The sequence below is a fragment of the Chamaea fasciata genome, unplaced genomic scaffold, assembly GCF_029207755.1.
Source record: "Chamaea fasciata isolate MVZ Bird 193981 ecotype frontalis unplaced genomic scaffold, bChaFas1.0.hap1 SCAF_7, whole genome shotgun sequence".
Classification (NCBI taxonomy): domain Eukaryota; kingdom Metazoa; phylum Chordata; class Aves; order Passeriformes; family Sylviidae; genus Chamaea; species Chamaea fasciata.
In genome coordinates this window covers 5,725,759-5,869,937 of record NW_027094092.1, presented here as the reverse complement: position 1 = coordinate 5,869,937, position 144,179 = coordinate 5,725,759, and the positions used below count along the sequence as shown (strand labels likewise).

Sequence of the window (144,179 nt, the reverse complement as noted above, 5' to 3'; positions counted from 1 at the left end):
TCAGGGAGAGAATTTGTTCCCCTGTGAGACCATGGTGTCTCTCCCAGGAGAGACAGTTCTCCACAAACCTCACCAACGTGGTTCCAATCTTACAAGCAGCAGTCCTCCCAAAACTGCTGCAAGGTGAGTCCTTCCCACAGGCACACAGTCCTCCCAAAACTGCTGCAATGTGGGTCACTCTTCCACGGGGTGCAGCCCTCCAAGGACAGGCTGCTCCAGCCTGGAAGCAGGGCCCTCTCTCCACCCGGTCTCCCACCGGATCACAGCCTCCTCTAGGTCTCCATGTGCTCTGCCATGGGCACCTTCCCCACGGGCTGCAGGCGGATCTCTGCATTCCCCATGGATCCCCATGGGCTGCAGGTGGTTCTCTGCATCCCCCGTGGATCCCCATGGGCTGTGGGTAGATCTCTGCATCCCCCGTGGATCCCCACGGGCACAGAGGGACACCCTGCTCCACCATGGTCTCACCATGGCCTGCAGAGGATTCTTGGCTCCAGGGCCTGGAGCATCTCCTCCCCCTCCTTCTCCACTGACTCTGGTGTTTCCATGTTTTCCCCTCACGTGTTCTCACCTCCTCCTCCTCTCTGGCTGGAATTCAAATTGGCCCCCACTTTTGTTTTGATTTTCTTCTTAAATATGTTATTACAGAAGTGTTACCATCATCCCTACTTGACCCAGCCTTGGCCAGCAGCATGTCCATCTTCTGATCCATCAGGGATTGGCTCTGCTGGACATGGTGGAAGCTTCCAGCAGCTTCTCACAGAAGCCACATCCGTGGCGGCCCTGCAATCAAAAAACGAGGCCAAGCAAAATGAATACAAATGCTGCCCTGGCTTAAAAGCAATACAGCATTTAGAAAAAAGGTTCCAAACATATTTATAAAACTGGAGCTGTCTAAACAGATCAGTCAGGAGATAATTTTTTCCAGTATATTTTACAGTCCCATCACTCATTCACCTTTCTGGTCCAAATTTTACTAAAGTTGAAACAAGAACTGAAATCCTCTTTTTGCCCTCCTCAACAGTAATAGCAACTGAGCCTATGAGACACAATAGAAGTTTGTACTATTAATTGCCTCCAAGCCCCTGAGCTCATTTCAGACGTGGTTTTGCTGGCTTTTCCCTGGAAAACACTAGGGTGTCCAAAGCCACATGGATCTTGGAAACCTGAAGCACTGCCCCAGCTCACTGGGGACAGCAGCATCTCAAATTGAACAATATTCACTTCTTAAGCTGGCTTGAAGTGTCCTAAAGAGCAATGTGTTAAATTCACAGGATTTAAATAAATATAATTGAACAGTGGTGGTTTAATTAAAAGTTGAGACATCTTGTTCACTGAAAAAAAAAAAAAAAGTACACCACTGTAGAAATGCTGTTAGCAGCATCTCCTGCATTTTTCTGAAGAAAAACACAGGAGAGAAACTCAAAAACAAATTGCGTGAGGGATGAATCTAGGACAAACAGCAAGTTTACAAAGCATGTTCATCATGAGTTTTGAAAGGAGGTAGAGAAGGAAAAAATTAGAGGTAATAAAAGCCAACAAACTTTCCTAACCTCATATGAGGTTTCAGAACATTTAAATGTGGTATCAAATGGCGTTCAAATATTTGAATAATTGCTGGGGAATGGAGAGACAGTTTGAAACACTCTGAAACATTAATTTAACATCTGTATCTTATAAAAAGCATGGAAATAATGTTTAGAGCAAACCGAAAGAGTACATAGGTTGTAGTAATATTGTAGTAGATGACAAACATTTCTTAGAAAAGTTCAGTGTTGTTTTCTTTGAATTGATAGACTCATCATGATATAAAAGTATAGTAATTAATGTAGTATTTCAAAACAAATCCGATAAGATTTCAGTATGAGAGACTTTCTGTAGGGTAAACAGCAGATTAGCAACAGAGGGACACAGAACAAAATTACAGCTGTCTCTTGTTCTAGTCCAGGTGGTGACATCCCCTTTCTTTTGGAAATTCACCCTCTAGTCATGAATGACAAAATTGCCATTAATATTAGTTCAGATTAGAAAGCATTTTGTAATGAGAATATGTTGTGATCTTTCTTTATTTACAAATTTTAAAATTAACATGTTCTGCACATATATTCCACTAGCTGGTTTTTAAATAAAAGGATAACTCTTGTCACAAACATCTGCTTGTAGCTATTTTAGCACTGTGGTTTGTGCTATCATAACTAACTATATGAACTGAATGGGAACACCTGCTTCACCGTCCTCTCCATAAACCAAGAAAATGTGAGTTACTATGAACACTCTCCTACCACCAGTTTTATCCAAATCTTTTTCAAAACCACCTCAGAGGAATTACAAATACTGTATGGCTTAGAAAAATAATGAAAGCTTAAAGGTTCCTAAACAGCCTCTGGACTTCTCTGAGTCTGACTGTGAAGTGTAGTATTCCTCTAACTCCTGTGAGGGTTGTAATGTATTGCAGGGAGAGCTGGGCCAGCAATGTTGTTGCTCTGACAGGAGAGAGGGTTGGCTGAAGGACTGTACTATCTGTCATCTTTTCTCTCTCATATCAATTTCAACAATCTGCAGACATCTGGTTTTTACCATACTTCCATGGCGCCTCAGCTAAAGAGGACATCTATATCCTGCAAGGTCTTTCAGTATGATGACCAAACACAACTTTAGTAAATCACTTTTGTTCCTTTAGCAGATTTGGATGACAGAGCCTCTGTGGCACAATACTCTAAACGTGTGTATAGCAGTCCTACAACCTTGTTTGCAGCTGGCCTGCATTTTGATTCTGTGGATAGTGGTGTAGATCTCAAGCATGGGAATACTGTCAGGGCTTGGGCAACATTTGGTCATAATTGGAAACTAATTCAAATAGTTTTTAAATGCTTACTTGAAATATCTTTCCGTTTGGAGATTTTATGCTGGCAGTTGCAAGAATTATTTAAATTGTAGAATCATGGAAAAAGTGTATTCTTATTGAAAACTGGCTCATTTTATTGTAATCTGTCAAAAACTCTCTAAGAAAATACTGGCTATGAGATAAAAGATATTTCCATTTGACTTTTTATGGGGATTCATTTTTAATTTCCAAAATTGCTTCTCTCCTTTGGCTGTTTTTCACCACTTGATTCTTTCTGACCAGAGTTGTTCACAAATTTGACTTCAGCTAGTGTTCCTCTATTGATCATTACCTGACTACCACTCTGATTTGGAGCTTACTTTTGTTCAGGCTGAAATCTCAGTTCGTCTCAGACAAACTCCATGGGCCTAGCAGTTGTTCTAAATTGTGTATGACAAAACAGAAGCTCTAAAATCGTCCACTTCAAAGCAGTCTGTGCTCCTGTATGCTTGTCTCCTTTGTGAACTCCAAGGAGTTCAGAAATGCAGTCCACTCCTCTTTGACATGCTAACAAAACATAACTGGAAGGACTGTTTTCCTGACTCATGCTATACATTTTAGGTAAGACTAAGACAATGCCAGCAGGTATTTTATAGCAAGTACCTGATGCTACTGTTTCAGACCCACCCTGCCTCTCTGTTGTTGACTCCTGCTGTTTTGCCCAAGGGATGGAAAGAAGCTATTTCCTGCACAGGGCTGAAATGTCTCATAGGATATAACAAGGCCATTAGATTCCATGGTCAGTAACCATTGCTGTTTTAAGAGTTAAAAACAGGAAAAAGCATTCAGCCAGGGACAAGCAGATGTTGTGCTGTGATCACCTTTGAATTTTCAGGCTATTGCTTTGTGTTTTCCCACATATTCATTGCCTTGTTGCCTTGTTCCTAGACATTAGGAGAAGGGAGATGGCACACACTGTTGAGTATTTCTAATCAACCATGTGTGGCATTATGAGGCTAGAGCTAGCAGGACTTAAGATATAAAAATAGCTATCTGTTTCAGCTGAACTGATGGTAAGAGAATACAACTTCTCTAAAGACACATAATGAAGATGGAGGAGCTGAGTTCTCCGTTTAGTGGGAAGAATAACAGAAAAAAATGTATCGTAGAAACATGGGATGGTTTTGGGTTTATAGGGACCTTAAAGACCATCTAGTTCCAACCTCCCTGCCATGGGCAGGGACAGCTCCCACTAGGCTAAGTTACTCAGAACTCAAACTTATATGTTTATAAATGTTAAGGAACAGTAAGCTCTATGTCAGAAAAAAAACACAAAAACAACCCCAAAAACCAAAAAAACCCACAAAAAAAACACACAAAAAAAAAACAACAGAAAGAGATCCAAAGTTACCTTATTTTTTTAAAGAAAGAATTTGATACAAATGTTTCATTTTGATACTACAAATATTTTCATATTGAAGTGAAACACTTTTAAATAAAAAATCAACATGGGTGTTTTAACAGTAAAGCAGGCGATCCTGGTTTGCAATTCTGTAGAGTAAACAAAGTTTAATACCAAACTTGCATCTATATATCTATCTACAGACATACATAGCTATACATACATGTAATATTATGCCTTACATGTTGATTTTTAGCCAGTTCCCAGATAATACTACAAGAATTAAATTTCAGTGACTAACTAAAATTGACACACTTGGCAAAACAGCAAGCATTACCCAGTAGTGAGGAGGCATCTTGTGCCCCAACTACGTTTTTATTGCAGAAATTATAGTTCTTCCCTTCCCTTCCCTTCCCTTCCCTTCCCTTCCCTTCCCTTCCCTTCCCTTCCCTTCCCTTCCCTTCCCTTCCCTTCCCTTCCCTTCCCTTCCCTTCCCTTCCCTTCCCTTCCCTTCCCTTCCCTTCCCTTCCCTTCCCTTCCCTTCCCTTCCCTTCCCTTCCCTTCCCTTCCCTTCCCTTCCCTTCCCTTCCCTTCCCTTCCCTTCCCCAAAGCAAACTCCTGGAGCCTTTGCCAGAACTAAAATATGAAAATATTCCTCCTGAATTTCATCAGATGGAGTTCTTTTTGGCTGGGGTCGTTTGAGCTGCATGTCAGTTGGGGAGATGTCCATCTATAAACGGGACAAGCTGTGGCTACTGCCACAGCATGAAACCTGGACCCTTCCTACTCCCCTGGGAATAGAAAGGGCACATGTGCATGACAGGAGGAGGTAGAAGAGGGAGAGGGTTGGTGGCATGAAGGAGAAAGCTGCAGCATTGTCCCCAGGCCACAGGATCTTGCTTCAGAAGCTGTCTTCATGTCCTCCTATCCAGAGATCTCTGTGGCTTTCCCATCCCTGGAAATTTTTTCGTTTAAGTCAGGATTCAGGCCTGCTCATAAGAAAATCACAGAATATTCTGAGTTGGAGGACACCCACAAGGATCATCAAATCCATCTCTTAAGTGAATGGACCATAGAGGGATTAAACTCACGATCCTAGCATTATTAGTACCATGCTCTAACCAGCTGAGCTAATGTCAGTGGCATTAGGGAACATTTCTTGTCTATTACTCTATTTTCCCTACTGATAATTCAGCTTCAAACTTCTGTAATTAAACACTATGTGCTTAATCTCTAAAATATATTGTACGTAAGCATACATGCTCACATACACTTTGCATATTTCTGGCAAAATTAGAAATGCTTTGATCCATATAATCAGTTTATTTTCTAATTTCTTGAATAATCTTATTTTCTACTATCAAAGAGGTTCTATTTCCTCAGCTCTTACAATGCAACATACATATCCTGTCACCAGCAGGGCTGCTGGGACTACAGTTCAAAGCAGCCAAGAAACAGCTGGAGAGGGTAAATGGAACCATGTGATTTTTCTTATGTTTACCTTGGCATTTTAGGTGAGCTTTTCCAGACTTGAGTATTTATTTATACCAAAGAGAGGAAATAAGTAATTTATGTTAAAATAAAATGGAGAATGAATGCAGAACAATTTACTATCATTTAAAAGCAGCCCCAGCTTACTAATAACTAAATCCATATGTTTTTGCATGCTAGGATGTGATTATACAGCCGAGAAATAACATTTCACATCCTGAATATATCAATCCCAAAAAAGTTAATCTGGAGATTATTTTTTTAATGAACAAGTATTTCTACTGTGTCTTATTTTAGAATTTTAAAGAGGTGAGTTGAAGCTTCAAAATACTAAGATTTTATTTAAAAAAATAAATACTTCTAATTTTTTTTTAAAAAATTAAATGTTTAAAAAATATTCTTTGAATTGCCATCTCTACAGCCTAGATGATTGTGAAATATAGATATCTCCAGTTTCCATGGCTTCAGCATACAACCTGAGTATCACAGTGCTTTCAGTGAAAATGTATTGGTGACTACACCGGTTTGTTTCTAAGTTTAGACAGCCTAATGTAATTGGTTACTAAATGTCTGTGAGGAATGGAGGAGGGGAGATAGGTATTTCCTCTTACCTATTTCAGCGATACCTCAAAGAAGTTGCATTATAAGTCTACAGAACTGTGTTCTCACCTGGAAGCACGCTCCAGCCTGATGGAAGGGCCTGGAATTATGGCAGGGCTTGTGGATCACTGGTACCTGCACATGGTCTTTTGCTTGTTTGGGAGCCCTGGGACCAGTATTACAAGAAGGAATGAGATGTGTACTTCTACATATAGAATTAATTATATTTCAAGCGCATAATATTATTTTCTTCATGGCTTCTCTTTAATATAAACATGTCTTCTGTTTTAAACATAGATATAATACTAGGGTGCTACCATGAAACCTCCTCCTGAGAAGATCAATTATAGTGTGGAATACTATTAATCTCAAAGAATAAAAACAGAGCACAATAAGCTTGATAAAAATCAAAGCTTTCCTTTATGTCCCAAGTCATCCTCATTAGGTTGTGGTTTTATTGCAGTAGAGGTCTGTTTATTTCTCTTCACTTTCAAGAAATGCCAATTCACTACTTGCTCAGCCTAAATAGCCCTAAATATTATAATGCATGAAACAAAATTTCCTTAAAGACAATCCAAATTCAACAAAATACTGGGTTGTTCCTCTACTAACTGTGGGAGATAACAAAATGAAACTTCATATAATTTTCATATTCAGATGAAGATTTCTGTTAGGCTGATTAATTTAAAATGGACAGAAAAACATGATCTTGCATTTAGCATCCCTGGAGGCATTTGAAAGTTGTTTAAATATGGCTCTTATGGACATGGTTTAGTGGTCGACTTGACAAAGCTGAGTTAAAGACTAGATTTGATGATGCTGAAGGTCTTTTTCAACTTGAACAGTTCTGTGATTCTATGATCTTGAGTTATTTTCTTCTTGGCTTGTGCAAAGTTCCCAGGCCCTCCCAGGAACTGCAGGATCTCTATTGGCCTTTCCAAAAAGCATCTGTTGAGTTTTTGATACCCAAACCATTGAGATTACAACTTTTGAACTGTTCTATAGGGATAACCTAGCCCAGACACTGTGCTATTTCTGATATTCAAGCCCATACCACCACAAGACACTGTGGTCATAGGCTGTAAAACTAGTTTGAGTTTGTCCCTGTGCTAGTAATTTGTCCTGCTGACTTTTCTATTTCTTCTCAAAAAAGAATATGCTTTCTATAGAAGAAACTCAAAATTAGTAATTGATGTTTACTTCCCTGACACTTTTCCAGTAATTGCTCATATCCCAAATGATTGTCTGCTTGCTGTTTAATGCCAAGTCCCATTGAGTACTTCTTGGCATTTCTATAAACTCTGAATACCTTTAAAATACATTATAAATCTATATGGAATCATCAATCTTTTTTCCTTCAGAGGGAGATAATAGCCCCTGAAAATGGAAATATACATTTGCCAGAGTTTCCAATCTTGAAAAAAAATTACAGGTTCCTATTAAAAAAACCTTTCTACTTATGCATAAATGCCTAATTTTTCTGCATATTTAGCTTCAGATAAACTGCAAATTACTGAGTCTTGAAAGGGTGTCCCCTGGAACAAGTGATTCCAACCACACTATTACTTGACAAAGCAAGTGATGCTTAGCATGGCCAACAACAGTTTTTGTAACTCTGGGTAGGGTGCATGGGAGAAATACCAACCAGATATTCTCAAGAGGTGAAAATAACTTTACTGGCAAACTTTAGAAAGTCAGGAAGCTTTGGTAAAAGATTTAGTACAACATCCAGTCAACATAAAACCCTTCTCAGAGCATTACCTTGGCCCATTTGACTTAGCAAATATTAAACTCATTCTATGTTATATTACTCAGTGTTCCAAGAAGAGGGAATTAGAAGGAAAGCAAAGAACGAAGGACAGAAAAACCCTCATATAGTGGTATTCATATAGAAAGTCCAAGATAAAAGGTCCAGACAAATGCTTTGCCTTAAATACCCCTTGGCCTTCCTAGGCCTTTACCCCAGGTGGGGCTTCTGGTCATTTGGCCACTGTCCTGGGATGACAGTGCTGAACGATGCTGAATTGTATTTATGATTATAGCACCAGAGGGACTGATAAGAGTCTGAGTGAGCCGAGCTACACCCCACAAAAAGGACTTCCTGAATTTGCCATCTCTTCATTCAGAACAGCAAGAGGTTTTATTGTTTAATATTTTTTTTTTTTTTTTTTTTTTTTTGTGCTTGTGAATACTTTGCTTGTTAAATAAACAGGGTTTTTTCCACTTTTCTCCAAGGGAATCTTTTCCTGAGCCATTTGGGGGAGGGGCCACTTGGATCTGCTTTCCAGAGGAACTCCTTTGGAGGTTTCCTCTCAAATTTGCCCTAAGCCAGGACAGCCAGTCAGGAGCTGGGTTAGGGCAGAGTGGAGCACTGCCTCCAGTGTGCCTATGGCTGGCACCACTGCCAGGCTGGGATAGAGGCTGCAGGGCTGGGGGCTGTGCAGCAGTTCACTGCCTCACCATGTCTGGGCCTGGTCTGCCCCCTACCCATCCAGATGCATCCCAAAATGTCTTTCCAGTCAGCCTTTCCAGTCTCTGTCAATCTATATCAGCATCATTATTTTTCTCTTATACAGTTTCTTCTCACTAAGGAACCATAACTTGTGAGGCAAACCGAACATAACTGTACTGGTTATTGGGAGACTCCCAGTAGAAGCAAAGAGCTTTGTTTCTTAATCTTGTGCCATGGGCATGCATTGTGAGCAAAGTGAAGCATCTTCCAACTCCAGGAATCTTAAATGGTTGTGAGGCAGTATGAATGCTGTCTCAGAGTTGGAGAAAGGTTTGTTTTGTTTTGATTTTTTTTCATGTAGAAATATAGTGATTTCTGAAGCACACTGGGCATGAGAACCTCTCACCTTTGCTGTGTAGGAGTGTGTATGGCATTGCTGTTGCCTTCTTTTCTGTAACAGCCCTGCATCCTGCTCTACAAATGTGAATGAACTAGATTAGAATATTTCATTTGGGTTCATAAAGATAATCCCATATAAATGTGGTATAAAACAAAATCTACAAGAATATCTCTGCTTTAGATCTAGCAAGGGGAGAAAAAAAAGGCATTTCTTATGGAGTGAATCATCTCAATGCAGTATGTAAAGGACAACAGAAGCAGAAGATACAGGAGTATCCAAACACAAAATATTATACTATTCAAAACTTATTACCAATAACCAGGTTAAATAGGCTTAACTCACATGTCTTAGTAAACCTACTTTAATAAAAATTTTTGATCAGCTGAGGTTGACTGCATAACAACTGTCTTATTTTTCTCCTTTTATGCTTCTATTTCTCTCATTGTTGCACCTTATTTTTGTATACTATAGGCTTCTGAAAGAACTTTTATTAGGATCTAATAAAACCTTAAAATTTGCCCTCATATTCATTAAGGACATATTCTGCTAAGGCTATTTGAATGGAGGAAAAGACACACTCAGTGGAAGGGTTGCCTGAAGAGGAACCTGCGGCGAATATCCACAGAGTACTTTATTATATTTTGTTTATGATTAGGAGTTATGATGTGGGATTTAGAGCACTTGAGTACCTTCTCAAGTTACACCACACCTCCTTGATATCTTGAATTTGCATAGCATTCACCTCAGTGTGAAGGTTTAATCATTGGCCCCAGAGGGATGCTGCCATATGCCTATGTCTCATTAGTGGTTCACAAAGAGTTTTGTGAAATCTGGAAAAGTCATCTTTTATTTAAATGTAAGCTTTGGAAGTCTGTTGTGACAATGAAAATAATATATTGTGTGTGTGTACAGGGAATGTGGAATAAGGTTTCAAATCACGGTTCAGTCTTAGGGATTTGTCTGCCTGAGTACTGTCTGAGCTTATTTTATTTTTCTATTAAAAATTTGATAGTGTTTTCTTTCAAACAACTTAGCATGTCAAAGCAGTTTACTCATTTTTTAAAGAGATAAGTTAATATATTTACACAGGGGGGCTTGGGGGATCATTCCAATGGGAACATGTGTGAAATGCAATCCTGTGCATCTGGACATTTTTTTCAATATAACTGGTCTAACTGTTGCTACTAAGTACCATGTAAGAAAAGCCTGAAGGGATTGTCCTAAATATTCTGGCACATCATTTCTTGCAAAGATATTTTCTTGCTAATGCTTTGGTAGACATTTTAGCTCACACCAAAGGATACTTGAGAGGTTTCCTGAGGGAGTGAAATAACATGGAAGAAAAGCAAATGCCAGGAAAAATGAACACTTCTTGAAATCCTATACCTTAGAGCGCTGTATTCCGGTATTGAAACCTGAATTTTCACAGTCCACTGGAGCTAAGTAACCAGGCAGCTGAATAGATGGTTTGTCTTAGGCTTGTGTGCTGCTCAAGCATCCAGCCTGCACTGCTGGTTAATGCCAAGTGAAACAGGTTTTGCCTTTGCTATACTCGCACTCACCAGCATGCTGGGATGTTGGGGTGCAGTTTGCCACTGTAGCAATTACCCTGACCAGCATGGATTACCTCATATTCTGATGGCAGTAAACAACCATGAGGTATCATTTTATTGAAGTGTTAGTTGTTTCCTGACTTGTACAAAAAAATGCTCATAAAGTCACTATAGAGAATGTTTGCCCTACGGGTTACTCTCACAAACATTTTCAGGATTTAAGCAACGCATAAAGAATGTAAAACATTATATATAAACTCTACACATTACTCTCATTCTGAATAATCCAGGGAGGGAAATGCAGAAAGTGTCCTTTGTGGCTGCTGGTGAGGATACTGTATCCAGAGATCAGCGGTAAGCGGGCTGACATGGCAAGGGTTGCCTCCTGTCATAAAGTGCAAGTGTGCACGTTAAGCACTTTTCCACATTTTTCCACACCTGTATTGGAATATCTTCACCTAAGGCAAATTGTTTCCACATACATCTACGTCAGTTTTATGCTGATTCAGCCAGAGAAGTTTAGTTAATAAATTTTACAATATGTAGGGGAAAGGTGATACCTATCACATCTGGAGCAAGTTAATTTTTTAAGACACATGGGTGAGTCTGGAGTTACCTTAGTCTTTTCTTATTAAAAATGACCTAGCTGTTATGTTAAAAACATCCACTTTGTTGTAAATATTTTAATTAATTGTATTTATTAGGAGCTGAAATTTACTTCAACCTTTCTCATTCCTTTACTTCTAACAGCACTGTTGATAAATATGATGAAGATTCCACAGATTGGATTTTTATTCCCCCCTCCCTGCTCCCACAAGGGTGGATTTCCCTTCTTCCCTTTAAGAGGAGTTAGAACCATATTTTTTTCCTTTCTGCTTACCAAGGGATTAATAATATAAAACTTGGCAGGGAAATTGCTGTCTGTGAACCAGAGTGAACATTACTTGATGCAACCCAGATATAATAGTTCCTTCTGCAAGCTGAACTTCTTGAACCATAAGGAATGTAGGAATGGTTTAGCGGCCTGTGCAAATAAAGAGAAAGCAACTTTAACTTGTAGGTATAAAGGAGAGATTTTCCTCTGCTTTGGAAAGAACGCTAAGGAAATTGGATTTAAAAATAGCTCCAGTCTGGTGGAAAGAAAAATTCACTTGAAAGAATATGATATTACAGGGTGGAGTTTTTTTGGTTGGGTTTGTTTTGTTATTTTTTTTGTTGGTTTTGTTTTCTGGGTCTTTTTGTATGTTTGTTTGTTTGTTTGTTTGTTTGTTGGTTTTTGGTTTTTTTTTCTGAAACCTTCCAAATTTTCACTGGACTGGTATGATGGCAAATCTTGATGACTTCCAGGTCTTTTTAAATGAATGTGAAGTTGGCAGATTGGACCTGTGCTGGCACTAAAAGCACAGCAATACCAGCCATGACCTAGAAGGAGCTGCTGTGTCCCTTGTTTTTAAATACTTTTGAGAGAGGGGCAGAGGGGGAAGATCTCCCCATGCTTTATATCAAAAAGCTCTCAGTGTTTTCCCAGCTCTCAGAGCATGAGTCTAAGCTTTGTTACCTTGTGTTTCTCTGACAATACAGTCCTAAAGTGGAGCCATCACCTCTTTCCATACATATGTTGCCAAAAAGAAACATGGTTTTGTAGCCACAAATGCTTCCTCTAGTGGGGTATTAGAGGGCAAGAGGATTGCCTACTATAATACTGTTAATCTGAACTTTGGCATTTTTTTCCCTTTATACACCACATCTTCTTTCTGAGGCTTGTTTTTAATATACAGCAATGAAGAACATGATCATTTAAATATGATACAAGCAGCTCAATCTTTATTTTAGACATCACTCATTTGTACAAAGTCAATATCTGGAAAATATCTCTATCTGTCCTCATAGTAGGCTGAAAATGGCTCAGATACTCAGCTTTGGATTTGTACTGGGTTGGTGTTTTTTGGTTTGTTTGGGGTTTTTTTGGGGGGTTTTTTTGGGTTTTTTTTGTGAATTTGTGAATACAAGCATGTAAATCCATCTCTTTGCAGAAAAATACTTGTCACAAAATAATGGAATCATAGAATGGCTTGGGTTGGAAGGGACAATAAAGATCATATAGTTTCAACCCACCTCAAATAGGCAGGGACATTTTTCATCAGAACAAGTTTGTTCAAAGCCCCATCCAATCTGGCCTTCAACACTTGCTGGTATCCACAACATCTCTGGGCAATCTGTTCCAGTGCCTCATTACTCTCACATTAAAGAATATCCAATCTAAACCCACTCTCTTTCAGTTTGAAGCCATCTCCATCTTTCTTGAAGGCTTCCTCCTGCAAGAGGCAGTCACAAGTAGGTCACCCCAAAGCTTTTTCTTCTCCAGGCTGAACAATCCCACTTGCCTCAGCCTTTTCTCACAAGAAAGGTTCATCCATCCACCACCTTGATGGCCTCCTCTGAACTCATTCCAACAGGTCCATGTTCTTGTGTTGGGGACCCCAGAGCTGGATGCAGGTGGTGTGTCACCAGAGCAGAGGGGTAGAATGCTGTCCCTCAACCAGCTGCCTGTGCTGATTTGGATGCAGCCCAGGATGGGATTGGCTTTCTGGGCTCCAAGTGCACATTGCTGGTTCATGTCCAGCCTCTCACACACCAGCTCCCCAAGTCTATCTCTGCAGGGCTGCTCTCAATCAGTTCATCCCCCAGCTTAGACTGATGCCCAGGGCTGCTGTGACCTAGGTGCAGTGCCTGGAATTTGGCCTTGTCAAACTTACCAAGATTCTCATGGGACCACTTCTCAAGCTTGTCCAGGTCCTGCTGGATGGCTTTCTGTCCTTCAGATGTGTCAACCATACAGTGCTTGAGTGGTGGATATAAACCACTGTACCATGAACTTGTGATCTCACCTCCAAAGTTTGATGTTAAATGACTACCTACAAATCAAAAATATGACTCTGAGTAAAAACAGTATGCTGCCTTTGATAGATCTAAGGCCTTTGAGTAAAAGCTGCTGTGTTTTACCAGTGGAAACCAACTCGCTGAAATGCATTAACTTGCCCAGCTAAGGACAATCTCCTTCACTCGTGTGCACAATACAATTTTTTTTTTTTTAAAAAAAAAGAAGCAACCTAAGGTAGTAAACTAAGACAGAAAAAAAAAATTGGCATGTTCCAGTTCTATCACTTAATAAAACACAGATTTCCAAAGATGAAGATAATGGATGAACAAGCTTTGGCTTTGGAGAACTTTGCTGTAATTTGGCAACAGATTTTGTACGTGTCTCGCTCACAAACACTCACCTAATCACAGAAACATGTATGCACTTTGGCAGTGAGTATATAATGCTGTACATGTTGTCTTTAACAAACATTTGTAGCAGCTGCATCCAATGCTAACTGGTGCACCACCTAAAAATTATAGATGTTGTTGTAGTTACATACACTTTTTTCATTTTACAAATAAATGAAATATATGTCTAATGTTGTAAAAAACAGTCCTTTATTAGAGAAAAATAAATGGCAGTATATTATTTAAGATAATGCCCATAGATAATATAATTTTATAGGGATGTCATTTGTTGCTGAATGCTAGAAATTATTTTGACATTTTTAATTCGCATTCATTATAATATGCTATACATTACTGTAAACCACAATACATAATTTTTTGATATCTCTTCTATTAATTGCTACTATAAAGCATAGTACTTGAATTATACTTCCTCTCCTTTCACTGATATGGTAAAATGTTAGGTGACTTCAACAGCAGAAAACATTTTTCTTATATATGTTTATATAAAATGGTAAATCTAGAATGTGCACTGGTACAGTATACATACTGTTATATGCATTGTGTGTGTATAGGGGTGTGTCTATAGGAGGTGTATGTATAGGAGTGTGGGTGTGTATATATGTGTACAATTACTAAAAAATGTGAGTTTTGGTAGACAGTGGTATACTGCGCTAGGTAAATTTTTATTTTTATAAATTCTTAACCATTTATAAGAAAAATTCTATAATCTGGAAATGTCTTGAAGAGCACATCAAGAGGAGGTATTTTTTATTAACCTCTCCAGGCTATTTCTAGAACTTATTTGAGCTATTTTCCTCTGGTGGGGTTTTTTTTTTGGGGTTTTTTTTTTGTTTTGTTTTGTTTTGTTTTGTTTTTTTTAATTAAAGACATCAGTGTTGCTTTTCGAACTTTGCTAAACTTCCTCCAAATGCTATGTATAATTGCAAATTCAGCTACGTGTTTTAGCACATGCCCATGTCTATTTTTAATACCATTTTAACCAGTGTTTCACTTGGACTCCATATATTCTTCATACAATTACTGTACTTAAGCACCATGGAGTCATACATATTCTTGCACCCATTTTCACCTAAACCTCCACCACCAAAATGGAGTGCTCAACACTTAGGGCAACAGTGAACTGAATACTAATTTTTACATCCACAGCATGAAGAAGGGGCAAAGAAAGCATTTCTAGCAGCATGGGGGCCATCTCAGTCTCAGAGGGAGTGCTCTCCTATGTGAAACTAAGCCTGCATCTGTCTTTGTGATGTGTTTAAAATCGTCCCAGAAGGGTATACCTGAAAAGTTAGGCAGAAAGATTTTGTTTACTGATATGCATTTTGAAGCCATTGCATCTCTTCCTCTTTCGAGCAGATTTCTTTCCTCCTGAACCATTCACCCCTGTTGAATATCATTATTTTGTTTCTTTGGCACTTATGCTTGGTGCTTCATTCGTTCATTGTCATTATTATTTGCAAGCGTAGTCTCTTAAACACACATTTTATCATCACCAAAATCAAAACAAAGTATACACATTTCCATAACTTAAACCTGTTGCCTTTAACGCTAATTTTTCATCTTCCTTTGTTTAGGTTTTTGTTGGCATTTTGCATGCTCAGGCTTTTTTTGCAAGGGTAATGATAAATGTCCTGCGCCCCCAGGGGAGGGGCTGCCTGAAAGTTATTTGGCAATAACTGCCGATGTGTAGCTGCAATTTAAAATCCCTCCAAGAAGAATCGCTCTTTTTCACCATTCAGTTACATTTCTTTAAACAATGCAGCAGAAATACAAGAATTTGTAGCCAGCTTTGGCACGATGGTTGGCTGTTGCTGCCAAATTAATGCTGGTAGCCTTTGAAGCATGTCAGCGACTGTGGCTATAACACGACCCTGCAAGATCTTCCGTGGCAGAAAGAAAGGTATGCAGACTAAAAGTCTTGTGTTATTTTCAAATGGTATTTTCACTTAGTTGTTTTTAATGTAATAAATAAAGACATTTTTCAGTGGTGATGAAATTTTCAGCACCAACTATACTGAAATCAAAGGTAATGTCTTAGAATATTCCTGCAAAGATCCGGGATCATGTTTTGCCGAGACTGAGTCTGTTTGTGTCATTAGAAAAAATACAATTGCATAATAGAAGGAGTATGATTGCACATATAAATTTGCTTATAAATGTGAAAATTCATCTTTGGTCATAATTATAACCATTCCTCAGGCACAAAACTCCACTTGCTCCTTCATACTGAACTGGCTTTACCGGCTGAGGTTTTTGATATAGTGATGCAAGGTTTGTAAAGAATAACCAAAATAAATTTTTAAAAATCCATTTAATTTTCCTTTGGTAAACTATCTTCTATTACTTTTTCATGAGGTCATGCACATGCACAAGGTATTATTAATGGAATGACAAATGTAGGACTTCATCACATGTACCATGATAACTGTTTTCCAACTTGTATCAGGCATTGAGGGTGATCCGAGCTTTACAGCTTTGAGTGTATGGGGAACAAAAACTTGCTTTTTTTGTGAATTCTTGTACCATTTGAAAGATACCTTACTGGTATCAGAGGGGGGGGGGGGGGGCAGACATTAATTTGTTCACAAATGGAAAAGACTTGATTATTTTCTCCTGAAACATAATGCGTTGGTTAGGTCATTCCTACCCAAGTATACAAATAATTACGACCTGAAAGGAAGGACACTGCAGACCAGAGAATGAATTCCTTTAGTGAGTTTATTGAGCTTTGAATTAGATCCTGTGGTAATGAAAATGCAAATAGCAGCACATCTTTTGAGACACTCACTGTTTGATAAAAAAGTAGCACTTCACTTTGTATACAGTATACAAAACTCCAGACTCAAATTTAGTCTGAAGCTTGATTGGGATAATTTGATCATTTTCCAGACCTGTATGTTGTTTGTTCCGAAAGTCTGGGGTTTATATAAAATTTGCTTTAGCAAGTAATACGGTGCAATAGATGAGCAGACTGACGTGGTCAGAGCAAAAGCCTCTAGACCTATGTCATCACTAAAATGCAACCTAAAATGCACTAAAATGCGAGGGCTACAGCCATGAGAGAATCCTAACTGGATCCCCTTTACAAAAAAATGAAAAAGGGTTTATTTATTTCAGACGCCTTCACATCTTCCTATTTTTTTATTTGGTAGAGCACTTATCACAAATAAAAGGAGCCAATTAAATTTATATTTATTTTAATTTTATCTTATTTACAAAGAAACTGAGAATCTTGAAGCTGGAACCAAATTTCTTTTAGAATGAAAATTTTCAGTCTTGAGCCTTACATGAAACTTATAACAAAAAATACTGGTAATGAGAGAGGAAATGTCCTCAGAACATACGTGTATCAATTTGCTTCCAGCCACTATTTACTTGGAAGAGAGGTAACAGAAAAAGCAAACCGGGATTTTTTCAATACTGACTGAAAACCTGTATTACTCTCCACTTCTTCATACTTACTCTCACATTCACATTTCTTCTTAAAATCTCTGATACTGACACTTTTATGTAGATAGTATTTGCTTCCCCACTTATAATTTTTTTCCTTCTTTTCTTCAATCAGTTAAAAATTACCACCAATTACATCTCCCTTCCTGCTACACACACTAGGCTCCCTCATGCGCAAACTTCTCCTTTATTAATATGTAAATTTAAGCCTCTTATTTTCCTGCCAGCTTAGTATGACTGGAATCTGTCCTCAAGACCTTTGGTACATCTCTTGGTTTTGTCATTACCTTAAATGTAATATAAATGCCCTAAGCCAACTCATGACTTCCATTTTTTGGGGACCATAGCTGTTAGCTTTGGATGTAGGTGCTTGTTTGGCATGCAGAAGAGTTTAAGATACTGTTTTATGGCAGATTATTTCCAAAGGAATGGCAAAATTGGACATCATCATCTCCTCATGTCAGTGTTGTACAGAGTGGTACTGTAGTGTCTGGAAACAGAGCATGCTCTATTTTTATTATTTTTAATTTACCATCCTTAGAGTCTTTCATGGTAGGGAAAGGACAGTTCTTTGTCTTCTTTTGAAGCCTTCACTTAAAAGCACTTTTTTCCCATGACAGCCCCAGACAAGAAGAATGTGCTCTGTAAAGCTCAGCAGTTGCCCAAGGAGCTGCCACCACACAGCAATAATGAGAGTTATTAAAGTTCAGAACATCAGAAGTGAGTATTTCCAGTTGCAGAATATCACAGTCCTGGCTCATTGCCACCAGCCTGTGCTCAAGCTGTTTCCATTTTTGCTAACCAGCAAAAGAATAACAGGATGTTTATTCTATTTTTTTTTTTTTTTGGTGAGTGAGCAAGTCCTGCCTACAGGCTGCATTGAGGTTAAGTGCATCTTTACTTTTTATTCCATAATTTGCAGAAAAGTGATCTGGTAGATGGGAAAGAAGGGAAAGAAGGAAAGACTGAGCAGTGCAGTGTTCACATGGATTTAAGGTTTACTTTGGCAAAGCTCATAAGCACAACATGTACTTCCATCACAGGTGTTTTCCCAAAGCATCTCAGCTGGCTAGACAAGATGTCATGGCAGAAACTCATGTGTGCTCTTTACTGCTGGAGCAGGGCAAACATTTTGTTTAACCGCAGAACAACTCAAGAAAAAAAAAAAAAAAAGAGAGAGAGAGAGAGAGAGATAAAAAACCATGATGCTGTACTCTCAATTGTTTTCAATCACATAAGTGACTCCTGGGGCCAGGATTATTCAGGTTTAGGCTGTCAGAGCTCATTCTCTCACCACAGAAAACGTAATCCTACAGCTCAAGTCCAAGGCAGAGGAAGAAGATCCCCAGTGTGCTCTGAGCTTTGAGCAAATTGCTTTTACTGTTGGTTTTTCTGTTGCAGGATGATGGCTGAGCTCCTGCCTCTCTTGTCTTTTTTAGATCAGATCTGCTGGTAGCATGACCTTCTGGGCAGGGGACTTCTTTTGCCCTGCTCTTGGACAGCACTCCTATTGTTTGGGTTTGACTGATCACTTCAACAGCAATCACAAATAGAAATATTAGCAAACAGTGTGTAAAACTGAGTACAGTACGGTAACTGTTATTGAGGTCTGTCATGCTCAAAACCCTTGAATGCAAATTTTTATGTAAATTTGCATTATTCTTGGAACACTGTTGATTTTCCCCAAAATAATTACAAATGTACTGAGGTAGTGGAATGTAATAAAGTTGCTATATTTTAACTGAAATCAGCACTTTCTTATTTGTTTCTTGCTCAGGAACCTGGAATTAGAATCAAACACTCTTCTCTGCTATTTCTAAATACCTGACACATTAATGATTTTTTTCTGAATCTATTCCAGGAATTACACCTATCAACAGTACATGCTTATATATGAGAGTTTTGTTTGATTAGTGTTGGTGAACTGGTTTAGTGATGCTGGCACAGTTTATCAACTATTTGCAACTTGTAATCTAATGTAATCTAAAGCAGTCCTGCATAAGTAGTGAGATAGCTATTTTCTGAGAAATTTTCACTCTTTAATATTTTAATTAATAAGAGTTTCCTGACAAGTGAGAGATCGTTTGGGGCATAACCTTTTATAAAACAATGCAGAAAGTAACAAAAATGGTTAATAACCAATACTGAGAGACAGAATGCATTTGTAGAAAGTCAATATTAGTATTTTAAAGAGTTTGGAATACTTTTATGTATTTTTATCACGTTGTGATCTGCAAAGAGTATATTAGCCAATGGGAAATTAATTACTATCACCATCTTTACTCTTTAGGATGTGTTTGTGTATAACAAACTTATCCAAACCCTATAGAGAGCAATTTTAACACACAGAGTCATAGTAATTTATACAGGAGGTGGTGAGAAGTTGCTGATATTTGACGAGAGGTTTGATTTGCCCCACAGAGTTCTATTCTTGTAGAATATAAACTCTGCCAGCAGCTGTGTATCTCATCCTGCAAAAGGTCAGGAGACCTTCATCAGAGATGTACTCAGGGGTCTCTCAACACAGGGGAGCTGGGATGAATCTAGTCAAGTGACACAAGCAGATCTTGATGATGCTCTATGGTTGCTGTAAGAAGTCATCAGAAGATCCTGTCCTTTGTATTTATGGACTTAGAAATTTGTACAATTAATTAGGCCCTTAAACTGCAAAGATATATGAAAATTTGCCCCATGAAGATGCCGTACTGCCCTCAGACAGTTAGTGTCATTAGAAAAGATGAGAACAGTGCACATACTCCTGCTATTAGAAACTTCAGCCTTTAATGAATAATGTGTGGCAGCCCTGTAAGTGGTGTAAAATTTCATGTCATGACACCTTCAATGCATTACAGATCACACATAATTTCAGAGTCAAAGGAAAATAGTGTTTGGATATTAGTTTCAGCCCTTTAAATTCTGACTTGCAACCTTAAAGAAGTGACATTTTTTATGTAAGAATAAATGAGAGACTGGAAATTCCTCCACTTATATATTGCAGTAATGTTTCGTATGTTTGTGGGTAACTAGAACTCCAGTCCATAACTCCTTTATTTAAGCAACAATTCAACAATACTGTTCAAAGTGCTTCTTGTGCAAGATGAGCATGAAGAATGGTAGATCCCAAAGAAAGAGATTTGTAGGGCTGACCAGGCAGTACAACTTTGTCTTAAAATTTGAAGATAAAAAGAGAGGACAACACATAAGCACATTTCACTTTTCAGCAACAAAAACCTCTATGCCAGGAAACTGTAATTAATTCTCCTGCAACATAATGGAGTGTCAGTCAACCATCTAGCTTCTAGGAGGACAAGGCAGCTGTGGGAGCTCTTCTCATAAGACATGAAACAACTGAAGAGCTGACTATGAACAGTCATCAGCTTATCTGCTGCTGGGGAAATATCCTCTGTGCTTTGGCATCTTGCCCCCGAGGTTGCTGGCCAAATGTGAGATGATTTACCATTAGAGTGAGGCTGCCTGCCAGATGGATAAGCCCCTACAAACTCAGCTCAGACTTTCTGACGTCTCCCACTTCTGCTTTCGCGTATCTAAGAGCTGTGGCTGGGACCTTGTCAAGGGATCTATTAATGGGAAGTTGAGCATAGAGAGTGTAACTGGTTTTAGGGCAAAGCATGCAATGTTTGAATGTCCACTTTGACTCCTGCACAGGATTGCAACTCGGTAAGTGGAGTATCTGCAAGGCCTTCTGCACTCTTGTGGACTTGATCCCAAATGAATTGCGCTCTGCAAGAGTGTTGAAGCCTTGAAGAATTGTTTTGAAGCCTGGAAGTATTTTATTGAAGTCTTGTATATTCTACTCAATATAAGGAACAATAATTTATTCTTATGGAGTGTTAATACAATATCATGCAGGCACATATCTGTGTATAAACATGTATATACATAGGGAATTTGGGGGATTGATTTAGGGTTGCTTTAGGTTTCCCAATTATTTGTTCAGCTCAGCTTTCAAAGCAAGTAGGAGGTGAAAACAAAACCAATCTCCTTCCCTTTTAAAGAAAGTACTTTGGAATAACACACATAAAAACACCCTTTATTTTTAAAGCTACATCCTGTTGAAATGAGCATGAAAACCGCCTGCATAATACTAATTTTCTCTTTCCAGAAGGAAGAGTTGACACTCCTGTGATTTCAGCCTGTGATAAGGCTATTATAAGCCTGGGGCCTAAATTGCAAAGCCACTAGTATGCTTTAATCTGCTGTGAAGCTGTACCATCCTGATGGATGCCTAGTAGCTTGCAAGGAGACATAATACAATACAACTTTTTCTGACATCAAGTGGTTCCTACATTATTGTATGGAATGCAACAGAAGTACACCAGTGGTTCTTGCTTCTGGTATCCTTCTATCTTGAGAGAAAGGAGGGACAGATTTGAGGAGGTGGGCTGTTGAGGAGGAGTGGTTCTCTCCTCCCCTGGAAAGAGCTAGAGAGGGGACAGTCTTGTCCCCGAGGCCAGGGCTGACATCACTGCTGTGACAGCTCTGAGGCACTGTTTTCTCACAGATGCTCCTGCCTGTTCTGGCACTGGTCTGTCTACTGAAAGGTAACAGGTTGAGACCAGGATTAAAGCCTCATTTCCTTGCTTCTGACTGATTGCTAAACTGGATCATTGGCACTCAGTGCAATTTAATCAGTTTGGTATTTGACACTCAGTTTTATCTTGAGCTGCAAGTTTCCACAGTTTTTGCGCTATTAACTTGCTTGTGAACAAGAATTCACAAGTGAACTAGTTTTAATAGGAGGTACATTTGCAGTGGGCATTGAGATTTCTGTTCATCCAGGCTCTGAGATTGTTCCATTGGCATGAGTGATAAATCCTTTCTAAAGGCTAACACAAATTCAAGAGTCTGTGGGCATATTTCTTCTGGTATTCAAAATGAGACAAGTGTCCTTTTCTGTAATGGAAAGCAAATAATGAGTGTCAACTGAATAGTGAAAGCCATACAATCAAGGGAGATTGTCAGGCTTTTATACACACAGCACTCAATCTGTAATTGCATGAGAAAACAAGGCATGTAAAACAAGGCATGTATCTGCACTCGTGTTTTTAGGGAAAAAAACCCTCATGTTTTGGAACCTTATCTTGGCACACCCAGATGCTATTATTTTGATTATTTTATAAAGAATTTAGGACCAAGATGGAAGTAAAATTTGAGCAATGTATTAAATTGTAAAGTATTAAACTGTATCCTTATTCAGTTAGATGTATAAAGAAGTCAACAAATTTCCCGCCAGGCATACAATCTTGTCCAAATGCTGCAGCATTGTGCAACAGAAGGAAAAAATCTTTAAAGACTGAAGCCTGAAGAAGACCAAAAAAAAAAAAAAATTTAAAGATTTCCACCTGATTCCTCTATGAAAAAAAAAGTAAAATTTCATTGTTTTCACTACTAGTCATGGTCTTTTCCTAAGGCCTTTAAAGCTTGAGATAAGTTATTTTAGATTTAGATCACAAAATTCATATTTGACCACTAATATTAAACTACAGTTGCAGAAAGCAGGCCTTCAAGCATTTCACATCTACTTCTGCACCAGACCACCACAACTGGCATTGCTTAAAATTGTCAATATAGAGAAGTTTCTCTTCATACCCTGTTTATTTAAAATATAAACAGAGATGTTTGTTAGATTTTGGATTCTTTTTACATTAGCATTAAACCAAAGACTATCCAGCATATTACCAATACAAAAGGGGAAAAGCAGAAAGGATATATTGCACCAAATTCTGTCTTCAAATATCACTAAGAACTAAGTATAGCAAAGTGTACAGGATCTGTGACAAAAAGTTCAATTTTACTTGCAGTTATCATAAAAAGCTTTTAGAGGATGATGAAATCATGAAGAATAAAGAATATCCCAGGAAACTTGGAAACTGTAGACCTGGAAGTTGTAGCTTGTTACTGTTACTGTAAAGTTTTTACCCTTACAGCAACCACAGTATGGATATTATCCAATACCCATCTGGTTTAACATAACTAAAGTGCCTATTACCTAATTTAACCCAAGATATTTGACCACAAGTAAAGCCATCCACAGGTCAGACAATGGTGGGACTCTATGGGGTGTTAGAACTGCTGCAGGTCTCACTGCAAGACTAGACTTTTTGTGAACAGTCTTTTCCTTGGAGCCTTTGAAGCAAATGCAGCTGCTGCTACAAAGGAGTGGAGAGAAAATAAAAACTGGGAAATCAGAGAAATTTAGGCACTGGTGAGTATGTATTATTTGGAGCTTTGTATCACAACCACTCAAGGAAAGTACGAGCTGTATTTCAGTATTGACCACGCTGAATTGATCAGAAGGGTCAATATACTGCGAGTGTAGCACAGCCCAAGGGGACCAAATGGCTCCTTGCAATCCCCTCTGCCTTGTCTAGAAACTTGGGCTACTTCTTGGCACATCATTTCCAAGGGCATACTTTGGCATCCTAATGTAGGTGAGCCTTACTGCTCAGTATATGAAGACAATTCTGTATAGATGACCAATTCTAAAATTCTCATCAATGACTATTACAGTAAAATTTTAAAAATATGATCTCGTACTTTCTGAAGTAGAGTTTTTGTCCATTTTACTTGGTAGTAGGATCTTACAAGTTTGTAGAATAACCAAAAACTTCCTTTTTCTGGAAACTATTTTCAAGCTTGGAGGCAGGCCAAGAAAGGAAGGAATTCCATTTTCTGTGACATCCAAAGATATCTGGAAGTCTGTGTTTATATGAATATCTGTTATCTCTGTGAATGCAATTTTTTTTTTTTTGTCAAAAAAACGGTAACTCCAGAATGCTCCTTGGTAAGACCCCAGGGAAGACTTAACAGTAAAAGAGGATCTGTGGAAAAGAGAAATCAGCTAATAGCACGGCCCTTGTGTTCAGCTGGTGCTGCATCAAGAGGGAAGAAATCCCCTTCTGTCTCTGTGTGCAGCCGATGGGACAAGATGTGTGCTAGTGGGGCCACAGGGAAACTGCCTTCCTCTTGTCCTGAAGGAATATATTATCATTGAAACAAAGGAAAAGAAAGGATTCTCTTGTTTCAAACTGCCTTCAATGTCCCAGAGGAGGAAGGTTTTCTGGCTTGCCAAGAGGGATAAACTTGCACCTGAATGGGGAAATTGCATGGATCTCTCCAGCAAGGGAAAAGTTTCTGGAGGGTGAGTGGCTGCAGCAGAGATAGAGCTGTTTCTGCATGCCACACAGCAGTACTGTGGGGTTTATCACTTGAAATAATCTGTACTACAAGCTTTTGTCTTGAGATGTCAAAAAGTGTTCACACTAATGTAACCACAGTGAACTAATCTGAGTAATATTATCTTGAGCTGTGACTGAATCTGACCCCTGTGTGTTTTGCTTCCAAGTAGGAAAGGCATAAGAATGACTAAGCACACAAGAGTTCTTGTGAATTATATTTGAAATCAAAGATTCTGCTTCTACATAGGAACTTACATGCCTTCTTTTGCAGACATGTGGATCATTCTTCATGTGTCATATCATGAAAAATGTGGCTTGTAATTCTGCTGTGAATTCGTAAGGCTGGAAAACTGCACCAGCAGTACAATAGGTTGGAAAAGAAATACCCATAAAGAACAAGTTCTATAAACCACTGCAGCAGTTCTGTAGCCTTCTTAGTGACAGGTAGGATATCATGGATTTTCCAAATGCCACCCTGAAGCTCAGATGAGGATGGCTAATGAAAGTAATCCTGTTTTCCTGGAAAAGCCTGTTCCAGGGCCACTCAATGCTGCTGATACTGGTGTTCAGGAGGATCATGAAATAGGAAATAGCTATTTGAGAACTCAATAAAGTCTCACATGCTGCAGAAGGACTGCTTTGGAGGCTGTCACGACCCACTGGTATGGGTCATGATGTTCTAAATCCTCCTCAGGCTGCACAAAGATTATGTGTCAAAGAACTCTTATGCTTTTATTATATCATTGCCTTAGATTCAGCAACCAGCCCACTATTTAAACACATAAGGTATTGGTTAACAAGCCCTTAAATTTTAACACTTCTCAAAAGCAGTGGCTAATATGCCCTTAATTTCTACTGTACACTTTAATAAGCTCTCAACTCCCACAACACAGTATTTGGAGCTGCTGGATAAGAAGCCACAGTACACCACTTCTCAAAGGTGCTGGCATAAGCCACAACACCACTTTTCAAAGGTATTGGAATAAACCACAACACACTTCCACAAGCTCCCCACTCTAGCAATGAACTTCAGTATGGAGTCTGGGATAGAATATGATGGTTTTTCTTTCCACAGGCAAAGCAAGGAAGGACAGAAATAAAGGCAGAAGAGAGAGAAAGAGAACAAAGGATATCACCAGTTCTTAGATGCTGCATTGGTCCTGTCACATGGATGGTCCAGAGCTGGGGAAAACAATAAGAGTGAAAGAAAAAGGTAAGAAAAAGAGCACAAGGGGGCCTGATCCACTTCCATTTACAGATGACTTCCTGTATATCTCTTGTGCAAACTAGATTCTTCTTGCTGGGTTTTTTTTGCACGTGCTCAGACGTGCCCCTTTGAGCCTTTCTCCAGGAAGCGAGTAGAGAAGCAGGTGGACTGAGCATGAGTCCCAGGGTGGAGCAGGATGTTGATTCAGAACAGGTCTGCCCCACCTCCCAGGGATCCTCTCTTCCAATCACCTTTCCTGTTGTAACAGTGAGAATGTTTGAGACAAAACATGCTTGTGTCTGGTCCTTCACAGAGGCCGAAAGGATGGTAGGACATGGTGACCAAAACAGGCTTATCTGGGCTCAGAACTCCTGGGCCAGTCGAAAGACACCAGAAATCTCACAGGAAAGACATCTGCTGTATCTCATCATCTTGAGCCACACAAAAAACCCCAGAGGAGCTTCAGAGATTTGGCAAAAGGGGTTGATAAAACACAGCAAGGCAATTAGGATTGGAATGCAGTGCTTGGCTCTGGAGATGGGGAAAGGAGTCACATAGTAAATATATATCTTCAGATACAAATCGCCTCTCTCTCTTCATCTAATGATTCATGTAGTGACTACCCTGGAACATGATGTCAGCATCATGTTAGTTGCCTTTCTCCTTCCTTGTGGGTGACACATGAAATTGTAAGTGGTTTGATTACTCTCATAACAAGTGTTACAACCTACAAAAATGAGCTTCAGTGTGAGCTACTGATTCCAGTACTATGGGAGTTACAGCAGAATCCTAAAAAGGTAGGCACCAACAGCACTTAAATCTTGTTTCAAATCAGCCAATTAAATGCAATATGTCCCTCTGAATAAACTACTGAAAAACACATTATGACCAAGCCCTAAGGCTGAAGTAATTTGATGTCCTTTTCAACCATATTTTTGATTAAATTCTTTGTGCATTTTGGTCATTAAACATTGTCTCCACACTATTTAAGTGGGCCCAAGGTGAAATCAAAGCACACAAAATCTCAGGCTAAAGCAAATCCAAGGTAGTAGTTCTGTTGCTTTTCAAAAAGTCAATCAGTTTAATACTTTTTCTCCCAAATGGACAAAATCTAAAGGTGAGATGACTTTAGAGTCTAGACTTGCATTATCATTCATATTTCATTTTAAAAGCAATTTTTAAAGAATCTTTTAACTGATTATTTTGGGCAGTACATTTAAAACTGTCTGTGCAGAATTGCCTGAAACAAATTACCATTTTACATTCCATATATTCAGGTTTAATTAAAATATTTCAAAAGCCATTAATCCCTTTGCAAGAAATCAAAAGGAAGCAAAGAAATGGATAAGATTTCTTCCTCTAGCACCAAGAAATAGCTTGACAAATTACATTTAATTGCAAATTTATAATACTAACAAAGGCATAAAACCAAAACAATAAATAGAAGGATGATTTTGTTATACTTTCAGAGGATAGTTTTTAACAAATTTGTGTTTGGTTCCTCTCAGTAGTTGTAATAAGAAGTGAATTGATACTAGAATTATGTCTTGAGTGATCAAACAAGAAGGACTGGAAAAGTTCTTTGGCAGAGATCCATCTACACAGGAACTTGGCCTGCATACAGAGAAAATATACTACAGATGTATAAATTACACAGGTTGGGACAGTGCTGGTCAAAACCATCCATACTGGAGTCATGTGGGAAAGAAAGTCGAGACAGCATAGATTTACTTCAACTAAAATCATGCAAACTAGAAATTAGCTAAAACCACATTTGCACAAGTACGCATGGAGAAGTTTCTAACCAGTTATATTAACTAGATGTTCAAATGGAACAACCAAAGAAATTTAGCCAGTTTGATTTATTGGTACAGGTAACATACAATTTTAATTATAATTAAGTGTTTTTTTTAAACAACGAATTAATTAGGCCAACCAGAGAGGCAAAATAAGTCCACGTTTTATTACAGAAAGTGACTTGCAGCCAAGAGTTAATTGTTGCAGTCCTACATTTTCATTGCTGCAAAGAAACTTTATCAAAAGAGAATCCAAATTCTTAATTATTAGCACACAAGGTCAAATCCAACCAATGTAATTTATTTGATAATTTTGACCAAGGACAGGCTTTTTTCCTGAGGAGAAAAAGTCAGTGTAGAAAAGGAGCAATGTAGGATTGTTCTACATTATCATTCTTGAGAAGGCTAAGGAACTCTGTCTAGAGATATTATCATTTGTGGAAGGCAGGAGAAATTGGGGAACTGATATTGAGATGGGTTTCATGTAATATGTACCAACATATAATGATATATTACATATAAATTCATAATATATTTTTGCTATGTTTCTGAGATTTGGATTTAACTTCTTTAGTTGTATCCCTTTTGGTGATTGTGGTAATTGTGGGTAGTCTGGCCACTGCAGATAGTCAGGTCATGAGTGCTTTTTGGACCTACATGCTCAGTCCCAAGCAGAGTGCAGATTTCAAGAGGTCTAAAGATATTGCCAAGGGAAAAAAAAAAAAAAAAAACCACAGAACAAAAAACTGCTCAGGTGATGACATGGACAAGAGAGTGAGTACTACTAAATCCTCTCAAAACTCCTGCAAAGTCCTTCTGTGGTCTCTGTTTGCCCAGAAAAACACTTTACCTGAACAGTCAGAAGTTGGCTTGGGTTTGAATATTGTCAGAGAATTTTTTTTATGGACAGTAAGGCTGAAACAACTTGGTTAGCTTGGTCAGTGTGCAACTACTGTAGATGGGAGGCGTGCGAACTTTAGCTGCATTACAGGAAAGCTATTTAGGAAGATTACAGCTTTTCCAGGTCCTATCTGTTAGCTTCCTTCTAGGTCAAGCCATGTCCCCCTGCCCTCAGCATTCAGGCACAATGAAGAATATATGCGTGACAGTCAGATGTTCCTTCATGGTCTCACCTCTTGCCATCAGTGGTGATGCTACTCACTGCTGCATCTCCTCTTCTCGAAGCCTCCCTCATCACTTCCTTCTTCCCCAGGCAGCATTTTTTTGTGTGTGTGTGTGCCTTATGTGCTCTCTGCAGCTGAGCCCTGCAAGCTAACCCTGCAAGCCCTTTCTGCTCTGGGACCTGGCATCTAGCAAGGGATGCACAGCCAACTGTTCAGCTGCAACGTCTTCTAAATAGATAAAACATCTTCTGTGATATCTTTGTAATCACATCCCTTATGCCTTTCAGAAGCATTCCCCCAGTGCTGGCAGATGTCACTGCGCACACCGAATCTGTGGCTCTGGATGTGGCTTGGATTAGATGGATGCAGACTATGACCAGCCCTGGACTCCACTCCAACTGCACCACAAACACAAAATTTCTCACAGACATGCATCCACCTTTCAAAAAACAACACACTTTCTGAAAAATTACTTCTTTTACTGTAAAATACAGTGGAGCAGGTATTTTTTTTTGACCATTTTCCATCTAAACTGCCCTCCACAAATAGAAATATAACTGTTTACTTTTCTATATCACATTTTAACTGAGAGGTTTCACTAACCACCATAATGGATGCAACAAATTCTGACCTAAAATTTGGAAAGAACTACAGAAATGCCTGTTTTGAATGGACAATGAATATATGAGGGGGGAAAAAAGAGGGAGGTAGGTATATGTATATAAGGCATGGCATGGTCTTTCTGAAGGCAGCAGAGAAACAGTTTCCTCCAGTATTTCTCTATATTTAAAAACCAAAGACCAAAAAACCTCACCTACAACAGGATTTTTCTGAAAAGACTTATCTCCCTATACTGACATTGAAAATAAGAACTGGCATCAGTTAAATTAGGCATTGCCTATATGTGGTACAGATACTTCAGTTGTGATAATATATGCTGAGGTTGAGAAGATTTTCCTGAAAAGTCAGCCAAGAAACAAAGTACACTTAAGGAATACAGATAGTGTTTTACAAGATAAATACCTAAAATAGTGTGAATCTTTAGTCTTTAGTGTAGCATCCTTAAATGAAATGTTTGTTCAGCTGGAAATGAAACATTTGTTTGAAGGTTTTTCACAGAAGGTGCTGAGTGTTATTAGTTGAAGACTGAAGCCAGTTGAGGTCTGAGAACCTAATTTACACAGTATTTTGAAGTGTTCAGTGCAAGAAATTTTAGACTTGTATTCAAATTTTAGACAGTATTCAGCAATTTTAACCACTGCCATTCATCCCCTGTTCAGCACTGGTTTTTCCATGTCCCTGGTAGCAACTGCTCCACTGATGAGCACCCACCAGACTTGTTGAATTGTGGGTTATCCAGACTTGTTGAATTGTGCTGGTTAGTTCCTGGGCTTTTCTCTACTCATCAAATTGAGCTCAGCAAGAATTGGACCTCGGTATCCATCAGCGCTTTTGCTCACAGAAAACAGCACCATGTTATGAGGGTCAACCACAGAACATAATTACTTTCACGATTTGCTCAAACCTAATTTCTGAGCTGTATCAGTCCTTGGCCTGCGGTGATTTACTGGGAGGATATTCAAGAACTCTTTTTCTTTGATGGCTCATTTCCCTCCAGTTTATGTCTATTTGCTGTATGTATGTGCACATATATAGTCATTTAGCTTAAATCATTCTCATATGTTCCTATGAGCTCATAGTGTATTTATAGAAAGTAACTATATTGCTTCTCAGGCTTTATTTTAGTAGCCTTAATGCAGCGTCTTCCAGTCTGAGTCATAAGATAGATATTTCTGGTTTTACGTTATTGGGGTTTTTTTAATTTGAAATGATCTTGCTCTAACAGGAATTTTCTGCTAACACACTGCATAGTCCAATTAATACAATCACACTAATACTTATTTATTTCTGTCCAAAATATCTTGGTTGAAATAGAATGGGCTCCACTCAGATTCTTCCACAGCTGTAATAGAGTGTGATCAATTATTATCCAAAGATTTTTCTTCTCTTCTGGATTTAGTTTGCTGAGTTCCAAGCCCAAGACAAAAATTCCTGCTCTCAGTTCCAGGGCACATGTTTTTTGCCAAATTTTATCCTGATTCCATTTGCAAGTTATAAACTCTTCTTTATCCTCCTTATATTAATTATGTCTTCTTGATTTAGGGCACCATCATATTTAGTTAAAGTTATTTTTTGTGGCAAAATCACTAACGAAAATGTTAAATTGTGTTAGTTCCAAGAACAGCTCTGTACAAACTCAATAAGTTATCTTGCTGAAGATGGATGTTTGTATATTGTGGACCTGATGTTGCATCTTATCAACACTTAAGCATTTCTGGAAGGAGAGACTTATCTTGGATTATATAATGCTTGCTGATTACTTTAGCAATAAGATTTTCCCTTAAAATCATTAATAAATATTTTCTTATAGTAGCAAATGATAAAATCACGGGGGGGGGGGGAGTTGAGCAATTTGGGGCAGCATGACTATGTTGGAGTCATAAAGCAAGATTGACATCAGCCATTAACAAAAACATTATTTTTAGTGGAAATCTGCCATCCTTGTAAGTTAGTTTAGATCCTGCATTTTTCCAGCTCTGTATAGTAATGCAAGGAGTTTGTCATGATCATTAAAAATTCACTCTTTTGATAATTTCATTTGGTTTGAATTTCAGGATTTAGGTCAGTAGAAATTTCTAACTTACCTTAAAATATAAGGAGGAGGAATTAATGAGAATTTCATCTGCTTTCTGGACAATGAAAGTGTGTTCTTTTTCCCCTTTTCATACTGAACAAAAATGCACAGTAAAAGCAAAGAGTTTTAACATGTCTTTCTTCACATAGTTTTAAGTTAGTAGCCACTTAACTTACTAGGTGTCAGAGAAATAGATTTTGCAAAAACTGAACTGCATCATCTTACAAGAGAGGAGTGATATATATCAGTGATGTATGTTTTGTCTTTGTAGAAAATTAATAAATCACAAGAAAATAAGGGGTCCTTTAGTTTATATCAGAAAATCTTGATGTACTTGAAAGTATTAAAGACATATGTTAGTCTAGCTAACTGAGTCAATAAAGACTTAGCTCAAAATTGAATTATTATGTCTACCAATGAAGAAAACAGTAATATATGAGCTCCATATTTGGCTATTTATAAAGGATGAGCCCTTCTTAGCAATCTTTTTTGTTCCAATTCACTCTTTAAATCTTGGCTATTATTTTGTTTTCTGGGAAGTGACTGCAACATTTGCATGAACTGTGTCATGTAAACTCAAAGACCTTGTCATGTGAGAGAGGTGATTTTCTCAAACCCTTTGTGTTTGATTAGTCTGTCGACGACTTGAGTCAGCTGAGACACTTGTGCACAACCAAGTCTGCTAAAGTCCAGTTATGGGAACTCTTCACTAAAAAGTCAGGTGGATTGGAGGGCAGTTCAGGGTCACATGGAAACAGAGAGACCTCCTCCCAAGTCTCCTCACCTTTAATTGCCTTTAATTGTCAGTGCCTCAGGGAAGATTCAGGGACACAGCCAACAGCATAAGGGACATCACCTTCCAGGTCTCCACAGTCAAGGATGTTATCTACTACTGGCAACTTGAAGGACTTGAAGTCCTTGAAGTCCTTGAAGGACTCACACATAATTTATGGAGCACTTTTTATTAATATAATAGAAAATTGTTCAGGTTAAGGTTTGAAGATTGAAGATGATAGCATCTGAAGGAGATAGAAAAAACCCATTCAAAGCAATATATTAACAAGCTCTAATCATGAAAAAATCCTAGCTTGAGCTAAGGGATCTGAACACAGACTACAGTTCTTACCCCACAGACGTCCCTATGGTGGAGAAGATATGTTGAGCCCGTCGACTGATGCCAGAAGCATCAATGGAGTCTTCCCTATTTTCTCCCCATTTTTCTTACTTTTATACTAGTTTTTATGTTTAGGTGGAACTTGAGAGACCAGTCATATATCATGTTCAGTGGCAGGTGGTCGTACTTTGGAGGTAGGTAACATCTGTATTGCATCCGAGGTAACCTTTGGGAATGGGGATGGGTGTCTGTGATCTCACCATGGTTGCTGGTTCAACAGCAAAAAATCTTTTTCCTCCCTTATTTGACAGGTGCTATGTGGCTTATCAGGCACAAGATATCACTAGCATCCTCTTTTGCAAGAATTTCAACAGAGCCTGACCTTGGTGTTTCCACTTCATCCTCCATTTAGGCCCCTCAGCATGTATTGTGTGTGGGAAGTCGGGCATTGTGACCTGACCACATTCCATCCTGGGAGTAACAACAGCAATTTCTCCTAGAATTTTAAATATTGTTATAACAATGCCTGTAACTTTCCACCTTGCTCCATTCTCTATTTTCATCCCCCCTTAGCAGGCATGTTGACTGCATTTTTGTAACTTTTTTTTTCTTTAATTTTATCCCAGGTCTGTACATTGCTTTGATGACAACTAACAACCACTACTGTAACATATTTGGGATTGTCAAATAGTCATCACTGGCACAAAAAGACATATTTGTAAACCACAACAACTTTGCATTACATTTTCTCTAACTTGTTAGATATTAGGAGGAAATCTTTTACTGTAAGGATGGTGACCACTGGAACAAGTTGCCCAGAGAAGTTGTGGCTGTCATATCCCTGAAGTGCTCAAGGCCAGGTTGGACAGGGCTCTGGTCTAGTGGAAGGTGTCTGTGCTCATGGCAGGGCAGTTGGAACTAGATGATCTTTATGGTTCCTTCCAAACCAAATCATCCTGTGATTCTAAGATTTGTAGTGTTCCAAAATGTTATTAGAACAGCATTAATCAAAGAATGAAATACAGTGTAGCAGTCTTACTGTAGAGATGCAAAAATACTTGATAAATGAGTGAATTGATCTGGCTGCTGTACTCATTAGTTTATTGTGACACTTTAATTTTTACATGTTTTAGGATAACAGACTGATTTTTTCTTTCAGCCTCCACTTGTTGCATGGAGAAAATTAACAAAGGAAAAATTGCCCAATCAGAAATATCAGAAATTCATAAGCAGAATTTTCCAAGTATTCTATGGAATATCACAGTAGACCTAAACAAGAGATAAGAATGTTCCATTAATTCTGGGAACTGACTATAAACCAGTTTACCTTTGAAGGGTGATCTATTAGTAAAATTAGACAGTTTCTTACTATGATTGAGGATTTAATAAAATCTTATTTCCTGTGAAAATCTTCATAAGACATTTTAAGGTGTCATTCTCTGTCAGCTGTATCCTTCAAAAGCAGGCATGCAGTCAGGTAATGGAAAGGATTATACACATCATCCACCACAGCAGCCAAGGATCATCCTCAGGGATCCAAAATTCCTTTCTGAAGGTCCCTGAGAAGCCAGGTTTCAAGCCTCCAGGAAATTATATTTTCCTCAAAGTCTAGCTTGAGTTAAATCACACTAAATTCAACTCTTTATTAGCAAAGTGGCTTTTTCAGATGCTCAGTGGAGTAGTCATGCTTAAACCTGTTGCTAACAAGTAATGTTTGCTTGTAGTGTTGGGACCTCACCTGGCAATAACTGCCATAGCATTGGGAAACTGCCCTTCAGGGGAACCACAAATCCCTGTCTTGGGTTCAGTGAAAACATGATGAAGCTGAGGCTCTCTGATGAAGCACTTCAGGTCCATTTTTTTAGATACTTTTGTCTGATTCTGTTCCTGTGTTCACATTCGTGTTTGAATTCTGAATCTAGTATAGCCCAATGTTATTCTTTATTTGAATTCCAGTTACATTATAGAATGGCTTGGGTTGGAAAGAACTTTTATAGGTTGTAGCTGAGAGAAAAATTAACCTGTTTATTGCAGACTTAAGACAGTACTTACACACTTAGTGTAAGAATCTTTGTTCAGTCCTTTGTACACATCCTGGTTGCAGGCCTGTAATAAATCCATCGGCCTGACTGTTAGTCTCCTCAAGGTTTGCAGGCTTTGAAGAAACAGGATGCCTTTCCTGTTCTCAGAAAGTGTGTAATCTACTTGATGCCATGCTTCCCAGGAATTTTCTGCAGTGCCAGGCTTTGCTGTTTCCTTTTATCTCCCCCTTTTCTTTTTAAAGGAGTGTTAGTTAAGGCTAAGGTAACCATGACTTGTTTTTGCATGCTTTTAACAGCTCTGATTATGTTAAAAAGAACAAGGCAGCAGATTAAAAGGATATCATTGCCAGACAACTCAGTCCAATGAAAACCCAAACTCTTAAATTTATCCCAGAAAACCAATTTCTCGGATTCAGCCAAGAAAGATAGTTTTTCACATCTGTCAACACCTTTTGTTCCTGCAGAGTTTGTAAAGTTCTGAGTTGATCTTTTTATTAAGTGTGAAGGGACTGTATATTCTGTTGTAAGGATTTATCAAAGGCCCCTTGGAGGTGGTTTTTGAACTGTCTCCCAATTCTGTTCTGTGTCATTCCGTGAAAGGGGAGTGACACATAAGGAATTATGGACGTTTTCCCAATTGCAGTGCAAGGATAGATGAGTTTTTTGGGCCTCAACTCTCTTGTCTACTCATATAAGAGCGCTTTCCAAGGCATCTAATCTGGCCATTATTTCTTTATCAATGTTTTCTTGTGTTTGTAATTCTTTTGTGATATTAGTTAAAGCTTTTCCCATGGTATGGGCAATTTGAATGGAATTAGTTAAGGCAGCAACAGCCACAGAGACTGTGGTTAATATTATTATGGCAGAAACAATAGCAAAGATTAACCAACCCAGAAATTTGCAAACTTGTTTGGATTTCCTCTTGGACTATTCAAGCCAATTGTGAGAGACCATCCTGTCCTTCCCACACTTGAGTAAGGCACCCAAATTTCAGATCATATTTTAAATGGAAGGACAGAATAGTTAAGCATATCTCCATAGGTTATACATGATTTGAAAACAAAAGAATCAGTGGATAAAAAATACAAACCATTTCTATATTCTATCAAGAAATCATTAGCTAAAGCAAAAACATACAGATGTGAACTGCAAGTCACTAGTAATTGTTCCTCTTGCAGTGTTAAAGTAGAAATTGTAGCATTCTTATCTACTTTTACTTAGTATATCCTATTGCCAATGAGGTGACAACATTTTCCACAACTGTTTGTGCACATGGGACTGATTATTGCCTAAATAATATTGAATTAATGATCCAGCCACTCCACCATCATGCCAAACAACACCGCGGTTTGCCTTTTGGGATAAGAGAGTGGTTGCATTGGTCCTACTTTTTTTAAAGATACCATATGGTCCCCAATCAATTACCCCCCCAAACTGTAAAAATTGTTATTGTGGCTGCTGACCTATACATGATGTCCATTCCAAACACCGTATATTGGAGATGGGTGTAAAACGACAATTCGGGCAATGAGGTGGAGTGGCATCCACAGATTTGCTGGAGGTAGACAGAATGGTTGTCAATGTACTAGCAGTCAATTTTCTTGCATTGTCAGAGTGTGCACACATTAAATGCAATTGCATAAAAAAGTTAGCACAAGGTAAAGGTAAAGAGGTACTTGTTTGATTCAATGTGTCCTGGTTTGGAAAGACAAGTGTCTGCTAGGGAAGGCAGGAGCCTCGCTTCAAATGGAGAATGTAAACCTCCTCCCTGTGAATTACTATAATTTTTAGATTGAGGGGCTCTCAGGCAAAGAAATGGGAATAGGAATAACAGTTCTTTACTAGGAAAATTAAAATAAAAATGCAGTAGTACAAAAAAAACCCCACTGACAGAGTCAGAATGCAACCTGACACCTTGTTGGTCAGAGTGTTGGTAGCAGTCCAATTAAAGTCCTGGCTGCAGTCCTCCTGGAGTGATGAATGTAGTTCTGTTGAAGCAACGATCCTGTAGAAAGGGTGCAGTTTTCCTCAGAAGATCCAGTGGTGGTGTAGATGGATCCTGTCTTCCCCTGGGAATCCAGTGGGAAACAGGCTGCCCTGGTGTTTTGACTCAGATTTTTATCCAGGTAGGAATGTGGGGCTCTTCCCTCTGGGTGGAGCACCTCACAATGGGATGATGTAATTTTATCAGTCATGCAGTGAGACACAGTGGCCCATTAATAGGAGATATCCCCCAGAGGGAGGATGTGGAAGAGATAAAGAACACTGCCCCACCTGGTTTTAACAGCTGGCCCATTAACAGAAGATCCCCACTGGAGTTATGAGGGATGGGTCTTGGAAGAGTGCACGGGAAAATGGGCAACTGAATAATGGAATCAATATGATTTCAGCAGAAGCCGTTTTTTGTTTACATTTAAGTCCAGTTATCGATTCTACATACTGTCCATGTGTACACTTATCTCTTGATTTGCTAAGCCACTTGTGCACAAGGCAGGCACACATCCTTCAGGACGCCTAATTGGTCAAGCATCCATCATCATGTTGTGTGTCCTCTGTCTAGGTTTTGCATTCTTTGTAGACAGTTTCTCAGGCTCTTTGTTCTTATTCTTAGTCCTGTCGTTGTCTCAGTAGCCTTGATGAATTCCTGAGAGCTCTGAAAACAAGAGTGTAGGTGGCTTGTTATCTACAAACATTTTGGCTGGTACACAGAATGGCCTAAGTTATTCATCACTATAGAAGGGAGAAAGAACACTGCCCCACCTGGTTTCAACAGACGGTAATAGAATGCATACCCCCAGTTACATTTTGCATTGCAACCCAAGGCACCATGTTCAGCATATTGGTGGTAAATCAGTAACAAAAGTAGTGTTAAGACTATACGTATCTACAATATCCTGATTCAGGGGAGGAGGCCAAGTTCCCCATTCTGTTCCATTGTTGCTGAGGGGAGGCTCTGGATCCTACAAGGTCAGAGGCCAAAACAGCAGAGGTTGAGCAATGTGGGTCCAGTAGATTCTCCCTTCTGCCATTTGATGGCAGTACAGCAGAAGAAAGACGAGAAGGTTCATTGTCGTCCTTGGTTGGGTTTGATGTATCTTGACAGGAGTCAATATGGTCCCGTAGGTAAAGAAACACATCCGTAACCTCCTCCTCAAGCTAACAGTAGAACTGGACCTTTCCACCAACCACTATGTACATCCTCGTATGTAACTTCTGGGTGAACTCCATCTCCATCAGCAGTCTGAACCAGATGACTTTTATGTGCAGTGAAGTCATCTCTCCTGGAGAGATTCAAAAAATTTAAAACATAAATTGCTTTGTCAAGCTCCTCTTGAGGAGCTATGCCTATTGGATTCCCCCTCTTTTGTTTTTGTAGCATGTTTTTCAATGTGAAATATGCCCTTTTGACTACAGCTTGTCCTGTTGGGGAATGGGCAATACCTATGATATGTTTGATACTCCAAGTGTGGAAGAATTCTTGTGTTTTATGAGATGTATATGTGGGTCCATTATCTGTTTTTATCTGTTGAGGGTCACCCATCATGCTGAAGGCACGGAGCCAATGTCAGATGGCATCTCTTGATTTCTCAGCCTTGTGTGCTGTTGCTACTATGAATCTTGAAAGGTATCAATAAAAATATGGACATATTTAAAAGTCCCAAAGCTTGATATGTGTGTTACATCTGTTTGCCAAATGTCATTAGGTTTCAACTCTCATGGGTTTGTACCTAATGTTTCTGGCAAAGAAAGAGTCTGCTGACATTCTGAGCAAGTATTCCCTACATGCTGTATTTGTGGCAAAGTTGAATTGAATTATTTTGCCAGTGCTCAGGCATTTTGATGGTAAAAATAATGAGAAAGCTTTGCCTGCCCTAACTTTTGTGATATAGTGACTTTCATGGTCAGGGCATCTGCCCTTGCATGACCTTCCATTATAGGTCCAGGCAGAGTGGTGTATGACCTACGGTGCAGAATGTAATATTCATGAGACCTGTGAAGTAAAAAGTTGTACAGAGTGGTTAATAACACAAAAAGCTCTTTGTTAGAGACTTCCTTCAGGAATGAATGCTCAACTCTCTTGACAATTCCTGTAACATAAAGAGAATCACAAACACTGTTAATAAGTTCCTGTGAAAAAAGGAGAAAGGCTTCTACCACAACTGCCAGTTTGACTAGCTGGGAAGATCCAGGTTGAAAGGTTATCGAATGTTCCGGCTGTCCCTTATCATTTCTTCAGAAGGTGACAGCTTTATGTGTCTTTCCTGATCTGTCAGTGAAAACAATCCTTGCATTAGGTATAGGAGTTTTCATTTGCAGTCGCTGCTGTTGAAAGGGGAGTTCTTTGAAGGATTGTAGCAGGGCATGTTAAGGAATCATATGAAAAAATTGACCATTAAAGTCTGCAAGAGCAATTTGAAATGAGAGTTAATCCCTGAACAGATTCGCTAATTCTGCTGCAGCGATAGGGAGATGTGTGGCTGCCAGATCATATCCTGTCATGCTCTGGCCATTTCCAGCTGCTGGGCTATCACAGCAGCAATTAGCTCTGCTTTGAATTGTTCCAAGCCGATATCAGTGCACGTCTTGATATAATCATAAAGTTCAACATCAGCGCTATTATGAATCAGGTCCACAGCCTTTTTATAGTCATTGTTAACATTTTCATAAGCAAAAGATTTTGGGACAGCATCAGCTGCTTCCTGCATATCAATTTGCCATCAAACAGCAGATGATAATTTATCAGTAAAGGTAAAATAAGGTTCCTGGGGCCCCTGCCTCACAAAACCAGACTCCAACATTTTTGTATCGGGTACCTTTTGTAGTGCATGGCAATAACAATAGACTGATCCCAGGCTTGTGGGGGGAGTCTTAACTGAGCCCAAGCAATAGCATGTGTGTCTGTGCCAGAAAGCTGTGATGCAGTGATATTAATTGGTAGTTGCTGATTACCATTGTTCAATGCCTGAGTTTGAGCCAAATCTACAAATGCCATCCACCAGACAGAGTATTGTCCTCTGTCCTCCTGTCAAAACTGTCTTAAAAAGAGATTTCCAGTCCACTGGTAACATAGTATGTTCTTCTGCAATTGCATCCAACAAATTCATAGCGAAGGAGGAATGTAAACCATTTTCTTTCACTGATCTCCTCAGTTCCTTTACCATCTCATACAACAATAGTTCGTGATGTAGGTTTTGATTACAATATACAACAGACATTGCTTCAAAAAATTCAACATAACCCCCCTCCAGTGCTCGCCTCTAGCATCTTTGTATAAACCTTTCTGGCTCAGGTCCTATAGGTGGTATTCTTTCCTCATCATGGCTGCTGGAGAAATGGCATGAGGTATAAGACAGTGGTTGAATTTGTGAAATATTTACTGCAGCCTTTTTGTGTGCTGTTTGTAGTGTTTCTTCCATGGTAGGAGCACCTGCTGCCATAGCATGCACCAGGGCTAAAGAAAGATGTAGGTCTGGTTCTTGTTCAGAATCAATAGGACCAGGATCAAATGGATCCTTCTTCTCTGGATCACTATCCTCAGATGATGTTTCAACAACAAAAATAAAAGAACCTGATAGTGATGCTGGCAGAGCATCCACAGGGATGCAATCTGCTTCTTCAAATTGTTGCAAAGTCAAGTACACCACATTCCAAGTAATAATATCATCAGGGTGGACATTGTGATGAGAAACTTGGAGGGTGTGTAAACTTTCACTGACCTTTTGCCAGTGAGTAAGATCACAGGAACCATCTGATGGACCCTGGGGACAAAACAGTTCAACCCATACAAGTAACAGGATGAGGCTTTGCAGTTGGAGTTTATAACTCTGTTCCCCGGTGATGCGCAACAGACAGTCTCTATGCAGTTTTTGAAATTTCATTGTGCCTTGCCCCATTATAAGAAATGCTGCCCAGTCATTCACAAAAGGCTAATCTGTTCTATAGCCAGCAATGAAAGGAGCTGCTTCGTGATCAGCTGAACACACACATGCTTGATTCAGTCGGGGTGCCCACAGGACTGCATCATGTCAGTAGTAACAAAGTCCCTGTAGAATTGGGAGCCATTTGTAGTGTATAAAAATGAGACTCACAAGCTAAGAGCAAAATTAACCTGCTTATTGCAGAGTTAAGACAGTACTTACACACTTAATGTAAGAATCTTTGTTCAGTCCTTGCAATCCGGTTGCAGGCCTGTAATAAATCCATCGGCCTGACAGTTTGTTAGTTTCCTCAAGGTTTGCAGGCTTTGAAGAAACAGGATGCCTTTCCTGTTCTCAAAAAGTGTGTAATCTCCTTTCTCTTGTGTTTCCCAGGAATTTCCTGCAGTGTCAGGCTTTGCTGTTTCCTTTCAATAGGTCATCTGGCCATGAGCAAGGACATCTTCAACTAGACCAGAGCCTCATCCAACCTGGCCTTGACATCCAGAAGAATCAACTATGTCCATAAGCTAAGACAGCACTAAGGACAGTGTCTGTCCCAGAAATTAAACTCCATAAGGTGAGACTCTTGTAATATCTGAAAAAAATATATTTCATCCCATTTGGTCCTCTTATAACTTGATACTTACAACTTAAATGTTTACATGAAGATGCAAGTTCCAAGAACATAACACAAGCTATGTTCCTACAAAGACTTGTTCTATACCGTGTTAAGAAGCACCCATCAGCTCTCAAAATAGCACAAAAATTTACGTCACACAAAATAAAGTGACTTATGCACAGCTACAGAGAAAATCAAGGGTAGAGCCAGAAAAATGTCAGGTTAGGAAAAAGAGAGAGATGCTTAACTTGTGCTGTGTACACTCCTTGCCCTGAGCAGACAGAATAGACTTTCAAATTTTTCTATCCACAAACCTCTGTAAGGCTGAGTGAGGGAGATAATCCTCACTCAGTAAATTAGGAGTTTGTATCAATATCAAAGGAGATAAAAACAATAGTTTGTCCTATTTTGGTAGTCTGGGAAAAGGAATAGTCTTTCAGCACCAAAACCAGGAAGTATTGGTGGCAGTGTGCAAGCATGCAGAGCTATGGGAATGCAAGTTTTTTATTCCTGTAATAGAAAAGACAACTGTCTGTTTAAAAACGGGGGAGGGGGGGAATCATGCACATGGATGAACTCTGGGGAAATGCTACATAGTAATCTAATCTAGAACTTATTTAAAAACAACACCAACAAAAAACTCCTCACCACCAAGATAAAAGGTTGTTGTTGGGTCATCACAGGAGTGCAGCAGCAGCAGACATGCCCCTTCCTGTAAGTTCTCTGCTAAAGCACTCAAAGACACTGTCGGTGATAAATCATGGTCTTATTTCAAAGAAGAATGAGGCTTAGCAGAACAGTCTTTGTGCATGTGGTGCTCAGTGAACCCAGCAGCAAAGGTGATATGGGTAGGAGAGATAATACCATAATTTTCCAAATCTTTTTCACTTGCAGGATCCCAAGTGTCTCCCTGAGCAATAGGTATTTGGGCAGACCTACACTCTAAGCTAAGCGCGCACATAAAAGTCAGTGTGATACATGAAGAAACAAGACCCACCAACAGAGAGTGGTTCTGGGTGCATATGGGTGAATCTAAGGTTTATTCAGAAGCACCAGTAAATATACCTTTACTCCTAAAAGCCTTTTTGGTTACCATTTACAGACATGACCACAGTCCTACAATAAATCTGTCTTCTAGACATTTTCCACTGTTCTTTCCAAGGCTATGGTAAAGGAGCGTGCGGCGTGTGCATGAGGAGTGTGAGTTTGTGTTGATGTTGAAGTAGGAACTCTTTCATTCAGTTCTGTCTCAGGTACATGCTGTGTCAGAGAGACCTGCTGCTGGTGCTGCTGCCGTCGTTCTCTGTTTAACTCTTTTCTTACACCAACACCTGTTAGCCCCACAGGCTGGGAATTAGGCTGCATATTTTTTTCAGCATTGAGTTCTTGATTTCATTTCACCATATTTGCTTTATTTCGTCTCACCACATCTGCTTTTATCTTCTTCGCTATCGGTTCACTGCAGCAGTGAATGCAAAGATGAAAATGTCACTGCAACGTCAGTCATTAATTGTATATAGTGGTAAGTATAAAAAATAGATAAAATTCTGTTGGTTGCTGGTGGGTCTTGTGATGTGAAAACTGCTCTGTACCAGATCCAAGTCTTGTGTGACACTGGCAGTGCTTTCAAAGCCTGAAGGGCTGCCACAAAATCATTCATCTACATTGAAAGCCATACCCATCTAATAGCCATTTCCATCTAAAATCCATTCCCATCTTTGACATAATTTTTTCTTCTTGTCTGATTTTTCATCAAGCAAAAAGCTTAACCATGGCATGTTAGAAATACAGAATTCAGTTTAGTTCAGACCTTGTGCTTAAACTCACTTCAGAAGTACCTGCTTATTCTGTTTAAGTGCTCCAATTTGAAAATTGAATCAATTCCTTCTGTCTGAGGCAAATGAGAAAATCTCAACCTCTGTCTGAGAAAAAAAGGTTGTGTGACCTTTCTCACATCTCAGATGAGTTTGCACAAACATGTATTACACACTAACTTTGTAATATACTTCGGTGGAAAATTCAGAAATTAAAAAGGATTTTCTTATTTTGCAAAAGAAATCGGTATGTCTGTGCAGTGAATGAAACAAAATAGAGAAACACTGTTGCTCTTTATTTCATAATATGAAGAAGTTTGTGCTTAATTTAAAGCACTTGCTTGGAGTTAAACCCTCAGATAACTGACTTTCTGAAGGGCGGGCCAGATTCATAGAGAAAAAGATAATTTACAGGCTGAAATTCTATTCCATTACTGTTGGTAAACACAAATATAAAATAAAATAATTTTCCAGGTCCATTCAATACTGCCTCTTTAAATTTTAAAGAGCTGCTTCTCATATCATACTTTCAAAAGGAAGGAGCTGGGCTGGATCAGCAAGTTTGCTATACAGGCATTCCATAACTATATATGGATTTAGAAATAAACTTAAGCCATATGAAGCTTGAATAGTAATATTTCATTGCTAGGAATTAGCAAGAACTAATTGAGCTGCTTTCTGTGAAATGATACAACCAGAATTTCAAGAACTGATTTATTCGAGAGGAGACTGAATGTGAGCCAGATGCCTCAGTTGCCCCTTGTCCAGGTACATGGGACTTGTCCTGCTCCCAAAATTTCAGCATTCCTAGCTCTATCAGAAGAGCCCTGCTTGGGAATGGTGTTTATTTTGCTGATTAGCTCTGTCCAGCACTAAAAATACATTTTAAAAGTAACACTCTGAAAAAGATCTATTGCTTCTGCAAGTGCTGAGGACTGTTTAGACATATAATTAATGTGGTCTTGCACTTACAGAAATTTGGCCTTTCTGCCTGGGATGGTTTTGGCTAGGAGTGTGTTCTTGCTGCCTTTTGTTTTTAAAAAAACAAATGGGTTGTCATTCATTGCTGAGTGAAATGGCAAGTGCTATTAATATCGTGGTGCTGACAAAGAAAGCCTTTTCCCAGTTTGCTGTTCCTTTTTTCTCTTTCTGGGGAAATTCACGTTATTTTTCCATAAACAGATACAAACAGACTAAGCATTTCCTGCAAAATATGGCAGCAAACACAAAGTAGCACTAGCAGGGTTATCTTGCTGATCAAAAAACATATTTTGTTGTATGTCTGCTCTGTCAAAGCACAAAATTTCACTGAGATGAGAAGTTTTGTGCCAGAGTGTTTATATGAAGCCAATTTTAAGGTGTGCTGCATAGAGACGAAACGTATTCAGGTGCAAACCGAACTAGAAGGTATTTTTGACTCCCATCTTCCCAGCTACACCCCATAATGTCTTTTTTTTTTTTCCTGAGACTCATAACTACAAACCTCTTCTGTGAATATGAGTTGCTGTGATGCTGACCTGCCTTGCCCCGCCCAGAGTGCCAAAGCCCTGTAGGAGGTGGGGATGCTCTTTGGTGGCCAGAACAAGATCAAGGAACCTGAACACACCAAAATTGCTAGAATTTGTTAAGCCTAAGAAAAAATAAGAGTTTGGGGATTTATATATTTGAAGGCTCCCTGAGCCTTCTGATATTTGGCAGACTCACACTATCCTTAGCATTCCAAACACTGCATACCAAATCTTGGGGCAAAACCTAGTTTATGTCCCTGAAACAGCTGACCTCTGAAGCAAAAATGCTTTGCAATCCCTGACTAGTGGAAGCTGCCACCACCAAGTCAGAGACTGGCTGGGAAAACTGAACATAAGCATTCCTCAGTGCTATGAGAATAATGATATGACCTCAACCTGATACTTATTGTTCGCTTGGTTTGTGCTGAATGTTTACTGAAGCTCTCTGTCTTTTGTAGTTGATGATTTAAACACAGGATTATGTTGCCTAGAGGTCTTTTTTTCCCTGATACGAAAAGTATGGCAAATAGTCTGGTCTTAACTCCTTCAGTTTATCCCTGCTTCCTATCCCCACAGCACTGGAACTTGTGAAACTGCCAGCATCTACTAGATTGGTCAAATTTAAGTATGACAATAACTGCAAGAAAAGAAGGAAAGGAAATACTGATGTTACCATAACCTTGTATGTCTATAGGGAATTTTATTATGCAGCTAGAGATCTACAGCTTTATTTCCTGGTGTCATGACCCACTTGATAGGGGGCATGGTGTTCATTATAAATTCTTGTCAGGTTGAACAAAGACACCAGTCCATGTGTCAGGGAATCTTCTGCTTTATTGTAGAATTGTTTTAATTCTGGCAACTAGCCCATTGCTTAGTCTCAAAAGCCTTGGCTCACAAGCCCTATATTTTTACAACACACTTCAACAAGATCCCAACTCCTGCAAACAAACTTCTGTATAGAATAATCGGTCTAATATGATAACCATACTTTTCCACGACAAAGCAAGACAGGAGAGAAATACATGCAGAAGAGAGAGAAAGAGAAGAAAGAAGATCACCAGGTCCTGGATCCTGTGTTCGTCCTGCTGCATGGGTGGTCCAGATTTCGGGTAGTGAGACAAAGAGAAAGGGAGGAAAAAGAGAGGGGGACATATCTACTTCCTTTTATAGTTAACCTGGTGCATGCTTCTTATGCAAACTAGATTTTTCATGTCATTTGGTCCACACCAGCCATTTCAAGCCCTCCCAGAACTGAGTTGTGGTCGGGGAAGCTGATGCAGGTGCAATGAGCATAAGTCTTAAGGCAGAAAAAAACTGGGATCAGCACAGTGCGGCCCTTCCTCTGGGGGACCTCTTGTCCAATCACAACTTCCTAGTCACAACTGTCAGTCAGAATGTTTGAGAAAGAGTTTTTACATACTTATGCCTGATCCTCCACATCTGGTCACATGAGCCTGAACCTGTGGTACAGTAATTCAAAACATTGATTGGATGTAAGAAATGTAAGAAAGAATAATTTGAGGAAATATAATAGTTTAAACTAAAGTTTAAACAAGATAAAGTAAGTGTAGTTTCCTGAAAAAAAATGTCAAAGCAAGCAAAAAAACCCAAATAATCAAACCCAAATGAACTGGAAAAATCCAAGAAAGTCCCTTTCACACATCATGCCACTGATGCTACATGGAGTAAGTGAGTCATGCTGATCACAGAGCAAGCTTGAATTGGAAATCCCAATTGCCCAGGGGTCTTGGAATTCATCACAAACTAGCCTGAAGGTGAAAATTTCAGACTGTTGTCATCAGAAGAAGAAGAAAAGGTGACATGCTGGGAAGGCCCCACCATGTAATCAGCTACCAGAAAATGAATAGTGATGCACTCTCTCCACTGTGATTCCTGACATGTTGTAGGAATATACAGAAAATAGAAAACTCCTGTGGAAGGGGCTCCAACTGGTCTGTAAGCCCAAAGAGTAAGTTAGCTGAAGAAGAAACTGATAAGAGCCGTGTTTACCCCTGAAAGGAATTTCACCAAGCTCGTTGGCCTGGAAACTGAGGAAAGAAGGAGAGGAAGATAAAACAACCTGCAGCTGGAAGAAGGGTTCTTGAAAAACTTTTGTGAATGTTGGTTGAAAACAGTGGTGGAGACTTTTTGTGCCAATAAACATTGTGTTGATTTGTTGTGACAATGAGCGGAGTGTAAACTTTGTTGAGTGTATAAAAGACAGCATGCTGTTATAATAAACAGAAGCTTTCTGAAGATTTTACTTTGTCACTTTGTGTGTTGCGACCATCCCAATAAACTACATCTGGTGACTCCGACGTGATATGCATGGGCTGTAGGAGCTAGGACAGCTAGGGAACCCAGCAAAGCAGAGAGCAGTGGGGTGAAGCTGCAAATGGTCTGGACCTGATTGATTTTGACACCTGGGGTACAGGTGAGCCTCTGGGGACATAATGGGAAATAATTTATCAAGTGAAGAAGAGATTGTTTTATTTACATGGAAAGCTTTGTTGGAAAGAAAAGGTATTAAAACTTCTGACTATGCCCTTCATAGTGTGTTATTGTGAGCAAAGTCACAAGATTTTGAAACCGATGCAAGTACTGCCTTTAGTGTTAGAACATGGAAAAAAGTTGGGGAGACACTATGGGACCTGGTATCTAAAAGGGACAAGGCAGCTGCAGATTTGGCTACCACTTGGAGATTGCTTTATGAGACTCTGAAAGAATGGAAAACAGAGCAGGATAAGAGGGAGCATGAGGTGGAAGAAGAATCAGAGCAAGAAACTGAAGTTAATGGGGAACAACAGAAAAATGAGGCTCAGCCTGAGAATGTGTTTTTCCGTGAAGTAGAGCCTGTTGGAGCTGTTCCTGCAGAGGTTTCTCCAGGGTCTACTGTTGCGGGAAACAAATGACAAACTGGTAATGCCTCTTGGTATCTGTCCCTGAAAGACTGTGCTAAGCCTGTGTACCTCTCCCCTGTGCAGCAGTTAGCTAAATTAAGTGCCAACTCTGGGGAGATCCTGGACGACTCCTGGCACTGATGATTGAAGTGTACTGGACATGTACACAAGCACTACCTTGACAGCCAGCTACATCGTGGTTGTAGCTATGGGAGAAACCTGAATTTCATCCTTATAGTTGTGCTGGTTTGCTCTAGGGTAGAGTTAGTTCTCCCTGTAGTAGCTGACATGGGTTATGTTTTGGATTTGTGCTGAGAACACCGTCAATAGTACTGGGATGTTTTTGTTATTGCTGAGCAGTGCTTATACAGTCAAGTCTTTTTCTACCTCCCACCTTACCAGCAAGAAGGCTGGGGGATACAAAAAGTTGGGAGGGGACACAGCTGGGATAGCTGGCCCCAGCTGACCCGACGGATATTCCATACCACTTGGAGTTTTCTTATTTGGCCTATAACTTATAATTTATAACTTATAACTTAATTTACTTATAACATTAAAGCTTATAACTGCTTTTCATGCTCAGCATATAAAGCTGGAGGAAAAAGAAGAAAGGGAGTCAGAGAGATGATATATTTGGAGTGATAATATTTGTCTTCCCAAGACACTGTTACAGGAGATAAAACCTTGCATGCCTGGAGAAGGTTGAACACCTGCTTCCCCATGGGAAGTGGGAGTTGAATTCCTTATTTTGCCTTGATTGTGTACATGCCTTTTGCTTTACCTATTAAACTGTCTTTATCTCAACCCAATAGTTTTCTCACTTATACTTTTCTGATTCTCACTCCCATCTCACTGGAGGGAAGAGCGTGAAAAACGGTTGTGTAGGGCTTAGCTACTGACTGGGGTTAAGCTACGTCAATAGTATAAGAATTAATATTATAATACTGATTTAAATTTCACAGACCACGCCACAGGCCTTTCATGGAGTGCTGAGTAGTTATACTAGCACTGAGGTTTAGTTTTGTTCATATTTTTTAAAAATGGATTTTTACCTCAGTACTTCCGGAAAGGACTAGCAAAGATTACTCATATTGAATGAAAAAAGTGCTAAAATTTTCATCACCAGGAACAAAATTTCTCCTTTCTGTGCTATGTACCCTTACAGGCTCTCTAGCTCCCACTCTGCTGAAATACATCTCCTGCAGAGTAACTCAAAATAGTTTGCAACCATCTCCATGTTCCTTGTCCTGTTTAAGAGCAGGACATGGCTGTGAAGGGTTTTGCTGACCTGTGAAAAAATGTGAGGACGCAGTGAACATGGTCCAGCCCGTTGCCTTGACCACAGACAAATCTGACCCACTGCTCTTCTCCCAGAGGAGACAAAGAACAGCTGCCTAAGCTGCAAATGCCAACAGGGCTGCTGAAGGCCTCCTCCTGTTTCACTTCAGCCATTGCACCATGAAAGCAATGGCTTCAGACTGTCATGGGAGCACCTGGGCATTACTGCCAGCCCCAAGTGGCAAGTAGCTGGGCTTCCAGGTTGGCACAAAGGCATGAGAGTCAGTGGGTGGGAAAAAAGGTTGTGGTTAGAACATGAAACTCTAGGGAAATACAGGCTGGGGTCAGCTACCAGCTGAGCTACAAGGCACTCAAGTTGTTGGCCTTCTAACTGGCACTGTAAACCTGGAACTATATACATATACATACATACACACACATGCACATACAAAAATATATCCATATATATGCTCATACAAATATATATATATGGAGGTGTATACATACAGATGTAGATATATATGTAATGGAGATGGTGAAACATCGGCACAGGTTGCCCAGAGAGGTGGTAGATGCTCTGTAAACATTCAAAGTCAGGTTGGACAGGGCTCTAGGCAACCTGCTCTAGTTGAAGATGTCCCTGCTTATTGCATGGGGCTTGGACAAGATGACCTTTGAAGGTCAACCCAAATTATTCTATGGTTCTGTGATATATATATGTATATATGCAGAAGAGATTCTGCTAAAGAGTGTTTCTAGCTGTGCGCGTGCCTAAGAATTAGTGCAAGGAATGGATCAGCAGCTATCACTGTCTAAACATTTGCATGTTCTCTGACATTTTAGCATTCAAACATCAGGGGAATGTTGCCTTTAAAATGAGCATAAGTAAATGGTTTAAATATTTCATAGTGGTGTCATAGTAGGAAGTTAAGCCCTGTTTTTCTTCAGGTTTAAAATTAATGGAAAAAGTAAAAAATATTTCATCTGTATAGCTACTACTATGCCTCTAAGTGATGTGCTGTACAGAGCAGTTGTGTCCCTGGATGTGCTGTACACGCAGTGTAAATCCTCATTTAGCTGTGGTGCAGAAGTCACAGTTCCCCTGTGGTTATGAGAAATTATGTTGCCATGATCCCATTCCTAAATATGACCCACGAAAGTCAAAGTGTAACCTCCTAAAAAAAGTTTGCAAAATCCAGTAAGGTAAAACATATCTTGCTGATCTATGCAGGCATGGGAGTCTGAACTTACATCCAAGTATGCCTTGGGATCCAGCAAAGCTTTCAGGAAAGATTTGATACTTTATTTTTCATGTTTCAGTGCTGCAAGTAGCAGCAACAGTAGATACTGGGTTTTCAGTAGATGAGGTTGCTCAAAGGCAATATTTTGATTATGTTAAATAGCTGCCAGCCTCAGATGTCCAAAAATTTGAACTGTTGATCTTTTACATGGATTTTTTTTCCCGATGAAAAATATTTAGTTAACACTCTCCATTACATACATTTAAAAAATACACTTTCCTGACACTTTCTCATTGATCTTTACTAATTTGCAAGCATATCTGTCCATACTTGTCTTTCTCACCTTCACAGTCATTGTGAGAAACGCTTTTTTCACTTCTTTCTGGCTTGTTCTTGTTTCTATTTTGCTCTGATATGGTCAGCTTCTAGTAATACATGTGTTTTAAATAGGTAAGACAGAAATTCTATAATTATTTTGTTGGTTACCCTTAAAATGACTGGTATAGTTTCAGAAGTATACAACAATTAGTGGGAAAGGGAGAAAGGGCTGAGATGCCTCAAAGGGACATGTGGTCAACCCATTTTCCCAACTTCCCCTTAGGAGATCATCCATGATGTACATGTAACATCATGTACAGAAAACATCCACTTCCTGCCTTGTCTTGTGAGGACAGCATGTGCTTTGCCTTGTGAATGCAACTAGGCCTGCTGAGCTTGGTAGGACACAAACACAGTTAAATATAGACAGGAATGTTTCCTTCAGCCTTAATTTCCTAAAAGCACAGATGGAAATGGACTCAAGTTGCACTAGGGCGGGGTTAGATTGGAGATAGAAAAAAAAATTTCACCAAAACGTTTGTCAAGCACTGGAACAGGCTGCCCAGGGAAATGGTGGAGTCACTCACCATCCCAGGGGCTATTGAAAAGCCATGTCAATGGCACTGTGTTGCCTGGTGAGACTTTCTCTGCCACTCATTTCTTTTAAGATGCAGATGTCTTGATGGCTTTCATTGCCTTGGCTGACATACAGGTGATGAGTGCTGAAGAACTCCTGTTTTGGGTTTGTTACAGTGTCACAGAAACATATGCTGGTTGCTCTCAAAAGTTCTGGTGGTTAAAGCTGCCTGCTTTCAAATCCCCCACTAGCTCTGACATGTACCAACTTCCCCTAAAGAGTGATCTTCAAGATCCTGAGTTGCTCCTAATCAAATCATACTGCCAATTCTTTGAGAATATTTGATAACCACCACGATTATTAAATGCCAACACTTTTGCACATCTCATCAGAAACAAACCTCTGCTGAAAATTTCTATCAGAAGGATTCTTTGCCATGATGATTTTTCTCATGCAACAACTTTTTCCCAAGGCTAACCACTAAATACCTGTAATTAGCTGGTAGTCAGAGAGAACTGTCAAAAACACTACACTGGCTACAATTTGATTAACATCTTCATTTTCTAAATAATCTGGAATCACCAAAATGAACAATCTAGAAATTACAACTCATATCTGGAAATGCTTAACATTTTTAGAAAATTATGTTAACAGAAAATAAAAGAATGTTTCTTGTATTATCATTGTGCTAATTCACAGATTACTCACAGGGCCCCCACCAAAAAGAAAAGATAAAAGGCTACTGTTTGCAAGTAATCTACAAGGAAGACAAGTGCAAGCAAGCCAGTTACAATACAGAGCAAAATATTTCCAAGATCCAGGTTTGACAGTGCCCCCTCAAAAGCATGAGCAATGTACCCATCACTTTCAACAAGAGCTAGAGAGTGGTAGTTTAGAAAATGCAGTCCTTGGTATCTCTTTCTGAGAGTCTTAGTTAATGAAGTAGTTTCTCCATTAATGCTGAAGCAACATCAGACTTCTAATTCCTTTCTCTGTCACTGTAGCAGAACCAATGGCAGAAAATGTCTAGATGCCATTCTCAGAGCCATGCTCACATTCTTGTCAGTGAATTAAGTGTAAAAAAGGATCAGCTCCCACTATTCCCTGTGTTTGGCCGCTACTGATGCCACTTGTAGATTTAATATTGGAAATTTAGTTACACAGGGTGTTCCTTAGGAGAAGAGCAGGAGGGGAAGGTGAGGAAACCCTGTATGTCTAGACAGGCTCTCAAGGGGGCTGGAAGTTTTTCATCCTGGAAAAGAGAAGGCTCTGGGACCTTAGAGCCCCTTCCACTGCCTAAAGGGGGCTACAAGAAAGATGAGGCCCTACTTTTTAGTAAGGTCTGTTGTAATAGGACAAGAGATAATTGTTTTTAAACTAAAAGAGGGTATGTTTAAAACAGATATAAGGAAGATATTTTTTTGCAATGAGAGTGGTGAAAGACTGGTACAAGTTGCCCAGAGAGGTGGTGGATGCCCCATCCCTGAAAATATTCAAACCCAGGTTGGATGAAGTTCTATATAGTTGAAGATGTCCCTGCTCTTAAGAGCAGAGAGGTCAGACTAAATGACCTTTAAAGATCCCCTCCAACCCAAACTACCCTGTGACAGCACATGTTGGAGCCATTTAACCCACAGAGATATACTCCAGGCTACTCTTGTGGAGAGAATGGACTGTCCTGTCCTGCCTTCCAGATAATTTTTCTTTTTGAATATACCCTCTTAATTTTAATTTCAAACACTCATCACAGCATTGCTTTATTTTGCTGAACCTTCTTAGGACTCTGAATAGGGAATTGTCTAAACACCTCCAAAGCTGTTTACTGTGAAACAGGAGCATTTATTCTGTTACTAGAGGAAAACTGCTTTTCTGTGTGCTTCCATGGGTTTGGGCACTGAGGTCCTTTTGCATATTGACACTCAGGCATCACCGATCTAATCTTGTGGGGAAGCCTCCCAAATTTGCCAAGGTACTACAGCACTGCTGCCTCAGACTTTCCAGCACCCAGAAAAGACACTGCCTAGGGAAAGTTTGCACAGGTTCTCCAGCTGGCACAGTCTCTGTAAGTATAAACCACAGTGAGATTAAAGAACCTGAAAAAACTGATACGTGAGACCGAACATGATGTTCAGAGGCTGCGTGACACTAAATGGGGCTTTCTCACCCCAAGACAACCAAGCTGAAAGAGGCGTATTATCTCCTAAGCCTAAAGTAGCCCCCAAACTTTAAAGCAAATAATTATAGGTCTGTGATTCTTGACCATAAATGTGGAAGCAGGAAGGTCGTGTTACTGCAGCTTTGAGAAGCACTCCATACACTGTGGTTCAGTGAGGGCAAACAACCATGCTGGGGCTCCAGGACAAGCTGCAGAGGCAAACTTCACCAGCATCCATTGCATCCTCTGCAGATGGATCTGCAGAGCCACAAGGAAATAACCTTGAATGCCAGTTCCTAAGCCATGCCATTCCAAATAAAAGTCATAAATTATAGTAGGAGGTATAAATTCCATATTGACATTCTGCACCAGCCTCAAGCATGGGAGAATAACGCACTGTTCAGGCTGCTGAATGAGTTCTCTGTGTGCACTGAGTCATTAAAAACCTGTGGAATAGTCAATCATGGCTGCACATAAATAAATATACAGCTGACTGTAAGTAATTCCTTCACCTGCTTTTTCAAGTAGAATTTTATAAAACATGTTTGTTAAAGGGAATGTCGGGTTTTTTAGTTTGTTTTTGGGGTATTTTTTTTAACACAGAGATTTTGGTATATTTGAATTGAGACCATATGTCTGGGTTTATGCTGCTCACATACAACATCTGACTGGTTTTAAGTTTAATACACCATTAAAAACAACAAAATAAAAATCTGAATGAATGTGTTAGGACACAAAAAGGACATTTTTCAACTTCTTATAAACAGATCTGTGACTACAAGGGAATTTTACTATAGAAGCATGGTGGGGGGGTGGGGGGTTATTCTTTTTACACTACAGTTGGAAAGGTATGGCTGAGAGGAGATTAAACTAGTAAAATCCTATGATTTCTTTTACATTTTCCATCTCATCTTACTTTTATCTGCACAGAGAATACTATTACATATATTTCAGTTTTACTTCAGGCAGGAAGGCTAATCCTCTGTGGAGACATGATTAATAAAACTACATGCAGTTGGTTAGCCTAAACAGGTAATCTCCTCCTTTAAATTCATGAGCAGAGACTTTAAAACATTAGTGAGAAGAGGAAATTTGATGACTAGTCAGTATAAACATGTAAGGATCTAGCTTTTATTCAGGAATTCATGCCTGATCTTAATATATAAAATTACATGTGTATATCAGAAAATGCCATCCTTATAAAGGTGATAAAACTGGAAATTCTTTAGTGTGTTTAAATTGTTGGGGAACTGACCTAAAGAACAGACCTGGTGAAATCCAGCTTTCAGAAAATTTATGTTCTCAAGACCATGCCTCAAATGAATACATTAGATCACAGGTCTATAAATCCTGAGAAACTGTATAAATGGATTAATCCTGTTGGACGTGACATCAACATCTCATCACCAGACTCTTCTAGATTTCTTCCAAGGCTTTTATTTAAAATCTTTGCTACCCCTGCCTAAGAAGGACTTGTCAGATTGTAAGCTTTCTCTGTTTTGTGAGACAGGGAGAGGAGGAAAAGGAAACTTTGGGGGGTTCAAAATCTTATTTTACTCCTAACAGGTTAGAGGTAAGGAGAAAACATTTTTTATGAATAATTAGTGAACTGTGTTTCTGTTACAACTGCAAAGTATGTGTTTCCACATGCAGGCTTTTCATGCTTACAGAGAACATTAAAAATAACACAGAAAGGATTGAAAATCAAGTCAACATGTTAAAAGCATGATATGCTGTCTCTGTAACAAACCACATTTACAGTAATTGGAAAACTTCTCCATGTGCTGGCCAGCAATGATGTTTTTTAAGTGTTTTCATTTCCACTGAGGAAGTGTCATTATTTCCACTTCAGGAACCTTGCTGAAGAGATGCTAGCAATATCCCTTTTGGGGTTCAAGGTTTTTTATTAACAGGCAGAAACTGCACTACTAAAGTACTATTACATATTTATCCTGCTTCAACTCTCTTTTAACCTTTTCCCGTCTTAGGAAGCATCCAGATGCATCACTTCACTTTATAAAAGTAAACTGAACATAGCCTCAGTTTTCTGCTTTAAGGAAATTACATTTCCATAAAGTAAACCAGCACCTACTACAGAGATGGGCTGTGGTAAGATCTTTTCCATATTTTTTTGCCAAGGCCAAGGTCATTTTGGTGTTGGCTAGAGCTGAAGTAGGTTCAATATTAATCGCAAACTCTTCTAAGACAAACAGCCTGACAGACCTTTTCCATTAGTTGTATTCACATTCAGCCTCATACCCAATCTTTCTATAGCTACTTGTGTTTTTGAATTTGGTTTTCTATACTGCTTATCCAAGACAGGTCAATGTTAATGGACTCAGAGGATTCTGTGCCCAGACACAGATGTGGTTTCAGCCTGAAGTTTGTGAAGGAGAAAAGGGTTATCAGAATCAGTTACGTTAAAGAAGCTAACAATAAAGTTGTTTTCTCTACAAATTTGTTTTTGAAATATCTGTTAGTCAACTGTTCCAATTCTGAATTAAATATGCCTTTCTGAGAAATTCAAAATTTCAGTGAAATCCCAGACATGCTTCTGGTCCTGGAATACTCAGGATGGTTTGTGCTTCAGCATACTGATTCTGAATTTCTGCTGTATTGAAAAGTTATACTTACTTATTATGAATCCTAAATGTGTTATAAAAGCTTCATTTAGCAAACTTTTGTGGTTTTTTTCACTTTACAAAATTTCTGGTATGTTCTTATGGAAATTTTCCTACAAAAACACCTGGCATTACTCTTTCATGGACTATTTCACGTCCCCCCTCACTTGATGCCATTTGAGCATTTAGCAGTGCACCCTACAATTAGAAATTACATACACATACTTTTAGTCTCATTTTTAAACAAGGTGTCTTTATGTAAAACCATAGTACAGTTCATAGCAGGAAAACAGAAGCGAGTAGTCAGAAAACATTTATACTCTAAAGCCTGTGGGGCCTTTAGGACCGTATAACATATTTCTGTTCTCCAAATAAATGGCCATTTACATCTGAAATTTTCTGATGTTGCAAAGTTTACCATGATCTACAACAGAAATAGCAACTACATGTGAGCCAAAAACCAAAGATGAGACATCATTTGCAGAAGAAGATGTATACAACTGTCACCTGAAATCAACTGCTGAGCTGTGCACTTGCCATCAGTTTATAGGCAATTTCTGGGCTGGAGGCTGATTTTGGTGCTGCATAAGCAGGTTATGCAGAATAAATTCTACAGTCCCGTATCTTACTTTAAACTAATGTTGTTCAGTGGAAAAACAGTGGCTTTACCACAGCAGAGTATACCATGCCAAGTATTTGTAAGACAGCAGTACCAGGATGCTGCTTTATTTTTGCTTTCTGTACTTTTTCCCTCATTTATACAGAAGGAACTTTTAAATGCTTAAGCAGGCATGGAGAATAAAATACTGGTATCAACCAGTCTTTTGACAATGCCAGATTTTAAATGAGGACCTTCATGGGAGCATGCCACAAGGAAGATCTATTCCTTCGATGTATCCCAAAAGCTCCCCAGATATCTGATGTCATGCAACTATCCCTATGGACTCCCAGCAGAAAATGCAATATTCAGCATAAAAATGGCTTGCTCTCTTCCCTGGTTCTCTGCACTCCAGGTTTCCGGTATTCCTGAGAAATTCCCTTCTGTCTTCCTTCAGTTTTATTACCCTCTGAACTTTTAGCTATTACCAGAAATTAGTTTAACAAGTTCTACGCTGACTGATTTTTATTTGGTTACTTCAGCCTTTGCTGTGGTGTTCCTGCTGCTAATTGTGGTGAAAATTTCAGACCCTTCAACTCAAGTCTTGATAGATAAAGGTAATTGTTACTGTCAGTGCATGTCTTTCAGAAAAAAATAATCTAATTTTCATTTGTACACACTTGGTTTCATGGACAGTTTAAGGGTATTCATTAGATTATCTCATTGCAGTCTTAAGACTTTTGTCTTTTAGGTGTGATTTTGGAATGAATAATGGCTACTCATTCACAGTCCTGTTCTGTCAGCGTGAGCCTTCATTTTTTCCACCATTTGATGCTTTTCAGTTAAAACTTAGAATTCTGTTGCTCTGTAATCCTGACCCACAATAGCTACTGCCTTGTATCAGGCTGTCGTGTGTCTTTCATCAAGTTCCAGTTTTTACCAAACCTCTGCCCACTGAGTCACTAGGACTGCAGATCCCAAATCGCAGACTTCCTTTGAAAGTAGACATTTCAAGTCTGCTTTCCATTGGGGTGAAACTATTTGGATATAAAATTTAAATTAAACCTGGATAATGCATCCCCGATTGAAAATGGCAGACAGTCAGCAGCTGCAGCAGGGAACAGCACATACACCTCTTAGTCTCTAAATGTGCAAAGAGACAAAAAATTTACTAAGGCTAGGGGTTTTTTTTACCCTCTGTGGCACTGGTGAAAGCATAACCATGCTGACAAAGCTAGAGTTGGGTGATTTACAGTGAAGTACTTCCATGAGGAGACATCAAAAGTGGAGTCCACTACAACCCAAGTACCAGCCAAATCAGCTGTCAGTAATACCAGCCTGGCTGGAAATGGATGGAGACAATATACTGTGATGGGCAAAGAACAGGAATCCAAACCAAACGTGAGGTGAAACGAGCACCCTGGGAATAGAATTGTTTCAAGGAGCCCGTGTTGGCTAACATAAATACCAAATAGTCTCAGTTGAATAAGGTTTAAACATTTTATAGAAAGCTGAAGCACAGTACCTTAGCCTAATCCAACCAATTTATGTGAGTGTTTTGTGAACTTAATTACAAATTTAAAATATTTCTAAATTAGTGGAGTGTTTCTGTTACAATAGCTTGTCTAGCCTGGTTTCTCAACAGAAAGTTGCCTGGAAGGAGAAGCTGCCTAGACACTGCAAATATTTCTCATCTTGAGGTGTCTGTGTTTGTGATCTCAAATGACCACACAACTTGCAGAGACTACTTTAAATCAATCAAGTAGGTGAAGACTTCAGTTATTACTCCTGCTGCCTCTGGTTAGTTTTCTGTTGATTGCCTGACTGGTTGGTTGATTTTTTTGCTTTTGTCTCTTGGTGTTAGTCTTATGACCATCTGCGCTTATGTAAAGAGCTTCAGCAGGCTCTGAAGTCAATACCCAGGCACACTGGTAACACACGTTATCATGAAGTATTAAAGGCCACACAGAAGTGACAGCTTGCACCCAGCAGCTATGTGTCTCACATTAAAGGGCCTGACTATGTAGTTAAGTCCATCATTGAGCTCCCAGGAACCTACCAGACGCATGGGAATAGGTGCCTCCCTGAATCCTCTCAAGAAACAGCCAGCAAAGAAGGGAGCAGCTTGTGGAGCTCAGTACACTCGAAACTGAGCTGAGCAGCTGGTCTCTACAGCAGCTACAGCTTCACATGTGCCCAGAGGCAGGATAGCTTATGATTACAGAATGAAGCTGATGTGAGGGAAGGGGCTTGAGACTGCATTTGAGTTATGGGTGTCTAAAAGGATGGCAGCATAAGAAATGGTTGACCCAAAGGCCCCTGAGCCCTATAAGCTTTTAATCTACAATGCCCAGAATAATAGCGGAAAAAGCAGAGGTACATCATAAGTGTCTGGCTTATTTTCCCAACTAAATTAACTGTAAGCACCGTAGTTATTTACAACATGCAGAAAGTGTCAAGATGATAGTTAAAGTACTTACTTACTTTATGGAGGCAATACAAATATTGTTGTATGCAAATCTCTCACAAACAGCAGCAGGAGTTTCAACCCTGGATGATGGCAGGATTTGGTATAATCTTTGCTAAGTGGTGATTTTTTTCCATAAAAGAGGAAAAATTATGTGAAAGGAGTTGTTAACTTTGCAGACCCTTTCTTTTTGTGATCTCACCTTGATTTAACAACTCAAAAATGGTAAAGACAGATTTCTAAAAGTTACATGCACGGTTCAACTGTGCCACAATTCTGCTACTAGATTCACCAAAAAACCTAATATATTATGAAAAGGAAACACTTCTTACAAAGTCAGCCCCATAGGATGCACTGTAATGGGATTTACCTTGAACACATCAGGTATTTTGTTTAAAAACAAATTTTGTGTTTCATTTTCCCATCACACCCTATCAAGGTTTATTGTTTTACACTTTATACTCGATCCTGCATCTTTTCCCCATCCGAGTTTTATACCAATGACAAACTACGTGGCCTGAGCGACTGTGAGAAGTCCCTCTGTCTGTCCCAAGCCCTGCGTTTGAGCTGCTGTACAGAGCAGGCTGTTAGCAAAGCAGTCATTTCCAAGGGGAAGAAGAGCAGAGCTGACCACCGTCAGGTTTAGACTCTTTTCTTTACCAAGAGGGGAAAGGTGTCCGCGTATCGCCCCCCGCCCGGCCTGGCAGCACGGCGGGGGCGATGCGGGGGGCGGTGCTGGCGGGGGCCGTGGGGCCGGTGCCTGGGGCGGGGGGCGGCCCGGCCCTGCCCTGCCTGGCGCGGCCCGGGGGCCGCTTCCCCCTCAGCGAGCCTGCCGGCTTTAAGAGCGGCGCGGCACAGCCGGCCCCAGAGCGCCGCCAGCTCTCCGGCCGTGCTGCGCTACTCGGCCCGGGCGGCCCGCAGCGGCGGCACCGGGGAGACCCATGCGGCACGGGCGGCCCTAGGCTGCCCGCCGGCCGCAGCATGCCGGTCCCTCTGCGCCTGGTGTGGCTGTGCTGGCTCTGCAGCCTCTGCCGCGGGTACTTCGAGGGGCCGCTGTACCCCGAGATGTCCAACGGGAGCCTGCACCACTACTTCGTCCCTGACGGGGACTACGAGGAGAACGACGACCCCGAGCGGTGCCAGCTGCTGTTCCGGGTGAGCGAGCAGCGGCGGTGCGGCGCGGCGGCGGGCGGCGGGCTGAGCCTGCGAGAGGAGCTGACGGTTCTGGGGCGGCAGGTGGAGGACGCGGGCCGGGTGCTGGAAGGCATCGGCAGGAGCATCTCCTACGACCTGGACGGCGAGGAGAGCTACGGTGCCTACCTGCGCCGCGAGTCCGCCCAGATCAGCGACGCCTACTCCAGCTCGGACCGCTCGCTGAGCGAGCTGGAGGGCAAATTCCGGCAGGGGCAGGAGCAGGGCGGCCGGGAGGAGTTCCGTCTGGGCGACAGCTTCCTGGGGCTGCTGCTGCACGCCCGCGCCCTGCTCCGCGAGACGCGCCACGTCTCCAGCGGGCTGCGCGACAAGTACGACCTGCTGGCCCTCACCGTCCGCAGCCACGGCGCCCGCCTCAGCCGCCTCAAGAATGATTATCTCCGCGCCTGAGATGGCAGCCCCAGCCGAACCCGGAGCCCCCACCAGTGTCAAGAGAGACCCCCCAGCCCTACCGCCCGCCCCCCGGAAGACACAGCCATAGCGTCTGCCAGGAAAGAGCACCTCCTTGGATAAACCCTAGAAGTATTAAGGTCGGAAAAGGCCTCCGAGATCATCGAGTCCAACCTTTGATTGAAAACCACCGCGCCCACTAAACCGTATTGAGAAGTGCCACATTTACTCGTTTTTGAACATTTCCAGGGATAGTAACTCAAGCAAAATACGTTCTTCTTCATGGAAAACCTTATTTATTTTACCTTCTAAACAAATAGCACAATTCTATAAATCAGGAGGTTCGAGGTATGTTTAAGTTAATATCCCGTATTCAAAAATCTACCCCCTGTTATATCATTCATCTTGGTTGCAAAGTGAAGTAAGCCTTTCTCATCTCTGATTCCCTGTTGTTTGTTTTTGTATCACCTGTTCTGCTGTGGCTCACCTACCGTAAGTGTAGTTGAAGTGAGGTGCTGGCCAGCTCCTTCCAGACTCCTGTGTAGCAAATACTTAAATTGCTTTTGTTGTTAGTCTTTCAGGGTAAAACCTCTGGCCCTCTATTAACTTCCTTTCTAATGATATGTATTTATATGCTTGTTAAACGTTGTTCCACTACATGAAGCTGTGATTTTCATTTGTGTTTGGAAAGATGGGAACTGTTCTGGCAGGATTTGTAGTTGCAGGCTTGCTTATCTGTGACTCTAAGCTATCATAACCCTAAGAAACAGTGGAAAGGGCTTATGTCAGATCCTGAGAATGCTGGTGGAGATTTTTCTAGCAAAAAGAATGAGCCCTAGTGGTGATTAGAGTTTTTGGATTCCAGATTTGAGAGCCAGGAACATGTTTCTAAAGCAGACAAAAAGGTTTTGTCTGTGCAAGCACATTGACTTTTCTTGTTGGTGACTTTGTACTTTTGCTAGCTAAGTTATTATTTTGCTAGCTAAGTTATTAATAAAACTTTGTGGTCCTGGACAATAGCAAAAGTGCCTGGTGGGAAGGAGGGTGGGGATTATTTGGGTTTTTAGACTCATTGCTATTTAACTGACAATTTGGGGTAATGTGGCTATTAGATTACAGATACTGCAGGCAGAATACCTTTTAGATGAAAAGAGTTTATAGGTTGTTGTAATAAATATTTGAAAACAATGTTAAAGTACATTTTTGTTATTTGTTTCCAAGATGCTCTCGATTTTAAAATGTTCTGTTGAAATGTGTCTTTTCAGCAAAAAATTGAAATTTTTTAGCCCCTGCCAAGTGAAATAACTTGCTTTTTAGTAAAAACAAATAAAAGTTTACAGACTCTTGAGGTAAGCAAATTTCATTAAAAGCAACAATACAAAACGGCTTGTGCGGCAGAGTTTTTTTTATTTTTTAAGCCTTTTCAAACACTCATGGCACTGGAAGAGAAACTGATGTACTTTTGAGGTGTGTTCTTGTTAACCCTGTTCCCATTTAGTTATACTTCAGTCTGCAAACGATTCAGTGCGCAGGTTACTCAGCAGTGGGTCAACATAAGTCAGCTTGGACTAGAGTGCTGAAGGCACCAGGAAAGTCTCATGAAGGTAGGTGCTTACAGAACCAGATAGCTCATGTTGCTGAAGGCAGTGAAATGTAGCCTACTAGAAACATACTTTAAATGTCACTTTGCATTTTTAAGTCCTCAGTATCTTTAAAGACTTGCTTGAAAAAAATGACCAAACAACATTTTATTGGTTGTCTCTCATGGAACCACTCAGTGTTATTTTTCTGTTCTCAAGTTAGAAAGTATATTACAAGTTCTAGCTCTTAAAAATTAATTTATTTGTGATACTTTCCCTGCCACTGGGGATGGATGGCACAACACAAAAATGAGCTGAGTCACTGAGTCTTGTGTGCTCACTATCTTAGCAAAACATAATAGCATTTCTGGGCTGGACCACGCTCCAGAAGTGCCTGAGACCAGTCCCCCCCCCCCCCCCCCCCCCCCAAGATGTCATGCAGTTCCATTTGTGCCCAGAGGCTTCTTAAAGAAAGTTTTAGTCTCTGTTTACCCACTTTGAGTCATTTGCTATAACATGAATTGTAAACATCAGCAAATAAACAAAAACGGCATGACTGTGCTATTGTTTTCGGTATATGAGAGCTGTATGCAAATCCTAATAGAAAAATAGTAGTAATAGTAGTAGTGTAAAACACAGCTTCTTGAATATGCTTTAAGCATCTTGGCTGTTCTATTTGCAGTAGCAAATGTTTGATCAAGCTGAAATTATTCCAGTGTATGCAGCATACCAAAAGAGTAAATGTTTGCAGAATGCTTACTTTTCAAAGCAGGAGATGTGTGAGTGTTTACAGTGTAACTCATTCCACTCAATGCCCTGTAAGTTGTCATCTAATGAAACAAGACTGTGTTACTTTACAATCCACACTAATGCTTCATATGATTAATACGAATTCTTGACACTTTTTTTTATGCTTCATAAAATACAAACATTTTTATATTTGAAATATGGCAGAATTCTGATTTTGTTTTAGTAGCATTGATTTTGGAAGGCTTTAAGTGGTCCTTTCAAGGAGAAAATGAAGATATCTGAGTCTGGTCTATGTATAAGTTCACACATTTCATAAAAATGGTCGTTCTTAGGTGGATTTGATGAAGACAATACAAAAACCTTTTAGGACATTTAAATCTACTAGAGTTTGATTTACATAATTTTGGCTGACATAAGCAAATATATATATTAAATATATAATTTTTGAGTCAGAGCTGATACATTAAATGGTTTTTATAGAGCTGCATTCAAGAACTGAGTGTATAGTGATATTCAGCAGTTTCAAGTTTTAAATTCAATTTTTTCTCTTTAAAAGCTATGAGAACTATATTGCAATACTCTGCAATCTTACGAAAACCGCTTTTGCTTTTATCTGATAAAACTTATTTGTTTGGAAGGTATGAAGATCCCCTGGATCTGGATATTCATACAGCCTATTTTAAATAGTAAAGACCCTTTTATCATTGAAAAATTGGTAATTATTTCTAAGCAGAGAGCTTTAAAGGGATGATTGTAGCAGCAGTCATCCCCATTATGTCCTTCTGTTTTGTAAAAATATTTCATGGGTACTCGATTCTTTTTTAGAATGCAGAAGTTCGAGCTAAAATTGAGGGAACAGTGGGGATTTTTTTAGTTTTCTGATGATTTTCAAAACGTGTATTATTCCTGAATTTATTAAAGAGTTGATGGTAGTGAAGAGCAAAAGACTATTGTCTGGGGAAAAAAAATGGTGCAGCTGGAACAGTCATAGGGAGGTTACTTAAGTATTAAGTTTTTCATCGAGAGGAGCAGGTTGCCCAGAGAAGGTGTGGATGCTCCATCCTTGAAAGTTTTCAAGGCCAGGCTGGATGGAGCTCTGAGCAACCTGGTCTAGTGAAGGGTGTCTCTACCCATGACAGGTGGGTTGGAATGAGATGATCTTTAAGGTCTCTTCCAACTCAAAGCATTCTACGATTAGAGTCAAAGCAAGGCACTAAGGGGCTCACCTCCACTTCTCTCCAGGTAGCTCACTTTTGAAGGCAGTGCTCTGATGTGGTCATTTTCACGTCCACTGATGGACACAGAGCAGAAGCAGCTCAGAGCATGCACAAAACCATTAACAGAAGCTTGAGAAAGAAAAGTGTACTTGCCTTGTGCCAAGTTAATGGCTAGGAATTCAGCGGGGAGCATGCAAACTGGATTTCAGAACTGCAATTTTCAGTTTCACAGGTTGACTTACCCAGAACCATCCTCACGCAGAGTAGTCAAGGGAAGCTTTCAAAAACTTGGTGAGCCTTTTAAAAAACCCTGTGTGTACCAAGCTGGGGTATATGAATTGTCTGAAGCTAAATTGTTGCTCCTGTCATGATTCAGATGAGTTTGGCAAGATGTAAACCTCATAAGCAAAAAAATACACCTGGCTTAGTTACTAGAAGCAATTTTGTGAGGTACAGAGCTCTGGTTATAATCTTGTCTAGGAAATGTGTATTTTGTGGATAAATTCTATTGGATGTGTCTATTACTGTTGGTGTGGCTGTTTATTTAGATGGTCTTCACATTGCTTTACCAGTTTCTTGCTAATTCTTCTTGAATATCAATTTTATGATTATTAAAGGAGTTTTCAGCTAACATTAAAATGTTGTGAGTGAAGTGCATTTCACAGCCACTATTCCTGAAGTAAGCCTGTGGATTCAAAGTCTGTAATTTTTCTGTCTTTTAAAATGTATTTTTACTTGCAGTTCATTGGGGAATTTGCTTTTTTATTACCTAGATTTTTTTTTTTTGTTAGCCATTAGCAAAAATTGTTCAGTTTGTGGGTCCATATTTCATTCCTATACTATGTGAAACTGGAAAAGAAACCCTGACTGTGCTACATGCTTCTTTCTAAAGCTGTTATCAGAACATATGTATATAAAAAAAAAAGACTAAAACTGCCTATTTTATTTTTTTTTCATTGAGTTATCCTGCCTACAAGATCAGTTTATAACTGGAAAAGGCAGAATGTAATGACTACTTCTGTAACAAGGAAAACATATGGTCTCCATAACCATTACAATTTTTAATGATGTGACTTGGACAGAGTCATTCATGTCTGTGTAGAGTCATTCCTCCTTGAAAACTACCTTGGGGAGGTACTGCTGGCAGTCTCCAACATGCCATTAACATTCTTTCATGTGAAAAGACAATGCCAAGAATATCGTATTTTCTCAGATGACAACCTTCCTTAGACTGTGTACACCCCTTGTAGGTGCTTAGAAAGTGTCTGTATAATAGTCATTGTTCATGTCTAAACTTTTTTGGGAGGGGGGAGGTCATTAGAGAAGGTTGGTTTAGGGAAAAGATTCATTATCCAATGAAGTGGATATTGTGAAGAGCACGATGGCCAAAAAAGCTATGTACTTGCATCATATTTTCCATGCATTTTCTAATAGTTCGGTATTATATATCTGGTATATAGTGTAAATGCTATTATTTACACTAAAAATTTGGACACACTCCAAACTGCAAGATGGTTTTTTTCTGTCTACTTGTTATCTCTTCTCAAAAATAATATGAGTATGATTTTCAGTTTAGTGTTAGGTTTAGTCCACAAAAATTAATTCAGTGGTGTTTTAGTTTCTCAGCTGAATTTATCTAAGACTTTGTTATGCCTTTTTTGGGGTAATGATAAAGAATTCTTTCCTTTGCACTTTCTTTGTGGACAGATTCTTGGTTAATGAAGAGCAGTCAATTTTTCTTAGAAGTAGGCTTTGTCCTGTTTAAATTGATATTATTTTGTTTCTAGTTTAATGTAATTCATCTGAGATTTGTATTAAAGTAATGCACTATTTACTCAGGAGTCAAACAGAGGTACAAGAAGTTAATTTATAACTGGATCTGCATATAAATTAGGATGTCACTAGATTTGTGACTTTAAATAATATCTCACATACTCTCTAATTTCAGAAGAGTAACCCTAGGAAAAAAGTGTGAATGAACAAGAGGTAAACCTCACTCAGATATTTTTTTTCCTTATATGAGTGCAGAGGACTTAATCTGACCATGGACATCAGGAATGAACTGAAGTTCACCGTGTGCTCATTTACCCTAGAAGCTAATTTGCAGCCACGTCCAGTTTTCATTTCTAACGCTCATATTTCTTTGTCAGTTAGGTTTTTCAAAAAGTCAGGCTTCCCCTCGTACTACTTATATATTGATTTATAGCTCCTAGCCAAATCACTTTTCCACTGTATCTAATTCCACTACCATATGCAGGCTGTATGGTATATATTTACTTGCACATCTCACTGACTTTAACAGTAATTCCTCTACATTTCTAAGCTACATTTCAGTCTGCCCCACTGTAACTACATCTTTGGCCTGCTCTAAGTTGCTGCTTTTATCTCCCTTTGCATGTGTGCAGGGCTCCAGCTCACCGAACACGGAAAACATTGTTACTGTTGGTTATGTCTGAGTCCAATGGGAATACTGGTCTAGGTTGTAGTCCTTTACTGTAATGTCAGGGAAGCAAGCAGCGTTTTCTTCCTAAGATGTTTGCTCTTTGTATGTTACCCTGTGACTTTAAATTTTGCAGTGCCCTTTACCTACTTATTGCTGCCAAACTGATTTATGTGGCAGTAACCTTCTGCAAAGTCTAGTAGTCATATGGAAACCTGTGGCGTAACCCCCAAGGTACATCTCCGTATGAATGATAGTGGCAGAGTAAAGCCCAAAGAGAATCAGTGAACTGATCTTGCACTACAGGATTAAGCAAAATGATGTTGTGACAGTAAAAAGGCACATAAATATACTGCAGGTCGAGATTTTCATTGTTTATTCTGATATGCCTCCTTTAAAATTCTTTCTTTTACAGAAACACAACAAATACAAGCACAGCATTAATGATTTAGATTTTGCTGTTATGTCATCTTAAAGGCAGTTTGGTTTAACTTCCACTTGTATAGGATCCTTTTCTACTTGTATATTGTATAGCACTCTTTATAAAAACAGAGACCCAGCCTTGCAAATACTTTGGAGTGCTCCTTTTACCGAATAAGACTTCTTACATCCTTGACTGGGGAAAAAGAAATCTCTATTCTTTGTATATGGACACCTTTTCTTCCTAAGGTACAAACTAAATTACTTTTGGTTCTTTTTTTCCAGCCTGACTGGGATTTTTATGTAGCCTACGTTAATATGTAGGCAGCTTATGTTAATAACAGGTTTCACTCATTAAAAGCCTATAATTGTATTATTTAGGCACTTGAAACAAATTGATTCATTGTTTCTCCATTTATTATAATCATAACAAATTATAAATGCATACAATATAAAATATTTTATTTCACCCAGTATGTACTTAATGTGTATTTTTTCTAAAAGAAAAAAAAAGCAAAAATAAGTGAGAAAGCTAGTGTTAAGGTACCATGTTGCAAAATCAACAGCATAAGAGTCAGGAGGGTGAAATGTGGATTCTCAAGCAATAATCTACATTCAGCACAGGCAAAATGTTCATCCTGCTGTTTTCTAGGAGTTACTACTTGCGGACTAATGACTGAGACAAGGAATAAGGTAAGTACTTTGTATAAAATACTTGCACGTAAATAACAATCTTTATTATCTTTAGATAAAACAATAAAGAGTTACAAAACCTCTGGAATAAATAAATAAAGCCGTTTGTAAACAGTTTTTATGAAAGGGACCTGATTATCTGCCAGAGATCCAGTCTATTAAACCTTGAAAATAATTTAAAATTTTCAAGTTCCTGGTTTCAAATAATGTATTTAAATGAGGAGGCAGGAGGTATATTAGGTCTTACAAAAATAATGAAAAAACCAGAAGATGGCCATGACAACCAAAAATGTATGTATTCCACAGAGAAAACAGAAAACGAAACAAGGCAAGAATGTGAAAGCAAGCTGAAAAAATGGATTTGAGGCCTAATTTGGAAGCAATTAATTCCTAGCACTCTTTCCTTTAAAAGAAAGTAATCCAACTCCATACATTACTAACACTGCCTTGGCATGTGAGGGTTGTTTTTTCTTGAAGATGTTAAATTATAATTACCAACATAAATACTTCATATCCTATTAGTTGCAGACTCAGTCTTTTTAACTGCCAAAATATTTCTAAAGAGTCATTTAATATTTTCACTTTTACATGTATTTGTTCCTATCCAGCTAGCCAATTTTCCATCTTTGTGAATGCTTTACTGTCTTTGAAAAATGCTGATTAGGCAAAATTTATGTTAAGGTTTTCCCTTTATTGGTTACATGAAGCAATCTGCTTTGCAGATCACACTATGGCCACTGAGCGTCTCATGGAGCGGGTGCCTCTTGCACACCTGGGTAAAACCTTCCATGTGGAGACAAAGGAAGGTTTTCCTTTCCTGTTTTCCTCTTCTTTCATGGCAGAAGAAGGTGGGGACTGTAGTGCAATAAAAGCTAAAACCTTGAGGACCAACATGGGCCATTCCAGCTGAAAACTGGTAGGTGCAGTGTTCTGCCATTGCCCTCAACTACACAAATCATATTTATCTCTGTTAGAAGCTCCCTCCCTTCAACCACAAGAAATACACTGATCAAATAAATGTCATCAATGTATTTGCCAGTCAGAAGATATCAGGAACAAAACAATGAGGGTAGATTGATGTTGTTATAAAATTTGTTCCCAAGATGCTCACTTGCCTGAAGCTTACTGCCAGAAGGCTTGTCTGGCAGTAAAATAATCTCATAGAGTCATAGAATCATTTAGATTGGAAAAGACCTCTACCATCATTGAGTCAGCTGTTAACCCAGCACTGCCCAGCCCACCCTTAAGCTGTGTCCCTAAGCCAGATCTATAAATGAGTTTTAAATACCTCCAGGGCTGGTGATTCCTCCACTTCTCTGAGCAGCCTGTTCCAATGCTTGACTACACTTCTGGTGGAAAAAAAAAAATCATAATATCCAATCTAAACCTCCCCTAGCAGAATCTGAGGCCATTTTCTCTTGTCCTATTGCTTATTACATGGGAGATGAGACTGACCTCCAGCTGCCTGCAATCTCTTTCAGGTTCTTGTGGAGAGTGACACTGTCCCTCCCAAGTCTCCTTTTCTCCAGATTGAGCCCTCCCAGCTCCCTCCCTGGTGTCCATCAGACTTGTGCTCCAGACCCTTCACTAGCTCTATTCCCTTCTCTGGACATGCTTGAGGACCTCAATGTCTTTCTTACTGTGAGGGAACCCCAAACTAAACACAGGATTTGAGGTGTGGCCTCACCAGTGCAAAGTTTAGGGGGATGATTACTGCCCCGATCCTGTTGGTCTAATACAAAATCTGCCCCATTGATTTGGAGGGTGCAGGAAAAAGCGGCTCTCTCTGAAGAAGCGGGGATTTTTTTGTGCCACAGCACAGGCTCTCTTTGATCATAGTCCTATTCAATCTTGTTCATAAAAGGCCATCTCTCTTTGGTGATGTTTATTGTAGATTATATCTGGTATTTAAAACCCCACGTTCTTTTTCCTTCCCATACACCACCACCACCAGTCCCTCTCTGTCCGGGGAGCCTGAAGTGGTTGGGGAAGGTTTGTTACACACAGGGGAGAAGCAGCCACGGGAAACGAGCAGTTTTCCACCCTTCATGCCCAAATCCACGCCTAACGCCTTCTAAAATCCATCTGTAACTGCAAAGTCAGTGCGGTGATAATAAGGAGGATAACAAAGCCCTGCTCTCCGGCGTGTTCCTCGGGTGATAAACAATGCATAAAAGATTCCCCTCAAGCCAAAAGGGGGACAAATTCCCAGAGGAGAAGATCCACGCCCGTGCCCCCGGCAGCCCTGCCCGGGCCCTGGCGTGGGCGGGCCCGGCCCGGCCGCCACGGGCCCCGCCCGGCCGCGGGGGCAGGCCGGGAGCGCGGCGCCGCGGGCAGGGCCGGCATTCGGCCGGGGCTCCTCGCCCGGTCCCGCCCTGGAGGGAGGGGGGTCGGGCGTGCTCCTCTGGAAGGGTGTCTGTCTGCTGCAGGTAACTGTGCAAGTGATTTCCCTCGCCGTCTGCTCCCGTTAATGCTCAGCAAGGAAATGGAGGGCTGGAGCGGGACCGCTGCGGCCTGGCTCCTGGGTGTGCAGCCATGAGGGAGTGTGGGTGCGCAGGGCTTTCTGCCTTTACGGTGCAAATTTGCCGCTTTGCTTGTGAGGTAAGGGCATCAGACAAGTGTTTTCCTGCAGTAGACACTGGCACGCTGGAATACAAGATGATGTAATCTGGCCTTGCAACCAAAGGCACTAGGTGTGCTGTATTTAGGCAAGGGTCATAGCAGGGGTGATTTCAGCTAGAAAGCAAACTTTCTAACCCAATTTGAGGCATTAGAAAGCAGGCGTTCTTTATTCTCAGTGTGCTGAACACACTCAGAGGATATCTCCCTAATCACGTATGTTATGAAACTTTACGGCAAGTTATTTATTCCATCACGATCATGCATATTCATTACAATGTACTTCCTAGCTAATACACCAACACCAATTTTCCCAGAACTAATTTGCATGCATCCACCTCTTCCTGGGAGTCCTTTTGTGGTCCTACCGGGTCGTCTAAGGGCTCTCTGGTGGTCATACTCACCCCAGTGTTGCAGATGACCTCCCCTTGAACTTCTTGTAGGGTATGCGCTGTTGCTTCTTTGCTACAAAAGCCACTATGTTTCTCATTATCTGCGTCTCTACTGGTTCCAGCTACCTTTAACATCCTTTGTTGTCTACTTTTACATTCTTGTGTCTATTTTACTAGTTAGTCTTTAAGCTCTATTTAGCAACTTCAGGGATAACTGGAAATGTCTATTGTCTGTCCAGCTGTCAAGTCCCCCATTTTCTTGAGACTGTGTCTCTTTTAGGCAAGTCTCAATGCTTCATTTTCCAGCACAAAGTGTTACAACAACTATAACATTGAATCATAATACAAGCTGGTACACACACTATAATGATTACAATGACTGCCATAAATACATTTTGTAGCAGTCTCCAATTTGGTAGCCATGAAGTCAGTCATCCCCACCAAAAAGAATTTTCCTCTTTGTGCCACTCTTCTGCTCTTTCTATTCCTGACTCTTGGACTTCAAACCCATCATTGATGTAAGTGCAACACTCCTGTCCTGTAATAGCACATGTTGCTCCTTGGTTAGGAAGCAAATAATGTAACCATGCAGTTCTGTAGAGCCACCGTTTGTGTTGGAGCTCACAGAACATGCTATTTGATACTTGAATAGTATCATTTCCCCCTTCTAATAATCTATTTAACTTGTTTATATAAACTCACAGGACAAGGTAGTGCACATGGGGCATACTGTGAACCATAATCTTTTGCTTTCTTTGAAGTCAAAAGTATTGCAGATCATCCTGCATTCCCTGGGTGGAAAATATTCTCTTGGCCCTAACTCTTACTGCAGATTTTGCCAAAGTACCCTAAAACTTACTTGAAAACAGGAACCAAACCATCCTTTAAGAAGCCGTTTACAGACACTGTTTCTGCATACCCAATAGGTCTCGCTCCCAGTACCAAACATGTGATTTCCCATTTTCCACTGTTGTGCTGCTGATGGAGTTAGGGCTTCTGTATCTGATGCTTTTGTGTCCTCACTGCCATCAGGGATAGTCAGAGAAACTAGATGTTGTGTCTTGCATGGTGCAGCTGAGAAAGAGAGGACTGTGTGCCTGACAATCACCTGGCACACAGGTCCCACCTAGGAAGTTTGAGCACAGTAGTACAAGTAGTGACAGATGTAGTTGTTGTAAAATGCTTTATTGAAGTAGACTGGTAAAGACGTGCTGGGTGGCCTCTGTGCAGAACTTAACCCAGAGTGCTCTTACCACTCCACAGAAAAAATCCTCTTTTGAATGGAGAAGCTTCTGGTCTGGTGCTGTGTGTATGGGACGAAAACTGTGCTTGCAGATCTACTCAATTTGTGTGTCTAAGTAGAAAAACATCTAGAAGGCATTTTGTAGCAAATCTTTTTAGTCACTCTGAACTGAGTTTTCATTTTAACAGTGACACTATATGAATAACTCAAGCAAAATAACAAACAGCCTTTTTATGATGGAATTTCTCCTGGCAGGTGGGTAAACCAAAGAATTGCTTTACAGTGAAGACAGAAACAGAAGTATAATGCAAACACTACAGTGTATTTAAATAGTAAACTCTTAACTTTTCCACAAGGGAAATCTTTTTGCTATAATAATTCTCAAGCTTCCTCTTGCATAACCAGAAAACTGAATAATACCTGAATATCTGAATAAGCTTGAGTGCCCAATTCTCTCCTAATTAACAGTGGTGGTAGGCAGTTACAAGTTCATTGAATTCAGTAAGTAAACACAAATGAAAGAACTGAATATGTTTGGGGTGGTGAACCAAGTAGATTCACATATTTTAAAAGCCACATGTAATGATTTTTATTAATATTGCAAAGCACCCAGTGGAATCATTTCTTTTCCTGAAGATATTGAATGCTCCTGTTGCAGCCTGTGAAGGAGATCGTCCTCTCTCTGTACGATGCAATGGCTCTTTCAGATTCTGGGTCTTAGGACTGAAAATATTTCAAGAAAGTATTCTATGACTAACAACAGGTTTGTCTGATGACACCTAAAACTACAGCCTTGTGGAACAGGGGCATCACTGACAGCAGTCCAGGCTTTTTCCGTCTCGCAGTAAAGTCTGGGGCTGGCACCGTTTGTGATTTTCCCAGCAGCTTAGTGTTCAGTGAATTGTACATAGCAAAGGGTGTCAGTAAATAAAAGCATCAGTGAATCATAAAATTAATGCCATGAAAAGTAGTCTTGCTGAAGTGTAACATGGTGTAACATCCATGTTGGAGTAAGTCACTGAGGCTTTTCTGTACTTAGTGGAGAGGAAAAATACGTTGGTTTGTCTCCTGTTTAAGTAGATTTCTGAAAAGGTTGGCTGAACTGTGATCCAAATATGACTGTTATTTAGGAGTGTTGGGGCTGGTCTGTCTGATGTTTGGGTGTAAGTCATGATGGTATGTTTGAATTTAGGTGAGTTGAACTCATCTGTAAAAGCCTCTCACATCCAAGCAAAGGGGAAAATTTCCTTTGGCTTACAGCCTTTGCCATGGTAACTTAAGTTACGTGTATCTCACCTCAGTAGCTCCCAGAAGTTTTATTATACTTTTAAAAAAAAAAAAAAAAAAAAAGGAAAATTTTCTGGAAACTGTACCTGTGAGGGTTGGTCTTGTCTGTTTCTTTTAGGTTAACCTTTTGTTACAAAGCATTTACAAAACCTGCTGTCACGGATTTAGAACAGATTCTACTTGTGTTGCGTTTCATTCTGGGAAAGCGCGAGGAGTTCTTTTAAAACAGATGGTCTAGGATGAAATTATTTCAAATGAGACGGCATTATATCTGAGAACCGTTTATTGGTAGTGAAAAAAAAGGTTTCCCTACTAAAGAGGACTAGAAAAGACAGAAAATGAGGAAGGAAAATGGAAAAGGATGGGTAGGGAGAGAGAGAGGACGCACACAGAGGAGAAGAGGGTGTTACCAGCAGAGGGTCAGGGCGTGCAGTCGGCGGCCAGGCGGCAGAGGGTGTATGCGCACGACCTGTCCGGGAGCCGGCACGGCCCCACAGGCACAGCTCCCGCGGCCACAGGCGGCCGGACATGAGCTGGGTGAGTGGGGACTGGGCAGGAGGTGCGGGACCCCAGACAGGATGGCAGCGGGCTGAATCGGAATGCTTTCTGAAAGACAGGCCTGAAATAAATCCCCATAGACCGATGTCTGTAGAGCAGGTATTTGTTTTTTTACAGCACTGGTAGCGAGGGGGATATCTCCACCTAACTCACTTTGTCAAGTGCTGTGGTATATTTATACTTGTAAGTATTGCTGAGTGTTACTGTGTCACTATAATAACATCATCATATACATGCCAGAAGGAATTTACCTTGTATGATCTCATGGTTATTAGATACTTCTTTTGCACTGTGCTTGTGCCTGCCCAGTTCAGGGGTCGTTGGGGGTCTTTGGTGAAGGCTTCCAAGGCCTTATTCACGTCTGAACTTTTCAACTTGCTCTTCGGAGCATGTGCAGTTACAGTGTTTCTTGGTCTGTCTGGTCCTAACTGGTCTAAATTCTTTGTTTTTTGGCTAATTGGCTTTACATTTGCCAATTTCTCATTAGTACTATACTTATCTATCTCTAAAGCTATCCACCTGGTGAGGTTTTTTTCCTTTTTTTTTCTACTCAGCATTAAGCAACCAGTTAACCATATACTAGCCATTACATTGTATAAAAAGTTATTTATATCAGGTTATGTAGGAATAAAAGTTATGATTCAGGTTATATAGGTATAAAAAGCTATGATTCAGGTTATATTGATATCAAGTTATATAGATATATCAGGTTATATTGATATCTTATAACTCAAGCTATATAAGCACCTTTTAAATTTGACCTAAGTTATGTAGGCATCAGGAGGCAGGCAGGGTTGGACGCAAGTGGCTCAGGCAGGAACGCAGGGACGAAGTGGGCATGGCATCTGTCAGGGACACAGGGAGGCAGGACGGGTGGTTGCTGGGACAGGCAAAGAGGTAGGGCAGGACACAGGCTACACACGAGGCTACACACGAGGCTCACAGGTCAGCCAGTGTCCTGCCAAGCGCCCAGCGAGAGGAAAGGCACATATGTGAGGATAAGCAAGGGCCAGCAAGGACAGAAGAGCCAAAGGGCAGGCTGGGGCCAGGGCAAAAGGGACAAAAAACAGGTTTGGGCTAGGGCCAGGGCAAGAAGCAGACATCAGCGGGCTGGAGCCAAAGCAAAAAAAACAAGACTCAAAAAGCCCAGCTCAAAAAAGGCTCCGAGACTCAAAAAGCACCACAGCTTCTGATGCAGTTACTTTTATGCCTCCTGGCTCCTTCCAAAGTCTGCCTGCTGACAGGAGACCATTGACCAAGTGCAACATTCCACTGCAGTCCAGTGGAGACTGGAGGAGGTGGCCTTTTGCCACCTGATTGGAGAACCTCTCTGGAGGGTACAGTGCCCTTGGTGTTCCCCTGCTGACTGCCTGTCCCGTGTTAGACGTGAAAGGGTTGCCAGGTGAAGTCTCCCCTAAGATGAGGCTTTCTCCCATCTTCTCTTAGTTGCCTTCTGCAAGTGGCACATGTGCAACCCCTCGTCCACATGCCTCTGACAATCAGTGTTGAGACAAATCAAAATGAAATTAGTTTTTCCCAGCTTGACATGCATTTTCTGTAACCAAGTTACCTATTACCAGATGAACAAATACCAGTGAAGTGACATTTGTGATAGAAAGACAGTAAACTCACCTCAGTTTCTGGCCATAAAAAAAGTGATTTTCTATTACCTCGAGTGTATTTGGAGCCTCTCTAGAAGCATATTTAGATTTCTTAATTGAATGGTAAAATAGGAGATGTCTAGAAGCCCTTTAAATCTGGCAAGCTTCACATAGGGCTTCAGTTTTAGTGATGAATCTTCCCTTTGAGACATTCAGAAATTAAAGGCTTTATATATTTTCTAGTCCCTTGTTTTGACATTTTGAAGAAAAATACTTATAGAATATCCATATGCAAAATCCAGCTAGTTATAACTGCCATGCTAAAGTTAAAGAAGAACTTTTGCTTAAGTTAAACACTAAGCATGTGGATAATACTAAAATTATTTGGCAATCCACTTACATAAAATGAGAAATTTGTGTACAAAACCAGTGTGTGGTCTACTGGATAGATGAATGTAATGGATGTATGAAATACAATATGGAGAAACTTTGAAAAAATACTTAGGCATTTAATATGTATATCCAGACCTTTGGATTTCTCCTGCTTCGCCCATTTAGTAAGCTGGAGGAGCTTCCTGGTGGCCTTAAATTTCTAAAGCAAATTCTGGTTCTCATGGTCTTGTCTCAAGCAGATACCTGCAGGAGTACCTACTGTATTCAGTAAACAGGGAAAAACATCCCTATCCCCAAAGGAACTGGATGGTTGGTTCTGGGAAGAGTGCTTTGTTCTAGAATTCCTTATACATTGAAAGGTAAGTGGAATAATTTGATCTGGCCATTTCTCTTGCTCAGGTGCTTAAAATTATGTGGATGTGAGTACCATGCTTTCTTTGTGCTGGACAATTCAGCGTTGTCCAGGTGTCAAGCAATGCAACTCATTGCCATTAGGTAAACTGCTAACCTTGAACAGAGAGCTATCCGGAAATGAGTACAGAAGTAGCAGAAGTTTATGGCATGTTGAAGTGTTTTTTTCTTTTTTAGACCCTAAAGCATAACACAACTTTTTAGCCATACATAATAAAACTTTGTCCAAGAAATCTAAGAAGGACACTGCAGCCAGCACTGCAAATATAAATATTTTTACAGTTCAAAGGAAAATTGCAGTATGGTAGAAGTACACACACACATATATCTATATAGACATATGTATATTTATGTACACATTTGTATAAAAGCAAATATATTCAATCTGGATATAAACACAGTGTTGGATAAAAGATGTTTAAGTCTATGTGCACAAAACTAGCTGTACTGCATTGCAGGTGAGGTTTAGTAATTACTGGGTTCCCATTGGACTCCTATTCATAAATGTAAGAGAGAAAAAAACCCCAATATTCTGCTTTGCTATACTCAATTAAATGAAATTAAAAAAAAAAAAATCGAGACCCAAGAGTCCTGTGTAGTGTAGTTCTAAACTGCAGCAAAGGAAAAATGTTGAAAAACCATCTGATAACTCCAGTAGGCCTTAGTGAGTTAAAATACTGAAGCCCAGGACATTTTTTTGTGCATAGAGACAGCTGGCAAGACTTTGGTCCTGGTAGCATCAATGTTTTGCCCTGTGAGCTCAAGAACAAAAAGAAAAGATACTTGATATATATGCAATATTTGACATTGATAAAGTCTATTAAAATACATAAGTAATGACTTACTGATTCAGGGTGCCCCCCTTATTCAGAATTTTTCTGAATAAGAAAAACATTAGACCAGAACTTTTATAATTCTAGGATCTGGATGCACCATCTTTCTGCAGTACAGTATGCAGCTGGCTTTAAATTAAGGAGTATATCTACAGAGGGAGGTCTGGCTGTGACAGGAGAGACGAACTCTCGCAGAACTCTGTTGCTAAAGTTATGTTTACAAAGCTTTCCCTTGCAGGGAGGTGGATTCTGTGTTTTCTATTCCATAGTATCCACTGCAGGGATTATGGTGTATGTACTTTCATGCTTTAGATTTTCAACATGGTTGGTTATAGCTCCAGTTTTTGGTTCGTAGAATCCGTTTTGAGGTGTCTTTTTGTGAGAGACTGAAACATGGTGGCTAAGGGCTTAAACATTGTTACAAAGGACTTGTTGCCTTTTATAGCAAAACTGTATAAAGAAATTGTGACCATCAAAGCCCACTCCTTCCTGAATATGCCTCCTGATTGGAACTTTGGACTGTGGGTTAAGCCACCTAAGGGAACTGAGATAACAGTGACACTGTTGTCCAGTTAGCTCAGGTCTAGGGAGCAGTAAACAAAGCTGAGGAAAAAGAACATATCCACAAGAAAGCCAGACCCAGCATCTGTCCTGAAAATCCACTCTGGCTGGGTTCAGTGTGGGGGAGGTCATAGCTCAAAGACTCATTTGCTGAGGCCAGGTTTGCACATGCTGTTACTCCAACCAAGGGTAGAGGAGGTGTTAGGGCTGTTGCATAATCTCTGGTCAGAGGGAGTAGCAACAAAAGACAGCCAAGATGATGGATCAAATTGAAGGGATTTTTGAATGAATGTGTCTGAGTACACCCTCTGTAAGCAACATATAATGAATATCCTTGAAGTCTAGGCAGTTGGAAGGGAAGGGGAAATCATTGTAACACTCTCCTTTTGCTACAGTGACTTATTCAGTAATAAGCTGCTCTTGGAGGTGTTTTAGGAACTCTGTGATGGAGTTCCCTCTGACGTCTCCCTCTGATGTTTTCTATACAGAACCCAAAAGGTGGAGGGCGGTGGCTCACACTCCCCTGAGGACCGTATTCCCTGGAGGCCAGGTGTGTTACCTACTGCCGGTGCAGAAGGGTGGGAGCCCACTCCCTGGGAGCACTCAGCCTTGTAAGTCGGCATGCTGCACACAGCCCAGCAGCTCAGCATGAGCCCAGGGATACAGAAGGTGGAAGCTTTGGACGAGGGCCGCTTCATATCTGTGAAGTGGGAGGATGGAAGGGAGAGCAGCTACCCCTGTGTCTGGCTGAGGGACAACTGCCAGTGTCCCCTCTGCTTCCTGCCCTCCGCTGGAGCACGCAGGCTGCTCTTCGAGGATCTGGATGTGAACATCGTGGTGAAGCAGGTTGCTCTGGCAGATAGAAAAAAGGTATTTGAAGCAAACCGTCATTCACCTTCTTGTGAAACTTGTCAAACAGTGCTTATTAATCTAAATTTTAGAAAATTCCAAGTTATATTCTAATCATAGTTTTCTTACTTGCAAACCTTACCAGATATTGGCAAAGCTTTTAGGAAAAATCGCTATTTGGGGAACTCAGGTCTTTCCACCTTCATATCAAACTTTACTTTATAGATGTTATGTAGAGGCTGCATAAACCCAGGCTTCAGCTTTTATAATATAATAATGCTTTTTAAATTTCTACCATGTGCTTCTTCATCACTAGTTGTTGAAAATACAGACATTTCTTGCACATTTAATTACACTTACACTTTTTCCTCTCTTTATTCTTTGAGCAAATGGCTTGAAAATCTGAAAAACACATGGCAAAACAATGATGACCTTAATCCATAACAAAAATGTCAGCTTATTAGCAAATCTTCAATGTACAAAACCCTTCATCTCAGCGTGAATACTCAAGCCGAAGTTGAATCCAATAATCAGAATTGAAGTAATGTCTGTATCCCTGTCTACTTATCTACATTAACATTTCTTCCTGAAAAATGGAAGGTTATCAACAAGAGAGGATAGGACCTGCCCTCCTATGAATTTCAATCTTTACTGATATATAAGAACCTACTACATTATTTAGGGTTTTTATGTTTTATTAAAAGCAGTACATGGCTCCTTTGGCAAACTAATTTCCTTCATTTTATACTTAAAGATGTTTTAAACACATTGAATACGTAGCAGTTAGCCCTGGGTCAGATGGAGCAGCCTCGCTGCAGGGGCAGTTTGCAGAGGCTGACTTGTGTGAGTGTCTCAGCCACAGCATAAGGGTCTCTGGTGAGGAATTCTGGGCTCCCAAGTTGATTGTAGGCAAAATTAATGCAATGTAAATTCATTATTTGATCCGGCAAATTAGAAGTTGTCTGCTTCCACTTATATTCAGACACTGATGAAAGCACAGCACTAATACTAAAATGATACTGATAGTGTTTTACCATTATATGAATGAGCAGAGTCATGTGAATTGAGAATTGATACCTACCCACCTGCCTTAAAAATTCAGCTGAGGGTCTGTGCTGGACTAACCTCTTTCAGTTCATGGCTAGCAAAACCATATGCTTTCTTTCCATGTTTGTTTCAGGAATTGAAAAACTCAATACTTTAAAAAAATTTATTTGATAGAAGGAAGACTTCAAAAGGAGACAGATTTTTCTCCTAGCACAAGGTCCTTGTCTGTCATGTTCTTTTTTCTTTTCTCACAACCTGTCAGTGTTTTGCAAGATATTTTCACTCTTCTGAGTTGGGGTGAAATGCTCTCCCCAGTGATATCCGCCAGTTTTTACAATTCTTTCTATTAAGTGCAGCTCCCACAGTGGAAACAGTCCACACAAACCAGAAAATTAGGTCATGGGTTGAAATGAAAATGAGCATTTCTAAAAAAGTGTCAGAATTTGAATAGTGTTCAGGTTGGGTTTTCATTACTTGTTTGCTATCATGCTTCAGTGAAAGTTTAACTCTGATCTAAGTATTAAAATTTCTGCCATTTCTAAGGGGTTTTGTTGTTCTAGGTGATATTTTTAAAATATATTTTTTTCTAAACTCACCTTTTCCTTTGTGTTGAAAGATCTCAATTACATGGCCTGATGAGCACACAAGTGAATATGAAGCTGAGTGGTTGAAAAAACGATGCTTCTCTGAAGAAGCCAGAGCTGTAATGCGAGCAGATTTGTTTTTACCAGGTAGGAATTAAATCCATGTCTGCCGTGCTTGTGTCACATGCAAGGGGTTTGATGCTGACAGTCCTGGCTAGAGGTGCCTGTGTGAGGACCAGTCTGCCCAGCTGGACCAGTGGCAGCAGCCCTTGGTGCCCAGTGCCAGGCTGTGCATGCATGACAGGGACCCGTGGTTATCTTTTCCCTCTTCTACCTTCTATACCTGAGAGAACTACAACTAATTTGGTTTCATTTACTTTCCTAAAAGCCTTTTCTTCCCAGAAGGTGTTAGTAGGTCTCAGAAATGAGCCATGGACCAGCAGTGGTCTGTGACTATGAAAGTGTGTGAGTGCTGTTTAAACTATTTAAATTTTTCTAAAGTTTTCTAAAAGGAAAAACTATTTGGAATTGCAAGGGAGTTGCACCTGAAATATTTTTTTTTCCCTGTTCATGGCCTCCTTGTTAAAAAGTAACAGCGTAGCATAGCAGCGAGTAGTGCTGAAGTTCAGGTTGTGTTTGCTTTGCTTCCCATGCATATTTTAGTGGTAGACTGTCTTTTGATCACTAAGTATTTTGTACAACTGTCTTTGTAACATTTACCCTGTACAAATCACTTACCCTTTTAAGTGAATAATTATAAACCCAGTAGGTTTGGCATGATGCATATCATCATTACTTTGACAGCCTTTCAGACTGAGCATGAAGGTGTGAAAGCTTGAAAGATGCCTGCAATTGCTCTTGACACTGTTCCTGTGAGATCTGCTGTTGCAGAAAGCTGTGCATCTGTATTCAGTGTTAAGACAGTATCTGTTAAAATAGGACATTACTGGTTTGAAACTTAAATGATGAGAAATATTTCCATTAATTTCTGTGGATGCTATAATGGACTCTTCATAGTGCAGAATGGAACTACTTTTCCCTGATAATATAAAAGTTTATATTTTTAATTATATATAAGTTTAATTTTGGCAAAAAATATATGGTTGTGTTTACTATTTTGAAGGGTTTGGCATGGTTCCAGAGTGAATATGATGAAGATAAACAAACCTCATTCAGGGAAACTAGACTTGATTTTTCAGATGGTAAGAACTTTTATTTGTGAAAAGTAATATGCTGTGAAAGCTAGCAGGATGTTTTGTAGCTTTCAAAGGGATCAATGTCAATTGAACATTACTTTAATTAATACCCAGACAAAATAATCTAGATCTCCGGTTATGTTCATTGGCAAAGGTATTAATTACTGAGATTTCAGTATTTCAGATGTAATGCTAATTTTTTCACCCATTATGAAGTCTTAACTGGCTGTGATTTGCCTTCACATGCATGCATTTGCAAAGTGCTTATTTCTGGCATATAAATAAGGAATATAAATATATTCTTGGCATATAAAAACTGGCATGTTTTGGAAGCCAGTTCTCTGCTCTGCCACTGCTCTTCTCCATTGGAGCCATCCAGGTAAAAATATACACCAAAGATCTGTTTCATTCTTTGGGCAATACTTTTTCAAATTCTGTTTCACATGGTAGGTCTGAAGAAATTAAGTGTATAAATGTTACACCAGTTAACTGGCTTTTTTTAGTGGTGTCATTCAACTCTTCCTCATATTCTCAGACAAGCTCTGGCTCATTATGATTGACCCCTTCTTGCAGTTTCTCACAGGTTTCAGTTGCCAAAAAAGGCTGCATCCTAGAAGTTTGCTTGCTGACTGTTTAAGATCTGTTTTTCATTGTGTACTGTAGTAAGTTTAGAACACACTTCCTTGTGGTGAGTGGAGATGCACACTGCAAATTACATGCCCTTAGAAGCAGCTAATCATATCCCAGCAGTGTAGTGTTACAGACAATGATATGAAATGCCAGCCCTGCATGCTGATTCAACAAAGAGTAACGAAAGCTCACCAGACTGCTGTAGTAAAAGGTTAACCTTCACTGCTGACATTATCACATCTCTGGCCTTTTTTTTTTTTTTTTTTTTTTTTTTTTTTTTTTTTTCCTGGTGGTTATTTGCTTTTAGTGCTGCTTTTTAAAAAAATGTTTTTCCATCACAGTTTCTAATTCAAAAAACATAGATGTCAGACATTGTGTCAAATCCAAAAAGTAGAGTAGGTCAGATTTTCAGTGCATGATGAAGTGGCTATAAATAGCTCTATGGCAGTATGTGAAGATTTCCCTTTTAAAACATTGCCAGATCCTATCCATGCAATATGCAAAAACAAAATCTGCTATTTGTATTAAGGCTCATTTCAGCCCAGCTTACAAGATGCTGCCAAAAGAACAGCAAAACAACCATATTCTACTTCTACAGCTGTGGTGTCTCAAAGATAGTCTCTTTTTTTCTTTGTTTACTTGAGTTCTACCCAGCAGATGTCACAAGAATGATTTACCATGTCTGTAATTCAAATGCTGGGTGTAGTAGAGGATGCTTGTGAGAGACACTAAGTAAGCCAGTATCCAGTATCTAACTTCATTGTGTTTGCTGAGGCTCATTTTCCAACATGCTGGCATACCAACATCAGGATGGGGCTGGGGGTTTGGGGGGTGGAAATTAGATAACATCACAATGATATTTTCCTGTTGGGTGAAAGAGAATATTCTGCAGAGCTAGTCTGTAGTGGTACTTAATATTTTTAGCCTAAGGTTAGGTTAAACTTTTAACAGCAGTTTAAAGGTTTCTGATGATGATAGTTCTTTAAAATGTGATAATATGATACTGGATATATTTATCCAGCTCCACAAAAGTTTGAATCAGGATGTTAACAGCATCAATGGTGTTTTCAGTTTCTCTGTTAGGTCCTGAGAGATGATAATTTTAGGAGGATGAAGCTAAAAGTAGTTTTTTACATTAAAAGTTTGGTCATTTGAATTTATCCTGCAGAAATAACTAATAAGAGCTTAATGACATGAGCTAGGCTGCCATAAATGTAACTCACAGTAGAGCAAAAATACACTTGGCTTTCAACAAACATTAAAATGCGTGCTGTAGACAAAATAATTTTAGATGAAATAATTTACTCTAGTGGTGTCTAAACTTTCCAATATTTCTCCAAAAGATTTTGATCAGCATTGTCCCAACTTTTGTAGTAAATGCTGGATAATTTCAAGTGTTGATGCATGCACACCATCTGCAGGTACTGAGCAAAGGGCATCTTCTCATTTTATGCAAATTCTAATGAGTTAGGACTAACCTGGTATGATCAAGAAATGGGATTTTTGTTTTCTCTATCTTTTTCCGCCCAAATTATTGTTCTGAAATTATTGAAAGAGGCATTAATTCTTTCAAAAGTGTTTCATTCTTCTCATTTTGAAAAGCACATGGATATGGGGTTTTAGTAGTCATAACCTTGATTATCAGTAAAGACACAAAATAATTCTAAAAGACTTGTTTTTATCCTGTATAAGTTGTTCACTTACATTTTCAGAGGGCCCTGGACAGGTTGGATAGATGGGCTGAATCCAACAATGTGAGGTTTAACAAAACCAATTGTCAGGTCCTGCACTTTGGTAACAACAACCCCTGCTGTGCTGCAGGCTGGGGACAGAGTGGCTGGAGAGTGCCCAGGGGGAAAGGTGACAGCCATGAACATGTGCCAGCAGTGTGCCCTGGTGGCCAAGAAGGCCAACAGCATCCTGGCCTGGATCAGGAATAGTGTGTCCAGCAGGAGCAGGGAGGTCATTCTTCCCCTGTACTTGGCACTGGTGAGGCCACACCTTGAGTGCTGTGTCCAGTTCCGGGCCCCTCAGTTTAGGAAGGATGTTGAGATGCTGGAGCATGTCCAGAGAAGGGCGACAAGGCTGGTGAAGGATCGATCTGGAACACAAGCCCTGTGAAGAGCAGCTCAGTTGTTTAGCCTGGAGAAAAGGAGGCTCATGGGTAACTTTATCATTCTCTACAACTCCCTGAAAGGAGGTTGTAGCCAGCCAAGTGTCAGTCTCTACTCCCAGACAACCAGCGACAGGACAAGAGGACACAGATTAGATGCACCAGGAAGGTTCAGGTTGGACATCAGGAAGAATTTCTTCACAGAAGGGGTGTTTGAGCTTTGGAGTAGGCTGCCCAGGGAGGTGGTGGGGTCACTATCCCTAGAGGTGTTTAAGAAAGGCTGGATGTGGCACTCAGTGCCATAGTCTAGTTGACAAGATGGTGTTTGGTCATAGATTGGACTTGATGGTCACAAAGGTCTTTCCCAACCTAGTTGATTTCTCTGATTTGCAAACATAAAGATTTTTAATTTGGAAACTGCAGCTGTGCTGTGCAAGTAAGACCTAAGGCTGTCCAGACACTAATGACTCATTCCTATTCTTCTTACCCCTTCAGCTTTTAGAGCGTATGTTCTAATATTTCTACTTTAGTACAACGGAAACTGTATTTACTGCCTTAGTAGTGGGAAAAAATTGTTCTATGGTGACATGATAAAACAATGAAGAGCTTGAGTTATTTCCACCAGGAAATAACTGGGAGAGTAAAGTCCCTGTGCAGATCAGTAGAGTTCCTTGATAGATTTTCAGGCTGAAGAGATTTTGTGAATAGAAATGGGTAGAAAGTTCCTGTTGTTTGGTATATGAAAGAATAACATGCCATGGGGGGCACACAGTTTTCTAAGACTTTCAGACAGTCTTTTTAAAAATACTTTTAAATGGAAGAACGTAACTATCTTCATACCACAAGATCTTTTCCCATTCTCTGATTTGTGCTTTCCTGTCCCTTTTCCAAATAACTGTGGAGCTTGCAATCTGTCAAACTGTAAATATCGGACAACATATAGCATTTTTATCTGGAGCCAAGGTATAAATGCTGCTTCTTTTAGTGCAGACCTATGACTTGTCTCTCACCTATTGCTGTTGTGCTCACCAGGCTGTGATGCTGTCTGGGACCAGTCAGGAGAATTCCTTCACTGTTTTTCATACAAATATGAATTGTTTAAAAGCAGTTCATGTGTATGTCAGACATAAGTGTTAGAAATTAGACCACAGAACTATTGCAGCTACTAGAAGGATCAAAATTGGCACTTGTATATTTAAATTAAGCTCTAAGCTCTCTCAAAAACCCCACAATTACTAATACATAAAGCATAAAGATTAACAAGTCTGCAGGAAATTCTGTGCTAAAATTCATTATTTTCTTTGGGATATGTAGTATAAAATGGAGTGGTCACATTCATATTACCACTGGAGCTATATGCATGGTTTCTACTTCCAGTGTATTTACCATGGTGTCGTTACAGAGTACATTGGCAAATGTCAAGGGGGAAAGGTTACTCCTGCAGTAGCTCAAAGGCTAAGCTCTTGACTGCATCAACATGTCATTGAGGGGCTGAAAACTTGGAGCCTGTCTTCTCTGAAATATGAGGTAGGATTTATAAGCACTTGTGTATCAGTTTACACCTTTAAAAAGAAAGACAAACCTAAACCATTAAGGATGCTGGCTACACTTGTCAGTGGAAGGGGATTTATATGAGAAAAGTGAATCTTTGAGGAAAGGAATTTATGGCCTTGCAAGGGAGAATTGAACCGTATTTACTCTCTAGCTTTCTTTGTTTTGTAGCTGTTTGGGAATTATTTTTGTTTGTTGGTGTTTTTGCAAATTGGTGAAACATTAAAAAAAAAAGCTCTTCAGTTTTAGTAGCTTGGTAGCTGTTTTGGGATAATCAGTGTAGAGTTCAGTTTCCTTGACACTGCAATTTCCACATTGTACCATAAAGGTTAAATATATCTTCAGTCAGCAGGCGATGTTATGGTATTATTCCCAAATACACTTCAGAGTCTGGCAAAGGCTAAATTTTCAGAAAAATTATTTCTCTTCAAGTTAAGTGATAGGAGAAACATTTTGAATTTAGCTTTTGTCTCCCTTTGGCTCCATAGCTTTTTGAATGTGAGGCCAGATGACAGCTGCCAGTGCTGAAGGTCTGGTAGGGTGGAGGATGAAATGGGTGGTTGTTCCACAGGCCAGCTGTAAAGGTTGACAGATTTGTTATGCCAAAATCCAAGACAGTCCCAGACTGATATGCTAAGCATGTGCTGTTTTGCTGTGCTATGACAAAGCACATGTTTGTAACAAAAGCCAAAACCACCTGAAAACCCAAGACCACAGTCCATGCCCTGCTGCGGAAGGGTCATCCCATATCAGGTGAAACTTCTAGCAGGAACAATAGGCACTGGGAATTTGAACAAGAGGACACCATAGTCTATGTACCCTTGAAAGCCTGGGATTCCTGGAGATGCAGTTCGATTCCAGATGCATGTATTTTTTTTCCAAAGTGAAGAAAACTCTGTTGGTATTTTCCTTGAAATTCTACTTCTTGTTTTAGGAAGATTAGGAAAATATTTATTAGCAAGTCAGTAAGAAAACTAGGACGGAAAAGATGAGACTTAAAATGTTCCATTAGTTTTCACATGGTTATTTACCTGCCCTGTCTTTCAAAGGATATTCTTTGAAAGTATGAGGATATTTTGTGAAAGTATGTTCACACAACATACTTAAAGCTATTTTAATTTCTTAACTTCTAATAGAGAAAAGGGAAAACATTCATATTCTATTTTTCACTGTCTTTCAAGTATGTGAAAAGATGTATATTGTTGTTCTGATTATCAGCCTTCTGATTTGTTTTACATTCTTGTATTGGAGTTCTCATGCATTGAAACATAAACAAGTAGATTGTTTTCGCATTCTTCTCTGTGATGGACTGCTGGTTTGATCACTAGGGTCAGAGGGGTGTTCCTCTCATCCCCCAATCCTTGACCAAATCCCAAAAACTATTTAAGTTGAGATTCCCAAAATGAAGTCCTTCTTTTTCTTGCTCTCAAGCTGACGGGTGAGTGTCCTTCTTTTCATGTCCTCTTGCGACATTATATTAAGTTAAACACATTGGAGTCATGAATAACTGACCATGGAGTGGTCTCAAAAAGGAATTTAATGAGGTGAGATTATATCTCTTCTCAAGGTTTGCACTTTTTGATTTTGTGATCATGTTACCAAATTCAACAGTGTGTCAGTCATACTGCTGCTTCTTTGAAACAGCAGTAGACTACAAAAGGTAAACTATAAAAGATGGGCTTTGTGAATAGCTTATATCTGGGCATGTGTGTTGTGATTCTTGGACCATGTCTAACTACCCATAGCCAGATGAAAGAGGAACACTAGTGGCTGAGAAATATTGTAACTTTTTAGTATCTGAGTTCATTTTTATGAGCACATTATTTTTTCTGCTTCCTACCTATATGTAGAAAGAGGTGAAAACGAAGCCCCAAACCTGGCCTTCACATCTGTTTGTAGTATGTCCCTCAGTCACCAGGGTAAATTGCCCAGTGTTTTCAATTCTGAAAGCTCCTTGGAATTTGTAATAACTTTCATTGGTTCTGTCCATCGAAGAGATGTTGGAATAAATAGGGATACAGGTGTTTTATAAGTGATGCCACCTGCATAATTTCACCAATGTTTATGTGGTCTCATTTCTAGTGTGTGATCTCTGTGATTAGTGATTGGGCAAGTTATCTGAATATCAGCTGAAATACCAAGTAAGGTAGTCATGATTTAAACAAAACAATTATTCTAGATAAAATCTTTTCATGCTTTATAGTACACTCTTCTAAGAAAAGCACCTTCAGACTAAATATATAAAAGCAAGGAAAAACAAATATGTCTTTACTGTAAGAATAAAAGCTCTAATTCAATATTTAAGAGACTGCTTGACTTAAACCAGGAATGTTTCAAGTTTTGCAAAAAAACCTAGAATCAATACTAACTTTATGCAAAACAAAACCAGTAAGAAATAGCATCTTTGTCCTTTTTACCCATTACTGTTCACTATCTTTGGTTTGAAGATCTGTGTGTGTTTGTTTGTGCATGCAAGCCAGTAAACTGAAAAACTTAGAAGATATTACAAGTGGAAATAAGGAAGAAGAGAACAAGAAGCAAGCAGTGTTACATTCAGAGAGGATCTGAAATAGGTCTTTTATACAGGAGAAAAAGTAATTACCCAACATCTATTTCTGTACCTGTGTTTACTGTACCTTCAAAAGGCCCATTTATCTGTCCAAATGGTCTTTGGTATCTGCTATCAGCACAGCTTTTTCAGACCAAATGAGCAGCTCACACCCCATTTCCTCATTCTGGAAGTTGACATGTTCCATTATTCATAGCCCACGAAATGTCTGAAACATGTAAGACCCAAAGTTGCTGTGAAAGAGCGTGGAGAGTCATAATCACCAGGATATTTTGCTTCTGTGCTTAGCTGATCTGCAGTTGATGGCTGCCACTTTCTGGCACCACAGAATCAGAGGAGGGGACAGAGTGCTCGTGGGGTGGGGGGGTTCACAAGGCTTACATGCTCTCTGTTCAATGATAAAACGATTTTTTTACTGTGAATTACCGTCGAATACACAGAGTGAATGTTTTGGGTAGCGGTAAGTGGTGTTAGTGGGGAAAGCAGGTCTGAAGTCCATGAGGCAACTGGCACAGGCATGGGGGAACAACTGTGTAGGGAGAGCCTGGGTGCTTGGTGGCTTGTGGCTCTCTGGTCTGGGCCGTGTCTCCCCTCAGCACCTTATTGCTCCAGACAACCTTCATGAAATAGAAAAGACCCACTGCATCCCTGGAGGAAGTTGCCCAGAGAAGGTGTGGATGTCCAGTCCATGGGAGTGTTCAAGGCCAGGTTGGACAGAGCTTGGAGAAAACTGGTCTACTGGAAGGTGTCCCTGCTCATAGCAGGGGGATTGGAATTAGCTGATCTTCAAGGTTCCTTCCAGCCCAAACCATTCTGTGATTCTGTCTTTTGTGATCAGCACTAGTATAAATGCAGGGGAGAAAACAATTACCAACGGTGCTTTCAAGCAAGGCAGGTCAGGGCTGTTAAGCTTAGGCAGCTTAATAAAAGTTGTATCTTGACCTAAGATTCATTTGCACCGGAAACTTGTAGTAGTTTCAGGTTATGTGTACTAAGGGGGCTTACAAGTGCAATTGGTTACAATAAAACCACTACCAGCTCCCCGTAGAAGTTTTCTTTCAGCTGCATGGGCAGCCATTTTACTTGCCTTTAAAACCTGTACTATTTTAAAATCCCTATGTATGAACAAATTAGGAAAAGACCAAGATGGATTTAGTGGCCCAGGTACACCATACAGTATTTTTGGACATTCTCTGGAATTCTATCAACTGCAGAAGAAAATCACTATTATTTGTAACAAAAGTGACCCACAGCTGTTGCTTCCAGTGTCCTCTGCCAGTAGTACAGAGAAATTAAATGGAAGTTAACTGCACTGTCAGGCTCCAGAAAGTGTCCTGGTGAGAAGCTGTGATTTGGGCTCTATGATTAATATTCTGCCTTTTTCCTTTCTACATTACTGTTCCCTTGAGTTCTTGGCTGAATACGCTAGAGCCATTAAAACTTTGGTGATATCTGTTTCAGTGCTGTTTAGCAAAATTAGTCCTGGCAACATTAACTGGAGGGGAAAAAATTAGGGTTGAATGGGGAGGGGTGGAACAACCTTATTTTAACTAAGTGACCTTGGCCTATGATACTGAGCTCAAAACAAAGAATCATGGAGTTTCGTTGTTATTATGTGGTTTTGCTTGCACTAAATAATGGCTGCAGTACTGCCTTTTAGTGAAGGATATCAATTTGATTTTGGCATCTGTGTCTGAAAATCTAAAAATACATGTAATGAGAAATTTTAGACATGGTTAGCAGTGTGGTGCTTCCTACTAGCTTCTCCACAGAGACAAATTAGGAGAGTTCTTTTCCTAAATCTCCTGTATGCTAGTGGTAAGATATGAGTATTATACTTCTCACTGCTCTAGGGGTTTGATTCCTTTTAGTCTTCGCTGAAACTTTTGGCAGATGCTGCCATAGAAAACCTCAGGCCAAATAGTTAAGGTTTACCAAAGTTAAAAATAAGTGAAACATGCCTAGTGAGAGTTGCGAGGGAGCCCCAGTGGTAGAGTTCCTCCAGCTGTGCTCTGACACCATAGAATTACAGAACGGTTTGGGTTGGAAGGGGACCTTGAAGATCATCTTGTTCCAACCCCCCTCCCATGGGCAGGGACACCTTCAACTAGACCAGGTTCCTCAAAGTCTTATCAGCCCTGGCCTGGAACACTTCTACATCTTTCCTGGGCAACCTGTTCTAGTGCCTCACTATCCACAGTTAAGTCACCCTGAAGCTGCCTTTTTTCAGACTGAACAATCCCGATTTTCTCAGCTTTTCCTCATATGAGAGGTGCTCCATCCCTCTGTTCAACTTGGTGGCCTTCTCTGGACTCATGGCATCTTATGAATCAAGTGAGATCTTTAGACAAGCCCTGCCTTAGTCTTAGATTTTTGGCAGCAGCTCAGCTTAGGAGACCCACACCTAAATTGCTCTGGCTCACAAGTTCTTAAGAATGGCCAATTAGGTCTATAATAAAATGAGTTATTTATTGAATAGGCGGGAGATTAACAGACAAAAGGCCTTAAACACAGTTACTTACTACTAAAACAAAAGAACTACTAGTAGATTACATGAAACAGTGCATGACATAAAGGTACCTGTAGTATAGCTAGCAAAGAAATGGTATATACTAGGGGTCAATGTGATTTACCACTGATTTGTCAATAGTGTACGCAGAGTCCTTTCACTCAACCCTTAAGAGAGTAACCACAAAGCAGGCATCCCAAACTCTGGGGAGAAGACCCCACACATTTCCAGGGAATGTGCAGAAGACTTCTGCTTTGTGAACGTATTGTGTAGCTTTTATAATTTGCAAAGTGGGGTGTCTGTCAGTCATAAATTCCAACTTATCTTTCCACATCTGCTTCCACAGCAAGATGTTTATTGTCAACTGGGAATGGTAATCCCATGGTGCCAAAATAACTCATAAACTCAAAACAAGATGTCTTGATGGAGTTATTTCACCGATTAGCAAACCTGTGTGAGAGGAAAGATGCCCTGAGTTATTGCACCAGCTGACCAACTCTTAGAGGGCAGGGGGCATGCCCTGCTGCACTTCAACAGGTCAGTGTCCTTCATGTGTTGGAGACTCCAGAGCTGGATGCAATACTCAAGGTGGGGTCTCAGCAGAGCAGAGAGGCAGAAAATGAATGGGCATTAAAAATGTTTCATAGACACAGGCAAGGGAAACTAAAATGACTGGCCTTGGGTTTTGAGGAGCTTCTTCATGGAAGTATGGACTGGCATGGTCCCAAGCCATGAGTTTGACCTCAAGTAACTCCCACAGGCTGATTGGGTGAACCTGGGTAACCCCAGACAGTCCCAACCAATGAGTTTGACTTCAAGTGACCCCATAGGCTAAGTGGTTGACCTCACATGACTCCAGCATTGTCCCAACTCATGAATTTGACCTCAAGTAACACCACAGGCTAATTGGTTGAAGCCAGGTAGCACCATCATGGTCCCAAGTGATGGGTCTGAAGTCAAGTAACCCCATGGGTTGACCTATGAGGGATGGCTCAGGGTGCTCCATGGTTTTTCACCCTTGACAAGAAACTTTCAAAGTAGTTGTATTTTCAAATTTTCACTCTTGTGGCTCACCAGTACAAACAGAAAAATGAATACACGCATTTATGAGGCACTATTAACAAAAAATATTCCTTTCAAACTGTCCTTTCATTCAACTTCTGACCTAAAATTTCGATACTGCAATGTCTTGCTGAATTTCATCCTAAGTTTGCAAACTCAGGGATCCCATTCGAGGTTTGCAGGATTGAGGAATATTCACAAATACGTAGAAATCCCACTAACTTCCTGCCTTGACCATGTCCTGAGTTTTGATGCTAAAACAGCTAAGAACTTGTTTCTCTATTTCTTCCTTTCAGAACGCCAGTACTGGGGCTCAGACCTTCAGCTTCCTGAAATACCTTTTGAAGAAATCATGTACAATGATGAAAGTGCATACAAGTGGTTGTGCACCCTAAAGAAAGTAGGAATTGTTCTACTGACAGGAGCTGCTACAAGGCAGGGAGAATTGGTTAGACTTGGCCACAGGATTGGGTTCCTGCGTCTCACATTTTATGGGTGAGTTTGTTTTACAATATCTTTGTTTTGCCAGTGTTGTAATCGCCTCTAATGTTCTTCATCTAAGTTTGCTGTGTTTATTTTGTGGACTAATATATTAAAGCAAGGTGTATGGTTTTTTCCTTATACAATAGAAAATTTGGCATCACGTTTATATACTGTACAAGAGAATCGCTTTGCTGTCACAGGTAGGGTATGTAAAGAAGAGCAGCAATAACATTAACTGCTGAGAGAAGGAAAAGTGCCTGAAAACAAATGTTGTTGAATATAGGGTAACAGTGAGATAGACTTACTTACCTGTTCCCTGAAACAAAACCAAAAATCCCTAATCCAATCCCGTCTGAACAGAGAAGGTTATCTGTTCTGAAACTTTTGCTTAGTCTGATATTGAGTCATGGATATAGGTAGGATGATGGTATGGTGGCCCACATCACCAAGAAGATGGGCTGAATACCCATATCCCTGCATTCAACAGAGTATGCTCTGGAAAGCCATAACCCATCCCAACAAGCAGAGTTCAACTTGAAGGAGCACAAGCAGGCACTTGTAAATTATCCTTTTGATGTCAAGAACTGGCAAGCTGAAGCTCTACCTCTCCAAGCGCCTACTAAATAAGCAGACAAATCATGATGGCAACTCACATCTTGCTGAGCTGAACCAGTGACCTCCATCTAATTAAGAAGAAATGTTTGTACTAATACTTATAATATTTTTCACCTCTGAAAGAGAAGTTCATTTCTTACTGGCATCCAGTTCTGGGATGGCTTTTACAACTGTAATAAAATAGTAACTTTGGGTAATTTCCCTGCTGTTTCATTGGGAGTGAAATACATGGCCTACAAAATATGATAAATAAAAGGATAAACTCAGAATTGGCAAACTTTCCAAATTCAGCATTACCTCAACAGAACCCTGAACTTTAAACTGAAATGTAACAGCAATGAATATGATTCTACCACATGAAAGAAAAAAGCCTTTCTTCTTATCTAGATGTTTGCTTGGTGTGACTTTTCTAAAATGTCATTACTGTAAAAAGCAGAAACATTCTCTGTATCAGCCATATAACAACATCAAGAGATCCCACGTTTTTAAATTAATTTTTTTCTTTCCATTATGGAGACCCAACTGCATTAATGAAATCTCCAGTCATACCACAGCTGAAGTCCAACTTCTCATGCCCTAGACCCTGTGTTCCTTCTCTGTTCTGAAGCCTTGTCCAGTGCTTGGTGTGGTGTGAAGGCCTTCCTCTGGGGCTCCAGCACTCTCATTAATACTGCCAATCCATCACTACCACCTGGAGGTCTTCAGCAGCAAAAGGACATGTCCCAAATCTCATTTGCATGAGACACAGACTTAATGAAGTGATCAAGTGTAAGACCAAATGATTCAAATGTGGCTTCAGTTCCTAGCACTGCACTTTCACAGGACTAAGGATGTAACAGACAGCCTGGTTTTCTACTGATGAAGACTGAGCCCATGTTGCTATCTAATGCAAAAAAATGGCTACACCTTCTTGGTGCCAATCTTCTTACTCTATCAAACAGCCTGAACAATGAGCTTTGAAATCTGACCCTAATTATTAAACCATAAACCAGTTCAACCCACTTTGCTCTCCTTAAGGTCCAAGAGTCCTCTGACATACCCTTACTACCTGTGCACCCAACACGGCCAAGTTGATGCTTCAGCTCAGTTGAGACTTAGACAAAGTAAGGTTGATTTTTCCATATTCAATGCTGAGCTCCCTATTAGCCTCTTTGACTTCAAGTCAGTAACTTGGGCTTTAACCAAAGCTCCCTGTGTGGAAGGAAAGCTCCTGGGGAGCAGCTTCCCTTGCAAATCCTGACAGCACAAAAGCAATGACTGCTTTTACGAAAACTTATGATGATTTTATAAAGTGTTATCATTCCAGCAGTTTTAAAAATTTCATATAAATGAGACAATTAAAATGTGTTAAATTGTTTTAGAACCATCAGGTGACACCATAGCCTATAGAATTAAAGATGGAGCAAATCTAGCTGTCTTCAGCACTAATTACAGGAATGATATAAAGGGGCTATTTTTTGGCTGTCAAGCTGTGGAAGTGTGGTTGAAATTATCATACTTGAGTACTGAGGTCATGTGCTGATGAAGATGTGCTGTTACTCAAGTAATGTACTGATGAATATGTGCCGTACCAAATAATAAAATCTATTTCTCCTAGGCAGTTAAACACATTTGCAAATATTCAAGGGGGTTTTCCCTCTGGCAATTGCAGAAATCTAATTTTAGCATTTTGCATAATTCCTATACTAAATACCACTCATAGAACAAAAGCATTAATATACTGTATATAAATAATTTTATCTGCATGTTCTTTAGCCTATTTTCTTTTTAAATTGTTATTAAGAAGAAAAGCTAGGCGCCCACCATCTGGAACATATCTGGTCTATAGTATTCCACAAGGGAAAATGAGTTTCATAATTTCTTTTCCGCCACTTATGTGTGTGCAATTATATGGACTCTGTATGGTAAATTACACTTTTCCAGACAAACATCTGGATCTATAGCATGCATCTGCTAAGGACTGTCTTCAATCATGTGAACTTTGTGTAAACAAAACCTGTGGCTCGTGGTCTCAAATTCTCCTGCATGGTGTGTCACTCCAAACACATTTTGTGTGTGCAGCAACACGAGGTATTCATGTCTTTGTCATATAGCTGTAACTTTCTTTCTTCGCTGCAGTTGTCAGAAAACTTTTTTACTGAATTGTGCCAAATTCCAAGACAGAAACTATGTAATAAAATAAACAGAGCTACTTCTCAAAAAGGGTGTCATAGAAAGGGAAGAAGTTTCAAGGTATTTCATCAAGACATTTTCCTGCAGTAGCAAGTCTTCAACTTACAGGAAAGATACCCCTGTAAAGGATACTCTATATTTTCTAAGATTATAAAGCCTTAAAAATAACTTCTGGGAAAATTTACATGGCCTTTACAAATTTTCTATTTCATGGATAATGTTCTCCATGTGGCAGAGGGAAAGTGGAGGGTTGGTAAAAAGAAATGGGCCAGCTTCTCCTCGCTTATTTATGGAGCATCAGTACTAAGATGATTTCTACTGGCAGAAGCCTCTTGGTTAGTGTCTCCAGCTGGCCTTTGCATTCAGCAAAGTGCCACCACTGGAAAGCCATCATTCTTCTAGGCACTGCCCTGGTGCCAGATGTCTCTTGGCACACTGAAGTTTATCTAAAACTGCTGAAAAAAGCCTCTCTTGGGGTGGAGAGACACGGCTAAATTCTTATTTCCTTATAATGTTACAATATTTTCATGTCCAAAGATTAAATTACTCTTGTACTGTGATTCCACAATTTCAATGTATACTGTCTGGCATGCTGGCTGGATGTTCTAACATGTTTTCTCTTTTCCTTTTCATTACAAAGACCAACTTGGCAAGTGCAAGACAAAGCAGATGCTAACAATGTAGCTTATACAACTGGGAGACTCTGTTTTCACACTGATTACCCTGTTCTGCAGCATCCACCTGGGGTAAGTTGAATTTACTGAATTTTTCACCCCACAAAAGGGATAAGGGAAATGTTCCTATAGTGTGAAATATGGTTAGTGATCAGTGGCTCTGAATTTTGTTTTAAAAGAGCAAGCTAATAATACCAATATATTAATCTTCATATGACAATCTATATACACATGGGTATGCAATTTATATAGTATTATGTAAATCCAGCATAAGTCTCCCATATATCCCATAATTTTTAAATACAATTCACAAAGTATTGAAAATGTTGCCATATGAGAAAACTTTAGGGTCTTTTATAAGCTTTGAATATGGTTCTCATTATTTCACAAAAGTTACATGTCTAAATGCTATAGTCAGGTTGTGAAATTTTAGGACTCATCTCTTCAGCTCAGGAGGGGAACGGAGAAAAAGTACAGTTAAGATGGTATATTCTGTTTTCTGTGAATTGGTACAAGATAAACACTTGTTTGCCGTTTCATAACAGACAAATAAACAGGGCCATTCTTTAAAACTGGACAACCACAGAAAATATGTTTTCACCCAATCCCTGTCATATCAAAGTGTAATCCACATAATTCACATAATTCCAGAGAACTGGAAAGTGTAGGAACAGTTTCAAAGGAACACAGATAACTCTGGAGAAGTTTGCACTATAAAACTTTCTCTTCTGTTGTTGTGGAGTACTCTGTTGTTTCTGTATTTAAACAAAAAGCTAATGTGATTTACCCATAGGGAAGTACCAAATACTTCACAATAAGATTATCTTTTCATCATTTAGATACTATTCATTGATGTGGAGTAAGAATGGAATAGAGCTTCATTAATAGGGAGCAGATGTGAATTAGCTCACTCTCCCATCTGTGCCAAAGCTCACACTCTGCTATGAAACATTAGAAAAAAAGTGTAACCTTTTTCATTCAAATGTGCTTGTAGGAAATAAAAGTATTAAAGTACGTTGAAATGTTTTTGAACATTGTCCTGAATGTGCCGTTTTCTTTATATATCTAGTTATTACACAATATTTGAATTCTTAAGTCGTATGCCACAATAACCCCCTGCAGTGTTATAGGCTGGGCACAGTGTGGCTGGACAGTGCCCAGTCAGAAAGGGACCTGGGGGTTCTGGTGAGAGCAGCTGAACATGAGCCAGCAGTGTGCCCCTGTGGCCAAGAAGGCCAATGGCACCTGGCCTGGATCAGGAATAGTGTGTCCAGCACGAGCAGGGAGGTCATTCTTCCCCTGTACTCAGCACTGGTGAGGCCACACCTTGAGTGCTGTGTCCAGTTCTGGGCTCTCAGTTTAGGAAGGAAGTTGAGATGCTCAAACAAATCTAGAGCAGGACAATAAGGCTCATGAGGGATCTGGTACACAAGCCCCATGAGGAACGACTGAGGGAACTGGGGTTGTTTAGCCCAGAGAAAAGAAGACTCAGAGGTGACCTTATCACTCTCTACAGCTTCCTGAAAGGTGGCTGTCGTCAGGTGGGGGGGTTGGTCTCTTTCTCCAGGCAGCAACTGACAGAACGAGAGGACAGTCTTAAGCTGCACCAAGGGAAATACAGGTTGGATATTAGGAAGAAGTTTTTTACTGACAGAGTGATAAAGTATTGGAATGGTCTGCCCAGAGTGGTGGTGGAGTCACCATCCCTGGATGTGTTTAAAAAAACGATTGTATGTGGCACACAGTGCCATGGTTTAGTTGAGGTGTTAGGGTTTGGGTTGGACTCAATGATCTTAAAGGTCTGTTTCAACCTAGTGATTCTGTGATTTATTACAAACTTTTAGATGTGTTGTTAAAGCATGATGATTAATTTCAGAACTGTCCCATAAAAACACGGATTTAGGATTTCCTAGGACCATAACATAACTTACTGCAGCCCTCCTTGGCAGGGCCAAGCTATGCTTACCTTGCACAAGGCCAGCTGTGGCCACAAAAAAAAGAACTTGTTGCCTTGTGCTCCCTTCAGTGGGCCACTTGCCCTGCCCACAGCTTCAGTTTGCCCCTTCATCACCATCACAAAGGTCTGCAGATCCAGCTGGTAAGGAGAACAAACCCTGTTCTAGTCCTCTTTCCCATCCTGAGGGGTTTTTTGTTTGGTTTGGGTTTTTGGTTGGTGAGTTGTCTGGCTTTTTGGTTTTGTTGTTTATTTGTTTGAGGTTCTTGTGTTTGTGGGATGGTTTTTGTTGGGGCTTTTGTTGTTGATGTTTTGGGATTTTTCGGGTTTGGGGATTTTTTGTTTGTTTTATTTTGGTTGGTTGGTGGATTTTTGTTTGTTTTGGTTATTTTTTTTTCCTACTGGTCTCAGAAATAATTCACCATCATGGAAAGGCCAAATGACAAAGGTAACAACATTTTATCTGACAAGTGTATTTTGTATCATTTGCAGGATGAGCAGTTATTGTTTGTGTGATTTCTAGAGCCACAGGGAGTTTTACTGCTTTTGTCAGCAGTTCAGATTTATATCAGTGCAACCCAGAGCCCGGCTTAGGCTTTTTGCTCCATCTTACACCTTGGCAAATTCATTCTAAAGTGAAATGAAACTGTCTTAATGATACTTTATCATTAAGACACAGGCTGTCTCTGATAGCCACTTTTTCCCCTCTAGGAGTGGATAATTCACATCAGGTTTTGTTTCTGTGGACAAAGCTAACTTGCCTTGTTGAGATAAGACTGAAATGCATTTAAAATTATGTGACTGCTAGAAAGAGGGACTCAAAGGAAAGAAGCAAGACCTCTTTGCCACTGACTCACAGGTTGCAAGCATTAGAATTTATCCCAAATAGGATGGATTTATGAACATGCTATTTTAATTTTCTGCCTTTGTGATACTGGTCGCAGTGTTGTGAAGCTGCAGTAAATGAGAACTCAGTCTGTCACTGGGGGAAAAAAAAACAACGAAACAAACAACCAGAATAAAAGAACCACAGGTATGATGAACTGATATTAATAAACTGTTAAATATGCAAACTAATTATTTTTTTAAGAGCTGTTAATTCATTCCAGGTTCAGTTTCTTCATTGTATAAAGCAAACAGCTGCAGGAGGTGAAAGTGAAGTTGTAGATGGATTTCATGTGTGCAACAAGCTGAAGAAACAAAATCCTGAGGCATATCAGATCCTGTCCTCTACTGCCGTAGACTACGTTGATGTTGGGGTGGATTACTGTGATTTTGCTGTGCACTGTAAACAAAGGATTATAGAGTGAGTAGTTTCAATAACACCTGAAAAAATCCTTGTCGTCTGGTGAATTACATGTTGGTACGAGGTCTGCTCCTGCCACCTTGTGGGAAAACACTGGTTTAACTTGGTCTGTAGTTCTAGGTTTGGGTGGGGTTTTTTGTTTAGTTGATTGGAGTCTTTAGTCTGTTTTTTGGGGGTATTTGTTCGGTGCATTTTACCACTTACTTGGTTTTGCCACACACAAACAAGAAGTGGTGGTAATTAGAGTAAGTCCTAGGCACAGGTACAGGTTGGCAACAGCCAAATCTGTTACTAAATGCCAGCCAATGTACATACATATCATGCCAAGGAGAGGTCATAATTTGAAACATTTAGAATTATATACTATGAAAAGATGAAATACAAATGCTCATATTCTTTTCAGATTTTAAAAATTTCATTATTTATTTTAAAAAGTTTACAATTAAGGAGTGTATAATATAGATTTTTGAGCAAATTAAGTGTCTACACTTTCTCCTGATAATCCCTTTTCTTAGTTAGGTTTAATTAGAAAAATACAATCCAATATCAATCTGAATTTTACTATAGAAACATACTGATATTCTAGCATGAGAATTCAGTTATTTTTATATTCAGTTTAATCATCTTGAACTGTTTCAGTAACAACAGAATACATTCCCTTTTTTTTTCTTTTCTTTTTTTTTCCCTTCCCTTTATTACACAGTGTGGATTCTAGAGGCCAAGCAATTCGCATCAATTATAATAATGCAACAAGAGACACAGTGTTTGATATACCAGCTGAAAAAGTGAGGCCATTTTATGCAGCTCTAAAGGAATTTAATGATTTATTAAGCAGTGCAGAAAACAAGTTTACTTTCAAGCTGAAACCAGGTCAGTAAGTTGCTTCTCCTCACAATTTTTCACATATTTTTCCTGACAGTCAAAATACTTGAATACTGCTAGCACTAGTACTGAGAGGAACTGAGAGTCTTTCTCTCATCTACTTTATTTCATACTGCATTCTTACATTCATCTCATATATTTCTTTTCCCATTGTTAAAGAAGAAAATATGGCAGGGAATAGTCTACCTATAGATTAGTTGAATGTATCTTTATACTAAATCCAAAACAGCATTTTATGCTACATACCATGTTGGAAATTGATGTATCAATAGCACCATAGATGGGAAATACTATGTGTGATACCATGTGTGGCCTTAATCTCTGTTCTTTCATTCCCCAGCATTAAAATAAAGATATGAATCTCTCAAGAGATGCTACAAAAGTAAATTCATTGGTTTATCTGACTGCCTCATATACTATGGTACTTGTGTCTAAAATGTCTGTGAGGAAATTAATCTCTCTCCATTGGAAACATGCAATAAAATAATGTGTAAGATCACATTAATGGACAAACAAAGTGCCTTACATTACATTAGTGCCATCCATTTTGTTGATTAATGCATCAAAATGGTGGTAGAGGGAATGGGGAGAAGATAAGAATGACTGTGAGTTTATTCAATTAAAGATTTATCATAATTGTGGTGCACAAGGGAGAAAAATTAAATTAATATTCTAGCATTAATTATGTGATTTCCTAACTTTCAATGTCTTGACTTTTTTCTCAGGAAATTCTCTTAACAGTATAGTATGAATGTGTATAGTACAAATAGTACTAGACTGATCTAATAAAAAGTATCCCAGCAGCTTTCACCCATTTTATTTATTTCACCTGTATGGATTTGCTGTAATTGCCTTTCTCCTCAAGGCTTGATTGTCTCAGTGTGGACTCCTCTACCACTCTGCTTTTTAACTTCTCATTATACAAGAAATGAAAGTGATGTCAAAATGGAACTGGCCTCTCTGATTGAGAAAGTTAAAATTACTCTGTTGTTGCTTGTATTTCAAGCTGGGCTACTTAAAATTATTGTGCCCTAACTGTTGATATGAATCTACCTCCATATTATTTTGAAGGAATCAACTGTAACATTCCAACTAGTGACCGTTGTGCAATCTCTTTATAGGAGACATAGTGACATTTGATAACTGGCGTGTGCTTCATGGTCGTCAAAGCTACTCATCATGTTCAGAAGTGACGCGTCTCCTGGAAGGTGCCTATGCAGACTGGGATGTAGTCATGTCAAGGCTCCGGCTCCTCAGGAAAAGGATTGAGCTCTCTTCTAACTAGAATGAGCAAAACGTAGATTATCTAACCTCAATGACAACAGCAATATTAAAAAAATGAGTCTTCTTTTCAGAAACTTAGGTAATTTTTAACAAAGGCTTGTTGTAGAACCAGGGTAATGGCTGTAGACTGACAGAAGGTAGGTTTTGATTGGATATTAGGAAGACATTCTTTACTGTGAGGGTGCTGAGGTACTGCAAGAGGTTGTTCAGGAAAGCTATGGCTGCCCAGTCCCTGGACATGTTCAAGGGCAGGTTGGATGGGGCTTGGAGCAGACTGGGGTAGTGAAAGGTATCCTTGCTTATGGCAGAGGGGGTGGAACAAGATGGTCTTTAAGGTTCCTTTCAACCCAAACCATTCTATGAGTATATCATAAATATCTGTGCCCTGGTCTTTGAATCTAGGAAATATATTGCTATGTCTGAAAGTTTCTGTGCCTTTTTAAAATCAGTGTGCAAAGTGGCTTTAAAGATGATCAGTTGACTTGACTGGGGATCACAATGCCTTCCTCTACGTATCTACCGGCTCTCCTTAGAAAGCTTGAAAGGTAAAATGAAAAAAGTATTATTAACTAAATTTTGTTATGAACGGCACCTTCTTCCATTTTCAGAGAAGCATTCTTTATTACACAAATCATAACTAAAATTCTCTATTAAAAAAACCAAAACTGCTGTGGTGTTATTTTTAAATACACACCTTTCTAGGTGGGACTCTGCTGTAATACATGATGTCATTTAACAGAGGCTGTATTCTCTATATCCCCCCGTACATGTTTTGACTATCACAGCCACAAATAATTTTTCTTACATTTCCAAGTCCATAAGCTCAGAAACCATGAACTTACCAGAGAATGCATCATATTAATATTCCTCTGCATTAGGAAGATAAATCACTCTCAGTGTAGAGGTCACAGACAGTTAGAAATTCTATCAGATGCTGTGTATAATCTGTACAGCAGACTTTTGAGTAAAGTCAGGAAGAGGAATGCTGATGATGCTTGGTGGCTAGAAACTACAAAGCAGAAGTGGCTATTGACTTTCCATGTGACACAAATGTGGCAACTGAACCCAAATCCATTTTTGTTACACCTCCAATAGATCTTTAGGATGCCTTCTTCTGCTCTGGATTCTGAATAAAAATTACGCTATGTAGAAATTGCTGCAGCCAAGGTAGTAGAGTTCTTTCCCTATATTCAGATGCCAAATGGAAAAAGAAAGAATTTCCAAATACTTGTTTTCATACTCAACAAGATGTCCACTGAGTTTATTTTTCACTGTTCTTATAGCTGCAGAGCTAACAGGATGCCTCTCACCATGCTGTGATCTGGACAAAATAACCACTCTTCCCCCCTCAAATCCTTCCGTTCAGCTGTGTATTTTCAAAATGTTCCTTCCAAGTCAAATAAATCTTAGTCTCTTCTTAGTAGGGTAATACAATAGGACTACAACTACAGAATTAAATAACCATAGAATTAAAGTAAGGCCAGGTTAGATGGAGCTTTGAGCAGCCTGATTTAGTGGATGGTGTCCCTGCCCATGACAGGGGGACTGGAAATAGGTGATCTTTAAGTTCCCTTCCAACCCAGACCACTCTATGATTCTATGACCTAAAATCAGTTTGCAAATGCTTGCATAGCTTCTACTTATCATTTAACAACAGATATCAGCCAAATAATCAGATAAAACTCAATTAGGCCTTTTTGTCGTAGGGCAGTTTGAATCTAATCCTCTTTGTTAAATAGTGAAATGTTGTTGTCAAAGTTATGACCTCATGAAATAGTCTAACAAAATTTGGGTTTAGGGCTAATGAAATCTCTCAGAGCCTCCTTTAATAATTAATTCTGGAAACAAGAAGAATTTTTTTTTTTTTGTCTTTGCTATAAAAGAGGAAAAAGCTGAGGAAAGATTAATACCTATATTCATGTATTCCAGCAATGCTCCGCATTGTGATATTTTCCTTACAAATATAGAGTGAACGTTGCAATTTGTAACTATTAAGACATCCTGTGATTTATACCAGTCATTAATTTTCCAATGTATTCTATACTTTTCTGAACACTTTCATTCAAATTTCTTTTCATTAAAAGCTGTTATGGAACTGATTGCTGGTTTGGGCTTGTATCTAATCTCACATGTAATATCTTGCACACAGATATGAAGTCATTATTGTCAGTTACAAATATTTGTAAATATTATTAGACCTGGATCCATTCACATTTTTCCTGTATACTTAGCATATAGTTAAAATATTACTAAACCCATAGCTTTGAACAGAATGGAGTACAAATAATGGTAAAAACTGTTCATCAGTGGAAACATGACGTCATGCACAAGTAAAAAAAATCTAATTCCTGTAATGCCTCCATGAGCACAATATCCAGTTAAACTGGAAAAGGGTCTGACTACCCATACAAACCAAATGCAAATCAAAACTTATGCTTATGCCTGAAAACCCTCTGCTCAACTTCTACAATCCAGCTATTATCTGTATCAGAGATTGTAATTCCAAATTCCTTTGCCTAATACTTTAATCATACTGGAAAAAGTATTTCTGTAACTCCCCGCAAAGTAGATCTCCTGATGACTATTAATACGTGGTCAGGTTAAATAATAGAGGAAGCCCCAAATGTTTTTTTTTCCCCTTCTGTTCCAAAACCACACAAAAAATAATATTGCAAAGTTTGAAGATAGCTTCTGACGTAGCTGCAGTACAGATACATGCTTGTCACCCAGCATGGGTACCTCAACCATCACAGACTAAAAGGCTCAACCTTCTTTGCCATCTAATAGCAGCAAGAAAAGAATCAGCTGGCAATAAGCGTTAGCAAGACAACACTGAAGAAGCTTTTGGGCTGTATCCAGAGGGTGGTAAAGGGCATGATTTCACTCAGCTGTTGCAATCCAGAAGTCCTAATGCTGTGTTAGCTTTGTGCTGTTCATGATACATCAACTAATCAGGCTGTGGTCAGCAGCTGGCTGCATCCAGCACAGGTGGAGAAACAGGATAAAAAAAAAGAATACCCATTTTACTATTTGCAAATGCCTTTTCTCTTTTGTTCTAGCTTTCTTCTCCTCCCACTGCATTTTGTAGCAATAGGTATTGCAAAGCACTGTTTTCAGGTATCCTTTTTAAAATCTCCTCTTATATAGCGGATTTCCAGGTATTGTGTAAAGCTTGCTGAAAGTAAGTAGCATCTTGGGCAGATCAGTACACTCACATCTCTGTGGATCACTTCAGCACAGGCTCCACTTTGCTGCTGTTGAGCCAACTGCTGCATGTGCCAACTAATTTTGGCTGGTAAACCAGTGTCTAGAGAGATTTCCAAATACCCACTGTGGGAAGAAAATTTGACTAGCTGCCCAGCTTTGGAAGTTGAAATATATTAATACACACACACATATATATGTATATATATGTCCAGATAGATCTAAAATGGTTTTAGTGTATATACGTACACATAGAATCGTGTACCCAGAGGCATAAAGGCAGATGCAGTCCTGTTTCACATTTGGGCTGTCTTGGCTGTGATAGGTCACACTTTTGTAAATTCAAAACAAATCAAATGCTGCCTTCCATTGCATGCCTAGTTTTGGCTGAAAAATATGTATTTATTCTGTAGTGTATTTTTCTCTGTCACAAATCAGAGAATATACTTAGTGATCTTGCCTCAAATTCTCCTTAAGGCAAATGAGGTTTTACTTTAATCTACACCTTCATAAAGCCAACTGTCAGGGCAAGTCCATAGTTGAAATTTTCATGTTGGAAATCTGAAATCACTTTTGGTAAAATCTAACATATTTTAGACACACATTTCAAACTTATAGCAAAACATTCCCCACCCTGTTATGCCAGTCCCGTAGGACAAAAAAGATGGTAATGACTAAGATGCAGAAAGAACACAGAAATCCCCTTTTAAAGTAAAGAAACAAAAAATTCACAAACACTTACTGGCTAACAAGAAGTCAGGTAACTGCGCATACGTGTTCTTGTAGATGGTTTTACCATGAGTGCCCTGGTTTATAATTGATCAGTTCCTGCTGAAACATTGTGGCCAGGGTGGATGTTTACTGAATAAAGATCTGTTCTTGGCCCTGGGGAGTCCTTAAGGCTTCTCCACATACTCAAATCTCTCTCCCAGATGTGAGCTGCCACAAGTTGGAACCCTGGCTGCCCTTGCATCGTCACCCTTGAGTGGACACTTACTTCTCCCTACCTCCCCAACTCACTCCAAATCTTCAGCTGTTACCCATGCCTACCTGGATTATTCCTTTAAATGGAGAAAATCAAGGTTTCATCACAGAGTCCTGCAATGCTCCTGGAGGGCTCACAAGAGAGGCAAACCAGATCTGTCACTTGGTTTGGTGAGGGGAGCTCGGTGTAATGAGAGTTCACCACCTAAAACACATTAATAATTGGATGCTTAGGGTTGCACCATCCAGTGAGACTTGAGCAATTGCAACTGCTTTGTCCACCAGTCACTGCTCCCCTTGCCCACCTCACCTTCTGTGCTGATATCCAGTTTTGTTTTCTGAAAATAAAGACAAAGAACAGGGATGTAACATAGTCACCACAAGAACAGACTAAAAAACTCCACCATACAGCAACCTACCAGCAAACCACACTACACTCTTTTCACTAATAGTTCTTATCGCATCATGAAAATGAATCAAAAATAAAAACCAAATAAAATCCCACACAACAAATGATATAAACTAGTAAAAAAGATAAATCAAACCAACTTACTAAACTCAAAACCGTATAACTGATCCTAAACCTGACTAAAAGAAATGACCTACACTAACTCATAAATAATAGCCAATACTCTATAAAATCAACTAAAAAACCTAACTAATTAACATGAAAAAATCTAAACTACTAAAAAATAAAATATCACTACCACAAATACCTATCTAAACAATCCACCATATCAATACCCATATTCCCAAAAATAAAACTTATATAATACACTAGAACAACAAAGAAATCAAACTACAAAAATAGTAATATCACAAATAAACTTAAATTAACAACACCAAAAAATTATTCCTAACTCAATAAACCCATAATGTCTCAAACCATCAAAACAAAAATACCACCTATAAATACACACAAAACCAAAAGATCAATTTAAACATAAACAATAGCTCCCAAATGATCCATAGCTATAAAACATATACTGCAATCAAACAAGCCAAATAAATAAAAACCTATACTACAACAAACAATAATCCAATTATAATTATTTAAAAATCCTAACAAATTAATTACATCACACTACCTCAAACCCACCAAAACAAACACTACATACTCACCATAATAAATACAACCACTAAATAATGAAAAGCCTACCCTATACCTCACATTACAGCCCATTACACCACTGCAAACCTTAGAAAACATAGCCTTTAAAAATATAATACCCCACCAAAAAAAATTCAACAAAACTCAGTTCAAAAACAACCTGATCAACACCTGAACTAAGAAATATAGCATTAAATAGACCATATCCCTTATCATACACCATCTACAAACAAAGTAAAACTACACAGTAAATTATTAAGAACCACCTTAAAACCACTAAACAGAAAAAAAAATTCAAAAATTAAAAACTGCATCTAACAAAACACCCAAACCTCCACCAGCTGGCCCTACCCAATCTCAAACCCTACATACAATAAACAAAACCCCAAAAACACATATCAGAAGTCTACTTTTAAAAAGCTATTTAAATTGATTCTACCTCAAATACAAACAAACCCATCCATAAAGTTATCTTCACTCAAAAACCAAATTACACATAATAAATAATACCAAAAAATAAAATAAAACATTATATACCATTAACTAATGTAATATTAAATAAAAGCTGCATATAAATACCACTATTTAATAAAATCCCGTGTGGAGGGGGATTCCCCCCAATTTAAACACAGACAGAATAACAGAAGAGGAGATTCTTCCCTCAATTTAAACCTCTTTTTTCCTCATCACCCCCAATTTTTTTCTGGGGGCATCGGGGAGAGGGCTAGCAAGATAAAATTGAAAAGGGAAAGGAGAAAAGTCCCCCCTACAAACCTACACCGGCACCCCTACTACTGCTGCCTGGCACAAAGTTTTATCCCTCAGCACCTCCTTTAAGCAATGCTCCACATCCAAGTGCATCCAGACCCAATGAGATAATCCCACCATCATTCCATGAGACACCCCCAGGAGCCAACCATGCTCCCCTCTCCTCCAGAAGCTCCATACCAAAGTGAACACAGGGAGACCCCCTCTTTAGCAGCCCCCGCAGGAGCCGCTCCCTCATCATCCTCACAGCTCACACCTGGAGCTGCTGCCACTCCGAGTGTGAGGGCAGTGGCAGAAGGGACTTGCTGCTCATTCCCTGGACAGTGCATTGCCTCCACCTGACACACTGGGGCACCGGGTTTTCCTCGCTATAGATAAGGACCCCTCTTCTCCTGAAGGTGCCCAAGGCTGAAACTGGGATTCCAGCTCCAAAATTCTGTATGTGTGAGGTTCATAATTCCTAAGGAAATTCCACAGCAATCATTACCCTTCATTTACAGTTTGGGGAGGGTGGTGGGACAGGATGGGAGCGGCCGGTTGTTTGGCTGACACTTTCCGTCTGTTCACGCTGCAGAAGTGACATGACCCCCTCTGCTTCCCTCCCTCCCACCCCCCGGACCGGATGAGGGGGTCCCAAGGAGAGGGCAGGGGTGAGCCCCGACTGGAGGAGAGGGCCCTGGGGAAGGGGCAGGGACTGGAGGGGGGAAAGTCCCCCCAAGGGGGCTCACCCTGACCCCCCACCCAGGGACCCCCTCCTCCGGAGGGAGCCCTTCCTAACCTCAGCCCCGACTCCCCCAGGGGCACCCCAGTGTGATGTGGGGACAGCCGGAGCCCCGGCGGTGTCGGGCCGTGTAGTGAGCCGCACGGGGGGACCCTCCGAGCGGGCCCGGCCCCGTGTGGGGCTCCAGCCCCCTGGGCTTTATTCTCCCGTGTCCCGAGCCCTGTGGATGCGGGAGGAAGACGGAAAGCGGACAATGGGAAGAGAAGAGAGCTGGCAGGGATGAGAAGGAGTAGGGAAGAGGGTCAGAATGTGTAGGGAAACAGGAGGGGAAGGGAAGGGATGGGTGTGGGGGAAGAAGGAGGGTGGACAAAGGAGGGGGAGAGGGGAAATAGAAGGGAGTAGTGGGGTAGGGACAGGAGAGGAAGAAGTGGTGGGATCGGGTTTGGGGGGGGAGATGAGGGGAGGGTTTCGGGGACAAAGAACAGAAATACAGGGAGGAGGAAGAAACGTTAGAAGGGGGGACAGGAGGAGAGGTCGAAATGGGAGGGAAAGGCTTTGGGGAGGAGAGGGAAAGGGGGCAAAGGGAGAGAAAGAAGGGGAATACGGGGGAAGAGGAAGGAGGGGTGGGGGGGGCGGCAGGAGGGGAAGCCGAATCCCGTCCTATCCCGTGCTGCGAGCCCGGACAGAAGATTCCCATCCACAACGTGCTCAAAGTAAGCAAACGGCTGACAAGGCCATTTCCATGGATTAAATCACTTCGGCTCCGCTCCGCGCAGTCGCCCTGGGGCCTCGCGCACCTGAGCCGAGCCCGGGACCCGCCCCTGAGGCTGCGCCCCCGGTTCCGCCGGGCTCCGCCTGCAGCCACCGCTGGGCTCCGCCTCACAGAGCCCCGGCTCCGCCCCGAGCCCGCCCCGGCCCCCCGCCCTGTCCGGGACGCTGCGTTCGGCGCGGCTCGGCTCGGCTGCGCTCGGTGCCGCTCGCGGGGTTCGGCTCGGCTGATCTCAGCCAGATTCGGCTCTTCAGCTACATTGGGCTATTATCGGCTGAACCCGCCAAGATTTGGCTACACTCGGGTAGATGCGGGTTTTCGGCTATTCACGGCAATAATCGGCTGCATTCGGGTATTTTCGGCTGCACTCGTGTAGATTCAGCTCTTCAGGCGAGCTCGGCTCGGTTCGGCTGCACTCGCTGCCGCTCGCTGCGTTCGGCCAAGCTCGGCTCGGCTCCCTGAGGGCGGCGCGGGCCGGGCCGAGGCACCGCACGGGGAAGCGGGGCCGCCTCACGTTAAACACACAGAGCTCGGTGTTTTCCTGCTGCCGAGCCCCGCAAGCCACCGCACGGACACGAGCAGGAGCGCAGGGTCGGGCAGGAGCTCACTAGGCACTGACTGCACTGCGCTAACTATGGGCACGACAGCAGGCGGCGGGGCTCGGCTGAGCGCGGCGCCGCTCGGCGCGGTTCGGCTGCACTCGGCCCGGTTCAGTTGAACTCGGCTCGGTTCGGCCGCACGCCGCCCAGATCATTTAAACTCGGCTCGGTTCGGCCAAACTTGGCTAGATTCGGTTAAACTTGGCTAAGCTCAGCTAGATTCGGCTCACAGATTTCCTCATGTCAGCCGCCAGTAATTCTACATGACACAAACTGTAGCCTCTAAAGGGCTTGAGGGTTTTTAAAGAAATAAAAATTTTAACTCAAGTCTTGGTACAGAGCCGATGGCTCCTTTAGGACAAGAATATTTACATGTAGAAGCAATTCCCTTACTTGCATCTCATTTTTATTTACCCCTTTCCCGAAAATTCAATACATATCACAGGGAATGTGCAGTTATGGTTTTTCCCTGTACAGTATTTGTACAAAGGACCTGGGCACATTCATGAGTCTATTGAATAAATCCTGGTTTACATTTCAAAGGTTCTCGTTCTGGCACTGCATGTTTGCAGATCTGGGCTGGCATGTTCAGCTACCCTCACGGCCACATTCAAGAACAATTTATCAGATTTCGCGGAGAGTTCCCAATAAAACTCACGTATAATCAATGAGCAGAAAATCCTTTGGGGTTTACTTCCATCTCTCACCTGTTCAAAGTGGAGGGAAGATAGGCGTTTGTTGCACATGACAGCAGCAGTGATGGATCAGGGCTCTTTTTTCTAATTTAAAAAAAAAAGGCAATAAAAACAAACCAGGTCTGATATAAAAGTCTTTCAAAGCCATTAAAGCTTTTTAAACCCAAGAAGACCATCAGGGTTCCTGAGTTCAGCTCCGGGAGCTCCCAGGGACTCTGGGCAGGAAGCCTATTCCAACCTGGATCACCCAGCTTGGAGATGAGAGAAGCTCCTGAAGCCTGGAGCAGCACAGCCCACACACAAAGTTACAGCCATCACTCCCAAAACTCCTTTCAGGTCTTTCTGAGGAGTTTTAAAGGGTGAGAAAAACTTTAGAAAAGCTAAGGCTTTTACAGTATCCCCTAAATACATGATACTTTCTTAACTGATACAGAACATTTTAACAAACCTGGAGAAGCTCCAATGTGCACCAAAAGCAGTTGCTGCTGCAGGAAACCAATGTTGTTTTTAGACCTCCCACTCCCAAGTTCCTTGCACTTTTTGTTCACAGAGAAGTCTCACAAGTCCTGATATATTTTTCCTTTCTTTAAAAATGATGACAACAAGAAAAGCCAACTATTTAATTTTGCTTGCTTTTTTTATTTATTGGTTTTACTTACACATCACTCTTTCAGATCTCATCCACATTCAAACCTTTGAGCACAGAGCCTCCAGGCACTGCTTTTTCTTTTAAGATTTCACTAAAGAATACCATTTTTCAAAGCCTGACATGAGATTTGCAACTAAGTTCCATTTTAATGCTCTTTCCCTTTTTACTCTGTGTTTCCTCAAAGCTTCTAAATTGTGTTAAGGTTAGGATTCACCACAAAGAAGACTTGAAAAATGCCTTTCCATTTCCTTTCCTCCTCCCTCAAGCTACATCAGTCTTGCAGAAGGCATTAGTACTATTTCCAGAAAAGTTTGCCTCACTTGTACTGTTGGTCTGTAACAGCTGCAACAAATATATGCCTTCCTTGAAGTAGTTTAGCAACTTACTGAGCAGTTCTTTATTTTGGCACTTCTGAATCAGGGCCTGTGGGTCCTCCCGCAGCTTCAGGTATTTCCTGACAAGGCTCCACTTGTGCAGCAGCAGCAGCAGCTCCCTGCTGTAGAGGACGCTGTCCTTGACCGAGAAACACCTCATCTCCCTAAAAGCCTCAACAGCAACAGCGCAGTATTCCAGCAAACAGCTGAGGGGGCTGAAGAACTCAGTCAGCCTAGCCAGATCTACTTTAGTCCTGCCAAAAGAAAACACAAGTGCCATGTATTTTTCTGTATGCTAATTAACAAGTACAGTTTTTAATCCTTACTGTGGGAACAGCCAGGAATGAAGGATGTAGGACTTGACAGCAACTGTGCATCACACTTTACTTTTTTCCCCCCATGTATTCAAACACCTAAAGCCTCCTGTCAAACAAATCTCATCCAAATTCACTACTCAACACACAAACTGAAGGTGAAAAAAGTCAATCATCTACCAGAGATAAAGAAATTCTGCTGGCCTTAATAAAGTTTAAACTGGACAGAGGATGAAATGCAAACCGACTAAAACGAAAAAACAAAACAAAGGACTTACTGAATATGTTTGATTAAGGTGACCAAAACATACAGAAATTCATTTACAAGCTGAATAGGAAGGAGTTTCCTCTTCTCCTGGGATTGATCCAGGACTGATCTTGTTTTCTCTCGTCTCGTAAAATTGTTAGCCATGGAGTATGGAAAACATTTTATTTATCACCTTGCTTTCCAGAAACGTGAGAAACAAAACAAAACAAAACAAAACAAAACAAAACAAACAAAACCAACCAACCAACAACATAACAAAGCAGAAAACCACATTTGGAAGGCATATCCTCACCAGCGGCTGCTCCATCACCAACAGGGGACCATATTCTTAGTGCACTTTTGGTGCACTTACCTGTACCTGTCAGGGAGCTCTGTGCAGAAGAGAGTTTTCGTGTATATAAATATATGTGAGGGAGAGGCAAGGGGAGGAGGAATGTTCTAGACAGCTCAAAGCCATTACTGTGCTACTTCCCGTGCAGCAGGTCCTGTGACAGGACATGAACTGAGGGTGCTTGAAATTCAAAAGGTAAAGACACCAATAAATGGTGGCATTTTGCTTTCTCAGTTTTTCAGGGAAGTGTTTTCCAAATCATGAAGCCCTCCCAAAATCATCCCTTCTACCACAACCTGAAAGCATCTCGATTCTGTTTTCAAAACCACAAGGGACACCTCAGAGTTCAACAAGTTCTGACAGTACAGCCCTTGATGCCCCTGGCTCCCTGCCTGTCACCCTCGTTTTCATATTCAGTCACACAATTATTCTACTGTGGACAGTAAAATTGTTCCCATTTCTCCTGTACTTCTCTGGTTACCTTTTCTCTAAGCTGTGCAGGACCCACGTGAGGAGGCTGTGATCCTGGTTCAGCTCATAGGCAACTCTGCTGGCACGGGCAGCACTTTGTAATACCTCCAGAATGCAACTCTGAAACAGAAAATATAACTTGTTCTTTTACAGTCAGGATCTAATTATCTAACTTAGAATTAGCAATTGGACTGGCATCTGATCAACTTCAAGGTGAAATGAACAGTACTTGCTCTCAGCAACTCCAGGGAAGGAAAGACATTCTCCGTTCAAAGCTTCATACCACAGGTGCTACTCTTACAAGAAGGCTTCAGGTAGCTAAACAATTTTATCTTTTTGTCCCATGTTTCAATACCTGAAATACTCAGGGTGGATGCTCCCAAACCTGAGAGCCCCTGGCACGTGAGTTTCCCTTCTGCTGAAGCACTGTTCAGGTAACAAATGTGCTGCCTGGGGAATGGAGACCGCCAAAAAGAAAAGGCCCTGACTGTAGGCACAAAACCACAGTCCCCACGTGAGGCTCCGTGATGGCAGCAACCTGTTCCAGTTTCAGGGGATAAGGGTGTGACTGGTTTAGACATAAGCAATTGTTTCCCCCTCCACACATAAATCAACAAGGAACAGATTTTCAAGAGGGCAAAGGCAGAGTCAGCTGCTCCTTTCTGCTTTATACTTGAGATCTCAAAGCCATGCAGCCTTCTGTGGCTTGGGGTTTTTTGGTGCTTTCTTTTTAAATTCTTATCTGGGAGCCCTCATCACACGAAGGACTGTTGAAAAAGGAAAGAATGACCTGGAAAATCCTCTGGCAGTCATAAAGCTCACAGCAACGTTTGTCACACAGCCCTTTCCCAAGAAATCTGAGAATCCACTCAGGCTTTGCTTTCTACTGGAAACCACAAAAAACCCTCCACTATCAGACATTTAGACATTTCCAAATAATACCTGCTCCTAAGAGCACAAAACTCTGTGAGTTCCAGCTCAGGGCTTACCTCAGCATGTTCTGGACTTCTCAATTTCCATTCCTTCCAAATTTAATCCCTAACATCCATCCGGAACAGACAGTCTGCAGCCCAAACATGCAGTGGAAATGGAATTGTAGAAGTTGCTGTTCCTAAAACACTTCAGTTGAACTCAATGTTAGTAATCGAAACTCAAAGGTGAATGTAAGCTAGCTGGGGCAGAATATTCTGTTTATTGTGCTCACAGAGCATACACAGCACAACTCATTGTGCATTAGTATTAAGAAAACAATGAACTCCCTACAGAAATAATATTTTTAATCACAATCAATTTGAAACAAAAGAAAGATGCCTCTAAAAAACCACTGATGGGAGAATGAGATTTCAATGTATTTTTATGGTCTTTTTCTATAAATTTCTGAAGGATTACTGGATACCTAAAATGGGACTCTTACTTCAAAATCAAAACTGTAGAAAAGCTGGAAAAAACTTTCCTCAGGTCCAAGTACTCATGTGACAAAAGGAATCTGTTTACCTTTATGTACATGTGCTCCTCTGTGAAGAGAAAAAGCTGGCATCGTGGAGGAGGACAATATTCCCAATCCACAACCATGTACAACAATAAATGGAAGCTGTACTGTGCACTGTTCCAAGGTGGGAGAACAGTCCAGGAACTGCAGAAGCCATTTGTTCTGAGGCTCATCATATTGCTGGCCATCCCTCCCCTTCTCTTCCCCAGAATGAAAAGCTCAGTCAAGAGTGCCCGAGCACAAAGCAGGTGAGGAGATCAACATTCCCCAAGGCTCTGGTTTTCACCCCAGCAGTGACACACGCAGGAAGTTCCAGTACCTGGCTTCAGGATCTGCTGTGCCGCACGAGCAATTTAGAGGGTCAGGGAGAAGGCGAACCTGAGGTTTGGCTGCCTGATTCCATTCTGCACAGCATCCAAGAGATACAGCAACTGCAAGAGCCCAGGGAGAGAAGGCTGAACCATAGCCCACATGAACACAACAGGAGCATGAATATATAAATCAGCTTCTGGGACATTTCACAGGCCATATAGGTCAAATATCAATTGCATTCGGATTTCCATTCCTACAAACAAAATTCCCAAGAATTTCTGAAACACATTTCCCACTTTCTCTGTCCATTGATTGTAACAGGAGGAAACACAAAGCAGTAGAGGAGAAATGATGGGAGAGAGGATGAAAAGCTTCTTTTAGCTGTCTCACCACATGCATGCAGGTGGATGAGCAAGGCAACACCTCTCCCACACATGTCCATGACCTACAAGGCCTCACCTGCCAAACTGGCAACAGAGCTGAGCCTTACCTGGCACTTCTCTCGAAAGCAAGCCCCTTCCAGATGGGAGAGAAGGAAGCCAGGACAGAACATGCAGCCGCTCTCATGTTGGAGTCATAGCTGCTCAGGGCAGCCACCATGAGACCCAGGGTGAGGAAATGGCCTCCCGTGATCCCAAGGGAAATTTAAGCTGGATTTTGGGAAGTCTCATAGTGGGAAGGCTGTCCAGCCCTGGCACAGCTGCCCAGGGCAGTGGTGGAGGCCCCGTCCCCGGAGGGATCGAAAGCCTTGTGGACGTGGCACTTGGGGACATGGGACAGGGTAGCACCGGGGGAATGGTTGGGCACTGTGATCTCAGAGGGCTCCTCTGACCTGAAGGTTGCCTGGCAAGCCCAGGATGCCAGGATTCAGCAGCCATTTCTCTTGGATTTCCTGCTTACAGGCATTTTAAGCCTGCTTTGCTTCACAGGTGCTTTTATGCCAAGGGCATTCCCATCATTTCTGATCCTTATTCAAGAGGCTTGGAATTCTCAGCAATTGCTCAGCTTGGCTAATTCAAGGACTTTCCCACGCAGGGAACCCGGTGCTCCCAGCTTGAAACACCACATTTGCTACAAAGCCGATCAAAAACTTGCACAGACGACGTGAGGCTGCTGCGAGTCTCCTTTGGGCGGCAGCAGCAGCTCCTGGGGACGTGAACAGCATCCTCCCACTCCCAGCTGGCTTAGGCCAGACTCTGTGCAGAGTCTCGCACTCAGCCAGAGCTGCGGGGAGCTGAACCTGTCCCAGGGAAGCCCTATCCGGGAAACCGGGGCGTCCCCCTGCTTTCATCCGCACCGCTCAGCTTTCTGGCAAAGAGCAGCTGCCTCCTCCTGTCTGGCTGCTGCCTCCTGCTGCTGCCTGCTGCCCTGAGGGGACAGGGATGGGTCAGGCAGCTCCACTGACTCTTCTGCCCCAATGCATTTGTGTTTTCCTCCATTTCCTCGGGCCGGAGGGAAGCGGGCGTGGAGAGTGGGGACGGGCAGAGGAGGGAGCTGCAGTACCGCACTCTGTCCACAAAGCGGCAGCACTGCCGCCCAGCTCAGCCCGCAGCTGCCACGCGCGTCGGGGACGGGCAGAGAGCGGAGGCGAAAAAGGACGTTGCCAAAAATGCTCTTCCAAACATCCTCTGAAATATAGGCCCCAAAAGACCCCCAACCACAACTACAAGAACCCTGCCATCAACCAAATTAAAACCAAAAAACCCCACGTCTTTCAAACTATGCAAATTCTTTAACCTAACACATCAAATCCACAAAAATATAAAAGCTTAGTCAACTCTAGTAATCAGTATAAAAAAGCAAAACTCTAGGTTACTGCTGATGAATAAAACCTGTTACCCTATTCCAGACATTCTGTAGCATCTTTCATCTTTCTAACTGAATGTTATAATATTTTACAGATGCTTCTTGTTTTTCCTTTATTAGCACTCCTCCACGACAAAATCAAATATTGTTAACGTTTAAAGCAAATCTCTGTGTCTATCATAAGCTTTTCCTTAGATCTGAAGATTTAAGAAAAATAAATGTCTGTTGCTTAAACAATCCAGGTGAATAGCCTGTTCTAGCTGGCACATTTTTTAAAATAATAAAAAAAATTAAAAATAAAGAAGTGGAGGGCAAAACATAAAGACATTGCTGAAGGTCATCAAAGCCCCTATTAACCGATGGAGAAGTTAAACCCTGTTAGAAGAGAGAGATGCAGGTCACCTGACTGAAGACTGTTAATGGAGTAGTCCTTTTATATATCCCCAGCATAAAGGGGGTGAAAATTAAGTACTAGTCTTCAAAGTGACTGGATCTAGAATTACTTACAAAGTCATTCATCTGAATATGAATTCCAAATTGTCTTCTGGAACTGTTTAACTCTCTCTACTGTCTCTCTAATGTATATACAGTGCTGTAACTATAGAGCAAGGTAGGCCGTGTAAAAGACACAGTGTAATTTCTGTGCTGCTTTTTTTTTTTTTTTTTTTTTTTTTTTTTTTTTTTTTTTTTAATTCATAAGTTTATTCCAGGTTTTATCAGGGACATTTATTTCTCATCCTCATAAGACCAAAACCAGGGAAACAGATTTAGAGACAAAAATCAGGTATATTACAGATATAGGCATTTCACTTCTAACACCATCTAGCATTAACAAAAATAGCACATCTTTCTTCAAATTCAATATGATGGAGAGCTTGAGCCAGAGGTAAAGATCTAAAGTTCTAATCTTGCCTTGCTGTGAAAACTTGTTTTCTTTGGCTGAAGCAGTAGCATTGTTTAGCACTATTATTGACTTGTTGTTTTCATTATGCTAATACACAGTGATCCCAAAAGAGGATCTGAGTTATGCTAGGGTGTATACTAATGCTTAGCAAGGGCACTCCTGCCCAGTACTACCCACCTGAGAAAAGCTTACAGAAGATGAAAAAGAAAACAGGAACATGAACAAGTGAACCTGGAAAGGCTGTCCAGCAAGTCACTGGCATGCATGCAATGAAATCCACCTTCTCCTAATCCTACTTCAGTAAACTATGACAATGCAGTAGCTAAGGCACAGGTGTAAAGAACCGTACTGAGGGAGGAAATGTGTAAGGTCATCTGCAAAGAGGATGCTCTTCCATAAGGACTAGTGCAAGTTGCTACAAGTACATCAGAATAATCAGCTTTACAAACACTAGCCAGGGAACTAAAGACTAGATGGGGTAGATAAAGGGATGCAGTAATCTTGTCAACCTGAGTCAGCAGGTCACTGCCTAGACTAAGCGCATATATACACTGTTGAGCTGGAGTGAGATGTGTCACTTCCACAAGATTCAGATGAAGCTTAATACCTAACTTCAGGGTGCTGCATTTCAGGAGACAGGAGCTGTTGGAACAAGATAAAAGTTGGATGAAAACCAGGATGCAACTTGGAATGCTTAGCTTTTAGATGACAGTGCAGGGGGTAGGTAGAGCACTAAGTATAAGGATGTTGCAGAAGGAAAAGAAAATCTGTTCTCAAGATGTATCATGAATAAAAGTAATGGGAGTCATATTTCATTACAGGAGACAAGGATTCATCACAGGAGACTTAAGCATTCAGAAAATTAAGAAAGTATTTAATTCCTGTGATAGAACAAGTCAACAATGCAGCAGACTACAGTGGGTTCATCCTTACAGGTGTCTAATAATAGGTGGGAAAATATCTGTGAGGACTCATAAATATGGACTGTCTGGCTTGCTTTGGGAAAGAAATTATAGGATTTGTCAAGGTCCAATTTGGCCCTATGCTTCTTCAGTGTTCAACACTTAAACAAAACAAAACAAAACAAAAAAATATAAGAAAAGAACTCAGAACTTCTAGTTCTACAAATCTCAAGTTAGGGGTGATAGAATTCACTTTGTATAGTGAAGGCCTGGATACTACAAGGAGTAAATAGGGAGAAACAAAACTGTGCTAGTTTTGGCTGAGGTAGAGGTAAATTTCTTTGCAGTGGCTGGCATGGGGCTGTGGTTTGGATCAGTGCTGAACACAGCACTGATAATATAGAGATGCTTTTGTTATTGCTGAGCAGAGCTTATGCAGAGCCTTCTCTGATTTTCATATGGCCATGCTGGTAAAGGAGTAGGGGGTACATGGGAAGGTGGGAGGAGACGCAGCCAGGACAGGTGATCCAAACTGACTGAAGAGCCATGTGATATCATGCTCAGTATAAGAAGTGGAGGGAAGAGGGAGGAAGGGGGATGGGGATATTTGGAGCAATGGCATTTGTCTTCCCAAGTAGTGATTACCTGTGATGGGGCCTTGCTCTCCTTGGACATGGCTGAACTCCTGCCTGCCCTTGGATGGCAGTGAATTAATTCCTTGCTTTGTTCGCATGTGCAGCTTTTGCTTTCCCAATTAGACTGTATTTCAACCCACAGGTTTTCTACCTTTCATCCTTCCTATTCTCTCCCTGATCCTGGTATTGGGGTAGTGAGTGAGCAGCTGCCCAGGGCTGCGTTTCTGGCTGGGGTTAAACCATAACAAAAATCCAATAGGCCATTTTTCTATGGGGCAGAAACATTTTTCTGTCACAGGGGCAAGGCACCACAAAAAGCTTCCAGAAGAATAAAAAGCCCAGACATGAGCCTCTTGGATTCCTGGTGACAGCCCAAACTGCACTACCCTTCAAAGAAGCCCTACCTCAATTCTCCTCCAGGATTATCTTCTAAAGAGACAGGTCTGGCTTGCCTTGACTCCACTGGCACATTTTGATGGCTGACTGTAAACCAGAGTGAGGCCTGCCATAAGAAGCAACCAAAACAGTTTTTGTGACTGGTGAGCTAAACCAATTAACACTGGGGAGCAAGCAGAAGGCATTAGCAATCTCCTTTGCTCATCTTTTAGGACAAACAGAGCTGGAAAAGGTGTTTTAGGATGCCTTTCCCTCCAGCTATGGACTATTCACCAACAGGGCCTTTACTGGATTCCTGAGGTCTTAACACTGAGGACAGTGTCCTGGCTGGGAAGTGGGAAGTGAGCCTCCACCCAGACCACAAGCAGCAGAAGGAATGGTATCTGACTTCTTCAGCAAACTAGCGCTGGGAAAAGGAAATGGGGAAAAAACAAACAAACAAACAAACAAACACAAAACAAAACAAAACAAAACAAACAAACAAACAAAAAACCACAAAAAAAAAAAAAAAAAAAAAACCAGCAATACAAAGAAGGCAGGAAAGGAACCCTGAAAGTCAGGAGACACAAGGAGAGAGCAAGGGCAGACAGTAACACTGACCAGAGGGAGGTATGACAGCAAGGTAATGCAAAATGAAAATGCATTGGTAAGACAAACAGCATGTTTTTATTAAAGCTGTTAGTTCACTCTTTACTTCTCCTACTCAAGTCATCCATCACAACATAATCTAAATAGAACTCAGAGTACAGCTGCTCACCACTGTAAATGGGACCTCTGTACGTGGAGAAGCTCTGCTGTGGCAAGCTGGCATCCTCAAAGAGAAAAACCTCAGCTGCAAAAACAAACAACTCAGGTACCACAACCCTCCTCCCTACACTTTTTCCCAGAGAAGTGTCCTACTAAGTTTTAACCCCTTCTTGCTTGTTAAGTAAGTTTAGTATCTTTCCTTTGCTTTTAAGCACAGACAACCAGTATGGTCTTGAAGCACTGAAATTGCTAGTGAATTTTACTGAATGGCATAAATCTTTTCTGAGGGCCAAATCTGGGCTCAGATTTTATTAATTTTTCCTCCATATCAGGAAGGGCACAAGGCAAGCTCCAAGGCCCACTGTCAAATTTATCAAGCAAATATCCATAGACCTAAAACTCTCTCAGTGTCATAAAACCCCATATTTTTCAGTCCCTCCTGCAGTCCTTTGCTGCAAGCCTTGCCTTAGAGGTAAAGTGATCAGCATACTTTCTGTGGTGTATGGGGCACTGTGAGACATGGGAAGAAAGTTTGATGGATGACACAGATGTAACATTGTTTAGTGGTTCACAGGTTCAGGTGATCAGATACTGGGATCTAACAGGTGTCTCAGTTTGATGCTTGTGGCAGGTACTACTATTCCTTGCTTCAGCAGGCAACTAGCATTCAGAATATGGTGAAGAAACTTTGGTTTATGACTTCAAATAACTTTCAAACTAGATTTTTTTTATTAGAAAGGGTGAAACATATATACTTCCAATTTTGTACAAATAAAGGGTTTAATCGATAAAATTCTTCCTTTTTTAAAATTAAAATTATTTAAACTTTAGGGTAGTTTTTAGAGACGCTTACACAATAGTCTGCATAAAATTTAACAATTGCTGTATCAAAATTAGTTGCAGGCCTTTTGTCAGAATTTTCTAAATCAGTGCACCAGCACCTGTCCTAAACTTTGACAGCATTAAAATAATAAGATACAGAAAATGGAACACATGACTTAAAGAAGAAAAAATATCACTAAAAAAAAAGTTTAACAAGGCTTCTGTCAGCTATGAGTATGTCTGCCCTAGCAATACTATTTTATGGCACATGTTCAACACACAGTCCTGAATGTTAAATGCCATCATTAGCAGTATGGTGGGTACCACTGTAGATGTGCATATCAAGATGCAAGTGTAAATTCTGAAAAAACACATAAATTGGCAACAACAATACAGACTACCTTCCCAGACAGAATATTAGTAGTGTTCTTCCTTAAGACCAGGAAATTTTACAGAACAGGTAAATTACAAAGTTTCTCAATTTGTATGAGGCCATACAGTTACCTACTTCAGAGGGTGCTGCATGAGCCATTACTTTAGGGATCTTCACAAGAAGTTTCAAAATTGCAATACTGTGGAAAGAAGAGAGGAAGACAGAGAAAATCCAGTGGAGTTCAAAATTACTACACTTCTGGGAGCGGGATATTGTTAAAAAGGATGAAATTCTGTCTCCACTTAAGTTGGGGGTCATATAACAGGTAGCATGGCACCTAATCCTATCTGTAATTAGGAGGTTACTTTTCTTACCTCTGAGAATCCTGCAGCAGATTGTTAACAAAGAACATGCTGGATCCAAATTAATTTGCAAACTCGAGTAACTTTCTAGAGACTTACCTAGCATGGGACCTTTCCCTTCCTGTCTTGTCACAGAGCTTGCTTTGGCTAGTTTCAATTCCATGAGCTTAATCACAAATAGGCTTTTTCTGCTGTGTTTTTGTTTAGTTTTTCCTGCAGTTGATTAGGGAATCTTTGTAACTGCCTGCCTTAGGGATTAAAAACATCACCTACAGGTGGTCTTAAGTAATCACATTCTGCTCAATGTTAATAAAATAGAAATTGCTTTCATTTCCCAAAATGCACAGTGCACATACCATGTACTGCATAAAATTCTTTTAAAATCAGAAATAAGAACAATCATAAACTTTCTTGACAGTAAAAGCTCTGCTTAGTCTTTGGTTCTCCACATGGTAGTTGTAGAAGCCAACAAGTTGCTATTGCAGGGACTTACTCTCACTGAATAATTGCAAGTACTTTAAATATCCTTTACCAATACTTTACAAATAAAGGTAGCATTTGGGATGCTCGAGAAGCTGCATTTATATAAATGCTCAATTCATTTGATTAAATATTGACCTTAGGCAGGAACAAGTATCAAGCTACAAACCTGCCACATTTGGGGATAACACTCAGTTAAACCTCACTATGTTGTTCTTTCTAAAACACAGACGGAAGAACATCAGGAGCCAATGCCTCCTTCTGCACACTGGTGTAAATTCTGCTGATTGAGTAAACCTGCTCTGAGTTCTGTAGTGCCTGCACACCCTCTCCCTCTAAGTGACCCTGCATCCCAGCAGCAGCCTGAGGGCCTCCTGTCAAAGATGTTATCTGGCTCACAGAAGAATGCCAAATGCCTTGAGTGCACATAGACCTATACTTCCATAAAATCCTATGCTGATTAGTATAAACATGTCACGTTGAACAGTCTGTGCAAACAGAAGCCAGATGCCTTACAGTGGCCAAGACTAAACAGAGTTCCCCTTGCCTGGCTCTACCCCTCAAAACTGAATGATGCTGGTTTGTATGTCTAGCTCTTTGTTCCATCAGTGGCACTAAAACCGACAATGCCTATTATTGTTTGGGTTTGGCAGTATAACAGTGTCCTAGTGATACCATACTGTACCATGGGTGACCAGGCTTGCTCGCATGAGGGCTGTCACGTGGTAAGGGAAGAAAACTTCTCATGGACTTCATGACTGGGCAGGAGTTAGCAGAAAAGCCATGTGTATGTGAATATATGTCTTCCAACTGGAAAATTAGTCACATTTGGCAAATGCAGCAACATTGTCTTGAACCAACAGTAGCATACTACAGTTACCATCAAGTGAAAAAATGATATATGTGTTCTTACTCCTGAAAACCTGGGGTAGAGTGTGTCTTCCTCCTCCCATTATCCCAAGAGGGAAACAAGTATTCGTAACCAGGTTCACTGTACAGTCCTCAAAACATGGTTATGGTTATGGTCAGTAAATACCTGCAATTTACGCTACAGAACAGCCTGTCTTAACTCAGGGCGCTCTGTGTAGGGAAAGGAGAGCATTGGTGTCAACAGTTGAAAAACCAAGCAGCTGTCTTCCCTTTTTTCAGGTGTTACTTTACTATTTGGTGAGCCCTTGTATCCCGATATAACAGAAGAATTGCCATAGATTTTTTGCTGCTGAGGAGCCTCTATAGAGAAAGCCTTACCCACCAGCTGTTGGAGAGGACTGGAGGTCATTCTCTGGACCTCATTTACTCTTCCACTCCACTGGGGAGAAACAATGCCTTAACCTCTTGCAGCCAGCTCCCCAGCTTGCCTGTAGCTGACATTTAAAACCTTGACTGAAGCTGGCTTCCCAAGTGTTTAAAAATTACTCAAAATAAAATGAAACCATGAAGTTTGGATAAAACATTACTATTTGACTTCCCAAATTAGCTAATTGAACCGCAGAATCTGCTGATTTTTAAGGGACCTATCAAGATCATCAAGTCCAACCACTGTTTTTTTGCCAGTGGGCAGGGTCAGCACAAAAGACACAGTCATCAGCCTAAGAAATAAGTGTAGTTCCTATAATGCAAAACTGCAAAGAATTACCAAAGCATAAGCTAAGCAATGCATCTAATCTTTTCTACAAAAGATTGTCTATAGTTGTCATGAGGGAGGGGTGATCCCTGTGACCCCAATCCCAGTTTGGCTGGCTTGCACGTGGCTAATAGAGGAGATGGGTATGATGATACAGATACTCATAGACTCATAGATACAATTTAATGCATCTGCCCACAGGCAGCATCCAAAGACCCGGGGGTGTACTTAGCCTGGAATTTTATAGGGTTTTACCTGGGACAGGTGTCCAATCGTGGTTATAGGGCAGGGGCTTGACCTTATAAGTCTAAGATCTTGAACCAATGGGGCTTTTTTGGGTGACTCCATTAGCATCTTCCTAACATCCCACCTCCCAAGGTCTCAGGTTTATTCCCTCCGTGTAGGGAACCTGGGCTAAACTTTGATCTGTCCCAGGTGATTCAGCTCCCACATATAGTGATTAAGAATGACACATCATCAGTTACCCTTATACTTTACCACTCCATCCAGATCCGCACAACAGCTGTGGATCTGGATGCTTCACTGTCAGCTTCACTGTCACAGTGAAGGACCATCCTCAGGAGAGGATGAATTCCTGGCTCCACTGAAGATTATGGAAGTTTAATCAAGTACTTCAGCAGGATCAGCATGGAAAATGTAGTTGAAATGTACTTGGATCTTGTGCAACAAATTTCAGATGAATGTCAGATATTGGCCTACATGCAGTTAATGAAAAGTAATTTCTTGAAATTGCCTTTGTACTGGAAATTCAATATAAAACAGCAAACACTGTGACTCAGCATAACTCCCTCTGGGGAAGCAGCAGCAGCACCCATCCTGAGGGGGTCATCTCTGCTTATGAGCCATAATGGCCCAACTGCAGCAGCATAAAATGCAGCTGTAATGACATAGGTCATCAAGGACTCCCAAAAATATCCTATGACTCATAGGATTACATCGTTCCATTGTAAAGGTCACTGCCCCGGGGAAGGTACTGAGCATTCCTGCTGGCACCTGAGTATCTATAACTGGGGACTCAGGACATTGCCAGCACCATGACTCGAGAGAGCGAGGGCTGGACCAGAACTTCCACAAGGATCACCGCTTTTGACAAGACTGCAGCCATCACTTCCACAGGACTGCAACCACCATTTAATTGGACTGCAACCACCACCCTGACCCACAGGGTGCCAGGTTGTACTCTGAATTTGTGGGTTAAAGCCAGCTTTTCTGTATCATTGCATTTTTCATAATCCTTCCATTGAATTGTAACTCTGACCTGAAATCTCTCTCAAGGCATTTGTGTGGGGTTCATTTTTCCCACTGGCTTACTTTCAAACCAGCACATTCAGAAATGGAAGAGAAGATACATACATATACATATATATATATAAAATACGAAAATATGGGCCATAATACCATTAAATGTTTAAATATTTTCCTTAGAAAAGATGCAGTTTTCACCTCATAAAGTCTGCCTGAATCCTATTTCTGCATTTTTGTGCCAAGCATCTTCATGGACTATACTTTCCACTGGGATATGTTTCCTGTGATACAAACTGGTCTGAGTGGCCATAGGGGCATGGCAGATGTGGCTCTTCCAGTGAACCCAGGCTCTACAACAGGAGTGAGTCAAAGGCACTGGGAAGCTAGTATAATAACAGAGATCAACGCAGATTAATGTGAAGCAGATCTAAAAGGAAAAGAATTGGCTTGGGTTTACAAACTGATGTTTTCAAATCTTGCCAGGCAAAAAGTAAGTGCTTTCATCCCAACTGCAATTTCTTTTCCAATAGAAAATCCAGAACTTAAACAAAGTAGTTTTAAAAAAATCTCATTATGCTTCTCACCAGACGACAGAGCAATACCCCAAAGGGCCATGTTTTCCCACTTGAAAATTCATGTGCTTGACATGAAACTGGCAGCAGCCGTTGGAATGGATGAGCAGAGCTATCTCAGTGTTTAGACAACATACAGAAGAGGATGACAGAAGTAGGATATGATAGTGGTTATTCAGTCAGTGGCACTTTTCTCTAAGACATGCCAGTCTGCCAAGAAGACCCAGTCAAGTCAGACCGCAGACAACAGATATGTTGTCCAAAAGTTCAGAAATGTAACAGTGGTCTTGTTCTTTTCTTTTTTCTTTTTTCCTTTTTCTTTTTTCTTTTCCTGATGTTTTTCACATGCAGAACATAAACATATGGTGGATTTCACCTGGCTCTGCCACTAGTGGTTTCCTATGCTCAGGACAGAGCCTTGAGACTGGCTGCCATGGGAGTTGCAGGCTGCTGCTGAGGCTGACAAATATTGTTGTGAAACCTTGTGTTTGGTGTTCTGACCACATTCAAACATTGTCACAGTCACTCTGCCATCCAAAAAGAATGTCCAGGGTTAATTTGGCTGATAAAGTCTTCTCTGTATGCTCCATATATACAGAGTTCTGTCAACTGCAGTTTTGGTGAGAATTGCCACTTTCCACAAATGGAATAATTAATTTCTGAATGCAATCAGAGAGAGACAGAAGAGAGACAGAAGAGAGAGAAAGGAAAAAAAAATCCAACTGAGTTCACAGTTCATCTGACGCTATTGTTAGAAACTTGGAGAGGACATGGTACAAAACTGTTAGACAACACTATAGCTGCCTTGCTTTAAGAGAAATATCTCCAAAGAGTTAACTATGGATAGTTAGAAAAAACTAACAGAACAAAAAAAACATGTGAAGGCATCAAGCCTAAACTTCAAACATAAGCAAAACTAATAGACCTTTTCTATAGCCAGGCACAACCCCTGTAATTCTACAAATTAGACTGAGCCCCTGGGAACTATGTGCCTGAAGCTGGTATGCAGATGTGTAGATAGAATATGAAGGAATTTTTTTCCTTCATATTACACCACATGATTCTAAGGCTAATAAAATTACCCCCACTCCATTGCTAACTGATATTCTTCCTTATATAAAAGTCATATATTTCATCATATAGCAGAACACATTTCAACCTGAAGAGAACCCTCCCACGGATGGGCAGCAAATTTATTTCTTCTCATTTTAGACTGAATCTCAACTTGTATTATTTTTTTAATAAAACATCTCCCTTTGGAATAAGTAGTCCTTTCTGCTTGTTTGGGAGCAAGATGTCTTTATCAGGAAGCTGGTTAGTGTTTGACAAGACAGAAAAATGCACATACTCTCCTGCAAGTGTTTATCCAATGTTTAAACACAAACAGTTTCTGTTTGTGGAAGATAGCACAGCCAACTTCTATGATTGTCGAGATCAGCTGATTGTCAAGATCAGCTAAGAACCAAATCACAAACACAGCTCTTAAGAACTAAAGGACCTGTACTGTGGCAAGTACAGATTTGGTATAGAGCCCAACAGATCCTACAAACACCTTTAACAATATGATTTTTAGAATCATATGAGTGTGACCAGTTGAAAACCTTCTGTACATAAGTCACACTTGTTCAGACACTGAACTGACCTTCAATGCCTTTTATAGTACGCCAAATTAACAGGGACAGGAAAGGAAACACTTCAAGGTACTGTTCCTTTATGAGAGATTATGGGTAGATTCAAAATCTCCCAGCAACTGGGGAACAAGAATCAAAACTAAACAACATTATAATGGATATAGAGGGTGGGCAGGAAGGGACAAAAGACAGAGCAAGAAGAAAGAAAAAGGATGACAAGGACAGAAAATGAGGGAAAACAGATGAAGGTTGGAAAGGAATGTCACTGGTGTGATGAGTTCACAGGCAGGTGGCAGGGGAAAGAGGTCTTTTACTCACTGGGAAACAAAAGGAAATGGGCAGATCAGAAAGGAAGCAGAGGTATCTGACAGGAATTACTTCAGCAAGCATTTTCTCCTCCCCCTCTCACCTTTCTGTAGAACTGAAATTTATTTTATCCAAAAAGGTTTTTTATATGCTCTTCTTGGGACCTGATCAAAGTGTTGGCTCCTTAGTCAATATACTTCCTAAAGTTTCCAAATGTGCATAACATTTCCCCATTTGCTATAACTCAAATATCCTAGAATCCCTTCCAGCTGTGATCTCCTCAGTTAGGTTAAACAATACTGTGCTAGTGTTTGGCTGATGAAAACCTCCAGAAACATACCAGGAGCTTAAAAGGGAGACATTGTAATTTTGCAGAGGTCACTCCTCCCCATGATCTACTGTTCTGTTAGCAGCCCACCAAGCCATTAGGAGAGAACACTCCAATACTAGTCATAGCTGTCGTAGGACCTGTCTACAATGCAGAATACTTGCTAAGACAACATAACAATGCCCTTTCTACTGCTCAACTATTATAAATCTCTCAAAACTTTGCATTATAAACCACAGAAGTTCCAGAGACTCCTGCAATGTTCCATGAAAGTGAGCAGTTTAACAGGAGTGCCCTTGCCCCACTACAGACATTGCTAATATCATAATCATAGAATCATTGAAGTTGGAAAAGACCTCCAAGATCATCAAGTCAACCTTCAAGATCTTCCTACACAGTTTCCTCAGGGTGCCAGGCATTTCCATCCACTTCAAGGTCAGAGCTACTTAAGTGGACTAATTGGTCAGTAGCCATTTTCCACTCTCAGAGACTGGTGGTTTCAAAGTGTCACCTGTAACACCCTGGTTTCAAAGCTCTCCCACCAGAGATGCAGGGTCAGGATGAACTTCCTGTCATGTTTGTTAGCACACACTGTAGAAAGAGACACTGTCTGGGTGCTGGTCCTATTCCCATCCCTCAGGGACCACTCTCACTATGAAGACTTAAGCATCAACCTGATGCTGGAACATGAGCAGCTGCTACTTTCCCCCGTCTCTTTCAAGTAGCAAAGGGAAGAATCTACAGATTCACCTGTTGGGTTTTGACCCTGACAAGAAAATACACGAGAATAATTGGAAGGCTAGGTGAACCAGGTAAATGGTAATAAGAGATAAAATAGTTTTTAGACAGTGCATATGCTTCTGATCAGGCTTGCCAGAACTGCTATTGCAGACCAAAGCTGCTCTGTTTATTATTCATTAGTGGCAGCATAAAGGCAGCTAATGGCCTCAGCCAAAAGTCAGAACCACACTGCATTAAGTGTTGTTCTGGAAAATCTGGAAAATCAAGTAAAAGCGTTTTCCCTCAAAAGTTTGTAATGGAGACCGACAGTGGAAAGAAGGAAACAGTATCTCTGTTTGCTATGGCAACTGATGCACCAGGATGTTTGTGCAGGGTCACATAGGAAGTCTGCAGCAAAGCCAGAATCTGAACCTTCATCTTCTGCATGCAATCACAGCACTAGCACAACAGGCTCTTCTTCACTCTCAAATATTTTTTGTCTGAATTCTAGCTGGGGGCTTGAACAGTGACATCAGCATAGAAAATAAGCCTTGAACAGTTGCATGGAGAAAGCAACTCCATCAGTAATCAGCATTCCAAAATTCCAACTACACCTGCAGATCAGGGAAAAGCAGTTGTTCCACCAGTGACTGTGGTGAGGTACAACTTAAACTCTTTGTAAGGCTCCATATCACATGTCCTAGGAGGCATCCTCCTGAGCCAAGCTTGAAATCAATCCATGAAGCAGAACAGCAAAGCTTGTTTTCTTGCTGTAGGTGTGAACAAAGGGCTAGAAAATGCAAATTCAGGTCTACTGGTGATGGCGGAAAGAGCTGGACATATCTGAGGATACAGTTCAACGTCTCCACTGGCTCCACATTCACTGCTAATGCAGTTTTATTCATCGAGGAACCCTAAGTAAGATCTTCAGAAAACATTTGTTTTTTCACAAAGTGCCATGACAGTGTCATTCATGAGGGGGGTTTGTAGATACAGCATTGTCAGAGCTAACATCTCTCGACTGAAGTTGAGTTTGCAGAGACAAGGCTGCACGTTCACAGAACAAGCACAGCTGCAGAAAAGACAGAGAACAGAGTGGGAAAAGCAACAAAACTGGTAGCAGAAGGTACTGTGAAGTTGATAGCCTAAATTTGCTATCATCCTCAGAAGCTATGGAACATTTAACTTCATTTATCCACAGGCTGGAATGAGAAAAATTATGGGGGCTGACTAATAGGACAAATCCTAGTATGAGCCATAGAAAATGTACAGCAAATTCTACTTCAGAAACTCAAGTTAAACTGTATCTTGCACCATTTCCCCCCACTTAATTATTGCTGCACATCTCTGAAATTCAAAACTTTCAATCGACACCTTTTTTAAAATTTTCCAGAAATTTGATAAATAATGTACATATGGTGAAATACTATTTGTTTTCTGAAACAAAATTTTTAATGAACCTGCAGCTTTGATGCTGCTGGCCTCAGAGCCCAGATTCTTTAACAAAGTGACCTTTCAGAGCTGCTCACTGGCTGTTAGATGTTTCTGGACCCAACTGCTCCCTCACTGCTTCAGCTGGGACCCTTGGTGCAGCCCTGGTCATGTCAGCCCAGCTATTGTCTCCTGGACATCCCTGGAAATGCAGGTTTTACAGCCTGAGGAAGGTGATGGAGAAGCTAGCCAGGTAAAGAGAACAAGGCCAGAGCCCATTAGAAACGTGTCTGACAGGCAGTGTTTCACAGGAGTTGTGCTGCCCTTAATTTCTTCCAAATTCCATCTTATTCCAGCAAGTTACCAAAAAGGCAACAATCCACACTCCTGTTTTTTCAACAGTGGTTTGGACTAAGTGACAGAAGGCATTGATCTGATTTATTGGCCTGCTGTGTTGGTTTTGCACAGTCTGGTTTTTGGTAGTGAGGGGGGGGGCACAGATGTGGCTTCTGTGAGAAGCTGCTGGAAGCTTCCACCATGTCCAGCAGAACCAATCCCTGATGGATCAGAAGATGGACATGCTGCTGGCCAAGGCTGGGCCAAGTAGGGATGATGGTAACACTTCTGTGATAACATATTTAAGAAGAAAATCAAAACAAAAGTGGGGGACAATTTGAATTCCAGCCAGAGAGGAGGAGGAGGTGAGAACACGTGAGGGAAACAACATGGAAACACCAGGGTCAGTGGAGAAGGAGGGGGAGGAGATGCTCCAGGCCCCGGAGCCAAGAATCCTCTGCAGGCTGTGGTGAGACCATGGTGGAGCAGGGTGTCCCTTTGTGCCCGTGGGGATCCAGGGGGATGCAGAGATCCGCCTGCAGCCCGTGGGGAAGGTGCCCATGATGGAGCACATGGAGACCTAGAGGAGGCTGTGATCCAGTGGGAGACTGGGTGGAGAGGGGGCCCTGCTTCCAGGCTGGAGCAGCCTGTCCTTGGAGGGCTGCACCCCGTGGAAGAGTGACCCACATTGCAGCAGTTTTGGGAGGACTGTGTGCCCGTGGGAGGGACTCACGCTGCACAACTTTTGGCAGGAGTGCTGCTCGTGAGATTGGAGCCACACCGGAGAAGTTCACGGAGAACTGTCTCCCGTGGGAGAGACCCCCCGGTGCATCAGGGGAAGGATTCCTCTCCCTGAGCAGAGGAAGAAGAGCTCGGGTGATGAAGTGACCAAACTCCCACCCCCTGTCTCCCTGTGCTGTCTGTGGGAAGGAGGGAGGGGCTGGGGGAAGAAAAGGCATTTTAAGGGCTTCCTTTTACTTCTCATAGTCCTGCTCTGATTTTGTCGGTAATAAAATTCACTTTGTACCTCTAAGCTGAGCCTGTTTTGCCCTTGGAGTGTTTTCTCCCGGTCCTTATCTCAGCTCACGAACCCCTGGTTAATTTTTCTTTCCTCTGCCCAGCTGTGGCAGGGGAGGGTGAGAAAGCAGCTTTTGTGGGTGTCTGCCATTTGGCCAGCGTCAAACCACAATACCTGCACAGTAGTACAGCTTCCGAAAAATCCCCCAGAAATGGATAAGCCGAATGTGGATTTACTGATTCTCCTGGAGAAACTTTTGGAATTTTTGTGATGTGTTGAGAAATAAAAAAAAATTTAATTATTAAAATGTGGCAGAAAGATATACAAGAGCAAAAAACCTGCACTGTGTGAAACATCATATAGAATTTCCAGTAGAAATTCAGAACAGGGGATAACATACTCAATAATAGTCAAAACTAATAAATGTTAAAATAGTGTAGAAAGTACTCTGTGGACCTGCAAGATCTTACCTGCAAGGGAAATGAAAGGATGTTTGAAAACAAAAAGATACATATCTATCTTATCTATCTCAAGTCTTCCCTAACACACCAAGTTTGACATAAGCCTTTAAAATGATTTTTGGAGCTAATTTTGACATACCGTTTCCATTAACCTAAGTAGGAAATGAAGGCAAATTAAATAGTCCCTTCTTGGGCTACACAAGGAATGTTCCTGCCACTATTACCACTGGCTCAACTCCACCTACCACAAAAGCTGTAGTAGGAGAACTGGATAAAGAGAGTATCAATGAACTTGAGCACATTACAAGCACATAAATCAGAATATTCAAGGGTCTGCTGCTCAAGCCCAGAGAGCCCAGGGGTGAGATGTTGTTATTCAGAACCTGGTGTACCACTTGTACTTCCAGCATGGATACCTGGAGGTTAGCAAGCCTTGGAAATACAAGAGATGTTATGGAGCAAAGCAATGGGCATCAGGAAAGGTACCCAGGCAATGTTCACTGCATTCCCTTAGCTCATAACATGAGGGCAATATCAGACTGTACAGTATGTACTCACACAGTTCTGTGCTACTCATGACTTGGAAATAAAAAGTGAGACTTTTTTGACTTGCCAGTCCAATTTTTCACCATTATTTAGCCAGTTTGCACACAGTAACTGTTGAGTCAGTTATTATTATGAGTCACAGGTTGATATGTCCACCAGTACAAACAGTGATACTGAAGGGAACAGCCTCACTCAGGCTGTAAGGTACTGACACCCAACATTAGAATGCAAGGAAAACTGTTCCTAAACTTCAAGAGTTAAAATAGAAGAAAATAAACCCATTATTTTTCATTAAGTATGAGACACTTTTTAACTATAACTGTTTCTCATAATAGTAATCAGTTACGTGGTTTAAAATTGTTATTAAACCAAATAATCAAGAATTTGCTATAGTAATACTAAGGGGTTTTTTTATAGTGAGCTGTATTACTACTGAGTGTAAAAAAAATTACACTTTACATTTTCACAGTTGCAGAACTACCACAAGAACTGAGAAAAGCCTTTTTAAAATATGAATTTTTGGAACTATTTCTCTCCAAGTTAGAGAAACCAGCTGTGCAGCTGTAGATATAGGACATGATCTTTGGAGGAATCAAAATCATAGAATAGCCTGGGTTGGAAGGGAACCATAAAGATCATCTAGTTCCAACCTACCTGCTTTGTATAGGGATACCTTTCACTAGACCAGGTTTCTCAGAGCTCCATCCAACCCTGACCTTGAACACTTCCATTGGTGGGACAGCCTCAAATTCTCTGGGCAGCCTGGTCCAGTGTCTGTCTCACCACCCTCTGAGTAAAGAATTGTTTCCATATATCTAATCTAAACGTACTCTCTTTCAGCTGGAATCCATTTACCCTTGTTCTGTCACTACATGCTCTAGTAAAACATCCCATCTTTCTTGTAGGCTCCCTTCAGGTACAGGGAGGCTGTAATTAGGTGACCCCAAAGCCTTCTCTTACACAGGCTGAGAAAACCCAACTCTTTCAGCCTTTCAGTTAGGCCCTAAAACCAGAGATTTCTCCTGAATAATAAGGGAGATGAGGTTTTGATGCCATGCCCCTTATGTTAATTTGTCACCCCATATTCTCTGCCAGCAAATGATTACCGGCCAGTCCTAGAAGGCTGACAGAAGGGAACTTCATGACTAAAAGATAAATAAAGATAAATGAAGTATATTGTTTCCTGTTTACACAGGACATGAGCTTTATATAATTATCCCACCAGTTAGTATTAACTGGGCAATTATCCTGGCAAACAATGGCACATTGATGACAGCCAAACAAAGGCATCTCAGAGCAGCTCCTTCACCAGGCCACTTCAGCAGAACCCCTCTGAATTGCCTCAGTTCTGGCTGCCATCCCAGCATCATCGACCCTCCAACAAGGGCTCCATAGTCACAGGGGGAGCAGTAAGGGAAGCAGTTTTCCTAACCTGTCAGCATTTAAGAGCACAAACATTTTTCCTTACCGCAAAAGGAGCTGAAAATTCGGAGGGAAGAGTGTCCACAGGCTGAGTGTATAGAGCAGAACAGATTGGCTGGGGAGCGCAGTTTTGCTTTCCATCCTTTTCAAATGTTTCCATTAGATTTTCACCTCCTTCATCCAAGTGAAAGCAGCATTTCAGCAGTGGAATGGTAAAAAAGAGGAAGTATAATTATTGGAATGTCAAAGGACTTTTTTTTTTCCTTAACCCCAAATCCGTAAAGCAGGAGCGTCAGCTAGCTGAATCTTTCTTGGCAACAATTCCATTTCAGTGAATTTACTCAATTTGTCAGAAAAATTCTAAACAGACACAGTCCATAGTTCAAACAAAACAAGGGAGTAACACAACAGTGCCATTCCCATGACTATTTCTAGCGGGTAGGACTCCTCAGGCCTGGCACGGTTGGCACCAGGCTCTGCAGCGGCATTGCTACATCTCTTGCCATACCAGACCCAAACAAAGCCTGAGCCACAAAAGGTGATCACTCTGACAACTAAGGCAAACATTAGACAAATCCTTAGTGCTACCCAGCCTGCACAGCCATACAATACAATTTACAGAAATTAAATGAGTTATTCCAAATATTGACATTGCCTCTTTCAGAGGTACTTGAAGGCTGCTCTGAAGTGCATGGGTGCCTGCTGGTCACTTGTGAACCCAAGATTTCCAGGACACCAGAAGCTGAGATTTAAGTCATAATCTGTCAACTGTATTTAGCCTTAATATCTTCTCTTTTGTAAAAGAAAAAGGATATTTCTCTTATTATCTGAACGTAAATCAAAATATGATTATGACTGTAGAACATCTCACACTAAATCTTAAAATAGCTACTATCTTATGTGCTTAAAACCCCGAATCTTTAGACAGAGATTCAACATCTACAACAAAATTGATCTTTAAAATCCCCAGTACTGAAATATTTCAAACATTTATCTCTATAGCAAGACCTACAAGCAGCATCTTGAAGGAAATCAGAGCTGCAAACATCTATTGATTATCCAAATTCCAGATTTCTTAAGAGAAGTGAATTGCACTGAGATCTGGTGCTGTGCAGTTGTGGACAATGCTTATTCCAGCCTGAATAATTTCACTGCCTCACTGAGGCATAAGTAAAAACTGCAGCAAAACAGCCTCATGCCTTAACCAAATTAAAAAAGGGACAAATTTTCAGTTTAGTGGATCCTAGTAAAGAATGAAATCTAAAACTCATTGATTTCTATAAATTTAAGTTGCTTTTATTCTGTTCATTTTTTTTCCATTCTGGACATTTGTGGCCACAGACAGCTCTGTAATCCTCTTTTCACCCACTGCAAATATATACTGAAGAAATAAACGTTCCCTTCACTTTAAGGAAACTCATTACATAGGCACATATTCTTCCAGAAATTGAAGAAAGCTGTGAGAAGATAGGATGATATTTATCTTCTCCCTTTGTCTTTTTGTGTTTGATTTTTGGTGGAATTTCTGAAGGCAAAGAAGAAAAAGAGGAGAAAGGAAAAAAAAATTGCTATCTGTTCTAGTTAGCAAAACACACCGGAGAAAACAAGAGAAGGAGTCTTTACATTTTCATGCTTTTAAGCAGGAAACAAGCATAGGATGGATGCTTTCTCATGAATGTGATGACCTCCTTTTACCTCCCTGTTCTCTCTGGAGACCTGTACGTACATTTCAGTTTTGACTGGTAATAGTAGGTTTCCTGCCACTAACAACAAGGTTCCCTGTCCCTTCCCAGCTTATCTGGGTCTGTCCAAGATATCTGGCCATCCACACACAATAGTTTGCTGGCTGCAGAGTCCCTGCAAGAGGCATGCTCAAAGCACACACGAAAATATTTCTTTTGTGGTCTTCTTGAAGTCCCTAAACTCTAGTGAGTTTAAGAAGCCTAAGCACGAGGCGACCCAGAGTGAAATCCATTTTAATGGGGCCTTGGTTAAATCAGCCAACTGAGTCCTTCCTGAACAAGGCAACCCTATGCAGAAATACATTTAAAAAAACCAACCTACCAAACAAACAAAAAACCAACAAAAACACCCACAAACAAAAAACCAAAACAAAACCCATAATACACCCCCAAACACAATGAAAAATGCATTCTTATTTCTGTTGGCAGTCTTAGAAAGCAAGGAAATAGGATGTTTTCAGTTTTAATCCTTTACTTCACTGTAAAGCATTTTCCAAATACTGTCCATTACATAGTGGTGCGTTTTGGTTTATGGCAGTACTCCTCCGGTGCCATAGCAGATGAGGTCCTGTTACTCCACTAAACTATTCGACATGTGCTTCTGATTTTCACTCAGTAATGATGTCACTCTCCGGTGCTGACACATTCCAGCAGGGAACAGAACAGAGAATTGCTAAGGAACACATCAAAGTTGGTTCTACTGTAAAAAGAAAATAAGAATATGTCTATATTCCACCAGAACATCAACTTTTTTATCCCTCATTTCAGTCTGGTACAGCAATGAGAGAAGCCAGAGCTATAACAGTAGATGTATTACATTATCTCTGTTGTGCTTTTCTCTGGAGCAGAAGTGTATTATGTTTAATTGTACTCTAGAAATGTCAAGATTAGTGCACGGAAAAAGATACCAAAGAAGTGAGATGTCTTTAAAAACTTATGTTATTCATACCGTAAACATCAATCATCACACATCCAAACTCCAGTGAGTACGATAAATCCACCTTACCAAATTAATGCATTCTTTAATCAAATTTTAATTTGAATTAGAGTAACAGTGACAAAAGAGGCGAGTTTTGTGAAAAAGATGGGCAAATCTCAGCTCTTTATATTTCCATGTGTATTTAAACAAAATTAGTTGCACCAAAGAGTAACTAAATTAAGAATACACCTTTCCTACAGCATGAGCAACAAGTAGCCAAGGACACATAGGAGACATAAGGATTCTCCCTAAAGTCTTACTCTGTAGCCTTTCACTAAGTATTTCAGTATTCCACCGACCTTGAAGTGCATCCCTGTGAGATACAAACTGAAACCAACCACAGGTGTTGGGACTGCATCATCAAACTAGTGTTGAGCACTTTATTTGCAGAGTCTGAATAGTTCAGTTAAATCCTGCCACATTCACCAGTGTTTCAGGCCTCCACATCCACAGTTCCTTGAACAACTGCCCATTCTCTGCATTTATGTGTCTATAACACCATTCTTTATGACTTGCACAAGTTCGTCACACATTTCCTCAGGTCTCCCTTGCCTTCTAATATTTCTTCATCAGCAGCCTGAGTTTCTACCAATCCACAGCTATACAAAATGTACTTCTTTCATTCTGGCATTTCATTCTATTTTCAAAAACATTTTCAGGAATGAGTCCAAGATAAATAAATTTTCTCAGGTATTGAGCAGTTCCTAATTTTGAAAATCTCGCCACATTATTTAGATGGCCATCTATGAGCCCCTAGGCAAATTTTCAGTACTGTGAAACAAAGAAGATACACACTCCTTTCAGCACCACCAGTATTTGATCATTTAAATAGCCCTATACATTTTGAAATTAAATCCTTGAAATTTTTACTCTATCCTCAGGCATTTTTTAAACAAAGAGTGCCTACATTTACTGAGTGAAAAGATGTTAGGAAACAAGAAAAGCACCAGTTTAAATTCTGAGCCACAGTTGGCAATCAAAGGGTCAGCATCTTCAGCAGAAAGGAATCCCTCTTCCACCCCTTATATTATTTATCCAAGTAATTAGTGGACTTTGCTTAAACAAGAACACTGTTTCTCCACTTTTGGTTTTGTTTCTCTCTAAATTTTGAGTAGCTCAGCAACAGCTGGTCTACTCAGAAAATTACTAAGGGCTATTATGACCCTAAGTGCCTCTGTTTTCTTTGTGGCTCTTTTACCCAGTGACCAACACCAAGCTCTGCTCTTTCTATTACCCATAACTTAGACACACTATATTTAGATCAAATAATCCCAGTGTTTGGAACAAGATGCTTAGCTCCTTTCAATTACTCCAGTCTAAAAGTAATCCCATCACCGTCCTCAGCCTTTGTGAACTTTAGAACTTGTTGGATTTTTCTTGAAATGTGCCTGTTTTTAAAAGCCAAACCCATGGAAAAAGAACTGAAACCAAATGCCATGTGATCAGGCAAACATAACACGACAGCCTGAAAATAACAGGAGATACTGTGGCAATGTCTGACCTTCTGAACCGTGCATATGGATTGAAGCAAAACAGTTCATAATCACATCTTAAGTTCTGCATAGTACTAGTTTATTCGTAGCTCAGAAGAACTCAGTTTACAGAGCCATGATTTTAAAACTTCATGGATTTGCATCAGATGCCACAAACTACTTTACATTTGGAACAAACTTAGAAAAGGTTACAGTTGAACTTTATCAGCTTATATGGTCAAAACCAGTTAAGCAGAAAGTTTCAATGGCTGCAGACATTCCCTCTATCTCCTACCATGGTTTCACCTCAAAAAGGAAGGTGCATGAGTGCATTTTCTGTTCTAAACCTCTTTAAATATGGAGTTACTCAGGCAGACCTGAAACTAGCAGTTCAAAAATTTTTATTTAAAGGATTCTGGCAACACAAAATCAACAAGAAGTTTCTTAGAGAGGTGTTATCAGCCTGCTCAGATTTGCCTCCAGCCCTTAACTCAAATAATAATGTCTATCAGTTACACTCTGATCATCCCTGTAGAAACTGAGCATTTGTAGTCCTACTAACCAGACACACAGATATCAGAGCCCTTCATTTAGATCCATATATGCAGAGCACATATGCAGTATACTTACTAGCAAGAAATAGTAATTTTTGTGAAAATAAAGACCCCATGATATGTCAATAAACTGTAACTTTAGGTAACAAAGCTTTGGCAGCATTGGGCATCAGCCCCTTGCATAACTGTGCAAGTTACATGTACAGTCACTCAGGATGTTCAGTAGCTGTTACTGCTACGAGCTGAGCTAAAGCTCTGTACAAACTGTTAATATAAATGCTGCTCTCAGTCCAACCTAAATACTTGACATGACCAGCCTCAAAATCAAACTGCAGACAGGCCACCTACGCTCCAAAGACAGTTTATTCAGGTTTGCTCAAGAATTAATAGAGGTATTATTTCCTGGGAAAGATTTTTAACAGGGTGTGCAACTGTGACACCAGGAAAAGAGAAAACAGGGGAGGAAAATCCTGACCCCCTTGTAGCTGAAAGTTCTTCTACAGCTAGCAGTAACCCAGACCAGATTTTCTTTATGAACAGACCTTTACCTAATTACAAAGTTTCATTGGAATAAAGAGAGAATCATTACAAGGACTATGTAGGGTAGGTTTCTCTCTCACTCCTTCCAGGAGTACAGACATACTTGTATGCCCATCCTTACAGGTGTCCTGTAGCAGAAGCTACCGAAGATCTTGGCAGAGGTGGCCAAATCAATAGATAAAAAATACCAAAATTGTGCAATTTGCCATTCACTTGTGAGTAAATAGTTATCTGAAATTGGTAGTTTTTAGTGAAAAAAAACCAAACCAAACCAAAACAAACCCAAAAACAAAAACAAAAACAAACAAACAAAACCCAACAAAAACCCAAACAACAGTTTTGGCAATGAAGTGAGATGTGGCAGCCAGATCACAGAGAAAAGAACAGTAAAATGTCAAACATGAAAATAAAGAAAACTCTTGTAAACAGATAGGATAGAATGGCCAGAGGATGAACTGTTACAACAGCTGATTTTGGCATGGGATCATACTTCACTGTACTACTTCCTTCAGGTAAACATCTGCCAGAAATACTGCTGGCCAGAATCCAAACTTTCATCTGACCAGACTCACTGAGCACCAGCAGAGACCATTCAAACTGAGATGGAAAAAAGTAGGTTCAAAATATAAATCACCACTTCTTCCAGGCCACACAAAACAGAATCACATAAAGATATACATTTTTTTGTAGGACCTTATTTAAAATCCATGGAAGTCAGTAAAGTGGATATTTCTGGCTGTATACAGGGATACTGCTATATATGTTGTTTGAGGTTTTATTATCATCCATCCAGAACACTGATTTTTTTTTTCTTTGATTGTTACAACCATAAGAGAGAAGATGAACACATGGAACTAAGAGTGGTTCACACAACAAAGCACAGGGCTAACCCCGAATGAATTCAGCTTGTACCAATACACTGTTTCACCATCCTGTACTGTATCTTCTGTTGGCAGCATTCATAATGTTCTCATTACAACACTGCAAAATGTTATTATGCAGTAATGTAACTCTGTAGGCAGGAAAAAAGAACAGTTGCTGCAAAGTCTTTCTTCTAAAGTACTAAATTATAATGAAAAGTCCAATAATTTAATATGATCAGGACAGAAATCCTTCATCTCTGATATCTACCCACTCCTTTGACATAAAGGATGATCCTGATTTCAAAAAAATATCTCTTCATCTGCCTCCTCTCCCACCCTATCAAACCACCAAGTTATTCACAAACACTTGTATAAACTGGAAGAGGAAACTGAACCGAGACCAACATCCTAAGCTTCAAAAATTATGTTGGTCCCTTGTGTTGTATCACTTGCTCCCTTTTTAATCCTGATGAAGTGCTAAACATAACAATATGGAATAAGCTTTGCTTAGCCTCAGTTTTTAACATTCAGGTTTAATTCAGGGCTTGAGCTAAAGGACCTTACTTCAGAACATTGAATTTTAGAATCATCAAGGTTGGAAAAGTCCTTTAAGGTCAAGTCTAACCACCATGACTGTAACCTCTAACCCTCTAAGCCATATTACCTAGGAATTTTTACCTACAGAAGATTTTAAATGCTGGCAATTCTGATTTCAACAAAATATTTAAACTCCTCTGTATACCGTACCCTTTTTCTAAAAATAGCCTTAGTTTCCTGTCTAAAAATTGGTCTGGCTTCAGACACTGAAATAGGATAGTTCAGAAAATTTTTCCTCCAGTCATATGATACTTTGACAAGTGCTAGAGGGCAAAAAATAATAGTGCTACTCCTCATAATAATTTTGATTAGAGCTATATCCTAAGAAGTAAAAATTAGCAAAAATGCAGATCAGTCACACAATGACTCCATTAACAAACAAAATATGATGCTTTACACATGTTTAGTGATATTCTATCCTGGACAAGATGATTCAGGGAAGGAAAAAACCACTCAGTCTTAGCTTCATCAAGAAATACTTACTGAAAATTGTCACAGTTATGCTTTTTCCTAAAAGATGCAGCATCCCTCAGGTCAGAAATGCATGATACTGTGTTAACATTTGGCTTTGTTAAATACATTTGAAGATAACTTTGTGATTACAGAAACTATCCTGTAATAATACTGGCTTGTACACCTCACAGTATCTCAGTCCTCCCCTTTTACAACTAGCTTTCTCTTGCCCTGTTAATGTGCTTGGTTTCTGAGCATTGGTAGTACTGCCTGGCTCTTCCAGCCCAAATCACCTGAAATGAGGCTTTTTCTGCCTGTAGCATCTTAATTACAATCCTAAAATGGTTTGAATTGGAAGAGTCTTGTTCCAATTCCCCTGCCATGAGTAGGAGCACCTTCCACTAGATCAAGTTGCTCAGAGCCCCATCCAACCTGGCCTGGGAAGCTTCCATGGATGGAGGTGTCCACAGCTTCTCCAGGCAACCTGGTCCAGTGCCTCATCACCCTCTGAGTAAAGAATTTCTTCCTAATCTATATCAATCAACCAAATCTATATCTACCACCTTTCATTTTAAAGCCGTTCTCTCTTGTTCTGTCACTAAATGCCCTTGAAAAAAGTCTGTAGGAAAAATTTGCTTGTCAAGAATGGGGCCAAGTGGGAACCTGCAGCTCAGAAGTCCACTGCAGAGATACATTTGGGCTCCCCCAAAATGTAAATGTCAGAGCGGACTCCCCAAATCTTTTATATGAATCTCTCTTTTGCCGAGGTACTTTGATCTCAGAAATCCGGCACTTTAAGTCTTCCTGCAGATATCAGATATAAAATGTCCTGACAGCATAGATGTCAAAGACAACATATCTTCCTTTCACTCTGAAAATTTATCTTTTTAGTAATAACAAGTTCTTTCCATGGATTTTTGTGCCCAGTTCAACGGCTAGAAAACGGAGTGAAATAAGCACAAAGGCAAGCCAAAAGAAATGCTGTGGTCTGGCAGCATCCCAACAATTTGAGGAGCTGAATAAAGGGCTGCCTGTTTGTAGCTTCCTCCTGCTTGTTCTACCAAGCAAACAAGAACCAAAATAACATTTTTTTAAAAATGTTTTTGCATTAACTTTGGTTTCCAGAGCTTTCACACCACTGAACTCTTCCAGGGAGTGACAAGATATAAATTCATAGACAATAGAGATATGTATACAAAGCGTAGCTCTATTTGCAGGGGATGTCACAGAGCATCAGTTAATCTTAAAATGCTGCATGGTCTAAGAGGCTCCTGCCCTCTGGTCCCTGGATGTGTATGCCAAAGGTTAGGTAACCAACTCTATAGCATTGTTTTAATTCTTAGAGCGAAGGGGCATCCACCCAAGTGATGCCAAGACAAGATGAGGATCTACAGCTTAAAACCAGGATGAACAATTGTCTCGGTTTAGGAGAAAAACATTCTGGAATGAGTGAATAAATGCTGAATAAATGCTAGATATTGAATTGTCAGACCTAAGCCCCCACATACACATGCACCCACTCTGGGGAAAAAGAAAAAAAAAAAAAGAAAAAAAAAACCAGGGAAAGAGGCAGCCTGGTAGAGAAAAAAGAATTACCTTGGCTCCTGTCTCAAGGGAAAAAAAAGAAAAAAACAAACCGAAACAAAAGGTTCATTCCACAGCTTGGGCAAAACAGATGAGAATCTGTTGAATTGCTGGTGCGGGTCCCCTCTTCACAGCTCCCCGGGTTTTGAGACAAATTTCAGGAGAAAATACCCTGGAATTAGTGTTTTGTCTTATGAGAAAGAGCTTCAATAACTCTCTCCTCTTCTGCAAGTGAGAGAAATGGATACTAGCAAGTGAAAGTGGGGAAGAAAAGAGAACCGTTCATTAGCAACAACAACAACATCAAGAGGGATGCCCACAAGGCACAGAAAAGGCCTGAAATACTGAAATTTCAAAACCTTAACCCCCACCCCCAACACCAGACTGCATGTCTGTGAGGCAACGATGGTGGCTGTCCCTCTGTCTCAGGGAAGGGAAGGAACGAATTTGTGAAAAACAAGGTTCACTTTCTATGTAAATTTTAAGAAATAGGTTTAATAGAAAATAAGAAAATTAGGAGATTAAAAAAAAAGCAAAGTCCAGCTGGCTGGGTGACTTGGCATTCAGCCAAGTCCACACCCTGCTATATCAGAGTCATTCTTTAAATACCCTTTCCATTGTATCAAGCTGTTGAATATTCATATTTTTCCATAAACTAGTTTCCATATTCCAGGAACTGTCCTGCATGGCCCCTCCTTGGGTCCACCTTTTTAGAGCATGCCTGTTTCTTGGCTGTGTCTTATTATCACCTCCAGTTTGGGCCTTGGTCCATACTTTCTTCAGATGGTAGATGCTGGTAGTTGGTATATCAATAGCAGGGTCTTCTTTACATGTTCACTGGATGTTATCCCAACCAGACAGACAGTTTAAGCGTACTGTATCAACTACTACCACTATGCCTAATTTTCTTCACTAATAGCAGAAATAAAAAATTTATATCCTTACCACAACGTTAATAATCATACAGCACACATCTTGCGAAAAGCCAGCTTTATAATACACATTTATAACAAGTTCATGTAGCAGCTAGGAACCTGTCGGGTTGCTGCTGTGGGTCTCATCCTCGCAGCAGGCGAAGTTTCGGGGTTTAATGTCCTTTTTCACGTTGGTTCTGCTTCCCAAGGCCTCGGGTTCAGGGTGGGGCCACCCTGCTGGCTCCCCGGACAGACTGCAAAAAAGGCCAAGCCCAAATAGTTCAAGGAGGGGAGAAAAGAAAAAAAAAAGAAAAAAAAGAAAAACAAAACAAAACAAAACAGAAAACCGAAAGGATTTGCTGGTGGAAAGCCTCCAGACCAGGGGAAGGAAAAAACCCAGAAGCTCCTTGCCTAAACTAGCAAAAACAAATCCCGCGAAGGCAATGAAGTAACAATCCGTGCCGCAGCAGATCTCACCTGGGCGAGGAGGGTTTGAGCAGAACCTGCACCGCGGTACCCTGGCTCTGGCTCTGCCCTGGTTCGTGTTAACAGCTACAGCAGTGTTTCCTGGGCGTACAGCAGATGGTCAGGGAATAGAGTATCATCATAAAATCACCCCAAGACAACAGCAGATGAAGCAGGTGGATTTGGTGTTCTTTTTCTCGCCCGCTTGGCCTTTCTGAGGTCTGGGGCTGAAATGGAGCACCCCCTCGCTGTCCCCCACTGAGTCTTCTCCCTCCGATTACTCTCTACCAAAAACACACGGTCCAATTCAACACAAAAGCCACCGAAGGATTGCTATCACAGTCTCCAAGGCCAGGGAAAGAAAAAAAAAACCCTACCCTTCCTGTCTAAGCTGACAAAAACACCACTAGCTGGCTAAGCAAAAAATAACAAACCCATCCAGTCCACAGAGCAGGACAGACACCGCGGGAGGGAGGCTTTGAAAGAACTCCCCCCTCCCCCGGACCCACCTTAATGCTACAACAACCATTCTTGTGCACAGAGCAGATGATCTGGTAATAGAAAACCACCCCAAGACAACAATTAATGCCTGCATTAATGCGTTTGACTAAAAAAAAAAAAAAAAGTGCCTGAATGTTTGTAGTCTAATGACACATGAAAATTTAGACATGGAATCTGACATCTGATCTTCACCACTTAGACTTAACACATAGAATATAATTTCTTTTATTTCACACGTGTATCAGTATAGAAAGTACAGCCAGATCCTTTGCCAGACATTGAACTGCTCTCCTCAGCTGCTTTTAATTTTTGGAACCTCCTTAAAATGTGCAGATTAGCTCTTTCATAAATGTTTTAGTCAGCCATAAATATTCAGCAATAGAAAGAACAGTAAGGTCAAATTCTTGCTTTCCATAGCAGTTTAGTCTTTCCACAACACTTTATGAAATATTTTGTGAAAATCAAGCCTCTAACGATGTAATTAAATGTAAGCTCTCTTTCTGCTTTTAATATATTAAAACATACAGCAATATTGATATTTAAGCAGTTGGTGAAAGGAACCCTCTGCAGGGTTTAAAAGTTGCCTCCTTAATCTGAAGAAACTCGGAAAAGTTTTTAAAGCACATAT

At 40.4% G+C, this 144,179-nt stretch overlaps 2 protein-coding genes and 3 long non-coding RNA genes across 7 annotated transcripts; 3 read left to right on the top strand and 2 right to left on the bottom strand.

Annotated features, from left to right (window-relative positions):
* Positions 1–15,730: 15,730 nt before the first annotated feature.
* On the top strand, positions 15,731–46,719 carry LOC136292053 (uncharacterized). 3 transcript variants are annotated; one of them, XR_010721825.1, is made up of 5 exons: positions 15,731–15,916; positions 18,087–18,186; positions 25,741–25,878; positions 40,997–41,138; positions 45,513–46,719. It is a non-coding gene; the product is annotated as an uncharacterized lncRNA (long non-coding RNA). The 3 variants fall into 3 exon arrangements; XR_010721826.1 differs by lacking the exon at positions 18,087–18,186; XR_010721827.1 differs by lacking the exon at positions 40,997–41,138.
* A 12,843-nt stretch (positions 46,720–59,562) lies between these two features.
* Positions 59,563–62,247, top strand: FIBIN (fin bud initiation factor homolog). The gene has a single exon (XM_066187290.1). The coding sequence runs from the start codon at positions 59,642–59,644 to the stop codon at positions 60,260–60,262; it is 621 nt and encodes a 206-aa protein (XP_066043387.1). The 5' UTR covers positions 59,563–59,641; the 3' UTR covers positions 60,263–62,247.
* A 15,625-nt stretch (positions 62,248–77,872) lies between these two features.
* Positions 77,873–102,985, top strand: BBOX1 (gamma-butyrobetaine hydroxylase 1). The gene is made up of 7 exons (XM_066187289.1): positions 77,873–78,130; positions 79,773–79,887; positions 91,667–91,865; positions 95,281–95,386; positions 98,378–98,574; positions 99,278–99,444; positions 100,578–102,985. Exons 1-7 carry the CDS (start codon positions 77,882–77,884, stop codon positions 100,739–100,741), a joined length of 1,197 nt encoding a protein of 398 aa, XP_066043386.1. The 5' UTR covers positions 77,873–77,881; the 3' UTR covers positions 100,742–102,985.
* A 2,015-nt stretch (positions 102,986–105,000) lies between these two features.
* Positions 105,001–106,946, bottom strand: LOC136291678 (uncharacterized). The gene is made up of 3 exons (XR_010721663.1): positions 106,868–106,946; positions 105,239–105,266; positions 105,001–105,133 (listed from the first exon to the last, which is right to left on the bottom strand). It is a non-coding gene; the product is annotated as an uncharacterized lncRNA (long non-coding RNA).
* A 3,299-nt stretch (positions 106,947–110,245) lies between these two features.
* LOC136291677 (uncharacterized) lies at positions 110,246–113,938 on the bottom strand. The gene is made up of 4 exons (XR_010721662.1): positions 113,807–113,938; positions 112,988–113,061; positions 112,009–112,118; positions 110,246–110,868 (listed from the first exon to the last, which is right to left on the bottom strand). It is a non-coding gene; the product is annotated as an uncharacterized lncRNA (long non-coding RNA).
* Between the last annotated feature and the right edge of the window lie 30,241 nt (positions 113,939–144,179).

What these genes read in the sequence shown, in the direction of transcription:
- FIBIN (XM_066187290.1), top strand. Translation starts at nt 59,642, where the DNA reads ATGCCGGTCCCTCTGCGCCTGGTGTGGCTGTGCTGGCTCTGCAGCCTC.
- BBOX1 (XM_066187289.1), top strand. Translation starts at nt 77,882, where the DNA reads ATGCTGCACACAGCCCAGCAGCTCAGCATGAGCCCAGGGATACAGAAG. An exon ending in AGCAGATTTGTTTTTACCAG is followed by an intron (nt 79,888 to 91,666) that starts GTAGGAATTAAA and finishes TCTTCCTTTCAG; the next exon opens with AACGCCAGTACTGGGGCTCA. An exon ending in TTCTGCAGCATCCACCTGGG is followed by an intron (nt 95,387 to 98,377) that starts GTAAGTTGAATT and finishes AATTCATTCCAG; the next exon opens with GTTCAGTTTCTTCATTGTAT.